The 144179-nt window shown below is 41.6% G+C and overlaps 1 protein-coding gene across 1 annotated transcript; it reads right to left on the bottom strand.

The window, feature by feature from the left end:
• Nucleotides 1–32389: 32389 nt before the first annotated feature.
• Nucleotides 32390–113323, bottom strand: NUAK1 (NUAK family kinase 1). Its single transcript, XM_088454367.1, has 7 exons — nt 112396–113323; nt 73762–73882; nt 51163–51314; nt 48797–48862; nt 38874–38993; nt 37968–38100; nt 32390–37287 (listed from the first exon to the last, which is right to left on the bottom strand). Exons 1-7 carry the CDS (start codon nt 112696–112698, stop codon nt 36155–36157), a joined length of 2028 nt encoding a protein of 675 aa, XP_088310493.1. The 5' UTR covers nt 112699–113323; the 3' UTR covers nt 32390–36154.
• Between the last annotated feature and the right edge of the window lie 30856 nt (nt 113324–144179).

Raw genomic sequence — 144179 nt, 5'->3', positions numbered from 1 at the left:
GAAAAAGTTAATGTGGGCTAAGATAGAAAGGTGTAAGAACACACAGTGCATCTTAGCTTGCTGTGTATGGAGATGCAAAGCTGCAGACTGATCAGAGTGCCCATGTTGACCCCTGTCTATTCTCGAAAGCATCTAAAATGGGCACATGAGCCTCAGAACTGGACCATGGAACAATGGAATAAGGTAGCCTGGCCTGATGAATCATGTTTTCTTTTACGTCATGTAGATGGCTGGGTGTTTGTATGTCATTTACCTGTGGAAGTGAGGACACCAGAATGCACTGTGGGGAGAAAGCAAGCAGGCAGAGGTAGTGTGATGTTCTGGCCAATGTTCTGCTGGGAAACCTTTGGTCTTGACATTGATGTGGATGTTTCTTTGACACATACCGCCTACCTGAACATTATTGCAGACTTCATGGCATCTGATGGCAGTGGCCTCTATCAGCAGGATAATACTTCCTGCTACACTGCAAAAATTGTTCAAGAATAGTGTGAGGAACATGACAAAAAGTTAAAGGTGTTGACTTGGCCTCCAAATTTCCCAGATCTCAATCCAGTCGAGCATCTGTGGGATATGCTGAATAAAAAATGTCAAGCCATGTGTTGAATAAATGACCAAGCCACAAAGTCGCAACTTACAGGACTTAAAAGATCTGCTGCTATCGTCTTGGTGCTAGATACCACAGGACACCTTCAGAGGTCTTGTGGAGTCCATGCCTTGATTGATGGGTCAGAGCTGTTTTGGCGGCAGTAGCGGGACTTACACATTAGGCAGGTGATTTTAATGTTATGACTGATGGGTGTATAGGTTAGCAGTGAAAGATCCTATCATTGGAATATTTGAGAAAATCCTTATGTAAATATTTAATTGGTAATAGAAATTACTGCACCATTTTATTATGTACGATTCAGGAATAAATAATTTTATTACATACTGAAAACGGTGGATTGTGCATGTGTGCAGCATATACTGTAGGTCTTTATTGATCTATAATAGGTGAGTGCAAATTCACAGCTCACTGATGTGTATATATGATTACAGTATATCCACTGAGGCTGATGTGGAGTTGGGTAGAAATCAGCCGTATGTGTTCTCGTAATTCATGTATGGAAGAGAAAGTAGATATTCACCCTTATGCAGATTTGCACACATCTTGCAGTGTGCCCACATCTGCATTGCTTATACTTGCAGACGCTCAGTACAGGTGCAGTGCGACAACATACAAGATATGCTCCATGCATAGGCATACGTTCTCTGCATCAGGTCCATTGTTTTGTATTTCTTTTTTTCCAAGAGCGCACATCCAATCATCTCCCCCCTACATCCGCTGACTGCATCTCCAGCCATACTTCCGCCCACATCACTCTGCCAACAACTGTTACATCTCCTCCGACTCCCATCTCCAAGACTTCGCCTGCGCCGCTCCCCACCACGGAACTCTCCACGTCTCTCCAAAGCTTCAAATGGGCCTGTAAAACCCACTTCTTTACTAAGCCATCCTAAACCACTGCTTTATGTTCCTCGCACCCTATTGTTCCACATTGTGTCACCACTGTCTGTCTGGCCCTCTTCTATAGATTGTAAGCTCTATCGAGCAATACCCTCTTCCCTATTGTGCTTTTGCTTTCCTGATCCATACTATCATCTCCTCCTCATTACCAACAGTGGAGCCTGGGCAATGCTGCTATCAGTATTTTTTTTACTGCATATGCTGCAATGTTTTTATAGCTTGTATCCTATGTTCTACAATGTTGTGCACTGTTATCCTTTTGCACTATTTTGCACTATTTTTTTGTTATGTTTGCACTGTTTCTATACTTTGCCGAGGGACATAGCAAACACCGCCATCATAGCTCTCCCCCTCCTGTGAAAGAATCTATAAGTGGCTTTTCATATACAGCAAATTCATAGTGCTAATTCATATACAGCAAAAGGGAAAGAACTTCATTCATTTTTTCCAAATAAATTGCTTTGGCTTAATGCTATTTTTCCTGAACAGGATTATCTGTGGTTGCACATAAGTACTACATATGGATGAACAGAGATTGCTGGAATACAGCCCCTTTATTCGTATTAAATATCTGAATATCCAATGCACTTCATGAAAGGGACTTAGTTACAATTTTTGTGATGAAACAACTTGTGTTATGAAAACAAGTCTCTATTAGAAAGTGAATTGCTACAAAACTTCAGAAACTGGATATTAACAATCCAAATTGCCAATGTCTGCTGAAATCGTTACATGGTAACATAAGTTGTGTTAGAACAGTGTTGTCTAACCTTGACACTCCAGCTGTTGTGGAACTATATATCCCAGCATGCCCTGCCACAGTTTTAGCATGCCCTAATAGCAAAACTGTAGCAGTGCATGCTGGGTTATGTAGCTGGAGTGTCAAGGTTAGCCAACACTGTGTTAGAAGCATCATCTTGAAATAAGGAGCTCTCTCTGTACATGTTTTAAATGTTTGGCAGGAATATTGTTCAGTATATGTGAATATTGTTTATTGTATTATGTGATTTTATGTGAATTAAAACATTGGTATATACCATTTAAAAGTGTATTAATTGACAGCGCCTTGAATACTTGCTGTTGTTTATACTTTGTAAAGCACTGTGGACCCATTGTAGCACCATATAAATAAAGATTAATATTAACTTTAAAAACGTTAAGTTACCTTTAATAGATATGTAAAATTACAGATATAAGGATAAGTAACATCCATGCATAGATAGCACTACATTGATTTTCTTATTTTCACATATCTCATGATGAAGGAGAGATTCATTATTTTTATTTTTGAACCCCTAATATGTGAGTGTACTGATCAAACGTACAATTTAACTTTTGCTCCAATGTTCCACTGCAGTAAGGCTGATGTGAGATGTCACTAACGACCCGTAGGAGCACGCATATCATGGGTACACACTGAACAATGTAACCATTACGTTGCTCTGATCCACATGATCGGATGACATATCGTCTAGCATGTACCCAGCTTAAGTGTACCAAGTCTTTTAGAGATATGTGTTATTTTGACAAACTCATATAAATGATAATCAATAATTACTTAGAAAACCTGGCTTTAAATGGTCTTCTGAACAATTGATAACTGTCACACCTGGCCCAGGTATTCCATAATAAATACAAGTGACTTAGCTAGCCGGCTCTTCATTTACAGCAGTCCTCTTTCCCATAAAGCTCAATGTGCTTACCGATTCTCAGTTGCCAGAAGGTTTTGTTCATGAGTCACATCACTGACATATCTATAATGGACGCAGGTTGTGCGGTACAATACTTACCTCTCCGGAGTCCCGCGACGGCGGCAGCGCTGCACAAATTACCTGGAAAATGGTGCAGCTGACATTTTCCAGACGTTTTGCCAATGCACAGTAGGAAAATCACCGGGAAAATGGCTGCTGTGCAATTTGCCTGGAGGCCTGTGCATGCAGTAGTCTCTGACATAGTGCTAGAGTCTACTGCGCTACCAAGTTGGGAGCAGGGGGCCCTGGGCGGAGACTGCATACGAGCCTCCTCCTCTTTAAATACGTCCCTGAGTCACATGTATTTATTATGACAAAAAAGGAAACCAGGCATAGAATGGCAAGATACATCAACCTAATAATGAATAAGACAGGTGGCCAATGTATTATTCAGCAACAATCATAAAGGCAAGGTCAGATGTAGGAAAAGCCAGCAAATCAGATTGCATACACTGCTGAAATTCTACTGAAGAACATCAGTGAAGGCAGCAACAGCCAAGACCAATCCAAACCAGAGCTGTGAACACATCACAGAAGAAACATCCAAAAGGTTACCTATAACAGCAATTGCATGTAACTGTACTAATTCAGCCATGTCAGCTGGTGACTCTCAGAAACACAGGTACTATAGGAGCCCAATGGATATAGTAAAATAGTATTCATCCAAATGGGTGCATCTCTGACTGAAAATCAAACCACAGTTTATACATATAGGGCCTGATTCAGAGCCATACGCAAGTGGCTGATCGCTTGTTCGACGAACGAGCGAGAAAATGTAAATTCAAGTGCTCGCTCGTAAGTTCGCTCGTAGCTAATCTTCCGCTCCAAAGTCTCCCAACCCCTCCTATAGCTAACGAACGAGCAAAATTGCGACCGTCCATCTCCAAATTTGGTTGCAGGGAACGCTCGCACAAGTCCAAACCGGAAGTGGGCCTGTCAGATTTCAATTACCTGCTCGTTCATTCTGCATACATACTTTAATCGTATCATGCCAATCAATATATTAATTAGCTTAATTGCTCTTCACATGTTTGCCATCCGTTTTTTTTTTCATTTTCAATAAACTTTATTGTTGTCCGTGTGTGTCATTTTTCCCGCAGAATACGTACGGTTTCACCAATGGTTTACTTTATCAAAAATACATGTTGTAACCAATTATCCTATTGTTTTCCTGTGTTTAGGATATTCCTATTTTCAGGTTTAAATTTCTTTATTTAAATTAGCTTACGCATGTCACTGCATGAAGCCTATCATAACTCACATTATATTTTGGAGCCTGTAAGACACATGACTCATACAATAACCAATACAATGGTTCCTGTTAATTTACAAAGTACATTAGCCAATCAAAAGTTTTCTCTGGCCTTTATTAAAACTTGTTCTTAAAAAAATCATTGCCATCATGAGAGCCTCCGCATTTACCACACGGGAGCTGTTGGTCCTCACCGAGGTAATGGACCGGAGGATCACCAGCCAGCCTCCCCCCATCACCAACCGGGCCAAGCGATCGGCCTATGCGGAGGTTTGCCACCACCTGCGCTCCTTCGGCTCACGCCATAATATCGGCCAATTAGAGCGCAGGTGGTCGGATCTGCGGTGCCGCACCCCGCTTGCTGGCATGTTTTCGGCAGCGGATCGCTGCAAGTAAGTGTTTTTATTTGATTGTAGGATTTGTTTTCGGCCCTATCTGCGTGTGTTTGTTTTCAGTATAGCCCTGTTTTTTTATTTTTGACATGTCTGCGTGTGCATGTTTGTTTGCAGTATAGCCCTGTTTTTTGTTTTTTGACATGTCTGTGTGTGCATGTTTGTTTGCAGTACAGCCCTGTTTTTTGTTTTTTGACATGTCTGTGTGTGCATGTTTGTTTGCAGTATAGCCCTGTTTTTTGTTTTTACACATGTCTGTGTGTGCATGTTTTCCTTTTTTAGAAACTGTTTGTATTTTTTTGGTGTTTTAAATTTGGGTTCCACCCCCCCCCCCTCCCTAAAAGATGTAACACATTTTCCTTAATCATTTAGGGGCTGAACGCAGAATCCGGCCTCGCCGCAGAGTTCTTCGCCGGGCTCAGCCCCTGACGCCGACGCCCAGTCCCAGCCCATCTCCCCAACCTTCCCACAATTCCACCTCCACCCCTGCCCGGCCAATAGCTGAGTCCCCTCCCTTTCCCAATTTGCAACACCCCCAAAATTTCCCCTCCCCTCCACCCCCCCTCTCTTTTCTTCACCCTCCCCTCCACCACCCCCTCGATTTTCCGGCCCATAAACCATTTCCACCCTCTCCCCTCCCTCAACCCACCAGCACTGGCCCACCTCTGAGGAGGAGGAGGATGGAGGTCCTCCAAGACCATCCAGGCCAATGACCGGTATGTTTACCTTTCTTTTGTTGTAAAAATACATTTTGAATTGGATATACAATGTCTTGGATATTTTCCACTGATACATATCACACACATGTGAAAACACTCATTCTTGGGTTTTTTTTAATTTACCCTAACAAGGGTACTTCGTCCTTTATGTGTCGCCTTTTTGTGTGTTCATTTCTTGACTGAAAATAATACATTGTTTAACCTTCCATAAGTCCACGATTTGGTCATGTTCTTTAAAGTAAGGTAAATTAGATTGTACAAAGCGGTAGAAAGTATGTAAGCTGACACATTAAACACCTCACCATACCAATAGGTTTGTGGAAAAACCAACAGTTTGTGTTTTTTCTTGTGGTGGGTAATGTAAATAGAAACTGAAACCTGCTTAGGCCTATTTTGAACAAACTACTGATTCACCCTAATACCTTTGTTGTTTTTTCTAAGCCACAAAGCATGTTCAAAGACTTAACAATTTCACACATTACAGGATTCGGCATTAGGAAAGGTGGCATTTTTGGAGCCAGGTTACACGTGCTTGTAACGGAAAAGAAAACTTTAATACACAGCAAACACAAACAGAAAGTGAATTGTGACAAGCAATTCACACAGTGAAAACACACTACAAAAAACAACCTACACCAAACGCAAAAAAAAAAACAACACTCAAGAACTGTTGAAATAAGTAGCAGGCCAACATGAATCCACAAATGAGGCGATGAAATAATTGATCCACAAGATAGTTGAAATGTGGCCACATGTAGACAATTTAGTGGGTCAGGTAGTAGGCATCATTTTTACATGGTTTGAAAAGGAAGACAAGAATAAAAAATGAAAAACAAGATTAAAAAGGCACATTACAATCGTACATGTAGACTTTGGGACAATTAAGTAAATGTTTGTCAATAATTACCTGAAAAAACGGGCCACCACATCATCGCGTATGGCCCCCCCACATACTGACCTACGACCAACCTCGGGGGGCCATCCTCAGGTAAGGCATCCTCTGGCTGCATTGGGACACCACTCCTTATGGTGATGTTGTGAAAGATCCCACACAGGACCACAATTTTCGAAACCATAATGGCAAATACATGAGTTCGCCACCAGAGCGGTGGAGGCATCTGAATTGGCCTTTTAAAAGGCCGATACAGCGCTCCACCACCTGCCTGGAGGCTGTAAGGGCAGAATTATACTCACTTTGTGGCCCTGGTGTGGGTGCCAAATAAGGAGTGAGCAGCCAGGGCGTGCAAGGGTAGCCACTGTCTCCTGTGAAAAGTAAAAAACAAAAATCAGGATCACTGTGTATCAAGCTTTGCATTGGTTTCAACTAAAGGGCTCCACTTACCCAGAAGCCATGCATCACCAGCTTGTAGGTTGTTTAATTTATGCCAAATCCCTGATTGCCGGATGACAAATTAGTCATGTGCACTCCCGGGTAATTTTGCATTCAGGGACAGGATCTGGAGGGAGGCATCACATACCACCATTACATTCAGTGAGTGATAGTGCTTGCGGTTCCTAAAAATTGCCTCCAGCCGTGCTGGAGGCTGAAGTGGTATGTGAGTACCATCCACAACCCCTATGATGTGTGGGAAGCCAGCTATTTGGTAAAAATTGGCCTTCGCCACACTAAGGGAACGCATATCCAATGGCATGTTAATAAAATGATGGAGGTGCTTGAAAAGGGCCTCCATCACTGCCCTCAGGATCCTTGAAAAGGAGGATTGGGAGATTCCGGCCACTATTCACACCATGGTTTGAAAGGATCCTGAGGCTCAGAAATGTAACACCGCCATTAATTGCGTAAGTGGTGGTATTGCTGTAGGACTGTCAATTTGCCGCTCCAGATCACTCTCTATTAATGAGAGAGTGTCTATGATGATTTGTGGAGGAAGACGGTATCGTCTTAAAACCTCATCATCGGGCATTCCAAAAAGGGTGACACGTGTACTATATATCTTGGGCCTTGCACGCCTACGATGCCTACGCCTGGGACGAGGTTGAGGTTGGTCGGGTTCCGGAAGCATGGCCAAAATAAGACGACCAACATCAACCTGAAATGGCAAGCCAGGTAGTTAATGGTTGTTGAAAATGATCTTTCCAAAAAAATACTTATCTTTTCTGCAAAATCCAAAGATGCTTACATGCCAGGGTATTGTCATGTGTGCCACAACCTACAGTTCAAAATTATAAATTCGTCTAAGAATTTTGGGGTGACAGAATTTCTTTTTAAAAATTTGGCAAAATGCGCACAAAGATAGGGTGGAGCACACATTATTTGAAAAATGCACCCTACATTGAGTGGACAAACAAGAATGGACAAATTTATGTTAGAAAAAACATTAGTGCGCTAAATAGTTCGCATTTTTACATGGGGATTAAGGAAACATTAGAGCGCTAAATAGTTCGCATTTTTACATGGGGATTAAGGAAACAGTGCGCTAAATAGTTCGCATTTTTACATGGGGATTAAGGAAACATTAGTGCGCTAAATAGTTCGCATTTTTACATTGGGATTAAGGAAACATTAGTGCGCTAAATAGTTTTCATTTTTACATAGGGATTAAGGAAACATTAGTGCGCTAAATAGTTCACATTTTTACATGGGGATTAAGGAAACATTAGTGCGCTAAATAGTTCACATTTTTACATGGGGATTAAGGAAACATTAGTGCGCTAAATAGTTCACATTTTTACATGGGGATTAAGGAAACATTAGTGCGCTAAATTGTTCACATTTTTACATGGGGATTAAGGAAACATTAGTGCGCTAAATAGTTCGCATTTTTACATGGGGATTAAGGAAACATTAGTGCGCTAAATAGTTTGCATTTTTACATGGGGATTAAGGAAACATTAGTGTGCTAAATAGTTTGCATTTTTACATGGGGATTAAGGAAACATTAGTGCGCTAAATAGTTCGCATTTTTAAGGGATAAACAAAGGAAATATATTTGGCTAAACATTACGCTATATTTAATGATAATACATGATTGTTAAACTTATAAATCAAACAGTAATGTACAAAATATATGCAAAAAACAACACATCCAAATTGGTAAATCATGAAAAAAGATAAACTTACAGAAATTCGACTAAGAAGTCACAGTCCAAAAACTCCAATGGGGCCCAGCCAAAATAACTGTAAAGAAATTCAAAAAAAAATTCAAAAAAAGAACATTTGGTTTGTATATCCCTTATGTTTTAAAGGAGTTGAATAAAATACTTACTCCAAAAATAACCGACAAAGAAAATAACCGCAAAAAAAAACGAACGGAAAATAAGGAACCAAAAAAAACAACAACTCCTACTCCAAAAACCCGCCAACAACCACTAATCCCGCCAACAATCCACTACTACACACGAAACCTCCAACAATCAACACCCGCCACCTCGACTCGAGTCGCCCAAAGCAATAAATAGTCTTTATTTTCCCGCTCCATTTAAGGACGGATCATAGGAGCGCACAATCAATGATGCGGACGAATAATATGGACGCATGTATAAATACGTCACGGAAAAATCAAAACGGTCTGCTGTAGTTCAAGTTGGTGTTCTCAAAATGGCTACAGAGCAGCAAAACAATGGTCAAGAGACGCCCGGTAAGTATTTGACTCTTTTGGCTTAAAAAATTTATAAGAACCAGAATTTAGTGAAAACTGAACATCTAAATGTAATCAATGTTTTTGCAAAAAGGTATTGAGGATGCCATGGAAGAGGCTGCTGGGCCGAGTAGGCCCACAAAAGAAGGCAAAAAAAAAAGGCAGCCACAATTCACAAGAAAGGAGATGGAGGTTTTGGTCCAAATGTGTGTTGACATTCTGCCACAGGCAGAACGGAATATGGGTGCAAGTCAGAAGTGGAAAATGTGGGATGAGATAGCCAGTGCTGTCAATAGGGTAGGTGAGTTTGAACATCTACCCCGGGATGTCAAACGCCGGTACGTAAAAACTACATTTTTGGAAAAAGTGGTTACAGGGCCAAATACTGCAGGAATAATGCCAACTTTTTCACCCACAGATGGACCGATTATAAATATCGGCTGAAACAAAAACTGGCAGAGAGGGCTAGGCATGCAAGGGGGACAAGTGGGGGTCCCACCCCTTTGTCATTGGAGCTGAATGACTTGGAAGAGCTGGCCCAGGGGTGTGTGCAGTATGAGGAGGTGTTTGGCGTGTCCAACATGGATACGGACATGCCAGACTTTGCGGCTCCTCATGTTGTCCCAGGTAAATGTTGTTATGTTACCAACTCTGAAATGTGTTTGTGACAATATCTAGATTCTAATGTTACTCTTTTCACATTTTTCTAACAGAGACACAGGCGGATGAGTCTGCTCCAGAGGGGAGCCTTGGCCGCAGAATTTCTGCTGGCTCTGCAGGGGAGGAAGCAGTAGATCCGGCTGGGGACCCTGCAGAAGCCAGTCCAGGGCAATCCCCCATGCAGGCAGTGGCCCTCCTCACAGATCTCAATTTTAAATCGGATCACCACACGGAGATTCTGCTGAGGATGGACGCCAGTCTGCTACGGGTGGCGGAGGCCATGGAGCAAAATGCTGCGGCCAACGTGACCATTGGTCAGGCCCTGGCAGACAATACCAGGGCCAACATCCGAATTGCCAGTTCCCTGGAGCAGCTTGTTCGCCAGCACATGGTGGAGCCACCCTCCCTTCTTGCTGGAACATCAGGATCCTCCACCTCTGGCACAACAACAGCCATCCCTCCAAATGTGCCTAGCCCTCTGCCTACTCCAGAGGCCCCAACATCTGCCTCTGGAGAGGCCAGCCAAAGGACATCCCGGACCCGTTCAGGCTCCCACCCTAACCCAGCCAAACGTGGCAAAAGCGATGACAGCACTGGCTAATTTTCCCACAATCCTTCTGTGCTTGCCTTTCTTGTGAATTGTTTTTAATGTGTGTTATTTTATTTATGCAAAATGCCACTAATTTTGTGTATTCATTTTTTGGCACAATTATTGCTGTAAGCCACATATGCAAACTTGAAAATGCACTTGAAAATATTAAAATGTGTGTAAAAAATAAAAACAATTCAAAATCTGCTCCATTGTAATGTGACATTATTCTCAATATGGTTTTTAGGTAATCCCGGCCCCAAAAAAGGAAAAAAAAAAAAAAAAAAAAAGATTCCAAAGGGTTAAAAACCATTTAGGAGTTTAAAGGAACACTTTGCCCAAACCAAATGGATAAGAAATTCCCGGGACAATTAAAAATGTTGCTAAAACACAAACATGATGCCAATATTGTTGCAATAACACAAAAAAAAAAAAATCAAATATGAAAAATTGGTACGCTAATTGATTGTCTAAGCCACAAATTAGCAGCTGAGTACTTCACCTGCGTATGGTTTTGTGCTACTAAAAAAAAACTAGTTGCTAGACACATTCCAAGCTTGTTTTCAATTCTAAGTTGATTGCTTTTCTGGCATGAAATGATAAATCGAAAAAACATCAAAGAGTCACGGGAAGGAGGACGAGACCATCGACATTGTGGTAGAGTATACCAGACCACAAGCTGTGCGAGCAGTTTGAACGCAAAGTGGATCAGACAGTGACGTATGACTTGTTCCGATCACATTTGCCGTTCGCATGAGATAATTTAGGGACGCCCACAAAATACCTCGCCACGCCTGCGTTTTCGCATCTCCACCCCGTCACCGCCCAAAAACGGGCTGTTCTGTCAATCACATTTGACATGTCACTTCCTGTTCGCTATTCGACGAACGACTTAAAAAAAGATCGCAATCAGCCGTACGCACATGTGCAGTGTAACACCGGCGCATACGTGGTTTCACAACATCGGAACGCTACGAGCGTACTGCTGCTTACGAGCGGCTCTGAATGAGGGCCATAATTCAAAATACTTCTGTAAATCATATACTGTACTCTGGGAAGGTTTTCTTGAACCTGTGTTATTATGGAGCCCAACTATCTCTTTTTAGAAAGCTTCAGAAAGCTTTTTGTGTGATATCCAGTCTGCAGGGATAATTTAGGAATTAGAAAATAACAACTTAATCTCATAATGTAGTCTAGATGCTCTAAATAAGCAACATACATAATCTATGTTAGTTTGTTGTAACAAAATGCAGTTTGAATATCCATGTGTGGGAGAGACTGTTAAACAGGAGCACAGTATAGTCACACAGGCCAATAGGGATCACAATGGAATTTATGAGAAGATCTATGGGTTTATTTCTTTGTTTTATTTTAAGTGCTTGTTAGCTCACATGTTATCGTAAATATGTCTTTCTTCTGTAATTCCATGCCCTCTTTGTCTTATCCAATAGCAATAATATCTGCTGCCAGCACACTATGGGGTCTATTTATCAAGTGTATTAAGCCACAAATCCTGCAAAAACGTAACATTTTATCAGGAATCAGGGCTTTTGCCTATTTATGAAAATCCCCCTGTAAGCGCCTAAACCTAAACCCCCCTACCCCGCAGCCTAAACCTAACCCTCAGGGGGGATGCCTAACCCTAACGTCCCCCCGGGGGTGCCTAACCCTAACCCTGCCTTCCCCTAGCGTAACTCTAACCCTCCGAGGGATGCCTAACCCTAAGTCCCCCCCAGGAGACTCTAATTTAATCCTCCCCCTCCGCAGCTGTCCGCACCCGCCACCTGGCTTACCTTCGTTTGGTATGCCGGGCGTTGGGCTCCCGGTGTAGTTATAATGACAGGCGACGAGATTTCGACGCCTGTCATTAGCCCCCTGCCGGGATTTGACAGTTGGGAAGCCGGCGGTCGGCATTTAGACTCCCAGCTTCTTGACTGCATCCCGATAATACAATATAAATATCTGCAATCTTTTATGTTCTTTTATGAACAGACTAGGTGACTTTCAGCTACAGCATGGTTTTCCAGTCACCGCTAAAGAATGGTCTATATGGGATAATAAAATACAGTAGGATAAAAAAATACATCCCAATGATATTATAATGAAAAGATTAGGGGGACATCAATCACTAATTAGCTAGGAAGACAAGATGTTACATTATCTTATGGAAAAGAACAAGAAAAAATATGTCCACGCTAAAACATGAATCCCAATGAAATGGAAGAATAATTTGATTTAAAAAAATGATTGTTAATAAAAACATTACAATCAGAGTGATCATAGATAATCACACTGGAGCAGAACTGTGCAACACTTGTTAAAAACACTACGGGTTGGTTTGTAACCCCAGACCATCCGGAAATCATGTGGGTAATAATTGTAATGTATGATAATTGTACTCTCCTTGTTAGATCCAAATTCCTGGATAAATAGTGTATACACGCTGGAGGTAAGTGTCTTTCTGCTCAATTGTTCAGGCAGTAAACATGATCAATATAGTATGAGAAATAGAATTAATCATTTTGAACAAAAAAAAATGTTTTTGCAATTTTGGTATCAAGAGTCCAGTATGCTCATGTCTCAGTATGCTCATGTCTCAGTGTGCTCATGTCTCAGTATGCTCATGTCTCAGTGTACTCATGTCTCAGTATGCTCATGTCTCAGTGTGTGCTCATGTCTCAGTATGCTCATGTCTCAGTGTGTGCTCATGTCTCAGTATGCTCATGTCTCAGTATGCTCATGTCTCAGTTTGCTCATGTCTCAGTATGCTCATGTCTCAGTGTGTGCTCATGTCTCAGTATGCTCATGTCTCAGTGTGTGCTCATGTCTCAGTATGCTCATGTCTCAGTGTGCTCATGTCTCAGTGTGTGCTCATGTCTCAGTGTGCTCATGTCTCAGTGTGCTCATGTCTCAGTGTGCTCATGTCTCAGTGTGTGCTCATGTCTCAGTGTGCTCATGTCTCAGTGTGCTCATGTCTCAGTGTGTGCTCATGTCTCAGTATGCTCATGTCTCAGTATGATCCTGTCTCAGTGTGCTCATGTCTCAGTATGCTCATGTCTCAGTGTGCTCATGTCTCAGTGTGCTCATGTCTCAGTGTGTGCTCATGTCTCAGTGTGCTCATGTCTCAGTGTGCTCATGTCTCAGTGTGCTCATGTCTCAGTGTGTGCTCATGTCTCAGTATGCTCATGTCTCAGTGTGTGCTCATGTCTCAGTGTGCTCATGTCTCAGTGTGCTCATGTCTCAGTATGCACATGTCTCAGTGTGCTCATGTCTCAGTATGCTCATGTCTCAGTGTGCTCATGTCTCAGTGTGCTCATGTCTCAGTGTGTGCTCATGTCTCAGTGTGCTCATGTCTCAGTATGCTCATGTCTCAGTGTGCTCATGTCTGTGTGTGCTCATGTCTCAGTATGCACATGTCTCAGTGTGCTCATGTCTCAGTATGCTCATGTCTCAGTGTGCTCATGTCTCAGTGTGCTCATGTCTCAGTGTGTGCTCATGTCTCAGTGTGCTCATGTCTCAGTATGCTCATGTCTCAGTGTGCTCATGTCTGTGTGTGCTCATGTCTCAGTATGCTCATGTCTCAGTGTGTGCTCATGTCTCAGTATGCTCATGTCTCAGTATGCTCATGTCTCAGTATGCTCATGTCTCAGTATGATCCTGTCTCAGTGTGCTCATGTCTCAGTATGCTCATGTCTCAGTGTGCTCATGTCTCAGTGTGCTCATGTCTCAGTGTGTGCTCATGTCTCAGTGTGCTCATGTCTCAGTGTGCTCATGTCTCAGTGTGCTCATGTCTCAGTGTGTGCTCATGTCTCAGTATGCTCATGTCTCAGTGTGTGCTCATGTCTCAGTGTGCTCATGTCTCAGTGTGCTCATGTCTCAGTATGCACATGTCTCAGTGTGCTCATGTCTCAGTATGCTCATGTCTCAGTGTGCTCATGTCTCAGTGTGCTCATGTCTCAGTGTGTGCTCATGTCTCAGTGTGCTCATGTCTCAGTATGCTCATGTCTCAGTGTGCTCATGTCTCAGTGTGCTCATGTCTCAGTGTGCTCATGTCTCAGTGTGCTCGTGTCTCAGTGTGCTCGTGTCTCAGTGTGCTCGTGTCTCAGTGTGCTCATGTCTCAGTATGCTCATGTCTCAGTGTGCTCATGTCTCAGTATGCTCATGTCTCAGTGTGCTCATGTCTCAGTATGCTCATGTCTCAGTGTGCTCATGTCTCAGTATGCTCATGTCTCAGTGTGCTCATGTCTCAGTATGCTCATTTCTCAGTGTGCTCATGTCTCAGTGTGGTCATGTCTCAGTATGCACATGTCTCAGTGTGCTCATGTCTCAGTATGCTCACGTCTCAGTGTGCTCATGTCTCAGTGTGCTCATGTCTCAGTATGCTCATGTCTCAGTTTGCTCATGTCTCTGTATGCTCATGTCTCAGTGTGCTCATGTCTCAGTATGCTCATGTTCCAATATGCTCATGTTTCAGTATGCAATGCAACTAGAAACACTTGATGCATTTTGTTACTGTTATAACTTCATTGTAGCTACCTCAACGACTTTGGGCCTCATTTATCAATGAGTTTTATCATTAACAAAGAGTGATAAAACTTGTTGCTTATGATAAATGATGCTCCAGCCAATCAGCTCCAGACTGTAATTTTTCAAACAGATGACAGTTGGGAGCTGATTGGCTGGAACACCATTGTCATACACAAGTTTTATCGCTCGTTGTCAATGATAAATGTCATTGATAAATGAGGCCCTTTGTCCTTTAAAGTCCAGAGTATTTTTTTCTCTCAGCTGCATTATATATCAGCAGCCAGCGGGTGATGCTGCAGGAAGACTTAGCGAAGAGTGCGCAGACATATGGGGTCGGAAGAGTCCTGCCTGCAATGCACTATAAGGAAGCTCATAACAAGCATTCATTGTTTGGTTATTAGTCTCCATTATATTAAAAGAAAGAAATATTGTTCCAATATAACACTTTAAAAGATATTCACCAAAATTGTAATGGGATAAACCTTTTTCCTTTGCTAGTGATAAATAGTGTGCTACAAATACAGATGTCATCCATCAAGTGAGACCATTAAAAGTTGATACTGAGCTCATTGATGCATTGGTGGTGCCTGTTGTGATCCTTTGGGGGGTCTAGCTGGGCAGCGGTGGATGGTCTAGGTTGCATAGCTGGTGATCCACATTGAGGGGATTATTTCAATCGGCACTAGCTATAAAGGTTGCCGGCTCTGCTGGTATTCTGCTTCCTGATGATTGATCCTATGGATGTCCCTGACCCCCAGCTCCCTGTCCCTTCTTCTCCTACCTGCTGCTTCCTTCTCTTCCCCACTACATATCTTTACCCCTCTCCACCACAGCTCCTTCCTATTAGTAGGATTAGCTATGCAGGTAGAAGCTGTCTGAGTTTGGGAGTTCAGGGTTGTTCCAAGGAGTCTTGTGTCTTTCTGCACACTGAAGCACACTTTTAGTTTTTAGGCTGCTCCAGTATATAGGAGAACCATATATAGGCGGCACCCCAAGACCGAAATCAATTACAAAAAGAGCCTCATGCAGAGCTGGTTGCAAATTCTGATGTTTTGGTTTATTAGAAAACCTTTTTCAAGGATACATAATACAGCACCGTACCTTATATAACAAGCCACCTTGTGCACCGACACATCCATCTCCCCAGACGCCATCCCCACTCAGTGACATCCTGGGCACATGCTGGGGACTCCGGCGTCAGCACGGTCTGAACATCAGAGCCAGCTGGTTGGTTCCCTGAGTTTTAGATAACGCCATAACAGTACAGTGAACAGACCCTTCACCATTAAAAGCATTTTACACAGCCTGAATGTAAACTTATATAAGGCCATCATGACATGAATAGGACTAATAGGAGAATAAATAATAAAGTCTATAAACATTGCAAACATTTCATCCTCACATACAGTAAACATACCAAACATGAAGAACTACCATTACTGCCAAATGCACTGGTCTAATTTAGAACACCATAATCGTTTAAAGCTGAATATATCTCCTTGCTATAAATGATTGTAATATATACACTCTCTTATAATAAGCACCATGATCTACAAGAAACACTTTACATTGGTAACATCTTTCCGTACCATCCAGTCTCCAATGTTTTTACCGTGCCTAATGCACAGCAGTACACTTAAATTCTTTAGAGCTGGCATTGACCATATTAAAAATAGGCCAACATTCTTAAGAAGTTTAATAGCCTTCTGTGTTTGGACATTGTAATCGTTGACCCACACAATTTTATTTAGATAGATGTTTCTTACTTCTAGATTAAAAGGTGTCTTTCCTTGGGATCAACAGGTCCTTCTGCTTCATTTCTTTTAGCTGCCTGGGGTTGTAGCCCCTAGTAATGAATTTGTTTATCATTAGAACCATCTTCCAAGTTATCCGTAATACGGTGTAATCTCAGAAGTGGTGAAAGGTGCATGATGGTAGCTGTTCGCTTGTAAGATCTTATTTCGTAGGTTTAGTAAAAACTGTTTTATGTATGGTATTGTCCCTTAACATCCAAGAAGTGTACTGTAGACTTGTCACAATTATTTTTGAACTTGATGTTTTCATCCTTCCTATTGATGGATTCCATCACTTCCATAAATTGATGTTCTGTACCAGTCCATGTTAATAATAAGTCATCAACATAGGTGTAAAAAAATAGATTTTGCTTGCCACTAAAAAACATGTCTTTCTCAAGATCAAACACAAAGGGATTAGCTAACACCGGTGCAACACATGATCCCATGGCGCATTTACATTTTAATGTTAGTTCCAAAAGCTTCAAAATGAATGACACATGTGGACCATTGTACTCAGGGTTATTAGTTAGCAGTCTCCGCACTGCTTCTAACCCTTTAGAGCAGAGGTTCCCAAACGCAGTCCTCGATGCTCTCCAACAGTTCAGGTTTTAGAGATATCTATGGTTGGGCACAGGTGACTTAATTAGTACCTCAGTCAATTTGATTTAACCACCTGTCCTCGACGATAGATATCTCTAAAACCTAAACTGATGGTGAGCCTTGAGGACCGCGTTTGGGAACCTCTGCTTTAGAGTGTTCAATGTTTGTTTATAAACTAACTACATCAATGGTGCAAAGGCAACAGTTTTCATTTAAATCAGTCAGTTCCTTCAGTTTAAGGGGGAGATGTACTAACGGGGAGATTCAGCACTGGATGGAATTGCAAAGCTGTACGCAAGCAGCTTTGCAATTCTGTCTAAGCTATTATGTTAATGCAGCAGGGGGCATCACGTCTCCTGCATGCATTAATGATCCGAGCTGTGTCCACGGATGCTACACTGGTTCATCTGCATGATCCTTGGCTGGCTGGGTGACCATGGGGTCACACAGGCTGGCCATCGCAGATGTTCAAAAGAAGCCAGGAAATCCTGACCTCTTCCCTCCTCCATAATGGCGGCAACATGCCTCCATTTTGGAAAACGGTGGACATCGCCACCCCTGCCCCACCTCAAACACTGTCATCCACTGACAGTCTGCTGTAGCTCTGCGTCTGATCACACAGGACCTGTTCTGCACATGCGCAGAACAGGTCCTGCATACACGCCAATTCTGGACTATTGGGTATCTGCATTCAGCATTGCACGCTGAATCACCCCCTAAGCCATGAAGAGAGATACAGTGGAGAAAGGTAAAGTATCAACCAATCAGCTCCTAATTGTCATTTTTCATACAGGCTATGAAGTGAGTTAGAAACTGATTAGTTGGTACTTTATCTCTCTCCATTTTATCTCTCTTCAAGGCTTAGTACATCTCGCCCTAAGAATTAAGTTAATTGTACAGTATGTTAACTTTTAAGAAAGTGCTCTGTGCTTGAATTACAGGCTGTAGATATTTATCTAAAAATTGTGAAACCGCATAGTGGATGGAACCTCTAGCGGAGATAATAGGTCTCCCTGGTGGTCTGAGTGAGTCTATGTGAATCTTTGGCAATGTGCATAGAATCGGCACCACTGGATGGGATGTTAATAGTGCCTTGCTCGTTTTTCTGTTGATAACATTCTCTTGTACAGCTGTTTCAGTTATATTCCTCAACTCATCCGAGAACATGTTTGTCAGATCATTTTCCAGTGGTTTATACACTGTATTGTCTGCAAATTGATGATACACTTTGGTTTTATAGTCCTTAATATTCATTACTACAATCCCACCACAACAAAGTACAACCCTTTGGGTTAAATGAGCAGCTTTCTTTGAACTGTTTCTTAAAGATTTTGATGCTTATTATAAGTGAGTGTATATATTGCAATAATTTATAGTAAGGAGATATATTTCAGCTTCATTTGACTATGGTGTTCTAAATTAGACCAGTGCATTTGGCAGTAATGGTAGTTCTTCATGTTTGATATGTTTACTGTATATAAGGATGAAATGTTTCCAATGTTTGTAGACTTTATTATTTGTTCTCCTATTAGTCCTATTCATGTGATGATGGGTATATAAGTTTACATTTAGGCTGTGTAAAATGCTTTTAATGGTGAAGGGTCTGTGCACTGTACTGTTGTGGCGTTATCTAAAACTCAGGCAACCAACCAGCTGGCTCTGATGTTTGCACTCGCGTTGATGTTACTGAGAGGGAATGGCATCTGGGGAGATGAATGTGCCGGTGCACAAAGTGGCTTGTTATATAAGGTAAAGTGCTGTATTTTGTTTTTACATATCAATGAAAAAGGTTTTCTAATAAACTGAAATGTCAGAATTTGTAATCAGCTCTGCCAGAGGCTCTTTTTGTAATTGAATTAAGTCCCGAAGTGCTGCCTTTATATGGATGGGCATACTAAGCTACGCTGCTTTGGAAGGCAGCTGGAAATTTATACTAAGAATGAGTGGCGGTCATTGGGACTATGGGCCTGATTCAGACCCAGACGCAAGTGGCCGTTCGTTCGGCGTACGAGCGAAAAAATGTAAATTCAAGCGCTCACTCGTATGTTCGCTCGCAGCTAATCTTCCGCCCCAAAGTCTCCCAACCCCTCCTCTAGCTAGCGAACGTTCAAAATAGCGACCGTCCGTCTCCTCTTTGGTTGCAGGGAACGCTCGCACAAGTCAAATCCGGAAGTGGGCCTGTCATTTTTCGATTGCCTGCTATTTCATTCTGCCAACATACTTGAATCGATTAATAGCAATAGTATATTCATTAGCTTAATTGATATTCACATCTTTGCAATCCGTTTTTTTTTACAATGTCAATAAACTTTATTATTGTTCGTGTGTGTCATTCCTTCCCCAGAATACGTACGTTTGTACCAAGGGGATGGTTTTTCAAATTTTAAAGTTTGTTTGAATGCTACTATTGTTTTGCGTTAGTTTATATGCAGATTTTTCATCATTAATATTATTTAAATTAGCTTACGCATGTCACTGCATCAAGCCTATCATAACTCACATTATATTTGTGAGGGTGTAAGTCACATGACTCATACAATAACCAATACAATGCTTTCTTTAATTTTCAAAGTACATTAGCCAATCAAATTTTTTCTGGGACCTTTATTAAAACTGTTTTGTGTTGAAAAAATCATTGCCATCATGAGAGCCGCAGCATTTTGTCACCGCGAACTCCTGGTCCTCACAGATGTGATGGACCGGAGAATAACCGAGCATCCGGCCCCCATCACTAACTGCCGCAAGCGGCAAGCCTATGCGGAGGTGCAGCGCCGGCTGCGTACCTTGGGCTGCCGCCGCAATATCGGCCAGCTCGAAAGGCGATGGTCAGATCTCCACCGCAGATCCCCACGCCTTTTGGCAAATTTGCGGCTGCAAATTCAGGAAAGTAAGTGTATTTTTTTAACATTTTAAATGTAAGCATACCTGCGTGTGCATGTTTTCCGTATAGCCCTGTTTCTTTATTTTGGCCATACCTGCATGTGCATGTTTTCTGTATCACCCTGTTTCTTTATTTTGGCCATACCTGCGTGTGCATGTTTTCCGTATAGCCTTTTTAAAAAAAAAAAAATTGGTGTGTCTTTTTTTGCAAAAAATATTAAATATGTACTAATATAAATTTGTCCAACTCATTTAGGGGCTGAGCGCAGACTTCGACGTCAACAAAATCGACGACGTCGGGCTCGTCCCCTATCCCTCACTCCCTCCCAAACATCCTCTCCCCAACCTTCCGCAAATTCCACCTCCACCCCAGACCTGGCAGGCAGTGATGCCCCTCCCTCTCATCCGATTCCCATCCCTCCAAATTCAAATTCCCCTCCACCCCCCCTATCTTTTCATCACCCTCCCCTCCACCCCCCCCCCTATCTTTTCCTCACCCTCAACCTCCAGCCAAATTACCCCCCCTCCATCCGACCAGCACTGGCCTACCCCTGAGGAGGACGATATCAGGGCTCCTGGCCCAGTCAGCATAATGACCGGTATGTTTCCCTTTTAAACTATGGTTGCTTTTGAAATGTTTGCTTTTTTGTTGATGTTGTCCTTTTGCCTGTGCTGTTCAAAATTGTCAAGTTTTTCTAATGTTTTGGATATATATCTTTGTGCAATAATGTCTAGGATGTTTTCCCCTTACACATATGACACATGTCCAAACACTCACACTTGTGTCTTTCTTGTTTATGGTACCAACAAATGTAGTATTTTTGCGTAGTTGTCCCTATTGGGTTTTTTTTTTTTCTTTTGTTTTGTATAGTTTGTTTTTTAAGTTGTTTGGTAACATATAAATTAAGGTGTCATTTTAGTAATTCACACATTTTTTGAACCCACAGAGGACCAGAGGCGGATGTAAGAAATGTTGGATGGCTTGCAGAGGTTGAGGGGCCATGTCATAGGCATGCTCGTGGTCCTGGATCATATGTCGGCGCTCCTGCGCCACTAATTTTTTTGATTTTCCACCCAGAAAATGTTGATAAAAATAAAATTTATTTTGATTTATTAAAGTCTCATTCCTTGTCTGGAAATATTAGATTGTTGAACCTTACATAAATCGACTATTGTAGCATGAGTTTTTAAGTAATGTAAATTAGATTGTAGAAAGCTCTAGTAAGTATGTAAGCTGGCGCATTAAACACCTAACAATACCAATAGGTTTGTAGAATTAACTGCAAATGTTTTTTTAATGTTTTTGTGGGTAATGTAAAAATTAAATAAAACCTGCTTAGGGCTAGATTAGAAAACATACTGATTCACCATAATACCTTTGGTGTTTGTTTTTTGCCACAAAGCAGGGTAAAATAATGTACAATTTAACACATTACAGGATTAGCCATTAAGCAAGTTTGCCTTTTTTGGACCAGGTTACACTTGCTTGTAATTTAAGAAGGAAATGTTTGTTTAACGGTAAAAATAATTTTAATGCACACAAATAATAAACACAAAGTGAATTGGCACAATCATTTCACATAGTGAAAACACACACAAAAATCCAACCAACACCAAAAAGAACAAAATAACAACAACAATCAAGAACTGTTTGAAGAAGTAGCATGCCAACATGAATACACAAATGAGGAGAAGAAATCATTGTTGCCGAAGTTATATCCAATGTGTCCACATGAAGTAAATTTTTTGGATCAGGTAGTAGGTTTTTTAGGTTAATTTTATGGAATAAAAGACAAAAAATAAGAAAACACAAATCAAAATTGCCCATTAAAATCTTACATGTCTACATTGTGTCAATTAACTGATATTTTGAAAATAATTACCTAAAAAATCGGGCCACAATGTCATCGCGTATGGCCCCCCCACATACTGACCTACGACCAACCTCGGGGGGCCATCCTCAGGCAAGGCATCCTCTGGCTGCATTGGGACACCACTCCTTATGGCGATGTTGTGAAATATCCCACACAGGACCACAATTTTCGAAATCATAGCTGGCAAATACATGAGCTCGCCACCAGAGCGGTGGAGGCATCTGAATTGGCCTTTTAAAAGGCCGATACAGCGCTCCACCACCTGCCTGGTGGCTGTAAGTGTGAAATTATACTCACTTTGTGGCCCTGGTGTGGGAGCCAAAGAAGGAGTGAGCAGCCAGGGCGTGCAAGGGTAAGCACTGTCTCCTGTGAAAAAACAAAAACAAACATCAGGACCATTGTGTAACAAGCTTTGCATTGGTTGCAACAGAAGGTGTCAACTTACCCAGAAGCCACGCATCACCAGCTTGTAGGTTGTCTAATTTGTGCCAAATCCCTGTTTGCCGGATGACGAAGGAATCATGTGCACTGCCGGGTAATTTGGCATTCAGGGACAGGATCTGGAGGGAGGCATCACATACCACCATTACATTCAGTGAATGAAAGTGCTTGCGGTTCCTAAAAATAGCCTCCAGCCTTGCTGGAGGCTGAAGTGGTATGTGAGTGCCATCCACAACCCCTATGATGTGTGGGAAGCCAGCTATTTGGTAAAAATTGGCCTTTGCCACATTAAGGGTACCCACATCCAATGGCATTTTAATAAAATGATGGAGGTGTTTGAAAAGGGCCTCCATCACTGCCCTCAGGATCCTTGAAAAGGAGGATTGGGATATTCCCGCAACTATTCCCACAGTGGTTTGAAAGGATCCTGAGGTTCAGAAATGTAACACCGACATTAATTGCGTAAGTGGTGGTATTGCTGTAGGACTTTCAATTTTCCATTCAAGATCACTCTCTATTAATGAGAGAACGTCTATGATGATTTGTGGCGGCAGACGGTATCGCCTTAATACCTCATCATCTGGCATTCCAAAAAGGGTGACACGTGTTCTATATATCTGGGGCCTTGCACGCCTATGAGGCCTACGCCTGGGACGAAATTGAGGTTAGTCGGGTTCTGGAACCATGGCCAAGATAATACGACCAACATCAACCTGAAATGGTAAGCCAGGTAGTTATTGTTTTAGACAAATGTGTTAAGAAAAATATACTTATCTTTTCTCAGAAATCCAAAGATGTTTACAGGCCTGGGACGTGTCATGTGCAGAACACCCTACATTTCAAAAGTAGAAAATATGTTTAAGATTCATTAAATAAAATTTTTTTACAAAAAAAACAAAACAAAAAATAAAATAATGTTGAAAATCTGCACAATTCTATTGTTAATTTATTCAAAAACTGGTTAAAAGGTAATCCCGCAAACAACATTACAAACAATACAACGGAAATCTAAACATTTTTTATGCAAAAAAAAACCAAGGGTTAAAAACAATTTATGAGTTTGAATTAACACTTAGCAAAAAACAAAAGGACGATTGTTTTCTTGGCCCCTAAAAAATGAAGAAAACAACAAACCTGCGTACAATATTGTTGCCCTAAAAAAAAAGAAAACAAATTTGGCAAAAACACGCAAATGTAAAATAAATTTGTAAACTAATTGATTGTCTAACCCAGAAATTAGCAGCTGAGTAGTTCACCTGCGTACAGTTTTTTGCTACTAAAAAAAGGCTATTGGCTAAACACCTTACAAGCATTTTTGCAATTCAAAACTGATTGTTTTTGAGGCCTCAATGATAAATCGGGAAACCATCCATGAGCCTCGGTCAGAACGAAGAGACCATCGTCATTGCGGTAGAGAATACCAGTCCACAAGCTGAGCGAGCAGTTTGAATGGAAAGTGGATCAGACAGTGACGTAACCCTTCTTCCGTTCACATTGGCCGTTCGCATCAGATAATTTATGTACGCCCAAAAAACGCCTCAACACACCTGCGTTTTCCCATCTCCACCCCCGTCACCACCCCAAAACGGACAGTTCTGTCAATCACAATTGACATGTCAGTTCCTGTTCGCTATTCGACGAGCGACTGAAAAAATGATCGCAATCAGCCGTATGCACATGTGCACTGTTACACCAACGCATGCGTGGTTTAACAACATCGGATGACTACGAGCGTACGACCGCTTACGCGCGGCTCTGAATGAGGGCCTATATATATTACATTAATCGTAAGATCGAAAAAAGAATAAGTAAATAAGTTACAAATAAAAAGTTCGGAATATTTGTTAAATATAATATAAAAAAGTGTAACTAACAAAGGTAATTGCTGGGACAGTTACAGAAAACATTAAGGAGTCTATCTCTTAATTAAACCTGATCACTATTTCTTATCGGCGCTATTTGTGGCAATAGGAAATGAAATATCGCCCATATGCATTAAAAACATAAGCATATGCGAGTGGTGAATGCCGGGAGAGATCCTACGGATCCCTCTTGAGGTACTTTCTGTGGAGCGTAGCTTATAGGCTACAATGGCTAATAATATCTGGAAATGGCGTTAGCTACCGGGGCCAAGAACCAAAATGTGTTGGATTCCAGAGCTTGGTAAATTCGGCAATTAAGCAGCCCCCACAGGTTTTTATGGGAGCTGCTTTCGCGGTCAAAAACGAGGGATTGCAGCAGGTATCTGCTGTGTTCCCTCATAACTATATCTGGGGGATACTTAATATTTGCGGGTACCCCCAAAAATGGTTGTTTTCCAGGGTTGTCCCACAAATATTACTTCATAAGTAGTCCGCCTAAGTCCAAATGATTTATTAAAGAGAAAATTGTGCTCACTGTCATCCTTAGGTTCCGTGGCATTGTATATAGTCTTGCCTCCGATCATCCACGCACATCTGATAGGCACCCACCACCCATGGGCCTACCAAGACCCAGGACAAAGATGGGACTCATATGTGGAAACTGTACTGTATGTTTTTTTCCTTGTTTAATATAAATGCTCCTCTAGGTGACATTGTTATTCATTTAATTAAAAAATATATAGAAGACAGGAAACTAGAACATTTTGCTCCTTAATAATAAAAAAAAATCTTTAGCTTTAAAATACATAAAAATGTCCTGAATTATCTGCTGCAAACAGCAGGGTGCATGGCTTGAAATATTGGGGGCATGGTTACCAACCCACCACCCCTCCGGCATACTTGGTTTTAAGCGCAGTTCATCCATAGTGATGGGACATCAAAGCCCTTACATTGATCTTTTTATGGGCACATTATTATGGATGGGGGTGAAAGCATTGCCCGCTAACCATCAATGCTTGCAATTATCTCTATCCCATCTCTATATATGTCTACTCAAGTTTTAGATTATGACTTGATGTCCATGTTCACTAAACTGGGAAGGGAAGGGGATACCGGCTCACAGTGGTTGAATCCCTACATGCAGATAGTGAGAGAGAATACAACATCTTACTATATAGGGAGAAGAGATCCGGCTGTGCTGCACATGGCTGGGCCTAATGAATGATGTCTTTACTAGAATGTGGTATATGGCCGACTTATGCATATTTTGAACCAAAAAATTAATTAAATATTTCCTACTGAGCCTCCCATCAGCTGATTCATTAGTATTTAAAGGAAAGAAATAACAAATGATCAGTAATGTGACACAGTGTAACACCTCCACACACAATAATGTGAGGTGTGAGCAATAGTGCAATTATTCTCGGCTGCTTTTTATCCTTATCCTTTCCTGAAATCTATAAATTGACCTGTCCAAGGGACTTGTTCTCGGAGCCTGTAGATTTTTCTATCATGGAAATATGCACTGAATTAATGCCTAATAATTTACATTTGTGTTTCTGTCTAGGTGCATTCTAAAACAGATGGGAAAAATATGGCAAATAAACACATACAAGATGTGGTGATTGCATATAAAGTACACTGGATCCATAGCAACACACACATAGAGGAACAGTACAAGTTCAAATCTTTTGATTTATTTTTCTTCAGAAGATTAATTGCTTACAAACCGTAAAGTGGAACTAAACCTATCCTTATTTTTCACAATTCCATTAAACAAGTAACAATTCACCAGGCGTAATTTCACCAGGCACCTTGTGTAACCTGAGGGTTACTCAGATGCCTGATGTTCATGCAGGTGATCCGCCTGGTGCATCTTTGGACGTAGCAGCAGATCACAGAAGGCTGCAGTGGGCGCCTCCTGCTGCTATTGCAAAATTCCGCACAGTCACTAGGTACAAAAAGACGCAGCGGCTGTGCCTTTAACATCCATCTCTAAATTGCCAGGGTCACTGGCCATGGGGGGCGTCTTTACCGCCTGCAGTCAGTTCTATCCCTGCTGCCCGCCCAAGTGATTTCCCTTCTGCCCGGCGCTTAGTATACACATACACACTGAGTCTGTCACAATCACTACAGAGTGACAGGCTCAGTCTGGATCTGCCAGCGCTGGGCAACCACATGACCCCTTAGTGATGTGTGACTTCACACACTGTGCATGCTTTGATAGAGAGGACACACGCTTAATGGCAGCATCTAGATGGCTTTCACAGCAGGAGTCAGAGAGCGGTCAGGGCACGTGCTGCACTGCTGACTCCGTCGGCTGGGACCTGCGGGGATGAGGACTGAGCAGGCAGGAGGAGTGTACAGCAGCGTGAGGACTTGGGCCGGGGAAGTTGGGATCTGTCTGTGATGGGGTGATGGGGGCTGGCTGAGGAAGGTTATGTGGCTGTAGACTGAGGTAGGTGATTTGGCTGGCTGAGTAAGGTGATAGGGGCTGGGGGCTGGATGAGGAAGGTGATGTGGGCTGAGGTAGGTGATAGGGGACTTGAATATACAGTAGCTTTAGCTCTTCCTTTAGTTTATAGATGAAGTCTGTGCATCTGTTGCCTATTGAGTATAAGTGCATAGTGTCGAAGCCGGAAAATTGTCTGAGACAGGATTGGTTTAAAATTAGATCAGGGTGATGCCATTTTGCGAATGGCAATGAGACGCCATTTTGCGACTGGCCGCCCAGTGCCATTTTTAGTGAGACTCGCCATTATAAGTACATACGGAGATGCTATTATTTAGCGTTGTGCGATTCCCACGCAATAGAAAGAAGTTAAAGGTCCTCACCATACAAATACAGACAGTCATTAAAGCATATAAAATGATTATCCCCGCAAAACACATACCATGGTGTATTCCACAAAACACATAGTCGCACAGCGCTAACTAGCGTCTTTTCCCTATTCCCCAATACTTACACACTGCACACTTACATAAATGGTTCCCTAGTATTAAAGTGTAATATTCAAGGTTTATTCAGTACTTAATAATGTTTGGAAATAAAGATTATTTGATATCTAAGGTTTAGTACATGGTAAGCAGACCGTGTTTGGTGTTGTACTGATCCACTGTGTCTCAACAGAGTTCCTGTATCATCGGTGAGAGGATCGGAACATGCGTCTGCAAACTATGGACTATAGAGAGTTAAAACATTAAAAAGTACTCTGTAATGTTAGCACCTTAGATTAGCATGCAGCGGGAAAAAGGACACAAAGGGCCGTTGGAGGCTGTTTGTGTCTATTTGAATTGACCTATGAACTATCCGGTAACAAAAGCACCTTTAAGAAGAACCAATGGAATCATGTCAAACTTGTCTATTGTATTGCCTATCCCTGCAAGAGTATATACTGTATGTGTGCTCTCTGACCCCAGTCTTGAGTCTTCTTGCTGTGCTGTTGACGGACGTTTCTAATGCTGATGCCGGTATCTGGGCCCAGAGCGTGTGCGTATGTAACAATTGTACCTTGGGTCTGTATGATTTATTTGCGCTAATTGTATTTAGATCACAGCATGTAACCATCTGTCTTTATTGAATAATATCTTTTGTGCTTTGGAACCACATTCAAAGTCTAAATGCATTTATTTCTTGTGCGACTCATTACGCTGAATAGCGACAATTTTAGAAGGTATAGAAAGGAATAGTGTTTAGTAGGTATAGGAAGGAATCAATTGTTAGAAGGTATAGATAGGTAGGAATCAATAATAGAATGGTTGATCATCATTTATATTAAGATTTGATCATACGAGAAGTGATATTTCTCAGAGTAAGCATAGCTCAAAATGTGTAATGGAATTGTGATACAATTTCTACATTAGGTTTGCATCTTTTCATCTTCAACGAACAAAATCACTTTCAGCAAACACATTTACCGTGGAAACACAAGAAGAAAAAAAAAGTTTCGAAATCTAATTTTGTAAACCGGCTCATTTGAAAACGTAAGTACCCATTCATCCTCATTTAACTCTTCTTTGAGAAATGACTACAATGTTCTGTTCTCCTAAAATAGACTTTTTATTTTATTTAATTCACTAGGATCATCTGTTTTTTTATTTGGATCTTTATTACATATCATGCAGGTTCACCGCTCTCAACTAAATAAAAAGATAAAGAAATACTATACAATATATCCACACAGACTCTATCTACTTGCTTAAATGTTTTATACACTATATTTATAGCTATGGCCGGTTTGGAAGGTAATGTCAATTCAGGAATTGACAAACCATAGACCTCTAGCCAGAAAATTCATACAAATAAAAATAGATATTTAAAGAATTGTAGTCTATACATTTTTAAGGTTGTCAATATGTTTTACATCCTTTGACGTCATCTTTTCTGTAACACACCAATAATAAAATTCTCTTAATGCCAAATATTTACTCTGTATGCAATGGTATGCTTAAATAGCCTTATGCAATAGCTTTAAAACTAATATTATTTATTTATTTATTTAAATAAAATATACTTCATGTTTTAAAAGAGTAACCCACAAGTATCCATGTGTTCTTTGGCTAGCAGTGATGTGGGGAACAAATCCAGAGAGCCAATCATCTGCTAACATAAAAATTACTCCTGGGCCCTATGAAGTGTTAAGAGTGAATAAAAAGTTGTGACCAGAGATACATTTGTTAGAATAATAAACAAAAAGAGAGTAAAGGAAACTCATTTGTGGGGCACTCTTATCAGTATTAATATAAAATGTTTCTTATATTAAAAAGTTATATTTTATATTAATATATTGATGAGTGCCCCACAAAGGAGTTTCCTTTCATCTATTTTTGTTTACTTGATATTTACTGACACCGAGGATCACAACCTACTCCATAATTTTGCCTACCCTACAGCCAGTTATCTGCATATGTATTCCTACTTATTTTTATACCATTTGCTCCTGTTCAGTTAATGCTGTGGTGTGTTCATTGGTGCAAGTAGATTGCAATGGTATTGAACCATCTGTTGTGAAATGTATTGAAGAGTGGCCTTGTAATGAAAGAGCAGAAAATGGCTGCTGAAAGCCATGTTGTGTGCAGTGATTTTATGAATGTGTCAGGTATTAGATAGTGGTCAGACATTAGCTGGTACAAAGGAATGTGAACACTTGACAGGCCATAAATCCTCTAGGTATTGTCTATAGGTCGATACACATATATAATTTGTAATATCTGTCTTATCAGTATTTAACCAATAGAGTAGTTGGAAAACAATGTATACCTATATTTGTATGGGGTGTCTGAGCCTGATGGCAGGCTGGTATAAAAAGTTCAGGACAAAAAAGATTCAGTAGCCTTTTGACTTATCTGATCCAGCTCCGAGGTGTCGGAGGGGGCTTCTGGAAATGAAACCATTTATGTCCTAAGTAGATGAGCTGATGAGCAAGTTTATAATCTATTTTTTTTTACTTTGTAATAAATGTCTTTATAACTGATATTTGTTTGTGTGGCTTGATTAATATCTTTGTATCCAAGAATCTTATCTGACTTGATTAACATTTTTGTATCCAAGAATCTTATCTTGTTCCACCGAGAACAGGCCTATATTGAGCAGGACCAGATTATCCATTGGGCATTGCAGGCGGCCACCAAGGGCCAAGTGCAGGCCTGACCAACCTGTTGCTTTCCAACAGTTGTATAACTACAAGTCCCAGCATACCCTCTCACCTATCAACTAGTAAAGCATGCTGGGACTTGCAGTTTCACAACAGCTGGAGAGCCACAGGTTGGCCAGGCCTGGCCTGGTGGATCCAAGGTGGGCCCACCAGACTTCTGCTGCTGGTGATTCTAGTGAGTTTATATTTTTTAAATAAATGCTTCATTGAAAATCAGAAGGTGCTGGGCAGAGGGGGAGAATCCTGGTGGGAGGGAGGTGGTAAATTAAATTACAGCTTCCAGGACGGTGCTTATAGAGTTACTGAAAGCCAGACAGCTGTAAAGACAAAACATGCATGACAAACTTTAAGTGTACCATTTTTCATAAGCCTTGCATGCTATGTTGATATGGCAAATATGAGTTCATGTTTAATACATGCAGTAGAATAAATAAACTGTATGTGCAATCACTGCATTGAGTGGAATACAGCAAAACAATATATAATGAAATGTGTATTTTGCTGAGCAAATAAAAAAGTAAATACTGTTCATATATAAGTCTTAACTGTCCCCCATTTGCAGCCAAATGTCCATCAAATTATGTATAACACAATACCTAATGAATACAGCCTTAATGCACATCATATACAATGCCATGGTCTTCTTAACAGCCACATACACATGGCATCATATACAGGTCATTAATGGTAAGGATTAGGCTCATTATTATATACCTGCATCGCTTCCTTATGACCTAACTATACCCTCATATTCCTTCACAGACTCCATGCACCACCACATATGGCCCACAATACCTATTAATGTCCTTATATTGCCTCCTTATGAGCCATCATGCCCAACAGAACTTGGTGAAGCTGCTTCTTTATTTGGCAAAGGTTTGCTTACCTGCATATAGCCTTAACATTGTGATTGGTAAAAGCAACAGATTTACCCTACCTTTAGCAACATATTTACCCTATATTTAACCTACCTTTATTTCAGACATTGCACTAACTTTGTATACAAGGAGCAACTTTGCTGCAGGGAAAAATGAGCAGCACACTTGGAGAGGAGATGGCACCTGTGGGTGGTGTTTGGCCAGCTGGTATTGCATAAATGAATATACTGTTGAAGAATAACGTCCCACTCCTCTTGGTAGTTCAGTTTGTAAAAAGAGTCTACATTTTCGCACCTCAGAAGGTAAAATATAATGGTGTGTTCGAGTGTGCGTGTGTATTTAAATGGCAGAGATGTGGTTAGGCTGAAAATGGGGAGGACTTAGCAGATAACAGACCAGCTAAGAGTGTGATCAGCCTTTTTTACTGCATATGGATTTTAGGTAATATGGACTGATTTTTGTATTTTTTATTTTTAGATTTTATTTGCATGAAAGGAATTTTTTCCTTCTTTTATCTATTTGATTGTGTTTATATTGGACATTGTAATTCACATGTTCTTGCTTTACCTTTACAAAACATAAATTTTTAAACATGACTTTTTAAATAAAGTTTTTTTGCTTAGATTATCTACCCGGGTCTATTTTTCTTTGACCATATATTGAGGGAAGACGTTCTAGTGGTGACCTACAAGGAGCATACAAAGATACCTTGATACATTTCAAAAGAGCTACATTGATCGTGAGTAGGGTACACTCTCTATCTTTGGATTTTATATACAGGTTTAAAGAAACCAGTATGTGCTGAAAAATGTCTGCACTTATAGTGAGTGTGGTACGTCATACATACCTTTGGGGTTATTCTATACACGGATCACCTGTGGCAGTTATTTCCTGATGTTAAAGATACCTTGAAACGTTGTGCACTACATTTAGAAGTGTGAGTCATGGTATGCTGATTATTACTCACCGGTGTTCAGGGCGGATAAAGAGTATCTCAACTTCTTTTCTTTTAACACAGAAGAAAAACTGTACTACACACACACATATATATATGTTTCTTTTACATGACCTCCTCATATCTGAGTTGAGAAGAATAAAAAGAAGAATCGATCTTGATACACGTGCCATCCTCGACCACCAACAGAAGGGATGTATTAATATGTATTAACATTCATGTGTTTTTTATAGAGCGCCAACCTTATGAGTCCCATGATTTTTAGTTTGATGTATTGTACAAAACTTTGGTGAAAGTTTTTTTGGTGAATCTAAGTGAGGCAGTCTCTTTGTGCACCAATCACCGGGGATACACCCTTGTTTATTAAGTAGATAACAGGGTTATTTTGTGAAAAATATGGCATTGCAAATATGAAATTATTTATTTTATTTAACAAACACATAACACACAATAGCAACAACAGACTATGGCTAGGTATTTTGGTCACATAATTTTATTCAATAAAAAAACAATCAGATAAAAATACCAACATCTAGGTGGTTAAGACTTCGCAGGCAGCTACCTAAGGAAGCCCAAACTCACCTATGATCAATAAACAAATTATTGGTATACGTTGCAACAATTAAATTACACCAAATATATTATACTTTTGAAGTTGATTTGAGAACAATAAATAAAAGGCAGAGTCAAATAATAATCACAATTGCAATATAAAAAAATATTAAATAAAATCACAATACTAATAATAATGTGCAGTCAAGTTTTTTTTTTCTCTTCTAGGAATGAAAACATGCCAGTAAGTCCCATAATAACATTTCCAGTTTGGCAATAAGCAGTTAATTGCGCAGTCACATAATTGTTAATTTAGCGTCCACTTATTAAATAATAAGACCTGGGCAAACACAATCTGCACAAAAATACCAGCTCTTTGGTAGCAAGCAAGTTCAAAAAACAGAGTACATTCAAGTGAGAAATATGGCCTCTAGTTACAACTAGCTGTATATATAATTTATATATTATAGACATATACATATAATATCTTAGAGAATGGGAATAGCATATATGAATAGAAAATAAAATATGCATATTAACTTTTACATATATTGATATATACAGAAACAGAAGCTATAGCTATGACCTAAATGTTATATTTATTTCTGAGTTGAGTGTTAAAGTCTATTTATGAGAACGGCAAGATCACAGTGGCCTTCACAAATATACTGCTGTTTTTAAATATAGTAGTACTAAATAAAGGAATAACTATTGTTTTGTATGTTATATTTGATAATGTAGAAACACCAAGAAAACCAGATTATAGGTGCACAAATACAAGTACATGTAACATGTTTTTAACATGTTATGTACAGACTCAAAGAATACAAAAATAATACAATAAATAGCATAATTATGTGCATAAGTTGTAACAGCAATAAAATATAGTTAAAGGGAATACTCATATGCAAGAATAGTAATTGTAACGTATATGCTAAACAGAAAAAATGTTTACACATGATTAAGAATGTACTTCTTTCTACCTCAGTGCCTATTAAAACTAATGTCATTCCCCATATCTAGTGTCCCCAGGTGTCATCAGCTCAGCATCTGGTGTTATCAAGAACAGACAGCAATAAACCAATTGACACCTGAGACTGGGGAAACTGTGTTTTTTTTTTTTTAAATTGGTGGTGTCAGCCATCCACAGAGGTGAAGTCTCTGTCAGCGCTACATGAGGGGGAAGGCAACCATTTTAATATTATTTTATTGTAAAAGAAGACTTAAATTATTTGTGTTTTGGCATGTACATTATGGGTAAAGTGTATATTTGAAGGTTACAGTTTTTACAATACTTCTCAGGTCTAGACATTAATGTATGTTACCTCCATATATTGTGCATACATGGCTTTCTCAACTATACTGTTAAATGTTATTATCATGTATATTTTATTAATCTATTTTTATTCAGTACTGTTGGCGTTATGCATGATCTTTCCACACAGGATACTCTAGATACTTATCTTTGCAGCATGGAAATAAAGTTATAGATCATGCATGACTAAACTAGACTGACTAATTAATCAGAAATGACTTAACAATTTGTCATATATTGTTTAAATAAGCATTCATTGATGGCATGTGCAATTCAGATTTACAACCCTATTTTGTTTGCCCAGGCCTATCATACTTCCACAACATGAGCATGTTTTCAAGAAATCCAGTTGGCCACATAAACACCTTTATGGTAGACGTTACCCCTTTCTCTTCCAAATCCTCAATTTACCAGCGCTCACACATTACCACCTTACCTTCCATAATATAAAATAATCCTTTCTTAATTTATTTGCCATCTATACACTTTCCACTTGCCATCTCAAACCCATCTCTGAAAATACATTACAGAGTTCCACATGTGCGACTTTTCTACATGCCATGAGCCACTTCTATCGACATCCTATAAACAACCTAATCCAAGGTCACATATCCTATGCTGAACCCAATAATATTCCACATATTTTATTTGCTGACAGTGAAAGTAAAGAAACTTGAGCTGTATGTTCTGCTGAGTATTTGCCAACAAAAATGGCTGTAATAGGTTCTTCATGTGAAAGACATCTGGAAGTGTGCCTCTGCTACCATTCAACCAAGGAGAGTGCCCCTTTCATTTTTAGCTAATGGTTCTCAAACTTTATTTGGCATATATTTGTAAATGTACTTTAAAGCCTAAAGAAAACATGTTAAAAGGGAACACCCATAACAGAGACGGATTGGGCACCTGACAACTTTCACCACATTTATGAGTTCGGTGGAGATTTTAAAGAACTCCATAAATCATGGAAAGCCAACATAATAAGTAACATCAACAGTGCCAACTAACTCATTTGGCTTTTGTTGCAGTACTGTATTTTGTCTATGAATGACGGAAAATCTATATTGGGCAATATCTCTAACACTGTCTGCTTTGTCTGTTACTAGGTAATCACAACACTGATATAATTATGATACCACTCAGTGTGGGGCCCATTTATCATTGTATATTTGCGGCTTAATCCCTGAAAACACCCAATTTTGGGGGTTAACTGCAAATATTAAGTTTCCCCCAAATGTATGACAGAGAGACCGCAGCAGATATCTCTGATACCTGCTGCGATCCCTCCATTCCCGCTGGCAGCCGCATCCTCCATAGGTTTCTATAGGGGATGCGATGCTGCCATATTTACCAATTTCCAGAATGCGATACATTCCGAAGAGTGGCCCCTGCAGCTACCTAAGGGCTACACATCGCAGATTTATCCGGTAGAGGGTTCCACCATAACCCTCCCCGGAAATGGGCGCTGTGCAAGTGTGGTCAGCGGGACCCCACATGTGCTGCAGCCCCGGCCGCACTTGGAGCATATCGCAGGGACAGGCTCTATTCAGAGCCCCTGTCCCGGCGAGCGCTCTTTTATACATCACAACAATATCGCACCCAGATGGCATTGTAAATGCGATTAATGATAAATGGGCCCCTGTATCATCTATGTCACAAAATGGATATTTTAAGATAGCATTAAATGCATTACCTTAAAAAAATTATAGAACCCCAGCATTTTATGTTTAAACGTATTCAATATACTTTTTCTTTTTTTGAAATTGGTAAAAATAATACAATACTTTTCAATAAAAATTGTACACATGATATGCCCCATCCAGTTATCTGAATTACTATGACAGAGGTTTTACAGTATTTAGGTCACTACAAACTGTGAACGAAGGCAGCTTCAAAAGGAACGATTTAGTGATAAAAAAACTAAATTTTTTTGCATAAAAAAGTCATATAAAATTATCAGAGCTTTTATAAAACCCAACCCAATAATATCTAGCACAAGAAAAGTTAACATATTCAAAAGAGGTCCAATGTATATATATGTACATTAGACCTCTTTGTATATATATATATATATATATATATATATATATATATATATACACTTGATTGAATGTGCTATTTTCAGTTCAGCATAATTGTAAGCGTATTGCTCTGGCAGTGTAAACCTACTATAATTTCTAAATGATGAAATTACGTTTTCTTTATTTTGTATTAGAAAAATGCTTCAAATCTGAAAATACGGCGTAAATGTATGCGCACTGTTTTGGAATATTACTGTGGTGTGTGCTTTTCCAGACTTATCACTGTCAGCAAAGTAACGTCCTGGCCATAAAAATTATGCCTTTCTGTGACTAATTGAGCTTGTTGCAGATCTCTAAAGCATTTTTGTAAACCTGAGTGACGTCATCCATATCAGTGAGTAAAGAAAAACTGCTGTCAGCAAAGCGATTGCGGTAACGTTTCAGGTACTGTGGACGAGGACTTTTCTGAAGCCCCTCAAAATCCTTCACAAAAAGGATATTTTCAGCTGAAACACAACTACGTATTCTCTGTCTGTTTTGTCTACCAGCTGTCAATTCAAGCAAATCAAAAGAGTCATTTGACAGGACACTGTCATCGCTAATCACACTAGATGGACGACTGTAGCTTCTAGACAGTCCTTCCCCAGGCACCAGTCCTTGATCCATTGATTCCAGTGATGCTGTGGCAGGTTTGGCCACTGAGGAATCTGTTTTGCTGCTTGAATATTTACTGTTGTGTTTTAAGATGCCTTTTCGCCTATATGAAAGGCTGTGAGACACTGTTCGCTTAGTCTCATTAATGACTTGACATGTATCGCTGCCCTCTATTCCATCATTGTCCAACAATTCCGAAGACTCACTTCTCTCTGGTGATGAATAGTAGCCAGACTCTCTCTGCTGAGTCTTTTTCAAAATGCCCTTCTTTGGCATAGGAGTAGACTGCTTTGAACCACATACTACTGGTTTATCAGACTCCCTTGTACTGTTACATGCATTAGCGAGCAATTTTTCACTTTCAATTTTGTATGTAGGTGACAGTACGGGGCTGATAACCCCCTCAATGTAACCAGCACTGTGGCACCGATGCTCACTATTGCTTCTTTTCTTCAAAATACTTTTAGGCCTTTTTGATATGGATGTTTCTTCAGATCCATCTTGCAAAGACTGTGTAATGTCATTGCCCTTCTTGGATTTCTTCAAAGATCTCTGTCGCTCAAGTGATACATCTGAGGGCTTTGAAAGGCACTTGCTTTTGCTTTCAGACTCCGTCTGCCGGGTAGTGGAGCGATGCTGCCAATCAATGAACCTGGCAAGCAATGGCGATTCTGAGTCCCTCAAGACATCACAGTCACATACACTGCTTTTGTAGCTCCAATTAACCCACCAATGGTTTGCAATATCTTCAATGGTTGCACGACGCTCAGGGTTAACCATTAACATCCATCTAATTAGTCCACGGGCATCTGGAAATATAACATTTAAAGGAAAACATAAATATCTTATTACATAACCATGTGCACTAAGTAACTTGTAATTTTAAGGCAGATATTAGAACATGGGATCAAACAATCTTTGCGTTACGTTTCATAGTTAGGGGTCTATTTACTAAGCAGTGTTAGGAAACAGAGTGAAAAGTGATAAGAAAGTGATAAGGTGCCAGCCAATCAGCTCCCAACTGTCATCTCACAGGCTGTGTTTGAAAAATGAGAGTTGGGAGCTGATTGGCTGGCACCTTATCACTTTCTTATCACTTTTCACTCTGTCTCCTAACACTGCTTAGTAAATAGACCCCTTAGTATGGTTCTTGAAATTGAAACATCTTCAAAATGTAATTGAACTGCGAGCAAACAAATAAAATTTCAGTGCACATTAATATATAGCAATCATATTGATATACTGATGCATTGCCTCTGAGAGAATAACAACTGAGGGACTGATTCTGAGATGGACACAGTAGCACAGTAGCTGCGTCTTTGGGGCCGATTCAGTAGTGCGCATGCGTGGCGTATTGAGGCTAGATGTATTAGGGCACATCTGTAGATGCTAGTTTGTCTAAAACTCCCCAGTAATTTATGGACTGAAAAGTATGATATATGCTTCAAACCTAACTAATAATATAAACATGACAATTTTCTTTTATTACCTGATGGCTGTGTTGGTTCTCGATATTCTCCACTGCTTATTTGCCTAATTAGGTTCTTGTGATCAAACCCATCAAATGGCATAGTTCCATAAACAAGAGTATACAGGAGTACGCCAAGTGCCCAGCTGTCAACCTGTAATTAATAATAATATATTTCAGGAATACCAAGCAATAGCATAAAGACAAATGTGGGGTAACTAATACAGTACAACATCATGAAGTTGCAATTCTGAACTTGTGGACACTATATACTGTAGCCAGAGGTTCATTGTGCAGAATGTCGCATGGTTTGTAAGATATGGCAGATGTTTACCTATAGCACAGATGTTACTGTTAATTCTCACCCTATGTGATGTGTTAGCTATGGGAGGTTGACACTCACTATGTGTACGTTTAGTATGTCAACCTCACAATGCTAGTGCCGGGATCCTAACATGGATTTAATGATCCGTGCAGCATTTTAGCTACGTCGACATTTTCCAGATGTCAACATTTTCCAGACATTGACATTTATGATGTCGACATTTTAACCTGTCAACATAATAAGTGTTGACATTATGGGGTGTATTTACTACAGTGCGGGTTTTTAGAAGTGGAGATGTTGCCCATAGCAACCAATCAGACTCTACTGAACATATATCTAGCACCTTCTAGAAGATAATAGCTAGAATATGTGGTTTCTATGGGCAACATCTCCACTTCTAAATACCCGCTCTTTAGTACATATACCCCTATGAATGTTGACATAGTGACCATCAACAACATGACTGCAAACCATTTACACAAAAGCATGCTTTTTCACTTTCATTAAACTTGATAGTATTTTATTAGACCTAAATTTGTATAATTTATTTTACATCCATCACACTGGTATCAAAATAAAAATAAATTGCAGTTGTTCTTTACCTCAGGACCACGATAAGGTCTTCCATTTACAATTTCTGGGGATGCATAAAGTGGACTACCACAAAATGTCTGCAGAAATTTGTCTTTCTGGTAGAGATTTGACAGGCCAAAATCAGCGATCTGCATGGAAAAATAATGAAAGAGTCAGGTAATATTCAATCAGCAAATACAAACGTCTAAAGTGATTATTATACATTTCTGAGTTACAAGCTGGATTAATCAAGCTATTGGTACTATTAATGAGCTCAATTGGCCAAATGTGTTCCAAGTAACGATTACTTTTAAGGCAGGAGGGATAATAGTAGTACAGTATATGTTAGTGGTGACTAGCAAATATTTCTTGCATGGCTCTATTTATCAGTCTATTTGTCCACATTTATGTCATATGTAAGGTAACTGCATCATCTTTAGAGGTATGTTGGATATTACTATAGTTACTAGCGGACATGAACATCACTGGGAGAAGTGGCGAGTAGTAGTCACATTAATTAGCTTGCTGTTTCCTACTGCAGCTGACAGGTTCTGCATGGGGTCAACACGTGGATAGACAATCGGAGCAGTTTTCCCATGCTCCAGACAATTAGAGGCGAGCTACTCCAAATGGCAATTCATGTACAGACCCTTTCTTTTTAAACTTTGCTTCACGACTTCACTAGGAACATTCAATCATCACATATTTTTATCACATGGAATTACCTCAGAAGAAACAAGAAAACAGATTCCATATGATTTCAGGAGAGCAAAACATTACAAGATAAGAGATTTTGGCTGAAGATTCATTTAAAATAAAATATTACATATTGGGAATGTGTTTTTTTTTTTACCATCAGGTATGTTTATGTAACTCCATGGTCCCATGGGTTCTGACTGCCAGTGCATGCTGGCACTTGTAGTTCCACAAGCTACAGCATGCTCCTGTAGCCATGGGCATCTGTGAATTGCAGTTTGACTAAATATTTACTAGTAAGAGAAGTACTCATTTTTCCCTCTGTCAGTTATTACATGGACTGAAGATAACTTAAACAATTATTATGTTTTCTTGCAGAAAAAAAAGAGTTACTGAAATTGCCTATAATTGGCCCGGATTCCTCTGTGCTATCAATTCTCCTTGACTGACTTGCCGGAAGTTGCTCTTAAGCTTTTAGACGTGTGTCCTGCCAGTCAAGGAAAGAATAATGAAACACTTACGTTGCTAATGAATCTACAATGGTCCCTGACCTTTGTTAAGGTTCTCAAGAGTGCAAGCATTTTTCTAATATTGCACACTGCTTTCCTTCAAAAACTACATACTTCGTAATGACATGGAATGTATGAAACATGAATTGCAAAGTGTAATATTAGATTTTTCGTGAAGTGCAGTTTCAGCAGCCATGTTTTCATTACGGCTATTCAGGAAAAAGGTATTTACATTAAAGTACACTCCCATCCTCACAGACTGATGCTTATCAGCTTTTCCCATTAAACTTGACAGACTTCTTGAAACAAGATTAATAGGATTTCAGATTACTTCATGGTCTTGGTACTTAAAAAGCAGTGATATAGCTATTTAATACAAGGGGAAAATATAGACATATTATTTAGAAAAATATTGCACAAATTGAATACTCTAATTTTATGATATTCCGTACAGGGTAGCACTGTTACTAATGGCCTATTCATGCTTCTTTTAATGCTGGATATCATGTGGGATTGTGGTGGGGCATTCCCTTTCCTATGTTATGTAATGAGCTCATGTACACAGATTGTTCCCATAATCCCTAGTGTGACCGCACCAATAATCCCTATTTTGTTGTTTTATTAAAACAGATTATTATTTATAAATCATGATCCATTTCCAGGATGCAATTATAATGTGTATTTTAAAGTTCATCAGTGACACAAACCACACAGGTGTGTCTCGTGTCGTTTCATAAGATTGTTTCAGCTATTGATAACTTGTGTTAAAAAGTAACAAAAAATTAATAGCTAGTTTGTCATCAGTGGAATTGCTTAGAAAAACCGCTTGAGCAATTACTCTAGAATATAGAACTATATTTTCTGCCAATAAATTACCAAAGAATAATTAAATTATACTATATTTTCTATCATACCTTTGTTAATTAAAAAAACAAAAAAACATATATATATTGTGATAGAAGCACTGGAGCAGTTTTGAATGGCTTCTATGTCTGTCCCAGATTCCTGTCCTATGTGTTTTAAAACCCCCAGGAGAAGTCTGTTTCGAAAACAGACTAGAAATGTCGGCTTTAGTGAAAAGCCAGAATGGGTCCTGGGGGTGTGGATGTGAGGAGAGGAAGGGCTCCATCCACAGTCCACTCCAGGTGTTGGGCCTTTCAGCCTGGTAGCAGGTTCGTTAGGGCTTGCACCTGAAAGTGGCTCAGATAAGCTGGGTTTTGTTGTAGCTGAGTGTCTCATACCTGGGAGAGCAGGCCCGCAGGCTAGTTTGCTCTGAGACACTGTGTGATACCACCTGTAAGTACTGTGGACGTGAACTTATTTAGTCTTCTGTTAGTGAGGGAACCTGCTGTCTAGTTAGAGCTCAGATGGGCTAGGATTTTGTTTGTGTTTTGTTTTATTTATGTGTCCAGTATAATAAAGACTGGCTCCGACCAGCTTGCACGAGAACCCCAGATTTGTGTCCTGTTTCTCCGGCTGCTGTGTGTGTAAAGAGGGAGTCCATCTACCCAGAAGAGGAACCCCTATCCCGACTGTGTCACAATATATATCTAAATGCAAATTCAAAACTATGTGAAAGGAATAAAAAAAATAAGAGAAAAGTATGTGAATTCAAAATATTTACATTCTCAAATTAACTTTATCATAGCTGCCCTTAACTTGTTATGATAATAATAAAACAACCTTAGTAATGCGCCATTAAAATATTTTTCATTTTTAGAGTGATTTAAATGTTTACACAAGCAGAAGAGGGCACTGGTTTATTTCCTTTTTCACATTATTTATAGATGAAGAATATATTTAAATTATAGAAAGTTGCAATAAGGATTAATTATTACGAAGTGCTCACACATGTTTACCTTTGGTTGGAAATACAAGTTGCAGTTGTTTTTGAACTTTGTAACAGACACAGTGCTCGGTTCGAACTTTGAGCAATTTTTGTACTGTTTACAATTTTAAAAAAAACATTGGCATATACGTACAGGCCACTTTGCTGCACCGTTTCTCTTCTTTAATTCCCTTTAAATTTACAAAGATGTTGTTTCACAAATTTCGTTTACCAAAATACAACCCATTTTGGTACCATTTGTGCATGTTTATTAAGAAAAGCCCCCAGTCTGGAGACAGTTATTACAGGAAGGGAGTGTTTTCTTTGACTCAACTTGGGAAATTTGGGGCACATTTTGAAGCTAATGTAAAAAAAAGAATATGCCAGTTTATTTTAATTTGTTTACATGTTTTTATAAATATACTGTAACATTTAAACCAATGGAATGTGTTAAAATGGAATTTATTGCAATGGTCTCTTCAGGTCCAAGAAGAGACAGATCACAGATCATATATGCATCTCTACTTAAAGGAAAGTTGTACTGACAAATAAAGTAATATGAAAGATAATTATTCCTTACTTATAAATAGAATTTAAAATGAAATGAGACACAAGAGAGATGATAAAAGGTAATGAAGTTTGGCAGGTAACACGGGGATGGGACATGTTGATGTATGTACAGTACATGCTAGTTACACGTGGTGTGGGTGGTATTTTTGTACTTGCTGCTGGCAAGGGAGTGTGAATTTTAATTTTACATTAGTGCCAAATTCTTTGTTGTTAAGTGAAAACATTGGTATAACTAATGCTATCTGTCATGGGATTTTTGTAGTGATAATGACTAACTCATAGTAGGTAAGAGCTGGCAACAAATGTATAATTCAGGAACAAAGCCTAAAAACAAGGAATACTCACTGATGTGTACACGTAATCATCAGGACCACATTATCGAAGCCAGAGCATTTGAAAAACAGGTCTAATTTACTCAGTGAACACCCTATTGATGACATCTGTATACATGTACCAGCGACGAATAAATGTGTATCTAACCAAGTTTTGTATCAGGGGAGCATCTCTATTCTATTCTTGCTCTTCTCTGTAGAATCACATCACAGACTCCTTCTGACCTCTGCCAAAGCTGGACTTGTATTCACATAATATACACACTTATTTATTGTACATCTTTTGTGGTTACATTTTATGGATGTCACTTTTCTTTTGGGTAAGGACTTTCTGTAGTTTACCTTCTTCTGATTTTATAAGAATCCTTATTTAATTTTACTAATATATCAAATATAGGCTTACATGTATGGGCATTTTTAATAGCAATACAAAAAATAAGCATCCAAAACACATTGAAATAATATATTTGCATTATAATTTATATATATATGGGTTCACTAATATAAAATTTACCAAGTTATAGCCATAGTGACAAAGCCCAAACTATGGTTAACAATAAGTGTAAGGGACACAGGCCCTGATTCAGAGCCGGACGCTCTGACAGAGTGCTCGCTCTGAATCAGGGCCGTCCCTTTTACTGTTTGGAGCGGCCTCCTGGCCGCTCGCATAGCTGTGGGTGACCACCCACAGCTATAGCGAGCGGCCAAAATGATGGTCGCGATGGTCAAGACCATCGCGACCATCGGGCTTGCGACGAGACCCTTGCGTTAGGGTCTCGCTGCCGCAAGCCCTGGAGTGCTTTTGGCTCTATCAAGCACCATCAAGAGCACGCCCCCTTTGGTGCGAGACCCATAACGACGGCTTGGCTGTCGTTATTCGGGTCTCACGCATGCGCACGACGGAGCCGCTTCCGTCGTGCGCATGCGCACTTGGGCAACATTGACCCGCTTGAGAGCGCTCAGCGCTCGCGAGCGGGTCTGAATTAGGTCCACAGTATCCATTCTTATACTTGACGTCACTCCCATAGTGCCGAGGAGCGGGCGCCGGGGACGGAGCTCAGGAGTGAGCTCCGTCTTCCGGGTCCCGCAGAGCACTATGGGAGTGACGTCATTACGTCACTCCCATAGTGCCGCGGAGCGGGCGCCGGGGCGGACGCCGGCTTCCCAGGAGCGGGGATAAGGTAAGTGGTTTTTGTGTGTGTGTGTGTGCGCGGGGGTAGGGAGGCAGCTACTGGGATCTCACTACTGGGGGCAGCTACAGGGGACAGCTACAGGGGGCTCACTACTGGGGGCAGCTACAGGGGGGGTCACTACTGGGGGTCATTACAGGGGGCTCACTACTGGGGGCAGCTACAGGGGGCTCACTACTGGGGGCATTACAGGGGGCTCACTACTGGGGCATTACAGGGGGCTCACAACTGGGGGCATTACAGGGGGCTCACTACTGGGAGCAGCTACAAGGGGCCCACTACTGGGGGAATTACAGGGGGCTCACTACTGGGGGCAACTACAAGGGGCTCACTACTGGGGGCATTACAGGGGGCTCATTACTGGGGGCAACTACAGGGGGCTCATTACTGGGGGCAACTACAGGGGGCTTACTACTGGGGGCACTGCATAAGGGGCACCATTACAGTGGGCATTGCATAAGGGGCACCATTACAGTGCGAATTTAATGTTTTAGGGGAACTACTGTGGTTATTGTGTAAGACCTAAGTTAGGGGGGCCCCTTAAAAATGTTGCTATGGGGCCCAAAAAGTTCTAGTTACGCCCCTGTGCGTTAGGCTGTGATGGTTTCGCAGTCTAGCTAAGGATTACGGATGTGTGTAAAGTAAAGGGGATGGCCTTATGTTGTGCAGCGGTGGCATAGCAATCACAATGGATTAGCATACTATCGCAGCGAGACTGTGTGCGTAATCGCTATTGCATTTGCAGTTGCGATCCTTGCTGAATCGGTCCCATGGTTTGGCTGTTTGATATAAAACATTTCTATTAGAGTGCGTATTGCAAATCCAGGGCAAAAGTCATGCCAATGGGAAAGTGTCAATGAGGTTTCATAAGTAAAGACCGCTGGCTGTAACTTAAAATGACTAGTGTTATCACCAATTATATGTGCATAGACTGTAGTAATCTAGAGAATGCTGTCTGCTCAGTCATCAATATATTCCTAGAATAGTCCTGATTTGAGAGTGCTGTCTCTCTGTCCTGCAATCGGGCTGTTCGTCCTGATATGTAGGGGGATTGGTAGGTATGCACTCCTGCCAGCCATGATTCCCCATCCCAATTACAAACCCATAAATGTTTGGAGGTAAATTGTTATAAATTAGAATGGTCTGAACAAATATGGTTGTTGACAAGACCAAATGATCTGCTGTTGATTGCATTTTTTGCATTGCACTTCAAATTAATTGAAACATTGGTAAGTTGAGCTATCTTGCTAAACACACACCAACTGTCACCCCTCTTTCAAAGACACAAAGATCTTGTAACACACCAGTGTGTAGACTCTTCCTTTCAATATGCTTGATATCGCTCACCCACCCAGGTGTCTCCAGTGTTATATTGATAACTCTACAGAAAATATAATGAGGGGTATTCAATATGAAACGTAAACTTTGCTGTCGAAGTTTACGTTTCATATCAGAGTTTTTACCTGCGTTAAAGTATCGGGCGCGCGCCCGCTTATCCCCGTATTCAATATAAAATTAACGAAAACGGGAGACTCCGAAGTTGGATTTGCGTAAAGTTACGAATTTTTCCTTAAAAAAATTGTAGGACCCCCCCTAAAGTTGTAAAAACATGGGGGATCACTATGGGTACCCCCGTTTTAGCCTGTAACTGAAAGTCGGGGATTTAAATAGCCGCAGCAGGTGTTTTTTCCCGACACTGAAGAAGTGATGCAGAAGAGCACTTAGGTTATTTTTTTCGTTTTTTTAAGTGGTCCCATCAAATTTGGGGTACATGAAAATGGGTACTAGCATATTTTTAAGTCCCTAAAGTAAGTTTTTAAAAATTCTGCAATTGTGCACCTGCCGCTATAAATCTATTCTAGAAAACACCTGCCGCATACTTGCAGAATAGCCCTGAACCTATTTTCCTATTTTTAAACAATGTTTTGCCTTTTTTTTTTTCACCCCAATTTTTTTATTAATTTTTTGGGGTGTCCCTATTTTTTTTTTTAACTTTTTTTGACACAGTTCTTTTTTAAATGTCATTCCCAGGGGTGCAGGCTATTTTTTTTAAGCCTGCACCCCTAAACCCCGATTCTGCACTTTTTTTCGACACCTATTCAATGGTGAAAAGTTATCCCCGTTTTTTATCAAAGACTTTTCGAACCTGTGATAAGTCTTTGAAATTGAATACGGTGTAAAAGTCAAACCTGCGATAATGACGTCAAAAGTGCGATATTAACGCAAAAACGATGTTTTCGCTCCCATATTGAATACCCCTGAATGTCTTCTATATGATATTCTATGTAAATAAGTACAAGTGGCAATCAAAACTTCATAATTGTTCAAGACAGATGTAATCAAAAGAATAGTAAACATGTTACAAGAGATTATTAGGCTCTGTGCTCTGTATACATCCTATCTGTCTTCATGTCAATGTTTTCATGGACTAATGCTGCATACATAAATGTGCTTGGCATGTATCATACGTGATCATCGTCTGTTGCCATAGAATTCTATGGAGAAGTTAACCAGTGCCAAGAGATTAAAAAAATGAGCAAGGAGTAACAAGGGGACTAATTAAAGCAAGATAAATGCTCCTACCAAATCTTCTGTGAACATACTCTTATACCATGATTTAATCTATTTTTTGGATAGATTCTTTGAAATGAGCGGTACACACTTTAATTTTGCACCCATTTGGTTGCAGTGTAAAAGTGTGGGACTCCAGGATAAACGTAAGGTGAATGCTCAGTAACAAGAGGTTAACACATTGTATTGTATCACAACCAGCTGGAGGTCACTAAATAGTCCTAAACAAATAAAACGCTCTCTAGTGATAAGCAAACTGTTTAAAGTAATGGGACTCAATTGACATTTTTCAAGAGCCACTAGAAGGTACCAAGTCACTGGAATTACTGTAAAACTGCAAAAATAAACTACAGATTAGGTTTATAAAATGAAGCATAGATTTTTACTATTAGTAATACTCTCTAGTGAAATTACTTCAACTGTCTCCCATTGCCCCCATATATTTCTCTCATTGCACCCTTGTATCTCTCTTTGTCAACTCCATAGCTAATATTGCATTTCAAAGCACCCCTTAATAACTATCCATACTGCTCCCCTCCACTCTAGTTTCCATATGACCGGCTGTTCTGCTGTTCGCACTGCTCCTATGCTGCTCAGACAGGAAGCTAGGAAATGTTCCTCTCTAAGCATAGTATTCTGCCTGACGTCTCCTCGCTCTGAGGAGACTGTTCTACAATCAGATCAGCCCAGGCATTAAACTGCAAGAGGCCAGAGGAGAGGCACTGGATGAAAACCTGCACTGCAACATGCTAACATGTAACATGCTAACAATACTTTTACTGATGCTTCATTTACACTATGCTAATAACTTTTAACAAATCCTTAATTTCATCTTCCTAATGTTCTGGTAGCAGCTTCTTGTTCTACGCTGACTGTATACTCCCCCCTCACCCACACAGACACACAGGCACACTTGCACACATGTATTTCCTCACACAAAGGGCTAGAGAATGAACTATATATTTGTTTATGTACTTTGTAAGGCGCTGCGGAACACTTGTGGCGCCATATAAATAAATAATAATAATAATAATAATATCAGGACCTGCTGTATACTTAGGACATCCTAACTATCATTAGAAATATTTGTTTCTCCATTTTGATTCTTGCGGCTATCTGCAGGTTTTGGTGGTAAAAGGAGATTGTGACTTTTTTAGCAACGTAAGGGAACCGTATTATACAAACTTGTACATAGTGAGGACTTAATGGTGAAAACGACTTTTCTCTCGCTAACATACAGATACATCTACTCTCAATACACCACACAGCGCGACTTACCTGGCGTGAGTGAGCAAGGTCCCGCGCAACTATTCTAGCGTTGGGCATCTTTTTCTTTGCCGAAAATGCGTCTAATGGTGCATACACACAGTCCAACTTTGCAGGACGATATGAAGGGTAAAGATATCGTTTATCATTATATCGCTCATATCGTTGACTTTTCTGCATTGAACGACCAACGATGCGCGTGGCCGTATGGACGATCACAATATCTGAGGTCGACCATACCTGCAGGGCAACTTGATCTGTTTCATCATTTAAATACTGTCAGATATCGTTAATCATCCATGAAATCGTTCATGATCGTTGATTAAATCGTTCAACTATATCGTTCATTTTTAAAGTAGAAAAAATCGTTCAACGATATCAATGATCGAGCAAGTTGGACCATGTGTATGCACCATAAGTCGCAATGCAATGTGACTAAGATGCACCAGCAGACTGTGCTGATTAAATTGATATGCAACACTTGTATATCTGTGTGCACCTGAGTCTGTATATGAAGCACAAAGGAACTTGAAATGAAAGAAGCTGCGGCTGCTACATTGTAGCATTTCGTATACAGATTCAGACTCAGTCGCACACACATATACAAGTGTCACATATCATATTAATCAGCACAGTCTGCTGGTGCGTCCTAGTCGCATCACATTGCAACATAGGCGCATTTTGTGGCAAACAAAGACGCAAAAAAGATGCCCGGTGCTAGCAGAGTATCATGGTACCTGGCTTGTTAAGAGGGGCTTTTTGGCGCGACTGTAAGGACACATCTGTAAATTCACACTCAAAATACTAGCCCTGGCCCATATGCGAGGTCCTAAAATAAATATGATGCTGGAGGAACAGGGTTGTAACTAGGGCTGTGTGAGACGGCCAACCACCCAAGGTGCAATTCTGACAAAAGCACAATATTAGAGAATTGACACTTTATAACATGTACATAATTCAGTCAATATGAAGCAGTAATTTCAACATTACCTTAATGTTACCATTTTCATCCAGAAGAATGTTTTCCAGCTTTAGATCTCTATGCACAACGCCATTCTAATACAAGAAATAAAATATGTAAAATAAACAAAGACTAGGTAAAACCTAGGGCAGTGAATTTGCATAGACTGGGCATCATTCCTGTAGTGTGCCATTACCAACCTGAAGTCTAGCAACAGGATATCTATTAGTCACTTGCTATCTGGTAAAGACGAGAATGACTGGAATTCTTCCTCCTACAAAGTGTATAGTAAAAGCAGATTCTTCTTGTACCTCATTTTATCTCCCTTCTCTCTGTAGTGAACAGAACGTGGCTGCTTATTGCCAAGATCTGGAAGTGTTAGTCTGATTCCATATGCAACATGCAATAAACATTTCAGAAAGCTATGCTTTGATTATGGAGAAAAAATGTGTTATTGCTGTGTGCAAAGTTTATCAAAGCTTTAACATTTTCAATTGGCACATAAGAATATTAGCCCTGCAAGTAGTGTCCTACAGTGTTTAGTCTGGGAGCAAGACAGCAGGAAGGATCTGCTATAAAAAGAATAGTGGAAATATAGTCTTGTAAACAGAAGTGAAACAAACACAATTGCATCACTATTCAGTGGAAAAGTAATATTAAAAATAAGATAACACCAATGCTGTATTAGGTGACTGCAAGTGTGGTCTAGCTAGAGAATTTACAAGAACATGCACGTACACATTACTATATACATGAATGCCTTCCTCACATTATTTCAACTCTATTGACTTTATCATTTTATTTGTTACCTATCATGTAATGCTCACATCTTACTCATGAGACCACCTCTGTCCAGACTTCAAGTCATACTTGTCTAGTCTCCAGAATGTCCGGTAGACATCAGGTATCTGCCCTGGACACCCAGGAGAATAGATCAGCCTCCCAGATCCAGCCCACTTCATTGCAGGCTTGAAGATACTAGTGGGTCATTTAAATAGCACCTTCTAGAAGATAATAGCTAGAACCTGATCAGTTGCTATGGGCAACATCTCCACTTCTGAAAACTCTCACTTTAGTAAATTTACCCCTATTTGTGGTTTAACACATCATCATGGCCATTCCCGCTGCTGAACAATACAGCAAATTTTGGGGTTGTGTTGTACAGTGGGGAGATGGGCTGCGATGACACAATTCACAGTGCCATGGTCCTACACCTCCTGCAATGACATCACCATAATTTTCAACTTATAAAACTTGGAAAGTATGCCCCAGGATACATTGCAATAAAAGTTGTAATGCAGTGGTGGGTTTCATACCCCTTCCGGTGACTGCAGGCTTGGGCAATGCATTGTAAGATGATACAAAAAGACCCATGATTACAAGCACCTGAACAATCCATGTAAGTGAATCAATCAGAGGGCCTATAGGCTTGGTTTTATAACTGAAGCAAGTATAGAGATTTGTCTATACCCAGAATGTGCAGGTTTTTAGAAGTGGAGTTGTTACCCATAGCAACCAATCAGATTTTACTTATCATTTATCTAGCACCTTCTAGAAGAGAATAGCTAGAATCTGATTGGTTGCTATGGGCAACATCTCCACTTCTAAAAACCTGCACCTTAGTAAATATACCCCCAGTCTTTGGTTCTGTGGGATGCCTCTTGACAAGTAAATGTGTTCTCTGATCAGAAGGCTTTTTGTATATTGTATAAAAGCTACCCATGTATATATCGTAAAGTCTCCTTTTTCAATAATATGGTAGAAAATATACAGTGTGCTACAAGGAGAGCCTAGCCATGTACACATTTTCTATACTAACATCATAACACATTTTTTCAGTGGAATGAAAAATTTTTCTGCTTAAGTAGTTATCTTAATTCTTTATGGCTGCAAAATACTAAAACTTTTTTTTTTTTAACTCCAATATATTCCTGAAAGGTCAGCGAGATCTGAAAGACTCCTTATCTGTGCAAATATTTGCTCAGTGAAACCATCCATGAATTTTGTGTGTGTGTGATATTTTAAATGTTTGCACTGACTGGTGGGACACTAAAAATACACTTGGCCTACTTATCTGCAGCAGCTCCTGTCTTGTTTAATTTACATTAGGAAAGAGGAGAAGCTATATTATTCAATACATTTCAATGTTACGGGGCCTGCGGTGAAGAACAGAGCGGTACTTCACTGACCACCTTGGCAGAGAAGGTTTAAACCAGAGTGAAAATAATACATTGCACATGCTGAGCAATATGATATATGCAATATAGCAGCATAACCTCATGCACGAGGATTTAAGTTTAAATCACCATTTACGGCAGTGCAGATTCCCATCCAAAACCACCATCTGTGCATTTACAGAATAAACCGAGCGTTGCACAACATGTGCTCTCTTTACCTTATGACAGTAGTGTACAGCTGAGACAATCTGACGAAAGAAGTGTCGTGTTTCCCTTTCACTCAGTCTTCTCCTCTCACTGATGTAATCGTACAGTTCACCTTTGCTGGCATATTCCATTATGATCACAATCTTATCTTTATTTTCAAACACTGGAAAAGAGATAGAGCAAAGAATGATGTCACCATACAAGTCCCAGCACAATGCAGTGTATGAACATGCAGAGATTAAAAAGATTCATGTTATTTAAACATAAATATATCAACAAAAGTAACTTTTTTCATTAAGCAGAAGTTTTGTTACAGTTGCTTTTTATCCTACTACAAAGAAAATGTCACAGGGCAATGTGTTTCTCATAATCAGCATTATCAATGTATTCTAACAGCACGTGCCAACAGATAAACCAGAGGCGCTCTAAAATCTCCAGTGCCCGGCATAAAACAGCAAATCTCTACTGCAGTAAAATATCAAAATTAATTTCTTTGTGGATATGAAGATGTCTAGTACAGATTGCAACTTTAATCAAACTCAATAAAAGTTCTTGATCATATCTACATATCATAGGTTGTAAGAGAAAATATTGAGGGTTTAATTATATTTGTAAAAGCCCATATGACGGATATATATCCTAGAGGCATGTGGGGAGAGGGATCTTTCAAACCGGAGAAAAGCATTTATATATAATATAACCGCCCTCAGAATGACTGCATAGTATTATGATATGGAGTGGGGAAAGGCAATGATATATATTGGAGAATATTTGTACTGCAGCAAGTGTTGATGTCACAGTGTGACATCTGTAATAGTCTCTCTGGGTTATAGGACCTCATAAATTTTGGCTCTAAAACCCTGTCTATTCTTCTTATACTGAGACACTCTGCCTTTATGGTCACAGTTCACTATTACTTTTCTCCTTGTACCTTACTTACATTACTGCAGTAATGAGACACAATTCAGTGTATTCTAATTAGAGAAGAGCGGTTCGGTTCTGCCGAAAATCAAACACACCCGAACTGTTGAGTTCTGAGTTGAACCCAGTCCCAAACAGGTCTTCATGCCAAGTTCAGAACTCGGATCTAGAAAAACGGTGTGTTCTGGATTGCATTTAAGTCCCTCCATCATTTCAGGTGCTGAGAGGTGGTAAAAACTGACTGGAAATTACTGGAAATTAAAGTTATTGATGTTAATAATACTATAGGGAAAAACAGGTCCAAGTTACATGATTTTAGCTGTTTTTATAAATTTTTAAAGAAATCCAAAACCAAAACTGAACCAAAACACTTGAGGGTGGTTTTGCCAAAACCAAAACACAGGGGTCCGTGCACATCTCTAATGCTTTGCTAATATATATAAGGCCACAATGCAAGATTGCTAGTTTTCCAAAATTCTATTTATGTTGATAACGTCTTCTTTTGGTGATGATCATTTTCTTTCTTGTGGAAAAAAAAACAGTTACAGAAATTTACTAGGTGCAGGTGGAGGAAGTAGTGTGATGTAAACAGGTCTAGACAGTGTACAGAAAATGTTACAAGTCCATGTAACTATTTCTAGCCTCAGTGCAAAATATCACACTTACATGTGTTTAGTTGTTATTGTGTCTAAGGATTTGAAAATTAGTTTAGAAAGAAATGTTCAGCTTCAAATTAAGCAGTTTAAGCCTCCTGCCACCCACTAGTACTTAAGTGGGTTCTCTCCCACAGGACGTCTGCCATTTGCTTAACACAGTGAGTCCCTGGTACATGCTGGTACTTCTGTTGGCATGCCTTCCTAATCATTCCAGAACTCTGTAGAATGGAGCCAAAACTAAAGATGTTCATTGAGACTAGCTGGCAGTAGTCCCTGTACATATGTGTACCAAGACCGTACTTTGTTCAGCAAATTGGTTGGGCTACCAGGGTTGAGTCACTGACTAATAAAAAGGGGAAAGTTGGGATTAAAACAATTTCGCCAAAATTGGAAAATACATTTAAAATATATTTCACATGGGCCAATGAGCTAGCGTCACCTTTCTGATTCATTTATATATGAGTTAAAAATGATACCAACATGTATGGGATAAACATGTGGCATCTTGTATATAAATTGGGCAATGAACAACTGCAATTAACACCAAATGTTATCCTAAATATACAACTGACCTTTATTAAATATAAAAACATACAACAAGCAAAAGACAGTTAAAAAGAACAAAAAAAGGTAAATTGTCCCGCAATATTATCTAGAAGGACATGGGAAGTGCAATGTAATCAATCATATGAGTGGAAAACACATTCTCTATGGTGACCAAATATTCCCGAAGTCTGGGATCCTACAACCACTATTAGCACTAAAGCCACAAAGTAACTGTGTTGACTATATAAACCATAATCAGAAACAAATACACGCAAAACAAAGTGTTAGTATAATGTCCAGAGCTTAACAAGTCCTCCTAATGTTGGCAGGGTAACTGTAATTCAATGCTTATCAGTACTCCAGGTTGTTTTTGTTTGATATGTGAAAGCAAATCTATATAGGCAGAAAAAAAGGGAGTTAGTTTAGTCCAAAGAGAAGTCTGGTTAGATCAAAACCAAGGTTTTTATATATCAGACATGTGTATAAACTAAAAGCAACAAGACTTCAATATATAGCATACAAGTAGTAGCAAGCACTGTGTGTAAGAATGGATAAGCCTCAAATATTCAAGTTTATGCAAGTTTAACAAAACTGTATGCAAATATTACAGAATTCAGTTTTACTGCCTTTTATTGTTAGTTACGTATAATATATGTTGTAGACCAGGGGTGTCAAACTCATGGCCATCCAGCTGCATCCCAGCATGCCCTGCAACAGTTTTAGCATGCCCTAATAAAAAAATTGGCAGTGCATGCTGGGAAGTGAAGTTCCACTGCAGCTGGACGGCTGCAAGTTTGACACCACTGCTGTAGACGGATTCAGTATGATTGACTGCCGGCCACAATCATACTGAATCCGTCTACAACAGTGTTCAAATCCCAAACAGCGGCATCCCAACACCAGTGAAAATCCCGATCGTCCCAAGTTAAGTATGCTAACCTAATTCCCCCCCCTAACCCTCCTTTAGGGGTGCCTAACCCTAACCTCCCCCCCAAGTGCCTAACCCTAATCCCCCCTCTAAGTGCCGAAACCTAACCTCCTCTTCCCTGCCACCTACACCTAAGTCCCCCGGGGATGCCTAACCCTAAGTCTCCCCCGGAAACCCTAAACGTAACTCTCCCCCCCCGCGGCTGTCCATGCCCGGCTTACCTTCGGTCGGTAAGCCGGGTGTCGGGCTCCCGGCGTAGGTAAAATGTAAAGGGGATTATATACTTGCAGAAAACCTCATCAGTAAAACAAATAGTAAAACAAGGGATTTCATGTAAGCATGCATTTTCTCCAGAATATACACATACTGTAATGCTACTCTTTCATAAGGAATCAGCAAACCTGGAATTGCTTAGAATCCTCAGCTGGAAAAATTTGAAATTTCCACTTATCATCTCTCCCCGTCTCCCCATTATTTGTCTTAGACTGCATGCCAAAATCGGCTTCATGCTCCCACCCTTGAGCCACCAGCCAAGAAGATCTGATAAAGAAAAAAGGAAGCTGAAGCATGCATGTGCCCTGCTCTGAAGGCCCGACTTGTCCTCTCCTGTCAGTGATTCCCATCTGTGTAATCCTCATTAAAAAAAAAGAGGCTTCTGAAACTAGAAGAAACTGCCTTGGGACGGATTACTTGATCCATAACGTTCTCCAAAAAATGAGCTCATGATATTTTTTTTTTCTTTATGGATAATGAGTTTTCCAGGTTAAGTTCTTCTGATTTTGTTTGTTATTGGTGTTGTGCCAGCAAGGAGCATGGTTTTCCTCAGTAAGAAGGTGGTCACTGAATAATGTATTCCATAATATACTGTAGGAAATTGCAACACTATACTTAGTACATTATTACAGGGTCAAGATATATTTCCTACATAATATTAATTGCAGCGTCAAGACTAGCAATTGTAAAATTATGGTCGGAAGAAATATTAGCCAGTTATCTTTCATAAATTTACAATCTACAGTCAATGGTAAAATGTGTATAGAAAAAAAAAGAAACCACACAATATGATTTCCTGTTTCAAATGTACCTATGTCCAAATGGAAACTTTACTTTTGTAATACAATGCTTATGTATTTTTCTCATGCATTAAATTACAGGAACACACATGAACTGACAGAGTTCATCATTTGCTTTAATTGAAGTATCTTCATGTTTTTGAAGAAAAAAAAATCTTAGAAGCTATGTTGTATCTGCATATTTGTAACCTGTCAGTACCTGGTACGTATGTTAGGGAGGAATCTGCTTTACAAGAGGAGAACATGGAATAACTCCATATCAGCCAATAGACTCACCATCATGTCTACAGTGAGAGGGAAGCAAATTAACTGCTTATCACCAATGAGATTATGGGGGACATTTTTCATATCTTCTAAAGAGAACAAGTGGGGTAATACCCACAGCAGCCAATCAACCAATCAAGTTCTAGCTATTTTTTTTATAGAATGTACCGATACATGATAGCTATAATCTGATTGGTAATACCCCCACTTGGTCTCGCTTTGCTAAATCAGGTCAGCAATGCAGCACAGTTGAAAGATTTATTGGTGCATCAGCAAGTGTGCAAGGGTGACCCTACGACCGCCCGTACTCTGGCTGCAGGGACCATCAACACTGACATCTCAACTGGGCAGGCAAATTTAAATGCCTGCCCAGTTATGATGTCAGCCCAGATATATTGAGTGGCCGATTAGTAAGTGTGTATAGTTTACAAATCGGCAGCTCGGGTATACTGACCGTTCCGTCGTCTCAGTGTGTGCCCAGAATTACTGCCAAACAGGGTTGGCTTTTACTTTTTTCTATAACAACCTATTATTTTTTTTGCTTGTCAGGGTAAGGCTGGGTTATTATTTTCCGGTGACATCAAGATAAATGCTACTGTGGCCAAATAAAATTTCTCAATTTGACTTATTCAACCTAAAAATTCACCTATAGACTGTAAGCTTACAAGCAGCATCCTCTTACCTCTTTGTCAGTCTGTTATTAACCAGTCTTATTTTATTACTGTTCTATTACAGTTTTGTTCCTAAGTGTAGTTGCAGCTCCTTCATAATCATAATATAATAGGGGTGCCAAGAGTGGGTGCAGGTATAAAATGCCAGAGCCCAGTCCCCTCTAGAGTGTTGGGTCTGCCAGGGAAGAGTAAGCATACCCTCAAAAAGTACAGGCCACATGCACAAAGGGGAATCAGTATGTAATGCCGGCTGTCGGGATGCCTCATGTCAAAATACCAACAGCGGCATCCTGATGGTTGGTATCCCGACAGGGGTCGGGTAAGTATACTAACCCTCCCCCCTTCTCTCCCTAACCCTCCCTTCTTGTAGCCTAACCCTCCCCACCCCGCAACATAACCCTAACCTTCCTCTTCGTACCTAAACCTAAGTCTCCCCCCTTTGTGCCTAACCCTACCCACCCCAGTGGTGCCTAACCCTAAACCCTCCCCCCTTGGGATGCCTAACCTTAACCTCCCCCCACCAAAATCTAACACTAACCCCGCTATGGTACCTAAACCTAACCCTCCCCCCTGTGGCTAACAGCTAAGATGCCACGGACTTACCTGGTTCGGGCTGGCGTCTGTCTGTGTTCTGGCGTTGGGATTAAGATAGGCATCAGTATTTTGATGCCTATCTTAAGTCCCGTGTCGGACTTCCAGCATCGGAATTCAAATTGGCGGCATGCCATCCGCCGGTCTGATAACTACATCCCCTGCCTATAGATGACATTGTGGAAGAAGGCAATACATCCTGAAACTGCAAAGTTTGCAGAATGAGATTGTACAGGTAATACTGCTGGGAGCCACTATTAGCACTGTGCATTGTGCAGACAACTAAGAGAGCAGTTGTAGTGAGGAACCATGTTATGTTATTATGCAGAACATTGCATACTACCCACCACTCATTGCCTAGGCACTTTTGAGAATGTCACACATAATAAATGGCCATAATATAGACTACAACTCCCTCAACCCACCTTTCCAACATATGTATACGGTGTATTGTTAAATAATTATAATAATTAAATAGGTAGACAGACAAACTTGAGATAAAGTGACACATTTTGTATTATGTTGGCAGAAGAGCTCTTTGAATGGTCGTATAAAAAAAAGGTTTGTTTATTTTGCTACATCTTGGAAAATATGTAGCTAAAGTTATTGTTGGCTTGCTGCATTCAGCCAGATAAGGTTACAGAAAAATGCCTTCTGTATCTGACAATAGAATACCTCATTCAGTGCTTATTCTTTGGTTTGCTTGTGACTGTTGGGGAAAAAATCCAGTTTGTTGGTTTAAAGGGACAGCCCAGTTCTTGCAATGGATCAGCGGGAATTCTCCTTATGCTTTCTCTCTCAATCTGAGTAATCTACCTAAATTAGTTCCAGTGTGTTGACATTCCTTCCATCTGGTGTCTTTCCACGCAATGGTATTTTTATTACTATTCTAGCAACCGCAGACAGAAGTACCTTTCCACAGCTACAAAGTGTTTCTTTATTAAGAGGTCGCCAATCAAAAAATGCAGGTCAGCATGTGTTTAATTTTAGGTATACTGAGCTATAATATCCGCACAGCTAATAAAACCATTTAATGCTCAATTATTTTGTTAAAGTAACAACCAATAAATTGTTCTTAAAGCTATCATTTTCTAATGAGCAGAGCATTTGCAAAACCATACAGCATATCAATTGTACAACAATTTGGGTTCTATATGAGCTTTCAATTCAGTTAGAAAAATAAGGTTGATGTGGACAGAAACACAGAGGAGACATCTATGTTGTGGGCAGAACCACTATTAATGAGACTGCAGTCTATGAATTTAGTAGGAACCGATAGCACAGTGTCTGTAATCATCAAATCATCAATTGCCTAGAGTCAGGAGGTAATGATGTACCTGCATTTACCAACTGCCCCATGCCAGTACTAGCACAGCGAATATATCTCTAAACATGTATCCACACCAAAAGCTAAAACTGGTATTCTGGGTTTAATATCAAGAGTCGACATTCAGAATGTCTATATGGACTTTACGTCGATAACCAATATGTCGACATTCAGAAATGTCAGCATGGTTAAAATGTTGACATGTTCATTATGTCGACCTTTAACTTGTTGACTCCAGAATGTAGACTTCTTTTTGCATATTTTACCCTAACCCTAAAAATAAACAAAACACTGTAGGTCTACATTATGGTATTGACATGTTACATTTTAACCATGCAACATTATTGAATGTCGATATATTGGTTGTCGACCTATAGTCCATGTCAACATTCGTAACCCGCCGACATTCTGGTGTCGTCATTTTGACCGGATCCAGTTATTCCACTACTTTAAACATTGTGTTTTTTCACCTATTAGATTGTAAGATCGTTTGGGTAAGGTCATCCTTGCTTGTCATTGTATGCCTTTGCCAGAGTTGCCCAAAGTCTGAGAGACCAGTTGGTCTGATGTAAATCTCCGGCACTACGGAAATGCAACAACACATGCTGGAGTTGCTGGTGGATCTTTATGCTCTCTAATGCCTGCTCCCTGACACTATAAAGCTGGAGAGAACCTACCAGAAGTTAGTGCTGTTGGCTTGTCAAGACTACCCGCTTCTGTCTGCTCCCACTGCTCATTTTTATATATCGACCTGGTTTGTCTGAACTTTCCACTTCTGCCTGTTTCCAATATTGCTCAATGGTGTACTGAGCTGGCCTGTTTGAATACCTGCTTCTGACTGCTTCCAGTGTGTCTCATCTGTGTACCGAATCCAACTAAGCATCCTGACTACGTTATTGTGTTTTGCACTTGAACTATATACTACAGCATAAAGACTTGGCTCAAATTCCTACTTCGGGCCTTTACTGCTAACTCAGGGCCTGATTCAGGGGTGCACGCAAACCCTGATGCAGCTGCGATTCCATATGCAGAGCTTGTGTGAAGATATGCAAATGTAACAGACACAGGATCTTGTACTGAGACGCCAACTAGTGACGTCTCATATCTGTCTGGTGCATACAAAGATGCACCATCGGTCACACCATCGATCTTCTGAGCAACCCTATGGTCACTCAGAATGGTGTCACAAGTAAGCCGCCAGGGCCTTTACCAGTGCGTACAAATTTGCATTCGCAAGCTGAGACACGTCCCCAAAACAGTCCTGACACGCCTGCATTAGCCTTGACACCCCCAGTGACTTCCCACAAATGTTCACTGACTGTCAATCACACTGCATCCAAGGCCCTCATTCAGAGCCACTCGCTAGCGGCAGTACGCTCGTTCCGAGCGATGTTCGCACATCTGCGCATGCGTACGGTTTTTAGTACGCATGCGCGAACCAGTCAGTGCGGCCGAAAATCGTTGGTACGCAATATAGCGAGGGCCTGCTATTTTGAGTGACAGAATGAGGCGTATGTGGGTGGTAACAGGGGAAGGTGCTTGAAAACGGGGAGTGGAGATCCGAACGCAGGCGTGCTTAAAGGTCAAAACGGGCGTTTTAAGGGAGTGCATAATTAATACAGCAGCGTCATTGACCACGTCACTTGGTTTTTTTTAACTCAGAACTGCTCGCAAAATAGTGGTTGAAAACACCAACCACAAGAATAGCGAGCAGTTCATACGCTGTACGATGTACTCGATTAATCTAATAAATAGCGGACATGACGTATGGTGCGTGCGGCCAGGGGGCGTTTTTATCAAAAAAACGAGCGTATGTTTTGCTCGCTCGTTCAGACTTAGAGGTGGGAACAGACTGCAATTTGCGAACGGATCATTTGAATAGCCACCCCTTGTTTTTGAACGAACGACCACAAATAGCGAACGGCTCTGAATCAGGCCCCAAGTTCTCTGTGTGACGGCTATCGGTAATCTAATTTTGTGCATGCACAGTGTGACTCATACACATGCGCAGTATAAAAAAGTGCTCAGATCCACAAATATCGGCTTTGCGTACACCTCTGAATCAGGCCCACAGTCTCAATTTTAGTGCCTAGTCTAAATAAGGGATTCACATTCCTTATGCTGAAACCTGAGTTGCTCAATGCTTGTTACCATATGGTTCCCTGCCAATGGAACCCCAGAACGCACCGCAAGAATACCAGTAAGGCAGTGCCTCAATAATGTCACTGGCTCCAGTAAATAGGTCATCTGCAGCCCAATTCAGCCCACAGAATAGATACCTCCACTGTGTTACCTTAGTCCATAACTTAGGGCCAAATGTAATAGGTAGTCTGTTTTAGTAACAGTACAAACTCGCACTTTCTAAAAGTGCGAGTTTGTACTGAAACTCGCAAATTCAATAGCCTGCGAACTTTTCAGCTCGAGGCTACTGCATTTGCGAGTTTAGGACTATGTAAACTGACACCTTTTAATGCGAGTAGCATTAAAAGGTGCGAGTTTTAGAGAAGCCATCACAGATCAGTGAGATCCGTGATGGCTTCTGTCTGTGTGTAAAAAAAAAAAAAAATGTGCACCCCCTCCCCAAAAGCATAACCAGCCCCGGGCTTTATAAAGCCTGTTCTGGTTCTAAAAATACAGGGGCCAAAATGCGTAGGGGGCCCCTGTATATTAAGAACCAGCACAGGGCTTTGTTGAGCTGGTCCAGGTTCTGGAAAATAAAGGGACAAAACGAGTAGGGGTCCCCTGAAAATTCCAGAAACAGCACCAAACTTTTTCTAGCGGGGGGATAATGCCTCAGCCAGGGAAAACCTTTCACCGGTTTCCCCGGCCAAAGCATTACCCCTGACCGCTAGTCAGTCCAGGCCGGGGATGTATGTTTTATTAAAATTATACTTTCACGGTGTATGTTTGTTTATTTACGTATTTCTTTAGTTGTGGAACTACAAGTGCCAGCGGGCCCGTAATGCCCCGCATGCTGGTATTTGTGGTTCTCCAAATACCAGCATGCAGGGGAGGCTTGCTGGTACTTGTGGTTCTACAAATAAAGACAATATTGAAAACTTAATTTTACACTTTACACTATCAACCCGGCACCCACCGCCCTAGGGTGCCGGGGAAAGCCCCGGGCTATCAGTCTAGGCCTGGGGTGCCCTGGAGAGGGGTACCCCTTTATTGGGGGGGTACCCAACTCCCCAGGGATCCCCGGGCTGGACTGACTAGCGGTCAGGGGTAATGCTTTGGCCAGGGAAACCGGTGAAAGGTTTTCCCTGGCTGTGGCATTATCCCCCCGCTAGAAAGAGTTCGGTGCTGGTTCTGGAATTTTCAGGGGACCCCTACTCGTTTTGTCCCCTGATTTTCCAGAACCAGGGCCAGCTCAACAAAGCCCTGTGCTGGTTCTTAATATACAGGGGCCCCCTACGCATTTTGGCCCCTGTATTTTTAGAACCAGAACAGGCTTTATAAAGCCCGGGGCTGGTTATGCTTTTGGGGAGGGGGTGCACCTTTTTTTTTTATTTAAAAACATTTAACATAAGTACACACAGAAACATGTACATATCTCATGGATATGTGCATGTTTCTGTGTTAATCTGACCTGCTCAGGATGTACTCGCTAGCCTGAAGCAGGTCTATTATTTGGGGACTTTTGGTAATCTTTTTTTTGCGAGTCTGAAACAGACACCCTATTACATTGGGCGAGTTGATTGTTTTCAATGTGAAAACATCTGGATGCGAGTTTGAGAATGGAGAGTTTTAGTAACTCTGAAAAATGCGAGTTTTAGTGAACAGACACCCTATTACATTGGAGAGTTGTGAAAAATTGCGAGTTTAGCACCAAACTCGCAATTTACCAAAACAGACTACCTATTACATTTGGCCCTTAGTGTTTAACCCTTCTGAAAATGTCCTTTTAGCTCTTGTCTGTATTATTTTAGCACCATCAATGTACACACATCAAGGCATACATTGGCAATTGTACTTTGCACAAACAGTTTTATCCTTTATTGAATTATCACCAGCATAATTCATGGCACTGTACAAATATGTTTTCAGTAAATTTCCCATTAAGAGATTAAAATATTACTTTCTGGAATGGTTATTTAGCTCTTTCCTTGGCTACTTTCATATGTGTTAATAATTCTGTAAGGAAATACAGCATTAGTGGAATGTATCAAATGCTGCAAAGTCATTTTGTTCTTGACTCACTGCCAGTTGCCAGCTACGATGACAAGGCTGCAGGTCAGAGTGCTATCAAATGAAAACAATAGGAAGTTTAGTATTCTCTGACGTCACTGCTCAGCCAGACAGGAAATTAATTAGAAGCACAGACTAATTGAGAGGTAGAAGGAGGCCAGATTTATTATCCTTGTTCTATGTAAAGAGTCTGCTGATCATTTCATTACTTGTTTTCCATCTCAATTTGTTCTCAATGTAAGGTCACCTTATTTCAGTGTCCTCAGTGGGAATACAAACGTTTCTAAGGTATTTAGAAGACAGCATGGCAAAACAGGAATGTACTGTACGGCATAAGATCAAGTCTAACTATATTACAAAACAAAAAATCAGTTGGTGTTTAATTAAAAAAAAGGGCTACAGTCTAGTATAAATAAGAGATCACCTGATATGTTTACAGGGATGACCCCATAAGTAATAAAAAGGGACTTATTTAATATCATGGCACAAAAACCATGAATGCTATTTGTTGCCACAAATCCATGGCTTCCATCATCCAAACTTTTTTAAGTGGTATAATTCCAAAATGGGGACCCCATATACAGGACATGGCTGCATTCGTAGTGTAGTCTCTGAAAAGGATACGTTCAATATCCTGGCACATGGGATTCCGGCGGTCAGAATGCCGGTGCTGGAATCCTGACACTAGTCGGCATCCCGACCACCGGAATCCCGAAAGTAAGTAGCGGGGTTGGGGGGAAGGTTAGGGTTTTAGGGTTAGGCACTAGGGGGAGGGTTAGGATACCGACCGACAGGTGTCGGTATACTAACCCTGTTGTGATGTCGGCACTGGGATTTGAACACCGAGATGATGAATGCCAGTATCTCGTATCCATCCTCTCCAGACATGTGACAAGCGGCCCTGAAGCACTGGTCCACACTCAAACCTCCATCCCTACAAGCCACCACAATGCGCTGCGGGTGCACCCACTCACTACACATCTGCCACCATACCAGGCAGCCAGCTGACATTTAGGATGGTGATAGAGTTCAACTGAATTGTTACTGTCCTGCATATATAAGGGATAGTTGGAAGGTATACACTAGTTTTTTTTATTACATATTTATTTGCTCAGTTACTAAATTAAAGTCTATTAATTAAACACAAAACCTGTTAGTAAAGACTTTATGCTATCAGTAAATAGCAGAGAACATGGTTGATTATGGCTATTATTTCATATTTCAAAAGGGTTTGTTTCTTCCAAACATTGATATGTTATATTTGACAGGCATTAAGTCAGACATTGGCGCATGATCTAAAAAAAAAATTCCTTTTTAAAACTGTCTTTATATATTTTGTGATTATTATTACACAAAATTTTCCACTTTCAATTAACTTTAACTTTTATGGCTACATGACTTACAACTGGCCCAAAGGAAACACCCTCAACAACTTTTCCTAGAATACAGTGTTAGAACCTTAAGGATAAAACAGGGAAGGTAAAACAATGTTTATAGTATAATTTTACATATCAGGTAAATAAATTAAACTAATCAGAAACTGAAATGCCCTTTAAAATAAGAGTTGAAAATTAATGTTTAATTGTCTCGGGAGTAATAATTTTACTTGTCTCTTAATAAGGGCTGTAGCTAGGGGTGTGCAATCTGTGCCGTCGAGCAGGGCGCAGTGGCTTTTGGCAGCACCGCAACTCTGCCATGGCACCTGCATGTGGCTTGTAGGGTGACTTGAAGGGCACCCTGCAGCCAGTAGCCCTACTGCTGAGTCACCCAGAACGTCGTAGGGACATTCAAGGCAGGCACCCTGCAGCTTGTCTAGCTGCCCACAGTGTCCTTAGAATGTTCCAGGCAGTGCTCCACTTACTACAGCCGGTGGCCCTGCCCCCTAGGTGTGATATTATGACATCACAAGTTTAGAGGGTGTGACCAGCAGAGGTAGCTGTCCTGTTACAGCGCTGCTCTTAACAAAATCCTCAATTAATGAATGATATAAATACATAAGGCCTAAAGATAAACCACAGAAGAGAGCCCTCATCTTTAAGAGGTCAGCTTAGGTCAACAGCAAGTTTTAAATTGATCCAATACCGACATTCCCAAATATTCACAAAAATGTGTGTATCAGGTCTCCTACCTTCACCACAGCTATTTGAAAATGAAGGAGCGGTTGTTTTGAGAGTGCTGCTGAAAATAAGTATCGAATACATTCTGTAACGGTAATTTCTATTAGTGCACAAATCTGTATGTAACATCATGCATCTATTTTTTGTTAAAAGGATTTTTTACGCATTTGTGAACGGAGATAGAGGTGTCGACGGGGGCGTAAAACTTTTAATTTTGTAGCGTAGAATGTGCCTGATTCAGAGATGAATGCTTTTACACATAGGCTGTATCTCTGGACGCAGCTGCTGTGCAAATATGTGTTAATATCTTCAGGAGGCATCTAAAGGAAAAAGACGCCTCCTACTGGCATCTCAGATCTGCTGCCTTTGTGCGATGGTCGTGATGTTAGCAGTATCGGCCATCTGAGTAAGCGTAAAGTCACTCAGATGGCTGAACGCGTCATGTGCATGCACAGCCCCCACCATCGGAGATGTGCTCCAAGCATTGGGTTTGTGTACATCTCTGAATCAGACCCTATAGTATAAAGAAAGGTGCAGTTAGAGAAGTAACCCTCCTACTTATGGGTGGCTACACAGCTCGAATTCTGCAGCTGGTTAGAGGTGACAGGAATCCAGTAAACTAAATGATATGCACTTTGCACTTACAAGTCCATTTCAACCTATGCAATAAAAGGTGACACGTAATAAAGACCCAAAGTTCTCTCATGAATAAATGATGCCAAAAAGGAAGCAAAAGTAGGAGAAAAACATGAACGTTTGAATCAAAACAGGGCATATCCTATAGTGGTAAAAGGTGACTTGTGCAAATAAAAAAAAACAGTGTGGGCACATATATTTTTTGGAGATTTATAACGTTATTAATTAATGCCTTTGTCCCAAACAATACAACATCTAATAAACTGTTAATTGATATTTGATGACACTTAAACATGGAAAACATAATTGATCCATACAGCAAATACGTAGGTTAACCTCTATTTGAAAACTGCGTATTGAAGCAGACCCTCACTGCGGCTCTCAGCACTGATGGGCTAAGTCCATCTAAAGGGATGGCTACCAGATTTGCTGTTCTTTAGTGTCACTTTTATTTTTTTTTTTTTTTTTTAGAGAAGGGGTTGTCTAACACTCATTTAAACTTCACATCCAGACTAAAATGACAAAACAAAACACTATACAACCCACAATGTAAATAAACTAGAAACAAAAAATTTAGTAGGCTTTAAATATAAATGCTTTACTGGACCGGGGATAAATTGTCCTTGGTTTCCTCAGGCCTGACATGTAGCGCTAAGGATTTTCATGAAAGAAGCACTTTCCTTCACAGACTAAATTTATACTCTCGGAAGTAATGTTTCTGGCAAAGTCAGCTCAGGCTGTTCACTACTATTCAAGATGTTTTAAGTCACTTCAACAGTATTTTTCTCCCAGCTGTATGAAGCCAATTGCCAATTTCTGTCCTGCTGAGCGGATGGAATTTCTTCTGATGGAGAATTAGGGTCTACCTCTTCCAGTTACTTCTGGAAATAAATGTGCTGTGACTGAGTTACAGAGAAGCATCACCAAGATACTAGCCTACTTAAAGCTTTGTGCATGGACCTTAGTTTTAATGTAACTTAACATTAAAATATATATAAATATGTTTCCATTGTAGTAGAACTAAACAGCTGGGTACGCACAGAGTGATGTATGCCCAGCCAGTATGACGGCCCTTCGGGCCAACATGTCGGATCCTGGGTACACAGCAGAACTACGTAATGAACAATGGAGCGATCACTTGTTCCGTCCTTCAATAAAATGCATGGCGCCGAAAGCGACATAGTCAGGCTTGATGTCGATAGCGCCTGCGGGAGTGTGAATATCGTGCATGCACACTTCATGATGTGCATGATTTGGCGTTCCGATTTGGCGAAATCGGACAGATCGGAACGACATCACTCCAGTGTGTATCCAGCTTAAGATAAAAATCTTGCAGGAAGGATCCTCTATATGTTTCCAGATTTTTATAATAATTGTACACTGTTTATTAGTTGTGTCAACCTATACAAAATGCGAGTCCTCTATAAATACTATTATATTAATAGTCATTGAAGTAATACACTGTTATTCTAAGGGGATAAGTTTTTTACAGTATATGATAGTGGCTACTGATTGGCTAATAGTGGCCTGACTTTTTTTTTTAATATCTTCATAGTGGCCTGATGGCACTTGAGGTTCTTCAAGTTCTGCCGGGCAGGCATGCTGGGATATGTAGTCCTGGTAAAAGTTTTGGCAGGGGTCCCGAGACTGTGTTTCCTCTTGCTAAGACATTACCACCCCATTGTTTTTCCCCTCCCCCAATTTTCCTGTACCAGAACGGGCTAAGTTCTGGTTATGCTTTTGGGGGTAAGGGCACGCAATTTTTTTCTGATTTTTTACACTTTATTACACAGATAGCACACAGAAGCCTGCATAGATCACACTGATCTGTGCAGTGCTTCTGCACAACACGCTACTTACATGCAGGTCTATTCATTTCAGCCAAATATGACTGACCTCACACACGATCAAACATGAATGCATACACCACCAGGGCACACCTCAATCTGCACACACACCAACCCACCATACACACAAACCACACCCTCATTTGGTGATACCATACTCCTAAATATGTAAGCCTTGCCCATGTTAGACCCTAGAAATAGTTTAGGTCCCATACAAGTCATAACTGTTGGTATATATGGGATCCAGATTTTTCTTACAATGCCTCAATGTGAACTACCCTAATACAGGGGCCTATTCATCAACACTAAAATAATGTTTTTAAGGCCATTTTCCTTAATTAATGTTATTTTAGTATTCATGAACACACTTAGCACAGGAGATATCACTGATATCTCCTTACTAAGTCCCCCTGCGTTAATTTCCACACTCCCCATACATAGTATGGGGATATGGAAATTATGGTATTCATCAAATTCCGAAAATTATGTATTTTCGGAATTTGATGGAGTTACTATTCGCCACTGTAAGGTGGCGAATAGCAGGTGACACTTACCTGCTTCCAGCTGGTGAGTCCCCCGGCGTCTTCCTCCAGCACTCTGGTCCGTCCTCTGGCTTCTGGGGCTGTGCAGACACGTGTTCTCCCAGCAGAACGCAATAAAGTTTAGAAAAAAAAATGTTTGTTTTTTTCTAAACTGTACTGTGGGCTGCTGGGAGAACACGTGACAGCACAGCCACCGGAGCCGGAGGTGCTGCAGCGGGCAGGTAAGTGCGGGGACGAGGGGGAGGTGAGAGGGGGAGGGAGGGGGTTGGGGGGGACACAAACTTACCGTCGCTGTAGGCAGTGTTGCGCATGGCTGGCTTTACGAATGTAACAGCGCATGCGCAGAACGGATTCAAGCTGCAGTAAGTTAGTGTAGATAGAGATAACTATTTCCCAAAAACCTGTCATCGTAAAAAATTACAGCTTTTCGAAATAGATAGTTATGGGGAGGAGGAATGATGAATTCCTTCGGTAATTAGGTAGAACTCCATGCGAGTCCTTAACCTAATTACCTCCAGAGAGTTTTAAGGTATGATGAATAGGCCCCACAAGCTTTAACACATGTAAATTGTAGTAAAAAATAGATAAATGTGTCATCCCTACACTTTTACAAAAAGCTGTCAGATAAAGTACCAACACAAAATACCAATCAGTAAAGGTTATGGAGCTTAATTATCCTGTCATAAATCATGAATTATCAATGCCATTTAGCTAAAGCCAACTGCAGACGTTATCACCATAGTAACGCTGAATATCATTCTTCTTTGTCTTAATAGGCGCTGTGACCTGGAGCTACTTATGAGGCCCTGAAAAGTTTACCCTTTCAGAGTTTGTTTCCATTACCTAATACCATCAGAGGACGGAAGTATTACTGCCAGAGAGGGATCTTTGGATGCTCCCTGGCAGGCTTACTTGTGTACATGCACTTACCTATGGTTATGTAAATAAATGTCAGAACCCAGAAGTTTGTTCTATCGTTGCTGCAATAAGCAAGAATTCTCTATGGGATTCAGTCATCTCGGGGACATCCTCTTATCAGATGTGCTAACCCAGTATGACATTATTGATAAATTATTATTGATAAATTGGTCTGAAGTATCATCTTTATCACTGCAAATAATGTTGTTAAGAGATTATGGCCCTCATTCAGAGCCGTACGCTCTGAGCAGAGCGCACGCTCTGAATGAGGGCCGGGCTCCATTTTCATGGAGCGTCCTCCTGGACGCTCGTATAGCTGTGGGTCACCACCCACAGGCTATACGAGCGTGCATTGTGATGGTCGCGATGGTCGAGACCATCGCGACCATCGAATTTGCGAGCCGGAGCCTGCGGTTGAGGTTTTCAACCGCAAGCTCCGGAGTGATTTTGGCTCTATCAGAGCCAAAATCACTCCCACTGACATCACTAGTGATGTCAGTGGGCCGGCTTCTGACGGGAGGCGTTCCCGTAGGAACGCCCCCGTCAGGGAGGCACGCACCCGGCACGCCCACCAAAGGGGGCGTGCTGTCAATCAACATTGACAGCACGCCCCCTTTGATCGGACACAACGAGCGAAGGACTTTCCTTCGCTCGTCGCGTCTGGCGCATGCGCACGACGGAGCTCCCTCCGTCGTGCGCATGCTCAGTCCATAACATCGACCCACTTGCGAGCGGACAGCCGCTCGCGAGTGGGTCTGAATCAGGCCCTATGTTTTGCGGACCCTTTATGTAAACATATATAAATAGGTCTCTACTTTCTGTATAAATATGAAATTTGGCCAGGTCACAAAGAGCTGAAATAAATCTGTCCACAAAGGGGTTAATCACGAGATATGGGTGCTCATGTTTTACTTTTTTTTTATCTTCACGTAAATCTTTAGAAACGCTTTGTAAATTGCCTCTTTTATGAGAGTATTTGTTTAAACTTGACCGCACACACAGAAAAGTACAATCAGATGTGTCTTGCAAGGGTTCTGTGTCCACTATTAATACAGCTATTAAAACATTTTTGTCTGTGACCGGTGTAATGTGAATACTTTCTAAATACTTCTTCAGATGGCGAGTGCTCCCGCAACCCGCTCCTTCCCTATGGATCCCTCCGTCTTCTTCCGCCGGACGCCGAGGCTCTTGTGCGCATACGTGATCCTGCGCACTAGTTACACTCTGAAAGGAGAAGTGAAAAGACTCAGGGAGACAGCTGCTTTTCGACTCAGCTGTCTCCATGCCGGAGCAATGATGACTTGCTCTGGCACAAGTAAGATTGTCAATTATGGGACTGATAAATAACATGATGAACAGAGTCCTGACCCTTGTATAAAAGACCTACTAAAAGCATTCACAAGTATATATGTAACCATTCCCATACATTAACCAGAAGCTGGGTATATTTCACATTAGCTTTACATGTGCTGTGTTGATCAGTGCTTGCTATTGTTCTCTGTTATCATACTTTTAAATTTTCTATTTCCATTTGCTGAAAGTGGCCTCCAATACTGAGCACAGAGATTAGTATATGTCTGTCATTAGTGTCATTTCAAACATTCTTTAAGTAGTGTAATAAAATTCTAATGAATTTAAAACCAAAGCATACCATCAATATTACAATACAAAATGAAAATAATAATAATAATGATAACAATAGCAAATAATCCACCAGTCCTAGTTTATTTTCCACGTCCATAACATTAGCAATTGTGACTAACCCCTGTGTTTCCATCACTTGGACTAAGTGAGGCCAGTGGTTAATTATCTGGCAGTGTACTAATTCTCCCCACAGTCCTGTCACGTCACTCACATAGAGGATTTGATTTTCTCTAAGAATTTGACCAACGTGTATTTCGACAGTCTTTTCAGCTGATTCTGGTTTTCCTCCAGAGTGAAAGGAAATCCCTGTTAGGTGTTCCTACTTGGCTAGGTGCACTTGGCAAGTGCTTCCTTTGGACTAGGGTGTGTACCTCAATCATCATTTTTCAAGAGATCATTGTGTGCACTGCTTGTTTCTATAGCCCTTTTTCATTTTTACTCATGACATTCTTCTGCAATTTCACTCACTGAACTAATCTCCTTTCCTGATCCTTTTAAACATAAACTTGGCCTCTGTGACACAATACGCACACAACACATCACACTCCCGTTGTCTCATCTTGGCTCCTGCTTCCCTCAATGGGCAGGGGGTAGCCTCTTGTAAAGTAAATGAAACCCTCTTGTGTGATCCGTCTAACGTCTTTCACTTTGCTATCTGGAGCAACAATATTATTTATTGGCAGTAAAGCCTGGGTTACTTTGGGACAGTTAGGTTCATTTTCTAGAGCGGATGGTAAAATATATTCCTTACCTCATGCTTCTAGCAGAGAGTTTTGTAATACGTTATTGCCCTGTTCATTACAACTTTTAAACTTAAATTATGTCATAAGACAAAAATACATTCTTCTCATATGCTATTACTTAGCTATGCGGTTATTACAGTTCAGTATTTTGCTAGTACTGAACATTCCAAGTGCTTGAAAATATACAATTATACAAATACCATATATTTACAGCACGGTCCTCCTGCTTAGGTAGCAGTGTTACTCCAGAGCAACAGGGGTCCATCTGCTTGCCCCTCTTCTCTTTTTAGTATCCCCAAGGAGGGAAGGATAAACTATCCACAACACAGTATTACTCTTCTGATGGTGTCTGCTGTGTATAATGACATACATTCAGCAATTATTACAACGTGGTTGTCATAATACAATGCAGGACTTTACCACAGAACTCTCTCTTCCAGTGTATTGGTCACTCTCCTCTATCATCTTGTTTAAAAAAAAAACTAGAAGCTACAAAAGGGGATAGAGTTCCAACTTTGTTGTCCAAATATACACGTGCATGCTTGACTAGTCAAGAAAGAATCCCATCATCATGGTCTAACATGATAACCCAGCAGGTCTTCTTAAGGGTGTGATAGGTATTACCGCTGGCCGTTCAAATCCCAACAGCAGCTGCCCGACAAAGGAGGAAATTCCGATCGTCCTAAAGGTTAGTATAAACAAATCTAATTCTACCCTCTAACCCTAACCCTCCTTTAGGGTGCCTAACCCTAACCTCCACCCCTGTGCCTAACCCTAACCCCCCCTCTAAGTTCCTAAACCTAACCCCCCCTTCCCCGCTGCCTAAACCTAAGTCCCCCGGGGGGTGCCTAACCCTAACCTCCCCCCCGGGGGTGCCTAACCCTAACCCTCCCCCTAGCCGAACCCTAACTTCCCAGGGGGGGGGGGTGCCTAACCCTAATTCCCCCCCAGAAGCCCTAAATCTAACCCTCCCCACGCCCGGCATCCGCTCGATCGGGATGCCGGGTGCCGGTCTCCCGACGTCGGTCAAATGACAGGTGTCTAGATTTAGACGCCTGTCATTCGTCCCTAGTCGGGATTACAGTGTCTGGAAGCCGGCGCTTGGCATTTAGACCGTTGGCTTCCGGACTACATCCCCTTCTTAATGAGACTCTGCACAGCGATGGGCTATGGGACAGGGATGGGTATATTATCCATGGGAAGAATGTATATATATGCTGGATCTTTCAGCACATCCCCTCCACTATAAGAGTGTAGCATCACCTTGTTAATTGAGGTCTGAGACCCGGGTTATTCCTGATGCAGCGCTAAAAAGTGACATCCTGAGTGAGCACATTGACTCAAAGCTCTGGTTATCAAAGGGTTAAGATTATGCCACACTGATATGAAACAAAATAGCTGGTAATATATTCATATGTCTTCCATATTTTTTTATTTTAATTGTTGAAATAAGTATATATTAGTTTACTTTGCATATTAGAATACTGTATTATTTGTTAAGAAAAGCTGATTTTTTCATAACTCTCAAAAATCCCTTTATTAGTGTTCCATATCTTTGCCATTTGGTAAATAAAGTATACCAGATGAAGACAAAGTTAAAGCATCATAATATCTGTTTATATATACTTACTGTGAAGTACTGATACAATTAGAGACTAGCTAGAAGGGTATGACAGTCTATGTGTAGTTTTTGTAGCTTAAAGTAATGTGCCCTACATAATAATGAGAATTCTTCAGTTGTGTAAATGGTTATACCTTAGGCCAAAAGAGCAACTAGTTCCATAAAATTAAGATATTGGACCAAAAGATACAAGGTATCGGGTTTTTGAAAGTGTCAAGATCATAGCGAGTTAGCAGTCAGATTTAAAAGGACAACAACCTGCTTTGGCCTTAATAAGCATTGATGCTTTAAGCCTGACTGCTAACTTACCAAACTTTAAAAACCCAGCTACCTATTACTTATATATATATATATATATTGTACACTGCAGATATAATCAGTGGCGTCACTGTGGGGGTGCTGGTTGCCCCGAGTGACTCCATTCGAGGGGGTGACATCAAAATAGAGCTGCTCTGCTATTTTGCATGCATCATCCACATTGTGCTGAGGGAGCCTGGGGGATTCCCAGCAGCTCTAGGAGTGCTGGGCAAGCCACCAGAGTGACGAGGGCGGGGACGTGACACACGGGGATGTGGCCTTGCAAACTCCCCTTTCGAGCAGACACGCCTCTGGCGTGCGTAGGGGGGGCAGACAGTGCCTCTGAAAATAATACTCCTAATCCTATAGAATAGAATAGAATCTTATGATCCTATAGAATAGAATAGAATCTTATGAAGTAAATTTGCAGTCAATAAATGAGAAGTTGTGACCATTATCATCATTATCATAATCGTTAGCGTGTATTTACACCTGCAGTGAAGTGATGTGGCTACTAACTGGTATCTGTTCGAAACTGCATGAACATGACCCTTACAGATTAGAGAAAATCTGCATATTCACATATGTCATCGACTTGTTTTGCGGACAAGTAACATCATGACAACAAGAACAGGGTTTGGGGACCAGGAATCTGAGCCCTGGGCAGCTTTTGGACAGCTCTTTGGGCTGTACAGGGTGATGTTCCAGGCAAACTGCAATTCAAAATAATGGTGCCGCCGGCTTGGTATTGTGCCCTGGTGGTACAAATTGAACACCCTTAGTTACTAACCATTAGGCCCTCTGTTCAGTCAATTAATAGATGTAAAGTCCAAGGCAAAAAAAACAATTGCCAAGAATAAGTGAAAATGAATATAAATGTGTTGTATGTCTCTTGTGTAACATATACAAATGCATACTAGAATTATAAACAACTTTATTTGTACAGTATAATAATATGTAGTGTTGTATCCCACACAAACATAAGAGGGCTGGCAAAGATTCAGAGATGAACGGAAAACAATGGACCACACAAATTTCACATCATTCGCTTCCAACAAAGGAACAATAGAATATTACCTTCATATATACTTATGATATGCGGATGGCTGAGTGATGACATTATTTCAATCTCTCGTCTGATGTGAACCATATCTTGTTCATCTCTTATTTTGTCCTTACGGATTGATTTTATGGCAACCTAGAACATTTAAAACACTAAGCGTTATTCTGGGAACAGAAACAGATGTTAGGCAACAATTAGAATTGCTCAAAAATCAACACAGATGTTGCTTGCTGGCAATAAATAGAAATGGACCAGACTGAAGTTAAAAGATCCTCATCATGAATATATTATTATTCTTCAAATATGAAAAATAGTAAGAACTATACATTTTTTTGGTTCGTAACATTTATATTACGGAAATCGAATTGCATACAAGTAACATAATGGAGTGCAAAGGTTAAAAAATATTTTTAATGAAAACTATTATGACTGGATGTGTCTGAATAAAGTTATCTTATTAGTCAGGAGGAAGAATAAGAAGCGCAGTTACGCCTTATTCAGGAAAAGGCCCTGTATGTCTTACTCTAGTTACTTTCAGCCTATAAAAGAGAAATACAGAGGATTAATGCCTGAAGAGCACCTGGTGCCTACACATAGTGGAGGACAGACATTTTGTGTTGTGAACCACTATTCACAAGACTCAATTTATGAGGAAGTAGTGACATCAATGAGACACTTCATTGCCAATACTCATGAGGCATTAGTTGCTTGTACCGGTAAATGGTCAAGGATTTTGTTTTGATCATAGATCTTCTTTTATTGATGATGAAGAAGACAGCAACAGTGGCAGATGACCTCTATTTTACAAATTGAGCTCTTCATGGGGTTTTGGTAATGGTTACATTACAAGGTGGGCATTGTAGCACTGTTAGCAATGGGTAAAGGCCTTCTTACATACGTATAGTATTATTTATAACTGGCCATGGTCTGTGCATTGGAAAGGAATCAGTATGTTATATCGCCAGCCACATGGTTCAAATCCTGACAGCGGAAGCCCGGCAGGGGTGAAGATCACGAAAGCTAAAGAAGGTAAGTAAAACTAACCCTATTCTACCCCCTAACCCTAACCCTCGTTTAGGGGTGCCTAACTCTAACCTCCCCCCAAGTGTCTAAACCTAACCCCCCCTTCACCGCAGCCTAAACCTAAGTCTCCCGGGGGAGTGCCTAACCCTAATCGCCCCCAAGGGGCGCCTAACCCTAACCCCCCATCCCCTAGCCTAACCCTAACCCTCCCGGGGGCTGCCGAACCCTAAGTCCCCCCCGGGAGCCCAAAACCTAGCTCTCCCCCCCATGGCTGTCAACGCCCGGCTTACCTTCGATCGGTTTGCTGGGCGTCGGGCTCCCGATGTAGGTCTAATGACAGGCGTTGGGATTTCGATGCCTGTCATTTGTACCTTGCCTGGATTTGACAGTCAGGAAGCCGGTGGTCGGCATTGCGACCATCGGCTTCCTGACTGCATCCCATTGGAAACTCAGCAACTAATTTATTAGTGAAATTTACAAAACACCTCTGCAATCTACTGTATCTTGGTATTATTTTAAGTTCTAGTCAGACAAAGTATCTCCCTTAGATTATGTCTCAAGCTTTTCATAAGTAAAGGTAGAGAAGACAAAGTTGATGTAAAGAATGTAAGCTCTTTTGAGCAGGGTCCTCTACCCTCTTGTACTTCTCCCTACTGTAATTTAATTTATCTCTTACTCCCCACTAGGGCAACCAACGCTCGGCTGCTTATGTGGGCGTAAAGGTCGCTAATATAGCAATGTTTATTATACATGTCCATGTCCTGCTTTGTATTGTATTGTATGTCACTGGTTACTTATTTGTTCATGTACTTTGTAAGGCGCTGCAGAACACTTGTGGCGCCATATAAATAAATGATAATAATAATAATAATGTAAGGTATGGAGTTATGGCTTTGACGTCACTGGAATACAAAGCAATTATTCAGGCTGCAAGCTATATGTTACAAATAAAGTGCTTAGAAATGTATAGTTTTTATCTCACTTTCTTTAAAAAGAAAAATAACTCTGGTAGCAAACAACCATCCATTGACATAGGCAGCTGAGACATTGCTCAATAATTTGTGGTACCTTCAAAGGTGTTACAAAGTTTGTAGAACAATAAAGTGAAATGTAATCACGGAAATATGTCTATTAGACTCATGTGCATATTTGCTAACAGTGTTTGTTTTTCTGTTCTCCTTGTAGTAAATGCAATATTTGTATCAAATACAATAAAGCAAACAAAACTGTTTTGCAACGGAGTTTACCGAAAATCCAAAGGCTAATGTATTTAAATAACAAATCAAATACAATATAGATAGACAGCTTAACACTTGAAATGTTCTCTTAAAATTAACACAGAAACACCACGAGAACAAATACTAAACATGAAACACAGAATTATTTTTATTTTTGTCTTGAAATAGCCGTTAAAATAATAAAAAAAAAATTTTAGTTACTTTGTATGGCGATATTTGAGATGTAAAATGTAACACAACTTCTTAAGAAATTCTGAACACTATTACATACCATTCTCAAAATTACATATTCCAAGAGAAAACTTTACAAACAGACTTATGAGCTTGATAAACCAGAGCAACCAGAAGTGTTAAAGGCAGCAAAAGCAGCACAACATTTTTTTTACAGTTTCAATTATGTTAAAGCAGCAATTATTTTTATTTTTTTAAACAAGTACCTTTTAACAGGCATTTGACACAAATGTTCTCCTATCCATTACCTCTCTGGAGGGCAATCAAAAATAGCTGCCACAAGGTCATAGTTTTTGCATTTCATGTGATGGCAGAGTGGGAAGAAGGAGGAGGAGAATGTCACATTGCGCAGAACTGACACAAAACACATTGACTACCAGTACCGACACAGTCAGTCTGTGAAACAGATTACAACTCACATCTTTCAGCATGTAATAAAAAAACTAGAGGTTAGGGAAAAGGGAGGGGGTGTCACAATGAAAACAGAGCTGAGAAGGATGTGCCAAAGCTTCTCTGCTCCATACATCATGTGCCATGTGACTGTGGTTGAAATGTAGTCACATAACTATGAGGCAAATCTGAAGAAACAAGAGAAATGGTAAATTTTATTATTCTTTTTATAGCCTGCCACTGTGATTTATGTGAAAAAAACATGCCATGTTTTTCATTGGATTTCTGCTTTAATAAAAAGTATATATTGAATACTTAGTTGTAGTTTTCAGTATAAAGAAATTGGGGCATATTGAATTAGGCATGGGGTTTACTACGCAGAGAAGAACTCTGGATTTCATGCCAGGAGCTATTCAATTATTCAGCATATTCCCTGTGCGGTAAACCCTGGGGCATCAACCGTTAACCCATTGAAAATTGATTCCATGTAGAATGCTGGAATCTATGGTTTCCCCACACATGAAACCCCCCCATAGGGGCATATCCAAATTAGCCGAGGGGCTTAATGCGCAGCTAATTGTTGGCACTTACCAACTCAATTAGTGGCCGATCCAACAAGTGTTAATTAACAGAGAGTTTTTTCAGGAGCTGTGAGAAAAAGTCAGCGTATAAAAATGCACCTTTGGTAATTCACGCGCAGGGAAAGCGATTAGATTACGCATTACCAGAGATTTCATCCTCGTGGGGAAAAAGCTAAATAATTGAATACCTTTGACTGTTAAACACAGAGCTTTTCCCCACACGGTAAAACTCGTGCCTAATTGGATATGCCCCATAGAGTATTCATGTTTCTGTGTGTCTATGCATTTATTTGAGCCTTTTGTTCTTTCATAAATCTAAGTTATGCAACATTTATATCACTACATTTCTGTAACACTTTTATTTCATTATTTATTTTCTGGCATTTTTGGGGTAGGGTGTTTGTATGAGTATTAGATATTTTCTAATAAGGGGAGAAAGAAATGAGAGTAGAGTGCAGTAGAGAGAGTATCCACTGTAGACTAATTACAGATTTAGTGGAATTAGATCTCCCTTTCAATAACAAAAATAATGACATTTCAATTTCCCAAACCTTAAAAATAGCTGCCTTGCAACATAATGCTGTACACCTATTTATATAAAGTTTCAGCCAAAAACTAGGCTCATCCTCTCTTGAGATTAAGAGGGCAATTCAATTTTCAATTAGCACCGATAAATTGTCGGGCGAATAAAATGGGATTTACCGCATTTTTTTGCCTACGGGCAATTCAATTACATCCCATTTTATTCAGCTGAAAAATTATCAGTTTTCGGGCGAATAAAGACAGAATTCGTGATGAGGTCACTGACCAATGTGTTTTCGCGAAAACTGGGCAGTTAACGGGGATTTTTTTTCACCTGCCACAGGCAGGTAAAAAAACCTTGTTGACTGTCGGCTCTGGGGCTATCTGAGTAGCCCCCGAGGGATCAATTAGCCACAGTAAATTACTACGGCTAATTGAATTTCCTCGACTATGCTATTTGAATTGTAACTATAAACGCTGTAACCTTGCCCTGCAAGCCAGGATGTTTCAAAACAACTGCTATTATAACAGATTATTAGATGTCCAAAACGTTACCTTTCTCCCACAGGAAACTATCAATCTTAAGGAATATAAATCCCTAAACACCCAATAAAAGCTAATAAATAAAAATATATAACAAGTGAAAAGCATAGCAAGCTTTCTAGCTCTGAATTAAAACATATTACAAGCTTTAAGCTGGACACATATAGGCGAATCCGGCTGCTCTGACTAAGAGCCAAGCAACAGGATCACTGTCTAATTTGGTCAGATATGTGAGTGGTTACATTGGACAAGATCAGCTGTTTGGCATCCAGATAACTTCCAGACCCCAAAGGGGAATGTGAATGCAGTCCAACGATAGCCGCACAGAAAGGCCAATAGTGGTGATCTGTCGAATGAAATTAAACATTCTCAATAACAATCTGATCAATTACAATTGGCTCATTATCAGGCATTGCACTTATGTGGTGCTACAGATAAATTAATATTGCACTATGGAGTTTTAAGTTTCGGGGGAGATGTGGGAAGCTTTGAAAAGTGATAAATTGGAGAGTAATAAACTACCAGCCACTCAGCTCCTAACTGTCATATTACAGGCACTTAGTACACTTTCCAGAGCTTAGTACATCTGCCATGACTGAAACAGATTTGATTTCAATATGGCTCAAATAGTCAATCTTATAGCAAATGTTTAATGTTATTATGCATCACCACTACGGTTACAGCAAAGCCTTTGGTCTTGGAATAATCATACCAGTATAATTAAAGTGAGTCTATGTAAGGTCAACACAAAGGCAGATAAGTAGATTACAAGCCTTATGCAAGAGGACATTCTCATGGTAACACAACCAGGGAGATGTTCATGCTGAAAATTTCTAATTAGGAACCATATAATGGATAGAATGTATTGGAATACTATCTGACATTTTTAAAAAAGCAGTACAGGTTGAGTCTCCCATATCCAAATATCCCGAAATACGTAATGTTTTAGTGCTGAGATAGTGAAACCTTTGCTTTTTGATGGTTTAATGTACACAAACTTTATATAAGGCACAAGATGATTAAAAATATTGTATAAACTTACCTTCAGGCTGTGTGTATGAGGTGTATATGAAACAAATGAATTTCATGTATGTACACAAACTTTGTTTGAGCCACAAAATTATTGAAAATATTGTATAAAATGACCTGCAGGCTGTGTGTATAAGGCGTATATAACACATAAATGCATTCTATGTTTACATTTGGGTCCCATTCCCAAGATATCTCATTATGGTATGCAATTATTCCAGAATACGGAATATCCTGATATCCAAAACACACCTGGTCCTAAGCATTTTGGCTATGGGAGACTCAACCTGTAGTTTAAAAAAATGGGCGAGTATATTTCTTCCTTGTGTTTGTTTATTCATGTCTGTTTCCCAAGACAAATGGTGTTGTTCCCAAACCTACAGCTGCACCAACACGTAGGCTTGGGCAAGAATGCACAAGTTGAGCAAAGGTTATACAGGCACTAATTATTTATTTATTTTGTTATCAGAAAACGAAACACGTATGAAGCAAGTTCAGTGCACACAGTAGAGGTAAATATACAGAGACAAAAAATACACTTTGAGGTTATAGCTGCCATGCACTATTGATGTTGGATCACGTGTTCTATGATAAATATAATAAATTGCCATCACAGTTCTTATATTTACATTTCTGCCCACCAGTTGGAAAGACCTATAACTACAGTATTATGTCAGGAATTAATGGCATCAGAAAATAAAAAATATATTTAAATGTAATTTCTGCTTAATTATTATATATAATAATATATATGTCCTCAGTAAGAAAAAAAAAGAACATGAAATGAGTTCATTAGGTGACAACTTGAACTGCATTGATGTGTTTATGCACAAATATGTATATGTATATATATATATACACATACACTTCACTATCTGAAATATTCTTTTGCTCATCAACTGTTACCACATGAGCGGCACAATGGGCATCCTTGCTGCTTCACAGCACTCTGGTGAAGGCTTTAGTTTGAACCAGGGGCACTATCTGTGTGGAGTCTGTATGACTATGGAGCAGAATGACCACATATTCTCTGTACAGAGCTGTGTAGTACTATTATTGCTATATAAATCAACGATAAATGGCATATCCAGTTAGGCCTGGGATTTACCACACTGAGAAATGCACCAGGTTTATCACCCGGAGATATTCAATTATTCTGCATTTTCTCGGCACATAAAATGCTGGAATCTATGGGTTTCCCCGTGCGTTAAATCCCAGAGAGTGCATTTTAATGTGGACTTTTCATTGCAGCCCTGAGGATGTGAGAAAAAGTGCACCCTCTGGGGCTTAATGCACCAGGATGCAGGACCTATATGAATAGGTCCGAGCCGACATTAAGATGCAGAGTTTGGATATGTCCCGAAAAATCTCTGTAATGTTTAGGATTTGCAGCAACATGGCTAAGGGGCCCATTTATTAATGATCGCATTTTGTAATGCGATCAGTGCATGCAGTACTGCCCATGATGGCATTGCAAAATGCGATCATAGCGGCCGGATGTATTAACCCGCACATGCAGGGTGACGGGCTTCCTGTGATGTGGCCGGAGTGCATTCGGGGCTGCTGCGCATGCGCAGTCCCGCGGACTGCACATGAGCGGCTCCCATTGCCGGCGGAGGGATCTGGGAGATCCCTCCGCTGGCTGATATGTGGTAAGTGCCTATAGAGTACAGCGACTAACGCTATCTTCAGATGCCATTAGCTGCTGGGGCCAATATCGGGAATGCTTCACATTCCAGATATTGGTACATTTGGCAGCATCGAATCCCCCATAGAAACCTATGGGGGAGGCGGCTGCCAGCGGCAATGGAGGGATCGCAGCAGGTATCGGAGATACATCCTGCGGTCCCTCCTTCATGCATCCGGGGGATACTTAGTATTTGAGGTAAACCCCCGAAAACGTGTGTTTTCGGGGATTTTACCTCAAATATTGAATGATAAATGGGCCCCTAAGATACTGTATACTTAGTTACACTTGCCCTGTGTTTCCTCAGTACCCTGTTTTACTGTGCCTTTCACAGCCACTATGGGAGGGTACATTAGGTCCTCATTTCTGCCCCTGGGGTATTCGCACCTAACTGCAGAACGTTCTAGATAATGGGTTTCTCTATTAAAGTTTACGTAGTAGTATTTGGATAGTTTTTATGATGCCATGTCTATTGTAAATTAGAGAATAAATAAATGTGCATTTATACTAATGTCGGTGTTGAGATGGAGTAAAGTTTGAATCGTATACAGGTTGAGTCTCCCATATCCAAAATGCTTGGGACCAAGGGTATTTTGGATATCGGATTATTCCGTAGTTTGGAATAATTGCATACCATACTGAAATGTCTTAGGAACAGGGTCCAAATCTAAACACAGAATGCATTTATAAATCATATACACCTTATACACACAGCCTGAAGGTAATTTTATACAATATTTTCAATAATTTTGTATCTCAAACAAAGTTTGTGTATATACATGAAATTAATTTATGTTTCATATACACCTTATATAGACAGCCTCTAGGTAATTTTATACTTTATTTTTAATAATTGTGTGTCTTAATAAAGTTTGTGTACATTGAACCATCAAAAATGTCACTATCTCAGTCATGCTAAAAACATTCCGTATTTCGGAATATTCCGTATTTCGGAATATTTGGATATGGGAGACTCAACCTGTATATATTATAGACCACCATATAAAGACTCTAGACAGGAAACTTTTCGTAAATCTAGTATCTCAATAATAAGGTTTCAGCATCCAACTTATTGCTGGAACAGGACTTGGATGTGATAAAGTGCAGGTGACCAGCTGCAGCCAATTGTAAGGTGTTTGAAATGTATACAGTCTGCTTACTGTGATGAAAGCAGATGTAGATAATAAGCTGAATGATTAGCACATGTGTAGAAGGAAACAAAAGAATGGTGTCTCAACTGAGTCAGGGTTTGGGATCAGACGAGCGGTTGTCCCCCGCATTGCCTGGGTTTTCTTTTCTCTCCTGTGTCTCCCTTTCCCTGTGTCTGGCCCTCTCTATCCCGCTGCCCCATCAGACTCTTTCTCTCCTGCCCGCCAATGTTTTCCTTTGCCTTTTCCTCCAGTCCTCCTCCGAAGGCCAATCGCCTTCAGACGCTCCTCCGCCTCTCTCCAGTCACAGGCAGAGCATCATCATCCGAGTGAATGCACATTAGAACAGATGTGCACCCACCTTGTTTATGACGCTGGTGATTGGACAGAGGTACGCCCTGCAGGTGACTAGTTAAAGCGGCACTTGTAAGGTCCCACATGCTTGCACCAATGCAACAACCTTGTTTTAATCAACAATCATCTTTATATGGATTATGCAATTTTAATAATAACTATAATGTTTAAGCAACAAGAAGTAGAAACAAATGAAGCAAATTATTGCATATGCATATAGGTATAACTTCACTGTGAGAATATATGTGTATACAGAAGTCATAGCTCCCAACTCTTCTTATTGTCTGCAGCTGAGTACATGTGTCGATCAAGCAGTGGTTTGAATGGATTAAGGGGTCTATTTACTAAGCAGTGTTAGGAGACAGAGTGAAAAGTGATAAGGTGCCAGCCAATCAGCTCCCAACTGTCATCTCACAGGCTGTGTTTGAAAAATGACAGTTGGGAGCTGATTGGCTGGCACCTTATCACTTTTCACTCTGTCTCCTATCACTGCTTAGTAACTAGACCCCTCAGACATGAATTAATTTACTCTAATTGTATTTCCAATCAGGAATGTTAGGAAGTATACAGAAGTAGGTGAACAGAAAATAAAGCTAGAGTTTAATATGGCTTTGAATTTAAAAGCAGTGAGTGGAGAATAATCACTGCTCGCTGATGATCTTTCTGATTCAGCAAGTATAATTTAGACTAGGAAATACTTAAACAATTCAATAAATGTAATACCATGCTTATTTACCAGGGATGCTATATTTTACTATGAAAGGCTTATTAAATGAAATGGCTTAAGGGACATCAACTCTGTATGGATCATACATACCTACTTTGAAATTGTTCTCTATGGGGGATTAAGATGGGGAGTAAAGGTGTGTACACACATTACAATATTCACATGTTCAGAGATTGGACAGGATGACTTCACTGAAAGATATCTTTCAGTGTGTACACCCAAAATCGTTTGTCCTGCACTACAGAAAAGTTCAAGGGAAATCGTTCAGCGATATCGTTGGTTGTGCAGATCGTACAGTGTGTACCCAGCTTTAGAAATGGGAGGAGTGTGGGGTTTCACGCAGAAAATCCCATCATCACGGCATAGAGGGACGGGGCCCTGAGGATGCGATTCACCATGAATCATGTCATCAAGCCCCTGGAACTGCCTACTACCCCAGTGAGGATCCTAAACTCTCTGAAATTTGGCTGGAGGTTAATACATTCTAGGAGAGTAGGCAAGTATGGCATGTATAAATACCGGTCCCAGGGATATATTTACTAAAAGTCGATTTTGGTCGATTTTTGGTCTATACTAACTAACAATACTAACAGATTTTTTACATCTTTTTTTTTAAACAATGTCAAAAAAATAATCTCTAAGTGAATGTGTGATGAGTGACCCAACATCAACCAAAAATGTACTCAGTAAATATACCCCTAAATCACACATTTACTAACATGACACTGTTTAAAATAATTATGTCAAAACTCATGTTGGTAAATGTATGATTTATACCATGAAATACAAAATCGACCTTTAGTGAATATACGTTTCAGTGTCATGACCTTCTGCAAAATTAAAATGATATGCTTTAAAAAAGTGACATGTCTAGATTACATAGTATTTTTTATCCTTTAATTATTAAATTGCAAGAGGAATAAAGATATATTTAATGCTGTTAACGCTGTTTTTAAGGCCACTTTGCAAAAGGCTGCAGTCACTATGCTAGTCTCTTGTCATTTAAGTCTGCATGCAGCATTCAGAACTCCCTCTGTGTCTTTATTTGAGTTGAAGCAAGCTGCACAGACACTCTTCAAGAAAAAGAAGCGTGTGCTTGGCTTGTGGGACGAAATCTAAAGAGTGTGCCAGTTCTAAAGTGGGCTTCAAAGCTATTAGTGCATTTCAATGAGGCTGGGCAGACGTAGGCAGGAAATAGACACTGCAACAAAAGAACATCCAAGTTAATACAGGGTTCTTATGGCAGTACATCATAAAACATGTCCTTTAAACATTGTCATACTTCTGACCACATCCCAGCTAAATTGAAGATGAGATTTCCTCCCTATTCATACATACAAAAAGCAAACGTTAGCCAGATGTTCGTTAGAGACATCGAGGAAAAGAAAAATAGATTTTCTTAACGTTTATTCTGTTCAGCTGAAAACATTTGTCTGCTGTTTGCTTAAATGTACCCCATGTGCTAAAAGAAAAGTGTACACGAAAAGGCATTTCTTGATTTATAATTTTGTATTACTCATGTCCTTTTACACAAGGACTACTAATAAAATATCTGGTCTCTAACGGCGGACAACCCCAAAGAAGTTCAGATTTTATTTTATTACAGATAGAAATGCTTAATATGACATGATGACTTGACAAGGGGAGAGCTACATTGTGACACACTAGAACACTTCCCTTCATTGTACTCAGCTACAACAAACTAAGGGAGTATTGATTACTAATGATATTTCAGGACACACAACACAAGAGTATTTAGGGATCACAAAGTCATGCTGGCATGCATGCATGAAATTAAACAGCATTTAAAAAAAAAAAAGACGACAATATGATTGCATCATAGTGCACAAATATACAGTACAGAAACACATAAGTTAAGATGGGTACACACCATATGATGTTGCAGGATCTGTATGAATGACCGCCGGACGTGAGCCCGGCGGTTCAAATCCCGACGCCGGGAGCCCGAACAGCGCAGATCCCGATGCTATCCTTACCCCTCTACCCCCCAACTCTCCCTTAGGGGTATCTAACCCTAACCTCCCCTCGGGGGTGCCTAACCCTAACCCCCCATTCCCCTGGCCCTAACCCTCCCGGGGAAGGGGGTGCCTAACCCCCCCCCGCGCGGCTGTACGCTCGCGACGCCCGGCTTACCTTAGTTCGGTATGCAGGGCGTCGGGATTTCGGAGGGTGGATAATTATAGGCGTCTGGATTTTGACGCCTATCATTAATCCCCTGCCGGGATTTCACAGTCGGGAAGCCGGCAGACAGCATTTCGACCACCAGCTTCTTGACTGCATCCCGTCGTTGCGACCCAGCGATGCAGCAACCGATACATCGCACTTGCCATACCCACTGCACAAACCGGCGTACGGCGGCGTGATATATGTAGTTACATGCTGCATGTAACAGTACCGCATCATTTATTGCATCGTCCCATCTGCCGTGCAGGACAGCAGATAGGACAATATGATGAACGATGGCCAGGAACGGCGGATTGGGCAAACACATCATGCAATGTATATGGTATATCGCTCTCCAATTCACGCAAGGATATATTGTACGATAGGTATACGTTCGGCATCCCGGCAGTCTGGATGCTGACACTTACAATACCGGCGCCAGAATACAAACACCAGGATGCTGAAGGTAAGTCACGAGGTTGAGGGGATGGTTAAGGTTAGGCACTAGGGGGGGGCTAGGCACTAAGGGGGGAGGGTTAGGTTTAGTGTGCGGGGAGGGGGAGGTTAGGTTTAGGCACTAGGGCGGGAGGTTAGGTTCAGGTACCAGAGAGGGAGGGTTAGGGTAGGGAGAGTGGTAGGGTTGGCATACCGACCACCAAGTGTCGGTATGTTAACCCTGTTGGGATCTAGATATCGGGATTCTGACCGCCTGGATCCTGACTTTCGGGATTACATACCGATTCCGTACGATACATGGTATAGTGTTTACCAAGCATTACAGTTGGAATATGACCTGAAACTTGTTACATTCACAAATACATATGTAAACCTGGCCACAAACATTACTACTTGCACTGCCTGCCACATTCAGCGAATTTAAGACAAGACATGGCTCAGAGCTAAATTTAAGGATAACTATCTTATACTGCAAAGCTACCAACCTGATCTCATGAGAAGAAGTAGACATTAGGGGGAAGGAAAGCACACCTCTGCAGAAAGTAGACATGGCTTGTCTGGTCGCACTAAAATCAAATAAAATGTGGCTCCATCTGGCTCTTAAACAGTGACATAGATTCCTCTGATGGACAGGCAGTCTGGTTCTAAATTATACGAAGATGCTTGTCACCTATTGATTCTTATGACACAATATAGAACCATCTTCTGATGTCCATTATGTAACAGAAACAATTTTTGCAGCCTATTGGTGTCCTACGTACAATAAAGAGTACCCTTAAGTACATTATACACTTTACAAATGCCCCTTCTAGTGACCATTACACTGTTACACAGTGCACATGCCTAACCCTCAAACATACAACCCACAGCATCCCTTGCTAAAGTCTATATATGCAATGTACCCATTTTTTGATGCCCATTACACATCTTCAATCTCCCTCTCGTGATATTATGTAAGCCCTTTAACATAAAGTAATTCATGTTTCAAGTGTAGAGGCCCTTTATTATGTGTGACATTGTATTATTATAAGCTGAGTACAGGCTACTGTATTCTGTAACCAACCATCCTTATACTTTAGCAACCTCCTGCTGTGTTCTTAAATTGTGTAGCAGACAAGAAGTCTGCAGTGCATAGAAAATTATGCCGTACACACAAATCACAGTTTTATCTCACATAGTTCCTGAATGCTTTGCATTTATTGTGAATGGCTCCATTAGCTACTTTACGTTTAGTGGTCCTTCAAGAAAAAATGTGCTCACATAAACAAGCGATTCATTTAAATCCAAATCACACTATTGATTGTACATTTCCATTATTTTGACTGCTTGTATTTATTTATATCGCTATTGTATACTCAAGGGCAGACACTATCATTTTCAATATTTCAGGCAATATCACATCCTTGTATGAGATCAAAGATTTTTACCTAATAAAAATTACTAACAAGACAATTATGGCTTGCTATTTACTGTTCATTCATGCACTTTACTAGCGTTGATCACACTAGACTAGTACAATACATTTTAAATGTATCCAACAACATTCATACCCAAATGTGTTGTTACAGTACTTGGGGCCTGATTCAGGGCCGGACGCTCTTAAGAGCGCTCGCTCTGAATCAGGGCGTTTTTTTGTTGTTGTTGCGGCCGCCTGGCCGCTCGCTAAGCTGTGGGTGACCACCCACAGCTTTTGCAGGCGGCCAGGTAATGGTTGCGATGGTCGCGACCATCGGGGCTTGCAACGAGACCCTTGTGGTAGGGTCTCGTCCGTCGCAAGCCACTGAGAGCTTCCTGCTCTAACAGAACAGGAAGCTCTCCACTGACATCACTGGTGATGTCAGTGGTGCCTCCCACTAATGGCAGGCGTTCCTTCGGGGACTCCTCCGTTTGTGTAGCCACCCCGCCTACAAAACGGGGCGAGCTGTCGATCAACATCGACAGCCGCCCCTTTTGTAGTGAGTCCCGGAGCGAGAGAATTTCTCTCTCGCTCCGAGGGCTTGCGCATGCCCACCATCGACCCGCTTGCGAGCGGTCCTGAATCAGGCCCTGGGTTTGGTGGCATTGTGTTTTTTTTCCAATCACATCTTGTTCTATTCAATGTCTTTTTGATGGGTTAAGTGCAGTTGGGAAAGCCTACTCTGACCATAAAATGCGAGTAAAAATGCTATTTACAAAAACTTGTCACACCGTTTTCTAACCAAGCGAGTGCCCTAGGCAAGAAACCACCTGGATGTTTGGGGTGCCCTCCCCCAACCCCCACAACCACATCACGACCTTCCCAGGGCACTTATTTTGTTGTGTAGCACCAGGTTGTTTATTGTGCATTGATATCTTTGCAAAGCCATTGCAGAAAACAGCTATACAGGATAAAATAACAAGGCAACAAGGAAACTGGCTATAAAAGTAAGATCCAACAATGTCAAAACATGTCTAGATCCAAGACTAGAATTGGGAGCCAGTATCACCTCCAGAAATGAGCTCTTAAGGATATAAATAGAGCTTGAATAGTGTTATATGTTATGACAGTAGGTAAAATTTATGTCTACATTTTTTAAAACAGCAAAATAATCTGTTTCTTGTGAACGAGAGAACATTCCAAAATTAGAAAAACAAAAATCTCTCCAATGAATTTCCAAACATCTCTGTAAAATACAAAAAAAATATGACTTTTTAAGTCTTTTGAAGCTACAGTTACCACTGTCATTACTTGAGAATGCTTTTGATTAATCTAAACAAACATTTATTTTGATGGTTTTATAAAATATGCTCATGTTGCCTGCACTATAAAACTACTGACATTGGAAGGAAAATGATACAAAATGAAAAGCAGGCAAGTAGATGTCAATGGTAACCTCCATCTCTCTCCCTAATATACATTAAGGGGTTTATTTATCAAGCTGATTTCCATAAAATTAGGTAGAAACAGCAGTTTCTGCGTAATTGTATAAATTGTCTCTATGTACATATTTTATGATCTCTCTCTCACAGCCTCAAGCCGGCAGCGAAAACTGACACTGTAAGCATGCGCAGCGCCAGCTTCCCCCAGACAAGTGAAAGACGTCTACAAATGCCTGGGATATAACTCATAGGGAGAGCGGTTACCGAAAACACTGTCCCTGCAAGTTTCCCTTTGTACATAACGGGGATATTTTCTTTAAAAATGAAAATATTCGCCACAAAACGTAACCTTAATAATCACAGCAGTTCTGCGACTATTGGTACTTAGGCTCCTAAGAAACTGAAAATCAGAAGCCTTTAAATTCTGAAAAAATATAATTAAAGTAATCACTGGTTGGTAAAATAAAAAAAATCTAGCATTAAGTGTACAGCAGACTAAAATCCTAATTGCAATGTATATAGTAATTCATTCTAAATCAGGCTTGTTAATCATTAATTACTATTGCTGCGCAAAAAACATCGGACAACGACGCCAATCTGCTTTGATATCTTTAATTTGTCTGCACGGCACGTTATTTTCAGAATTAGCTAGAAGAGCATAATGGGCATAATGGGAGCCACAGAGCCAAATCTCACCTAATACTGGGTACATACTGACAGATATATTGGCCGATCAATTGATCGGCCAATGTATCTGCTGCCAGTCGGCCAGTGTGTACCCACGATATGTCGGTGATGTCGCCATTCACCGACATATCACACTGGCTGTGCTGCACAGCCAATGGACAGATATGTCTGCAGACACACACAGCGACAGCCGCGAGGAGGGGGGCGGGACATGCCCCCCGGCCGCCAAGACTCGTGGGCACAAGCAGATGATGGCCGTTCAGTGTGTATGAACGACCATCATCTGCAGATATATCTGCAGATCACTCGATCTCCAGATATATCTGTCAGGTGTGTACCCACCTTAAGTCTGCACTACAGTGAACAATTGCATCCACTGAAATACATAAAAGGAGGTTTCATTTATTTATTTATTTATTACCAGTTATTTATATAGCGCACACATATTCCGCAGTGCTTTTACAATAAATAATATATTCTTTATTGTAAATCCACATGACTCTAGCAGTAAAATATTTTTATGATTGCTAGTTAAAACCATGTTAAACAATCAATCATTAGTTTCAGAAAGTAGATGCAGGGCAGGAAAATTTTTACAGTAAGTCATAATTAAGAAAATACGCATGGATATATTAGTAATATCTACCCATCAAGCCACCTATTAAACCTCTGGAAAATGTTAATATGTTCCAGGTCAAGTTGTTTCAGCAACTTAAAATTAGGATCCTATAATTTACCCTTTAGTTTTTCCATTTTTATGAACAGACAAGTAGATCATAAAACTCTCATACTGTATAATATAATTTATTCTTGCAGGTCAAGTAAGGGTTCAACATATGAGGAAGAATGACAGGTCATAGCACAAAGACCAATTGTATTTCCTTGAATTAAGTTGTCCTATAGAGGAATAGCAATAACGGACCTTCTCTCTATATGTACTTGGTATCTGGATTTTACGTCTCATATTTATTTTTGGTGATATTACCCAGGGTGTGATCAGAGATATATACATTGCAGGCAAGAGTTCAATAGCTAACTGGTTTTATGTTAATCTTTGTAAGTTATATTTTGCTTGTTGGTTTGTATTATATAACTCTTGTACCCAGTTTACAATACAGATAAGGGAATGTGAGATAGTGAGGCACATTCATATAGAGTGCATAATAATAACTTGTTAAGCAAGTATTCGTTAAAGTTGGTCTTATCCAGTACGTACTCTTAGTAGGACTCACTGTTCGGCGTGATGTAAACAACAGAACCACAGCCCATTCCATTCTTAGTTACTATTTATAAATGTTTAAAATAGCGTGTATTACTTAACTATACACATACCACACGTATTTGCGGTTTGCAAACATTACATTTTGGAAAATGTCTGCTAACCAACCATAAATCAGAATCACTTATATACTATTTGTACATGGTACCATCTCAGGTTGTATCATGTACAGAAATATTGCCGATTTATATATCTTGAACGAAAAAGTAGAAAGAGGGGCTTGGTTGGGTTGTGTCACTGGATCTTACCATTAGGAGACATGATACATCAATAATACAAAGTATAAAATAAATAATTTTATTAAACTGTGATGAAAAATGCCATCACAACAGTGATGCCAAATGGAAACCCCTTAGAAACGTACCTAATGGTTTGGTATATAAAGTTATTAACGAAAAAACTCTCCTTAAGTCATGCATCAAGTCTGTTGGTAAGTGGTAGCGCTACAAAGTTTCATGATACATATATTCTGTCAACGTTTTAATGTCTACTGTTTTTTCAATGAAGTATTTACATTTTTTTGGATTTGGGGTATAATGATGAGTGGAAAGATTATCAGCTGTCTGAAATTGCTGTGTAAACTGGAAAAACACATTATGGTTAATGCATTAAACTCATAAAACTCTGCTTTGCTGTAACTCTGAAGCCAACTAGATTGAATGACAAGAACGTGTGCCAGGCTAATTCTGGAACGGCCCTCTCTCCCTCAATTTCTCATCATGTGGAAAGCAGAACATTGAGGCAAAGATCCACAGGAATGTCAGCCTCATTATACATGTCCGATTACACTGAGCCACGATACCTACACATAGTGTTAACTTTATTTGGTGCTGGAACACACTAACACATTTCATAAACTGACATTGAAAGTTTTAGTAGCAGTATTAAATATGTCATTACTGTGCAGTACCACTTACTTGGTAACAGAAAAACTGTACAGAAAAATGTAAGATCTTGGGTTTGCTGAAATAGATTCTAGTAGCTATTTGAAGCATGTTTGTCACAGCAGAGGTTGTCATTTTGCAAGAAAATAACAATATTCATAAGGATACAGCCTATGTGTTCACTGGCAACTAGTGATGAAATGTTTTGTACCTCAGTGATGTCACTAGTTCCTCACTGAATACATAGGAACTTATGTAATAGACTGCAAGGTGCAGGCTAGGGTACAATTCCGGTCAATTTGCTCGTATTTTTAAAGTGGGAATCATTTAAAAGGCAAGACCAAAGCCTCCATATTGTAAGCTATTAAATAAGCTCCATAGTCTGCATTCTCATATTTATTGGTTCTGCACATAAAATGACGGTCTGCACATTGCAAAAGATATAGTCAGTGCAGCTTTAACAACAAGGTAAAGGAGTACAACGAGCACAGGGGTGCATAATTAGGGGTTAATGTCTCAAGTTTTCACACATCGGGCAATGAGACCCTGTTACCGTTACCTGACTCGGCGATGCCGCTATCAGACCACCTATCTTCATACACTCCACCACCATTCAGACCAGCCCAGTGGTTCCTGTTGAGTGTCCACAAAAAGCCTGATCCCTGCCATCAAGCAGTAAAAAGAGTGGAGAAGTAGACCATTGGAGAAGTTGTCCAAAGCAACCAATAAGCGATGATGTAGCATTTATCAAGTACATTCTATAAAATGATATGTAGATGCTGATTGGTTGCCATGGGCAACTTCTCCACTGGTCCACTTCTCTACTCCGTTCACTGTTTGATACATTAACCTCTTAGACTTCCTAGGAGAGTATCTACAGTAAAAGAGCTCAAGATCTTCTGTGCGAAATTCAAAGAAATCCAAGAAGAACATGTATATCCACAATTTTATTTATACAGCACCAGCATATTACTTTATAATTGGAAACAAACACAATAATAAAACAAGACTGGCTATAAACAGACACACGGAGCGGTAAGAAGGATCTGTTCACAGGCTTACAATCTATTGATATAAATAAATGTTTTTCTTATTGTGCCTTTTAGCTGTGATATTTTAAAAGCACACGTTATGCACTTCACTGCAATATCATCATTAATAATACAAATACTGTATTACTCAGAGTCTTAAAAGTATTTCAGAATTTTTTTTTATATTTGTATATGACTCAGAAAGCAGCCTGCATGAACCGAACATCTGCTAGATCATTTCTGGTAAAGATCCAGGATAATGGATCAATATATTGAAGGACACACCTCTCATCTCTTGCTTTGTATCCCATGGCCCAATGCAAACACTAAGATGCTGTGAGTGGATTGTTCCTTAAAACAGATGTTGTTCAACTAGCTGGCTGCGTTTTTTCAACAAGAGACAATGAAATATGCAATTAAAGATGCTCTATATAAGAAAAACATTAATATTTTCCCCCTAAGTGTCTTCTTAAAAAAGAAAATAGTTTTGTAGAAGCTACAAAACCTGTGCTCTTCTTTCAAACTAATGAGTTACTAACGTGAGATATATTTCAGAACAGCATTAAAGACTAAATATGTCTCTAATTATTTCCTGCTGAGTGCTAGGCCTGTCATTTGGCACTAGGAGCAAGCAGATTAATCAGTTCAGGCCTGCTGACAAGTGAACTCCAAGATCTGTGTGGGATGACATTTTAAGGAACAGAACAGCAACACTTACTCAATTATCTTGTGTCTTATGGAAGCATCAGGAAGCATTTACTAGTATACAATTTATTTATTTATTATTTATTAACAGTTTCTTATATAGCGCAACATATTCTGTTGCGCTTTACAATTGGAAACATTAATAAGACAAAACTGGGTAATAACAGACAGACATAGAGGTAGGAAAGCCCTACCACATTTTACAGCCTTTTTCCAAAATTGAATAAATTCATTTTTGTCCACAAAATTCTACACACAATACCCCATAATGACAACGTGTAAAAAAATTTTTTGTGATTTTTGCAAATTTTATAAAAAAAAAAAAAGAAGAAATCACATGTACATAAGTATTCACAGCCTTTGCTCAAAACTTTGTTCATGCACCTTTGGAAGCAATTACAGCCTCAAGTCTTTTTGAATATGATGCCACAAGCTTGGCACACCTATCTTTGGGCAGTTTTGCCCATTCCTCTTTGCAGCACCTCTCAAGCTCCATCAGGTTGGATGGGAAGCATTGTTGCATAGCCATTTTCAGATCTCTCCAGAGATGATCAATCGGATTCAAGTCTGGGATCTGACTGGGCCACTCAAGGACTTTCACAGAGTTGTCCTGAAGGCACTCCTTTGGTATCTTGGCTGTGTGCTTAGGGTCGTTGTTCTGCTGAAAGATGAACCGTCACCCCAGTCTGAGGTTAAGAGCGCTCTGGAGCAGGTTTTCATCCAGGATGTGTCTGCACATTGCTGCATTCATCTTTCCCTCTATCCTGACTAGTCTCCCAGTTCCTGCCGCTGAAAAACATCCCCACAGCATGATGTTGACACCACCATGCTTCACTGTAGGGATGGTATTGGCCTGGTGATGAGCGGTGCCTGGTTTCCTCCAAACATAGCGCCTGGCATTCATGCCAAAGAGTTAAACTTCTCTGGTCTGATGAGACAAAGGTTGGTTTCTCATGGTCTGAGAGTCCTTCAGGTGCATTTTGGCAAACTCCAGGCGGGCTGCCATGTGCTTTTTACTAAGGAGTGGCTTCTGTCTGGCCATACAGGCCTGATTGGTGGATTGGTGCAGAGATGGTTGTCCTTCTCTCTCAACAGAGGAATGCTGTAGCTCTGACAGAGTGACCATCTAGTTCTTGGTCACCTCCCTGACTAGGGCCCTTCTCCCCCGATCGCTCAGTTTAGACGGCCAGCCAACTCTAGGAAGAGTCCTGGTGGTTCCGAACTTCTTCCAGTTACTGGTGATGGAGGCCACTGTGCTCAATGGGACCTTCAAAGCAGCAGATATTTTTCTGTACCCACCAGATCTGAGCCTCGAGACAATTTTGTCTCGGAGGTCTACAGACAATTCCTTGGACTTCATGCTTGGTTTGTGCTCTGACATGCACTGTCAAGTGTGGTAGGACCTTCTACAGACAAGTGTATGCCTTTCAAAATCATGTCCAATCAACTGATTTTACCATAGGTGGACTCCAATTAAGCTGTAAGAACATCTCAAGGATGATCAGTGGAAACAGGATGCACCTGAGCTCAATTTTAAGCTTCATGGCAAAGGCCGTGAATACTTATGCACCTGAGATCTCTTCGTTTTTTTTAAATAAAATTTGCAAAAATCTCAAAAAAACTTTTTACACGTTGTCATTATGGGGTATTGTGTGTAGAATTTTGAGGACAAAAATGAATTAATTCCATTTTGGAATAAGGCTGTAACATAACAAAATATGGAAAAATTGAAGCGCTGTGAATACTTTCCAGATGCACTGTAGATTGTAAGCTTGCGGGCAGGGCCTTCCTACCTCTATGTCTGTATGTTATTACAGGTTGAGTCTCCCATAGCCTTAATGCTTAGGACCAGGGGTATTTTGGATAACGGAATATTCAGTATTTTGGAATATTTGCATACCATAATGAAATATCTTGGGAATAGGACCAAAATATACACACAGAATGCAATTATGTGTTATATACACCTTAAACACACAGCCTGCAGGTAATTTTATACAATATTTTCAATAATTTTGTGGTTCAAACAAAGTCTGTCTACATACATGAAATTTATTTATGTTTCATATACACCTTATACACACAGCCTGAGGTAATTGTATACAATATTTTTAATAATTTGTGCCTTAGACAAAGTTTGTGTACATTGAACCATCAAAAATCAAAGGTTTCATTATCTGAGTTATGCCAAAAAAAATCCGTATTTCGGAATATTCCGTATTTCAGAATATTTGGATATGGGAGACTCAACCTGTACCCAGTTTTGTCTTATTAATGGGGATTTATGGGAATTAGTCCTCTATATTACATCAGAGAATATTCTGCAATTGTACCTGTATATGTTAATCTTCAAATGCTCTCAATATCTCTATATAGGTGATTTGATAATTTTATTATGTTCAATTTAAATAAATTTGCATATTCCTTATCCTAAATCTCATACAGTTGTACATATCAACTCAATTAGTACCTGAAAATTGCGCTGCTCATCTTTTTCCTTAGCTTGAGCCATGAAGGCTTGAGATGGACACAAATGCCATCGCAGCTGCAATCTCTCATGGATCGCCTTGTGAAAATATGCAAATTACTCACTCACCGTCCAGTGCTTAGAGACGCCCACCAAAAGTATGTCACATCCGCCGCTTATGCACAAACCCGGAAACACTGAACGCAGGTCAGGCAGCCATCAGCCTTCTGAGTAAGTTTAAGCTGTCGTAGACATAGCGGGTCTCCAGACACAAATAGGGCACTTTGCGAGTAAATCCTCTATGTGAGCGAAATCGCTAAAGAATCGCTGTGCATGCTCAGTGCGGCTTACACATATGCGCAATGGCACACAATCGCTCAATCTGCGTAGATATCAGTATTGTGTCCATCTCTGAATCAGGCCCTGAGTTTCCATGGCCGAGCTGCCGCACACAAGTCACCATGTGCAATGCCAAACATCGTCTGTAATGCACACCGTCAGTGGACTCTGGAGCAGTGGAAACGCATTCTCTGGAGTGATAAATCATGCTTTACCGTCTGGAAATCTGATGGATAAAAGTTGGTGTGGAGGATGCTAGAAGAACTCTTTTTGCCTAAATGCGAACTGCCAAGTCTAAAGTTTTGTGGCAGGCTTTGTTTTAGTGAAGGGAAATCTTAATGCTACCACTTATTATGACATTCTACAGAAATTTGTGCTTCCAACTTTGTGGCAACAGTTATAGGGAAGGCCCTTTCCTGTTTCAGCCTGACAATGCTCTTGTGCACAAAGCAAGGTCCATGAAAAAATGGTTTGCTGAGTTTGGTGAGGAAGAACACCCATATTAATGCCCATGGTTTTGGATAGAGATGTTCAACAAGCATATATGGATATAATGCTCAGAAGTCTACATAGCTTTGGCAGTGTTCGCAAAATACGCCCTATAACGCATTTTTACGTGCTTCAGGAAGTTGGGGACCCAGTTTTTAAAACTGAGTGGGTCCTGCAGGAAGCGATGTGTGTAATGCCGCAGCAGCCAATCATCACCGCCGGTGGCGTCTTCTCATCCAATAGCCACCTGCAGATTCTCCTATAGGTGCTGGCAGTGTCTCCTCCCCCGCTGGGCACAAACCGTCCGGAGATGTATGCGTGTACTACAGCTTCCAGAATCCCCGTGTCCGCCTTCTACAGCTGCCACTCCCTCCGACGGGGGAGATGACAGCAGCACTGGCTTGTAGGTGACGGCCTTAGTGCAGAACGTTGTGGGCCCGTCGGTGCTATAGAAATACATTCGGAAGCTGCTGCTGCTGCTGCTGGAAGATGGCGGTGACGCTCCGGCCTCCCTGGAGGCAGCTCTGTCTGGAGGAGAAGAACGCTGAACCTCTGGGGAGCCGGTGGAGAGGAGCACCTTGAAATGTTATGTCCCCGCCCTAGCCTGCTGTGCAGTCCCCATCCCTAATGTTATTGGACATCTGTGTGGTCCCGTCCCTAATGTTATTGGATATTTGTGTGGTTCCCGTCCCTAATGCTATTGGACATCTGTGTGACCCTGTTCCTGGTGCAACTGGCCATCTGTGTGGCCCTGTCTCTGGTGTCTTTGTGGCTCTTCATTGACCAGCTTTGCGCCACCCAATCTTGACTGTGTAACTGTGTTTATCCCCCCTGACTGTGTAACTGTATGCTTTCCTTCACTAGCCCTGACTGTGTAGCTGTGTGTATTTCCCATTTATCCTGACTGTTAGCTGTGTGCATCTCCCACCTTACTCCCGGCACTGCCTGTCACTAACCTCCCCCTTGCCCCCAATACTACCCTAGCTATCTAACCTTGCCCCCTCCCTACCCCCAGGAGTGCCTGTTCATAACCTCCTTCTTGCCCCCAGTACTGCCCCAGCTGCTATCTACCCTTACCCCCTCCCTACCCTTAGTACTGCCGGCCCCTAACCTCTTCCTTGTCCCCAGTACTGCCCCAGCTGCTATCCCCCTTACACCTTTCCTACCCTTAGCACTACCTGGCCCTCTCCTTGCCCCCAGTACTATCGTAACTGCTGCCTGCACTTACCCCTCCCTAACCCCAGCTATGCCTACCCTAACTCCCCTCTAGCCCCAGCTCAACTTCTCCCTACCTTTACCCCCAGCTTTACCCCAACTGCTGCTTGCCCTTAACCCCCTCTACACCAACTGCTACCTGCGTCCAGCACTGTCTCAACTGCTGCTTGCCCTTAACCCCCTCTACCCCAACTGCTACCTGCCCAGCACTGCCCCAACTGCTGCCTGCCCTCACCCCACATAATATGCAATGGGACCCAAAAACAGTGGAGTAGGACTCACATTTTTTAAAGAGAGAGGTCCCTGGGACCCACAATTTTTTTCGCTCAGCGCGATCACTGTTTGGTCATGTAATGTTCTACATGGAAGGCAAGTTTTAGCAATTAAATCATGTATGTAAGTATGGCCATGTATTGGGTACATTCTTTACCAATCCTTTGACTATCATGTGAAACTCACTATGCTATACTTATCATCTATCTGGTAACAGAACTGTTATATAGAGTATTTAACATTAAGGCTAAATTACTATAATGGCATGCTGAAAAACTAAGAAACTGTCAGCAAAAAGAAAAAAAAGCAAAGAAATTGCACACAAGGGAAAGTCTGTGAGCTAAACTGCCATCAGGTACAATACGAACATCTCATGCATGACCCAATGGTAAAATGCAGTGGCTCATCATAAAGACCTACAGAGACACAAATCGCCTGTTAACTTTCCACTATGTCTGTGTTGCCTTGAATAACAGCAACAATTACTTACAATGAAAAGGTCACCAGGCAAGCCATTCAGAAACGTGCAGCTAGACACCAGGAACCATTTCTAAGCAAGATGATGTCAGAATTGCTAATTTCTTAACATTGGAGGCTAGGTAAGGGAGAGTAATGTGTGCAGAACAAACTTTAATTGTCAGGATCAAACCACTTGTTTGTGCATAAAACATATTCAGATGCATTGTTTGTATGTTTAGCAAACACTACAGTTATGCAGACATCATAGAGATCATTGTCTAAAGAATTTCATCCGAAACAAAAACACTTTTGTACTCCACATACTTTTTCTTATTATGAACAATACATGGTATTGCATTGCTTGGTTAACATTACATTGTAAATGAACTCCAAGATTTTCGCTACCTCACCTGATTATGTAATGTGAATAATACCAATGAAAGAGCCAAACCGCATCAATAGAATGGATAAAGAGATAGAGATATGATTATTTATGGCCACAGAAAATGCAGAAGTGCAACAAGTTCATGATTCTTATTTTGTCACATTGTCTACCTATATTTGCTTATATCCTTAATGTAAATATGTACAGAATGATAAATGGCAATGCTTAAATATTGTAGGAGCACATTTTGCATAGTATGGTACTTTGGTCCTGGATGCACGGGGTGAGACATTCCATACAGAATGAGGCAATCTGCGGTAATGCACCTGATTATTCACACAAATCTGCAAAGACGACATTTGTTGAGATGGGATTTTGTACAGAGCTCCAAGGGGTGGAGACTTTGCATATGTAATTTTTTATAGTTAGATACTATGATTAACTGGTAGCTGATATAGGTCTCATGCCATTGTCTGCAGCAGATTGATGAAGACAATATAAAACTTTCAGCAAGGATGACACCATTTGCAATGACGGAAGAATAGGGGTAAGGAGTGTGAAGTAGATCACAGCAATTTGCCATACAGCCACAGGTCAACTTGGATTCCAGTGTTAACAGAATGTTTGATTTGATTGTGTTTTTATTTTATTTATTTTTTAATATTTGCACTTTTCTTTATCGCTCTTTGTTTTTATTAGAAGAACAATTCATTCAAAAAGTGTTTCTGACCAGTGCAAAAATTGTGTGAAGTCAGTGATCCTCAAAGCTGTGCTCACTTACTGATTTATATCTCCTTTTGCTAATGTATCCATGAGGGATCAGCTTTGAATAGAATCAGCAGTACCACTACAAATACTGCCTAATAGTTGTACTTTTGGTAAACAGTCCCAATTTACAAAGAGTGCAAATTGCTTAGAGAAAAGAGGGTTGGATAAAATGAGTCTCTGGTTTCAGTAGATCAGGTACAGGGTTTGGCTTAAGCTGAGTACACACTGATAGATGGAACGGGACATATGTCTATAGTGCATGGCCAGATGTGTACAGCGGATATGTCCGTGAATGATGTTGTCATAGACATATCGGATCGGCCCTGGAGCACAGAAGATGGCTGATATATCGGTCATCTGCTGGTGTGTACGGGCACCCTCCAATCGCCCATACACATGCTGCTGGGGCCCGGCTGTGATTGACAGCTCAACTTGGCAGGCAAATTTAAATGCCCACTCAGTTGAGTTGTCAAGCCCACCACATCGGGCAGACAATTGTTAAGTGTGTATACACTTACCGATCATCAGATAGGTCGGTTGGTCGTGTACCCAGCATTAGTCTTATTTTGTCCTGAGTTTATCTTTTTCAATGTTGGGAGATACTGTAGGTCTACAACATTTATCTTTGTTCCATCGGGCTAAGAAATAAGGATAATTGTGTACTCCCGAATGGAAGACCCAACCACAGTGCAGATATGCTCCTACACAACTAAACAATCTAACTGCCGACCCTCAATCCACTACTGCTAAAATATCAAAAGAAAATGATTGTACCACCCACAGAAGCGGCGCTGCTGCTGGTGTAGAAATGCAAGAACGGATGAAGGTGCGTAAACACTGCACTTTTGGTCCGCTCTCGCCCGGTCAAATCGAATGAATATTAAACTGCACATAAGAGGAGATCTTTCGATTTCAAAACATGATCAAAAGGTAACACTCTTGCAATTTTGCATGAATGGGTCAAAAAACGAAGCAAGATAACCGCTGCTGACCAGGAGCAACACCAGGAGGTGCAATAAAGCTGACCAGTGCGGGATGCCGCCGGTTATACTTTTGACTGCCTCAATCTCTGTAAGACCTTAGGACTAGAGCATTCAGAATGGCCCTTGAACTCCCAAGAGGAGCTCACACTGGGGAGAATAGAGGAGTATAGTCATACTATACACAGTAAGGGAAACCCCTGAAAGGTCTCATCCCAAACCCTCTAAGGATGCTCCAGCCAAAGTGGAAGAATTGTGATCCCCTACCACTATACATTGAAAGGTTGGTCCTTACAGGAATCCACCTGAAGCACACTTTGAGAGGACTGTGGACCTCATTCAGAGTCGGTCGAAGCGGCCGCAAGGTCGTACGGGAAAAGGGGCCGGATATGCAAATGATTCCCTCGCAAGTTGCGTCCCTAAGTTCAGATCGGTAGCTGGACGACCAGGTGGAGGAAGCGGCCGAAATTCAAAAAAATACGCCCCCTTCTCGTACGCATTGCACGTCATCTCTGGGCATATAAGGATTAATCGAGACCATCGGGAACCATGGGAACTGGTCGTAGAGCTTAAGGTTGACCATACCCTCTCTTAAGCTCTACGATCATGTCAGTGTAAAAACCTCCCATGTCACATGTGCCATGACGCTACTTTGTTAATTATGCACTCCCATAAACCGTATGCACTCCCATAAAACGCCGTTCACATAATTAGGCACGCCTGCGTTCGGATCTCCACTCCCCCGTTTTCAAGCACCTTCCCGTTACCACCCACAAACGCCTGAATCTGTCACTCAAACTACCGACCTGGCTGTGTTCAAGGAGAGAGAAATTTCTAATCGTAGCGGCTAGTTTGCGCACGTGCATTGCGAACTTTACGCATGCGCAGTATAGTGAACATCGGTGGCATACGACCGTGCGGCCGCTTTGACTGACTCTGAATGAGGTCCTGTGTCTCATAGCCACAAGCTCAATAAATACTTAAACCGACAACACTGACTCAGTCTGGTTAATTCTCACACAACACACACACACTACAGACACTCCATTTCGCCGCCCCCCCCCCCCTAACTCTCCCCGCTCTATATTTTCAAATTTTTCCACCCTCTTTCTCCGCGTTTTGATTCCTTCACTACATCCCACCTAACCCTCCATCTACAACTCACCCCCCAAATATCACCCTTCACATGAACCGGACCACATCCCCGACACAATACCTATCAATACACATTACAAACACCCCACATCCTCCAGTGGGTGCTGGGACATCCCCTCAATATTATTATAATTCAGTGGCAGACAGTTACCCCCACTATCCCAATCAGCTCGTAACACACACAACACACTGCTCCCTATCCCTCACACACGGAAACTGAGAAGTGCAGTATACACCACTTCCTCTCGACTTTCTATGCTGGAAATGCAGCAGTAACATTGGAGTGCTCTAAACCAAAATTTATACTGTTATGCAGCTAAACTTGCCTATTCATCTGTAATTTTGATGAGATCTTCCAGACTGCTGGGAGAGCAGGGCACCTGTCCATGTGCTGCCCACCTCCCTTGTGAAATGGGTGTGATCATGATGACAGGATTTACCGTAAGGTATCTAGTCAGAATGTCGACATTTAGAATGTCAACATGTTCTGAATGCTGACATGGTGAAATTGTTGACATGTTCATAATGTTGACATCTAACCTGTCGACACCATAATGTTGACAGTACATTTTAGCATTATATTTTGGTCTAGGATTAGGTGACAATTTGCTGAAAATGGTATGTTGCCATTCTGGTGTTGACATAATGAACATGTCGGCATTTTAAACAGGTCGACAATTGTGAATGTCGACATTTCTGTCAACTTAACACATATGTCTACATTTATCATGAGATTCACAGTTTTGCACTGTAGGCACCACACAACCTGCACTTGCTAATTAGTCTTGTGTGGGGGCGGGGTCATGATGATATAATTCAGACAATTTACATATTCACGTCCCATCCACTTCAGGAGTCTACCAGACATTACTGTGTGTATGCAAATATGGGCTAATATACAGCACAAGCCAATAACATTAGTTTTGCTCCATATTTTAAGTTGCAGTAATAAAGAGGGAGCACTTAAGACAACGTAAATGTTAGCTTTGTTGCGTAAAAGGCCTGTTTATATTGCTTTAACTGTACGTTGCACTATGGACTGGTCTTTAGAGATGTTGATTGTCATGGTATCTAGATATAAGCAAATGTATAGTGAACAAATGGATACATATAAACTGTACCAGAAGGGACTCTTTATCACATGAATACCTAAATTCCACGAGGAGAGACGGCATATTGGTGGCTCTACTGGTCATACGTGAATAATTCAGAGCACGGTCTTACATTATTTAAGTGCTCCCTTCTGTTTTGCTTGAATCTTTAATTAAACATTCTGTTCACATTTTACTAATACTGGTACATTATTAAAAATCTTAATGTTAGGTACACATTACAAAAACACACGCCTTGGATGCTTTTTAGTGGGGCAATTTTATTGCGCACTCCATGCACTCTTCAATTACTGTGTTTTATTCAATACAACCTATTGTACTGAATATTGATTAACACATGAGAAATAGGTTGTAACCTGTTCTACCACTTTAAATACAGTGTTAATATTTTAGAACACCAATGGGAATGAGCTCTTCAGGTGTTAGCATCTGAATAGCAAGATAGTTGTGAACATATGCAGGGAAATGGGTTGGCTGAATGTTTATTTCACAGGCAAACAGACTATTTGGATATAGATCTTTTGAAGTCTAGCTGACTAATACCCTCCTTGTCTGATTGCAATAGAGCTGAATGGTTATCTCCATCATGGAAGAGAACCAATTGCTGTCTAGCCACATACTGATAACATATGCTGGGTACACACATATTGACCGTTCGATTGAAAGGCTGATATATTATGTGCACGTCAGCCAGTGTGTACAGACGATAGGCCTGTGAACGACGTTGTTTACAGACATTGCACAGCCGATGGCAGATACAGTATATCTGCTCATTATGCTGTGTGTACGGGCAGTCAGCCGTCCACACGTACACTTCTGGAAAGGCTGCCGGGAAGGGGACCGCAGTGATGGTTTTTTTAGTGTGTATGAGCAACCATCATCTGCAGATGCATCTTTCTGGTGTGTACCCACCTTTAGAGTTCCACAGCTGAATGGACAGAGCTGACCACTTTGGCCAGCCCTTTCTTTTACATTGCCTCCCAGTAAGCTGGTTTAGTTTGGGACAGCAAGCCGATGTTCCGGTGTAACACCAAGAGCATTATATATATATATATATATATATATATATATATATATATAAATAAATAGGACAATTGATTAGTTATTGGGGTTATAATTATAATTTCTTATCGCCACTTATCATGGGAATAAGAAATTATTGTCAAAACTTGGAGATAAAGTGGAGAAGTTGCTCGTAGCAACCAATCAGCTTCTAACTGTCCTTTTCCTAGCAAAGCCTGTAAAATGACAGTTAGGAGCTGATTGGTTGGTACTTTATATCTCTCCACTATATCTCTCCCCAAGATTTGATGATTTGCCCCCTATGTACCACCAGTATGTATCAAGAATGACATGCAGGGACAGGGGTTCTGATAGGAGCCTGTCCCTGCGATGTGTAAAAGTAAAGAAATCATATAAGCAATCTCTACTTTCAGTTTCTGTTCCTGGACGTGCCACTGTGCACATGCGGCTTGTTGACCGCACATGCATGTGTAGTATGGTAAAGAGGGATCCTACAGATCCATCTCCCAGTACTTTTTGCAGATTGTAGCACATATGCTACAATGGCTAGCGCCATCTTCAGATTGCTTTAGCTTCTGGAGCTTGGTAACTTAGGGGTCTATTTACTAAGATGCTGCATTAATGCCACTCCTGCTTCGCCTGCTACCGCTGCGAAGCAGGAGCTGGCTAACGCAGCAGTTACTAAAAATAGACCCGCCGAGGGTGAACGTTAAGTTACCCCCTCGGCGGTAACAGCTAACACTCCATTCCCCTGACAGCCCTGTGTGTGACTCACCATCTCCAGGCTCCGTCCAGCAGCAGCAGCGACTTTTTTTTTTTCAACAAACTTTATTTAAAAACGGCCAACCTGACACAGCTGAAGTCCTGCTTCTCCAGTGAGGAGAAGTAGATAACGGCAGCTACAGGAGGCGATATCAGCGCTGGAGAAGTCACCTGACAGTAAGTGACATCTCCTCTTAGTAATACCTGGGACACTTACCACTGCCATTGATGTTTATGGCAGCGCTAAGTGCCCCAGGTCCAGTGTGATATTGTAGCCTGCACTTAGCGCTGGCAGGCTACAGGCAGATAAAATCCCTTTAGTACATACTGAGAAGCGGTAGGTACAGGGATTTTCTCTGCCTTTAGTGTTTTTCATAAATTTCAGCTCCAGGTCTATGCGGACCTTAATCTGGCACTGCTATCAGAACAACCTCTAATCAATTTTGGAAAACCGCATCGGATTTTTGTAATGAACACAGTATGCGACTACTAATATATTGTAGTGCTCTATAGTTTGCACATTATTTAGCAGCAAAACATACACCTTACACTTTATTCTAAGCTTCAGATTTGCCTTTTTTATTTATTATTTATTGTGGAAATTACCTTATACAGGTTGAGTCTCCCATATCCAAATATTCCAAAATACGGAATATTCCGAAATATGGAATTTTTTTGGCATGACTGAGATAATGAAACCTTTTATTTTTGATGGTTCAATGTACACAAACTTTGTCTAAGGCAGTGTTCGCAAATTAGCAATATAGCGCGTATTTTACCCAATATTGAGCAACGGGGACTCACTTTTAAACAGTAGCGCTGTGCTGTAGCCAATCCCTGGCTGCAGCACAGCGCGTCCCCCTGAGAAAGACACAGCGCTGCCTGTTATAGCAGCCAATGAGAGTCAGATAGACTCTCATTGGCTGCTGCTGTGGAAAGCCGTACTGGGATCAAGTGTCTGATCCCATCATCGGCACAGCATCCGTCCCGGCGCTGGGACAGTGTGTTTGTTCCCAGTGATGGGTAAGCCACCGTGGCGGGTACCTGGTAAAGGGACCGCCTGGTCCCTTCCACCAGTGTCGGCGGTAAAGTGGCGGCGGGAGGAGCTTGGCTCCGGGCGCAAGCTAAGCGGAGCTTGATGCCCGGAAGCCAAGAAGCAGAGGCGGTTGTTTGGCACTGGCCGCAAGTCAAACACGGCTCGCGGTCAGCAGCCAATAGGAGGCAGACAAGCCAATCGCGGATCGCCGCCTCATAGCCCCGCCCACTCACGGCATCTTTAATTAGACGCCGCTGAGTGGGAAAGTTCAGTCCGGCGGCGGAGGGGAGGAGTGAAGAGAGGCGCGGCGCGGCAACAGTTCCGGCGGCCACGCAAGAGGCCAGAAGACGGCGTGATCAAGGAGGAAGAAAGGAATAAGAAGGATGGGCCAGCGGCAGAAGAATGAAGCTGAGGACCGAAGAGGACTGCGGGGGTGGAAAGAAAAAGAGCTAACGAAGCTCCCCCCCCCCCGCAGCCTCTTCCACCGTATGGGTAGGCGGCTTTGGGCCACCATTATTTAACCTCTCCCTAGACCACCAGGGTTGTCGGGCACTAGGCCGTGGGATAAATTAAGGCAATAGGCCTTTGGGTATATAGGTGGGCACAAGCCCCGGGCTACATAGGGGGCATTAGGCCCAATTGAAGGTGTGAGTGACCTGGGCATTAGGCCCAGGTCACTAAAGGGCAAATAGGTGGGCCAATACTGGGGGCAATGCATAGGGGGTAAACTACTGGGGGCACTGCATAGGGGGATTACTATTGGGGACACTGCATAGGGGGATTACTAGGGGCAATGCATAGGGGGGATTACTACTGGGGGCAATACATAGGGGGGATTACTACTGGGGGCAATGCATAGGGAGTAATGCGTAGGAGGATTACTATTAGGGGTAATCCACAGGGGGATTACTACTAGGGGTAATGCATAGGGGGATTACTACTAGGGATAAAGCATAGGGGGATTACTACTAGGGGCAATGCATAGGGGAACTACTGGGGGCAATCCATAGGGGAACTACTATTAGTGGCAATGCATTGGGGGTCAACTACTGGGGGCAATGCATGGGGGGGGGGCCTACTGCTGGGGACAATGCATAGGGGGACTACTGCTGGGGGCAATGCATAGAGGGACTAAAGGGCATTAATGTGCGGCATAACGTGTAAAGGCCGGACATGGCTGTGTGGCATCATTTGTAAGGGGTATTACTGCATGGCATAATGTGTAAAGACCGGGCATTAATGTGCGGCATAATGTTTAAAAACCGGGCAAGGCTGTGTGGCAAAATGTGTAAAGACCAGGCACTGCTGTGCGGCATAATGTGTAAAGGGCATTAATGTGCGGCATAATGTGTAAAAGCTTGTCATGGCTGTGTGGAATCATTTGTAAGGGGTTAGGAGAGGTCTGAGAGGCATATGTGGAGCTCTAAAGCATAAATTATGATGGGACCCAGAAATGGTCAGGAAGGACCCCATTTTTTTAAAGTGGAGGGTCCCTGGGACCCACATATTTTGTTACTCACTGCGATCACTGCTAAGGCACAAATTATTGAATATATTGTATAAAATTACCTTCAGACTGTGTGTATAAGGTGTATATAACACATAAATGCATTCTGGACCTCATTCAGAGTCGGTAACTGCGGCCACACGGTCGTAAGTTAAAAGGGGCCGGATATGCAAAAGAAGCGCTCGCAAGTTGCGTCGTTTAGATGGGATCGTTAGCTGGACGAGCGAGGGGAAGATGCGGCCTAAGACTAAAATTACGCCCCCTTCTCGTTCCCATTACACGTCATCTCCGGGCATATAAGGATTAATCGAGACCATCGGGAACCACCGGAGCTGGTCGTAGACCATAAGGTTGACCATACCCTCTCTTAAGCACTACGATCAAGTCAGTGTAAAAACCTCCCATGTCACATGTGCCATGACACTACTTAGTTAATTATGCACTCCCATAAAACGCCGTTTGCATAGTCAGGCACGCCTGCGTGCGGATCTCCACTCCCCCGTTCACAAGCACCTTCCACTGTTACCACCCACAAACGCCTCATCCTGTCACTCAAACTAACGACCTGGCCAAGTTGAAGGAGAGAGCAATTTCTGATCGTAATAGCTAGTTTGCGCACGCGCATTGCGAATTTTACGCATTCGCAGCTTAGCGAATATCGGTGGTGTACGACCGTGCGGCCGCAACGACCGACTCTGAATGAGGTCCTCTGTGTGTATATTTGGATCCTATTCCCAAGATATTTCATTATGGTATGCAAATATTCCAAAAAACCGAATATTCCGTTATCCAAAATACCCCTGGTCCCAAGCATTTTGGATATGGGAGACTCAACCTGTATATTATTTTGAAACCGCTAAACATTGGACTTTACAAAAAATCCTGACCTAAGATGGTAACCTCTGTATTATTGTTTTCATCACCAGCTGGAAAACTGAAGTAGAATAAATCACTGTTGGCACAATTCATTTGTGTTTCTGTTCTGGCTAAGGCAAACTGCATAACTTAAATCACAATCATGTCTATGCATAAAAAACAAGTCACATAGACATTTTCTTGCAATTCCACCAAGTCTGCTGGAAAGGGGCCTCTAACTTTTCATCACACAATATATTCGTTTTAAGTGTTACAAGTATTTAAAGCCAGCGAATCACATAATGTATTAGAATGAATTTCACCTATAAAACAGCTTAAACCACATATTTTCTTTGTAAAATCATAAACATGATGGAATGTAAAATGTATAAAACTATAAATAGAATATATAACGCTAATGGTATTGGATTTTATTCCCACAAAGTCAATATTTGTGTGGCATTTCTATGTTTTCCATATATTTGCTTATGTTTCCTTCCACATTCTGAAAACATATCAGTAGGAAAATTAGAATCTCTCACAAAAATTAACCCTGCGGAATATGTGTGCTATATAAATAACTGTAATAGATAATACTCTTAACTGCTGTGCTTTCTGAGATTAAAGGTGGGACGCACTAAGCATCGCATTTTGCACGGGATGCATCCCGCCACCCATCGCTTACATGCCAGTGTTAATTACACTGATATTCATGAAGATTTGTGAGTAAATGTGCAAAGGACAGTTCTCCTGATAAAAGCTGTCCTTTGCGATAGAAGATCTTATGACCCAGATGTCCCTTTGTGCATGCGCCAGGGGGGGTTGTGAGGGGTCTTATTGGATCCCTCTTAGACCACTTTGCGAAAAAAGCCCATAGGAGCCAATAGGCTACTTCAGATGGCATTGCCCACGGGTCCATGCTGTGGACTACATTAGTTTAGCAAGCTTTGTGCATATGAGAAATACGGTCAGACCCCTGAAAACTGCATTTTCGGGGGTTTGATGACATAATTGATAATATTGCATCCCACCCTAAATGTTAACTCCAAAATGTTAACTCATATGATTATATTTGTGAAAATTTATTTATGCAAATACAACATCGGCAATTCCCCAGCTTTTACAATTTTCCATGTTATACCATGTTAACTGAATATGTTGCGTATGTCAGTGGTTTTCAACTTCAGTCCTCAAGTACTTCCAACAGGTCATGTTTTCTGGATTTCTTTAATTATACAGTACACAAGGAAAGTTAATGTAATTTGCTGGGTCAGTAATTATCCCACCTGTTTCCAAGATAGAAATCATGAAACTGTAACCTGTTGGGGACAATGAGAACACCTGCTCTATTTGAAACAGATTCTGCCAGGTTGTGAACAAAATAAATGAATATGAGCCAACCCCCTACCCTATTGCTGCACTTGTTGCTGACAGCCCAGCCTGAGCGTTGTACAGTCTTCATAGAGAAGACCTTGCAATCTAGTGGGAAATGGGGTACAGCCGAGGAGCATGTGTCACTCAGATTGGAGTTTTTCGACGGCACGGTATGTGCCCAGTGGGCATCAGGCAAGACAAGGTGGTTGCTGAATAGGTTTCCGTGAATAGTTGGGTTTTCAGAGAGTGTTTAAAGCTTTGGAAGCTTATGAGAAGTGGTAGGGAATGAGCAGAAAGATGTATGGGAGATGGAAATGAGAGGTGATTATGACAAAGGAGAAGTATAGGTCAGAGGCCGGTCAGGAAGGACGAGAGGGATAGTATTTAGGAATGATGGTTGAGAGGAGCTGTTTCTGAGGGTATTGTTGGCAATTTGAGGCTTTTTGTTGAATTCTGGAGTTTGTTGAAAGCCAAGTCTAAAGATTTGCAATGTAGAGCAGCAAATGTGGTTCTGGGAGAGAAGACAATCAGTCTTATAGGATGGGTAGTAATGAAGACAGACAGCTGAGGGAAATGTCAACAAGAGGACAGTGGCATACTCTGGCAATGTTTCATTGGAGAAGGTGGCAGGATTTTAAAAGATTGAATGTATTGAAGAAGAATACAGAGTCATGGATGACACCTTAGCAGCAGATTTGGGAGACTAATAAAAATGTGGTGTCAATGACAATGTAGAATAGTGGAGGGGCGACGCTGAGAGGAGGAGAGATTATGACTTCTGCTCTGGACATGTTAAGCTTCAGCAAAGTAACAAAATTTGGCACGCGATAAGAGGAAGTGGGAGGTCAGGAGAAGAAAGGTAGACTTAGATGTCATCTGCTTTGAGATGATATGGAAGGAAACAATAGAAATGAGTAGATTAATTAACTGACAAATGACACATCCAGTATGGTCATCTGTATTAGTTCACAGACAATAAACCAGCCTCAGACATACGTGCACGCGCGTGAGTGTGTGTTTATAATAATGTGTGTATATATATATATATATATATATATATATGTATATATATATATATATATATATACACACATTAATGCTCTATGCTGCTGCTCGGCTCATCTTCCTCTCAAAACGCTCTGCATCTGCCTCCACTCTCCTACAAGCTCTCCACTGGCTCCCCTTCCCTTTTAGAACCCAATTTAAGGTTCTCACGCTCACTTACAAAGCCCTCAGCCATTCCTCTCCCATTTACATCTCTGACCTCATCTCCCTTCACTCTCCTGTCCGCTCTCTTCGTTCAACTAATGCACGCCCCCTCTCATGCCAATTGATTACTTCCTCCCACTCCCGCCTCCAAGATTTTGCCCGCGCTGCTCCCCACCTTTGGAACTCTCTCCCGCTTCCCATCAGACTCTCCACCTCTCTTCAATCCTTCAAACGGGCTCTCAAGACCCACTACTTCATCAAAGCCTTCCAGCTCTCATCTTAACTTGCTGCTACATACTCCTTCCTCCCTGCCTACCCCATCTATGTCACCTTTTTGTCTGTCCCTCCCCCTTAGAATGTAAGCTCCTATGAGCAGGGCCCTCTACCCTCTTGTGCTTCTCCTTACTCTACCTTCATCTACTTCTTACTCTCTAGTAAGGGCACCTAACACTTGGTTGCTTTGCATTGTTGCTTATCTTGTGTTATGGTCGCGAATGTAGCAATGTATATTATCCATGATCTGTAATGTATTATATTATATTGTATTGTATTGTACTGTACTGTAAGTCACTGTAAATCAATCTGTTTATGTACTTTGTAAGGCGCTGCGGAACACTTGTGGCGCCATACAAATAAACAATAATAATAATATTATATATATATATATATATATATATATATATATATATATATTCTTGACTGGTGTACTAATCACACTATTTAACACAACACTGCAATACAATAGCTCTGGCAGTAAATGTCATGTTGCTATAACAACGCCAACCACTAGCTCTACATTTTGCATATGCATTAGAATATCCCATGTTTTCTTATTGTACAGAACTGTTTGTCTTGTTTAAAACCACGGACTGCATTTACCACAGTAAAAATAATGAGTACAAACCTATATAATATAATAAATTGTAAATAAGACAATTATATTTCAACTAACTACAAGGGTGTCTGCACTGCACGATGATTAAACAGCTCTTCAGGGGAAGCTATTGTTTAGTAGTCCAAATTAAAGACAATAATTATGTCTACAAGTGTAAAATATATGTGAACATAGAAATGAGACTGAAAATATAAGGCATCAAAGTTGAATAGCTGTGCAGACTCTCTCTGAAAAGTAGAATAGAAATACTGTTGCAGCAAAATTATTTAAAAGGTCAAAACGTGCTTGTTTCTGTAATGCAGCCAAACATATTTTAAAAATTATCTTAAAAACACTCTTAACATGCCCCTTGTGCTCCAGTCATCACTCCAGTCATGCAAAAGGCTAAGTGTTGAACGTCAATGCAAATCTCTCTCGTGGACAAGATGCTTTCACCTGACACCCTCTGGCTTGTCCCTGCTTTGCATGCAGGCTGGATCAGAGATAACAGGCATTAGACCATGAACTAGTAAGCGCTGCACGCCACTCTGCCTGGAGTCATGTTTAGAACCAAAGGTTACAGCTATACCATTGCAAAACATGAGCGAGAGTTTGATGTGAGACAGATGACTGACACTGATAGGGTACTGTATGGATGTTTTATAGAATATGCTTGATAAATGATAGCTAGAAGCTGATTGGTTGCTATTTGAAACCTCTCCAGTTATCCACTTCAAAAGGTTTGATACATCTCCCCATTGTATTGTAGACAAGTGGGATGATACACACATGTAGATACAGTGTACAGCATGACATGTAACATACTTACCACTCTTCCGGAGAACCTCTCTATTGCCCTCTTCACCTTGCCATAGGTGCCTTTGCCCAGAGTTTCCTGCAGCTCATACCTGTGCTTCAGGTTGTGCTTGTGGTGATGTCGCTTCACCCCATGCTGCTGCCTCAGGGGGAGCTCTGGGGTAGCCGCTGCTGACTCCTCTTCAGAGGGTGTTTGGGATGGGGAAGAGGAGAGGTTCATATGTTCCACCATTCCCACTGTCCCGCTGTCCGGCCCCGCATGCAGGCTGCTGTCATCTGTATCTGCCTCCACTCTCCCCGCAGCATCCCCATCCATCTCACCGGCAGGGCGTGCAGGGATATCACAATGGAGCGGTCACTAGTATTTGGCTCCTGCGCATCTGGCCCGTGTATACCGCACAGCGATCCTCCTCCTTATCAGCATCAGCAGGGGACCCCCATAGTGCAGACGGCTGGCGGGGGCTCGCTATTACCGGCTCTCTCCGTGCAGGGATGGGATCAGCGGCAGCAGCGTGAGACACGGAGCAGATGCTGAGAGCATGAGCGTGCATGCCGCCTCTGTCACCTCTCTCCCATCAGATGCTGCCGCGTCTCCCCTCTCACCTATCACAGGAGGGCAGCCAGTCCCAGGCTATAATAATAGTGCGATGCAATCGCTCAGGAGCGTCAGTACTCACAGAGGGGAAGAACAATGTGCCTTTCCCGTGTGGCAGCTCTCTCCATTTAGTATGAAATCCAGCAGCAGTGCCTGGGGTGTAGCATGGGTGACCTGGTGGCCGGTGGCGCCCGGTGCTCCATTACAGGGCGGTGAGCCACCTTCCCCGGTGCCATGATCCCTGATTTCCTTCCTTTCGCTGGTTCCCTCCTGCCTGATGCTGGCGGGTAGCAGTCTCCGAGCTTATGTGTGTGAGACTGGAGTCAGATCCCTGTTCTTCTCTCATCCCGTGCTCTCTCCTCTTGAGTGTGGAAGAGCCCATGTGGGTGGAGCTGCCCCTCCTCCCTTCCCTCTCACATTCCAGGCAGCAGCAGAGCTGGAGAGAGTAGGGAGCTGAGGTCAGCCAGCAGCAGCAGGGCACAAGCCAGGGATACAGGCTACTGCAAGGGAAATACCGAATGCCCACATCCTGTACCACCTATTCTGGCTGTTGTCATGCCTCCAACAGCACCACCCTCTCATTGTATGTTTTCTTAAGAATTACAGTTAACACATTATGTATCATTAGGTGATACAACTTCTCTCTTAAATGTGGTAAAATCTTCAAACTAAATTACAGATAGCTGATTATAACGTGAGCAATCTTGTGGACAGTTGCCAAAATATTGTTATACTTTCAATGTCGTTTTGTAGAATCTGACAGGAGGTATAAAGTGTCTGGCTAATGTTTTGCTATCAAGGTTAGTGATTGAACCTGACGTATTTATTTTCATGTCTGCCTTTTTTATTCTTTTATTCTTTTATTCAAATCGTCCAAATCGTTCAAATCGTTAAATCGTTCAGTCGTTCATCTGACAAATCTGACAAGTCTGACAAATCTGACCGTGTGTAGGTGCATATACACAACGATTTTTTGAACGATTTAACTATAACGACGTCATTATCGTTAAATCGTTTATAAAATGGTTCATTTTATTAAGGTGAACGATGAACGATAATCGTTCATGCGCGTTCACGTTTGTAGTTTGTAGTTCATCGTCCATTCTGACTGTCCAACAAACGATTTTCGTTCAGAAAATTGTTCATGTTGTGCAGAATGAACAATAAACGATGAACGATTTCCATTCACTGTATGCTGAATAAAAAATCGTTCATCGTTTAGGAAAATCGTTCATTATTTTAGTGACCAATGATTTTTAGTGAACGATTTTCGTTCACTTTTTCAAGGGAAATTCTGAATGAAAATCGTTCACTAAAATCGTTGGTTACTAACATCGTTATGTGTGTACGCAGTTTTATGGAGCATACACACAGTCAGATTTGTCAGATGAACGATTGAACGATTTGAATGATATGACCAAAGTTTTGAACGATTTGAACAATTGAACGATTTTTGACTGCATTAAAATGAATGGAATCGTCCAAGTCTAACTGCAAACACATCAGATGTCAGATATCGTTATCTGACAAATGGGAACGCGCATCGTTCATCGTCCATCGTTCAGGCATGTCAGATATGTCAGATTTTCCTTCAGATATGAACGACTGAACGATTTTTAAATCGTTATCGTTCAGATCTGAAGGAAAAATCTGACCGTGTGTATGCACCATAAGTGAACATACACTAATTTAGTATATGGTTATTAATGTATCAGATTATAGTTTATACTTTCATGATACATTCCCTGTCACCAATGATACATTCCCTGTCCTGTTACCAATGATACAATCCTTGTTATCAGTAGTGCGTTTCCTGTTACCAGTGGTACACTCAATGGTACATTCCCTTTACCTATAGTATACTCTCTGGGCCTGATTCAGACCCCGTCGCAAGCGCTGTGCGCTCGCAACTGGGTCGATGGTGGGCCAGTGCGCATGCGCGAGACCCGGCTAGCGACGGGCAATCCGTTGCTCCGGGTCTCGCAACAAAGGGGGCGAGCTGTCGATGTTGAGTGACAGCTCGTCCCCTTTGGTGGGCGGGCTGGGAGAGTGGCTGCCCAAACGGAGGCATTCCCATGTGAACTCCTGCCGTTTGGGGGCGGCCCCACTGACATCACGAGTGATGTCAGTGGAGAGATTTCGGCTCTGTTAGTGCCGAAATCTCTCTGGGGCTTGCGGCCACGAGACTCTACCACAAGGGTCTTGTTGCAAGCGCGACCATCAACCTGGCCGCTCGCTACAGCTGTGGGTGGTCACCCACAGCTATGCGAGCAGCCAGGAGGCCACACACAAAAACAAAATAAACGCCCTGATTCAGAGCGAGCGCTCTTTCAGAGCATCCGGCTCTGAATCAGGGCCTCTGTTACCAATAGTACACTCCCTAATACCACTGATACATTCCCTGTTAACAATGATACATTCGCTGTTACCAATGGTAGGGATGGCCATTGACCACCAATGTTTACAAAACACTGATGGTTAACAGCCGATGCCAGATAGTTTTACCATCGATGGCATAGAACCAGTCGTTCTCCACCATCGATGGTAGAGAGCCCCCCCCCAAAGGTTTTTTTTAACTTAATGGTAAGACACGGATCCTAACTCCACCCCCTGATGCACCAGTGACGCCCCGTCCCTTGATTCTGATTGGCCAGCAGCCCAGTGTGTCATGGAGCTGGTATGACCATTTATGTTTTCCCTTTGAATGGTTTCATACCATCGATGAAAACCGCTGATGGTACCATCGATGGTATTCAAAAATATAAAGCAGATGGAAGAAACCGTGCACACAGAAAAGCAGCAGAATTTGTGCCCTATGAGGGAGGTACTCCAGGAGATTGGAATACATGCTTTGAACAAGACCAACTGAGTTTTCCCAAAGGAACAAACCTTTGATGTAATGTAGATTTTAGCGCAAGTTGAAGAGATTGCTAATTCTTTTTGTTTTACCATCAATGGTGACCATCTATGGTTACCCACCGATGGCCATCGCTAGCCAATGGTTTGTTCCCTGTTACCAATGGTACGTTCCCTGTTATCAACGGTACACTCCTTGTTACCAATGGTACATTCCCTTTACCAATGGAATATTCTCTGTTACCAATTGTACACTCCCCATTACCAATGGCATAGTCTCTGTTACCACTAGTACACTCCCTATTATCAATGGCATAGTCTCTGTTACCAATAGTACTCTTACTATTACCAATGATACATTCCCTGTTACCCACCGATAGCCATCCCTAACCAATGGTGTGTTCTCTGTTACCAATGGTACGTTCCAATGGTATGTTCCGTGTTACCAATGGTGCACTCCCTTTACCAATGGTATATTCTCTGTTACGATTAGTACACTCCATATTACCAATGGCATACCAATAATATTAGCAATGATGCATTCCCTGTTGCAATGGGCATAACTACCATAGGTGCAAAGGGTGCAGCTGCTATGGTGCCCAGAGCTGAGAGGGGCCCATCTTCCGTTTCAAAGTTACATAGGGGCCAACTTTTCCTAAGGGGCCTTCAAATTACACCCCTGCCTGTTACCAATAATATGTTACCTGTTACCAGGGCCGGCTCCAGGGTTCTGAGCACCCTGTGCCGCCTCATGAGAGAGCGCCCTAACCTCGTGCGCGACCAAATTTGGGGGCATGGCCTAATTACCATGGGCCACACCCCCTGTGTGATGTTATTTGGAGGCGTGCCTGCATAGGACGCCTCCAAATAACGTCAGGCTGGGGGTAAAGCCCAGCACTCCGTCACTGGCTGGGCTTCCCCAAGCCCTCTCTCGTCAGTGAATGGTTGCCGCGCGCATGCGCGGGGCATCCATTCGTCATCTGGGGGTCCGGCACCGCCGCACAGCTGCGGCGGTGGAGGTCCCCAGCCTCCCGATTTGCCCACCCGCGGGCCACTTCGGGATGCTGGGGAGGGGTGCCGCCCTCTACGGGTGGCGCCCCTGTGCAACCGCACTGGTCGAACACCCCTAGCCTCAAGCCGGCCCTGCCTGTTACCAATTGTACGTTCCATGTTACCAATAATACATTATCTGTTACAAATTGTACATTCCTTATTACTAACGACACATTCCCTGTTACCAATAATGTTACCTGTTACCAATGATACATTCCCTGTTATCAATAATACAGTATGTTACCTGTTACCAATGATACATTCTCTGTTATCAATGGTAAACTCGCTGCTACTGGCAGACCCTATAGATAGAAAGTTTGCCGCAGTCTGTGATTGAGGGTAGTCCACACAATAGATAATTTACCAGGTCTTTGGTTTATTAACTAGGTAGAACAGGTTTGCAAGATGACACAGGGTTATTGTGTCAGGTATGTACAACAGGTACACATATAATTTATGCACCAGATCCAGTTAGGAACATATAGGGGATCACAGGTTGTGTGAGGACAAACACAAGTACACACCTATGTTACTGTACACATACAGTGGCAGCAGTGGGGTATGCATACACTGGCTCATATACAGTAGTATAGCAGTGGTGTAGTGGGACTTGCAGAGTCACTGGCCTCTATAGCACCATCTCTCACAACTCTGCTATTTAGACTTTCATGGGCCTGTCCTTTCCCCATGAAGAACGGAGCTGAAGATGCACTGTATGGCTGCACATTTACAGTAGCGCACAAGGTCGGTGGTCGCACCTCTGGCTGTCCAGGGCGCTCTCCCAACAGCTGTTACTAGTTTATACATTCCCTGTTACCAATAGTACTATCCTGTTACCAATAGTGCACTCCCTGTTACCAATAATACACTTCCTGTTACTAATGATACATTCCCTGTTACCAATAATACACTTCCTGTTACTAATGATACATTCCTTTTTACCAATAGTACACTCCCTACCCATGATACATACATTTCCTGTTACCAATAATATGTTAACTGTTACCAATTGTACAATACCTATTACCAGTAATCCATTCCCTATTATCAATGGTACACCCGCTGTTATCAATGGATACATTCCCTGTTACAAATGGCACAATCCCTATTACCAATAATAAGTTCCCTGTTACCAATAATACATTAATTTTACCAATGGTACATTCTTTATTACCAATAGTTCAGTAGCTGTTACCAACTAGAAATTCCTTGTAATCATTGGTACATTCCTTATTGCCAGCAGTACATTCCCTGTTACCAATTAGATATATCCCTGTTACCAATGGTACATACCAATATTACATGTTTTATTACCAATAGTACATTCCATGTTACCAGTTAGACATTCCCTGTTACCCATGCTACATGCTTTATTACCAATAGTACATTCCCTGTTACCAGTTAGACATTCCGTTACCAATGTTACATGCCAATGGTACATGCTTTATTACCAATAGTACATTCCATGTTACCAGTTAGACATTCCCTGTTACCCGTGGTACATGCTTTATTGCCAATATTACTTTCCCTGTTACCAATCAGACATTCCCTGTTACCAGTTAGACATTCTCTGTTACCAATGTTATATGCCAATGGTACATGCTTTATTACCAATAGTTAATTCCCTGTTACCAATTAGAAATTCGTTGCTATCATTTGTACAAATAAAGAGAGATATTAATAAGCAAGACGTGACTTGGCTTAACAAATGTAAATGCTGCATTTCAAATGGCAAATTGTTTACAAGGAGACAAAATAAGTCTCCTTCTAGGTATGTTATTGTATACATATAAGTATGGTGCTGCCTCTTTATTGTGCCATAGTAATCACAAAGTATATTCTATGCACAAAAATACACTAAATGTAAATAATTTCATTAAACATAATGCTGTGACATGAGGGACCAAACCTATTAATAAAGATGAAGCAGCTTAGAACCATTTTCTCCCTACTTTAATAAAGGGATTTTGGGGGAGTACGTACTGTACCGCTAAAGCTCTTCCTCCTCTTGCCTCCTGGCAGGCCCTACTGTGTATGCATGAGACCTCACAAACATTGCAAGATCTCATGCACAGACGGCTGTCACTACTGGACAGTACACATACCAGCAGGTAATCACACAGAAATGGGAAAAAAAACAGGATACGGGCAGAATCCAGGCAGCAGGGATTCCGGCATTCAGAATGCTGACACCGGAATACTGACATTTCTCAGAATACTCACGCCGGCATCCCAATGTCCAGGATCCCGAAGGTAAGTAGCATGGTTAGAATGAGGGTTAGGGGTTAGGGATATGCACTAGAGGGAGGGTTAGGGTTAGGCACTAAGGGGGGAGGGTTTAGGGTGCGGCGAGGGAGAGATGTGCTTAGGCACTATGGGGGAGGTTAGGTTAGGGCATCGGGGAGGGAGGGTTAGGGGTAGGGTGTGAAGTTAGGTTAGGGTTACTTACCTAAAGCCGTCAGGGCTGGATTCTGACCGCCAGGATCGCGAGCGCTGGCATCCCGTACCCATCCCCAAAAAAAAAATATGCCACAGAAGTGTGCTTATTGCTTTTAGTAATAGCTGCCTGATTTCCATCACAATACAACAGTAGGCTGATATTGAAATTGTGATTATCATTATTGTCTGCTTTTATACATGTGGATGAATTGGAAAATCTTTTGAAGGATGAAACAAGACATTGGTTGGAATTGGATAAATGTATGTTAGAAAAATTAATTGAAGTCAAAAGAATCCCTAGAGGCCTCCGAATTTTTAAAAGTTGTTCATTTAAAGAGGATCCCAGTTTTACTGATAAGTGGAATGACACTCTTGATAAGTGTTCTTTCATGTTAATGAGATTACTTATTGAACATAGGGAGAGTAAAATCAAAATAATAGAAACTGAAATTGAAGAGGTGCGCACGAATTTACAACAATTTCAAAGTGATATACTATTTAAAGATAGAGATAGTGAATTAAATAGAAATGTAGAGAGATTTGAAAGAGACATCATTGATAAGAAAAACTCTAAATACAGTAGAGATCAAAATGACTATTACAAAAAAATCTAATAGTGAAAGAAATTAAAGAAGATTCTTTAAACAAGGCAGAACAAGGTCTTATTCTAGAAAAAGAACAGAGAAGAAATACAACCACCAACATCAAAATTATCAAAATTATGGAATTGGATTTAGAGATTTTAATCAGGAAAGCTTTAAAAATAAAAACTACAGTCCCAGAACTGGTGATTATGGGAATAGAAATAAGACAAAAATACCAAGTCAACTTGTGGAAGCAAGAGGAACGTAGGATAATAGATCTGGAGATTATGGACCTCATTCAGAGTCGGTCGAAGCGGCATCATGGCAAATGTGATATGGGAGGTTTTTACACACTGACATGATCGTAGAGTTTAAGAGAGGGTATGGTCAACCTTAAGCTCTACGACCAGTTTCGATGGTTGCCGATGGTCTCGATTAATCCTTATATGCCCGGAGATGACGTGCAATGCGTACGAGAAGGGGATGTGGTCCGGTTCATGTGGATGGTGATATTTGGGGGGTGAGTTGTAGATGGAGGGTTAGGTGGGATGTAGTGAAGGAATCAAAACGCGGAGAAAGAGGGTGGAAAAATTTGAAAATATAGAGCGGGGAGAGTGAGAGGGGGGGGGGCGGCGAAATGGAGTGTTTGTAGTGTGTGTGTGTTGTGTGAGAATTAACCAGACTGAGTCAGTGTTGTCGGTTTAAGTATTGAGCTTGTGGCTATGAGACACAGGACCTCATTCAGAGTCGGTCGAAGTGGCCACACGGTCATACGCCACCGATGTTCGCTATACTGCGCATGTGTAAAGTTCGCAATGCATGTGCGCAAACTAGCCGCTACGATCAGAAATTTCTCTCTCCTTGAACACAGCCAGGTCGGTAGTTTGAGTGACAAATTGAGGCGTTTGTGGGTGGTAACAGGGGAAGGTGCTTGAAAACGGGGAAGTGGAGATCCGAACGCAGGCGTGCCTAATTATGTGAACGGCGTTTTATGGGAGTGCATACGGTTTATGGGAGTGCATAATTAATAAAGTAGCATCATGGCACATGTGACATGGGAGGTTTTTACACTGACATGATCGTAGAGTTTAAGAGAGGGTATGGTCAACCTTAAGCTCTACGACCAGTTTCGATGGTTGCCGATGGTCTCGATTAATCCTTATATGCCCGGAGATGACGTGCAATGCGTACGAGAAGGGGGCGTATTTTTTTTGTCTTCCGACTGCTTCCTCCCCTTGGTCGGCCAACTACCGATCCGAACTTAGGGACGCAACTTGCGAGGGAATCATTTGCATATGCGGCCCCTTTTCGCGTACGACCGTGCGGCCGCTTCAACCGACTCTGAATGAGGTCCAATGTCCCTTTTCAAAACAGAAGTGACAAAGATCTGAAGTACCCAAAGAGGAACCCTCAACCTCTGAGTTGCAATTACTCCATGCTGCCACAAGACAGAACCCCAAAATGCACAAGAGAACCAGATTTAGAGGAAAACAAGGCGGGAGGGTGGTTTCTACAAAAAAGAAAAAGGGATTACAGACAAAGTAAAAATTAACAAAGAAAAAGGGATTTTTAATCTGTCTAGTAAAACCCTCACAGAAGGACAAAGAGATATACTATCAAAAGGACTCAAGTTTGCTCCTTCCTCCAAACCTAATCTTTTGACCTTTTTGTCAAGCTAAATAGATACGTGAGAAACCTGTGGCGGAAGAGCTATTTCGCTTTAAAAAAAAATGTAAATAAACCAAAAATTGTGGGTTCCACTATCTTAACAGACTCTGAGGCCATACCCATGGTCCCTGAATTAGATGAAAGTGACATTATCCCATTGAATTAATTAGTTTATTAAAAGAAAGTGATATAGAGTCCGAGACACCTTTACCGGTATTTGATATTACAAGATCCCAGAGCAATCGTATTTCAGCAAAATGTAAGAACAAATCACAATTGTTTCCACTAAAATACAAGAGTTCTCCAATAGAAACATTTTATCAAAAGACATTAAGGGAATCTGAATTAATATGCATCAAATCATTGGCTAATCTGAAATATAATGATAACTTGACTCCCTGTGAGAGAACAGTTTTGAGAAAATTGCAGAAAGATCAGACAATAACAATTAAGCCAGCTGACAAGGGGGATGGGGAAGTGGTGGTACAAAATACCTCTGATTATTTACTTGAGGCAATCAGACAATTGTCTAATAAAAGTTCTATACCACTTCTATAGCGATCCTACCAAGTCATATCGAAAGGAGCTCCTTGAATTACCACAAGGGGCTTTAAGTGAAAATCTCATTACCAAAGATACATTCACTTTTCTTTATCCCCTGCACCCTATCACACCCACTTATTATAATTTGCCCAAAATTCACAAGGCACTTCAAAATCCACCCAGGCTTCCTATTATTTCTGGTAAAGGATCCCTCATGGCTAACCTTTCCAATTATTTGGATTTACCTTTACAGGGATGCACTGTTTCGCTGAGATCCCATATCAAAGATACTACCCATTTTCTCAAAGTATTAACTGACATCCAATGGCAAGATGATTTTCACTTGCTCACCTGTAACGTATCATCATTGTACACCAATATACCCCATGATTTTGGGATTCAAATGGTGAGAAAAAGTCTAGAAGAAGATGGGATGTCGGCAGAACAGTGCAATTTAATTATTTAATCTATACACTTTATTTTGACTCATAATTATTTTTTATTTAATCACGAGTTTTACCTTCAGGTCCTTGGCACTGCGATGGGGACCAGGTTCACGCCGAGTTATGCGAACATCTAAAGGAGACTATCATATGCACATGGACACTTTGTTTCTACTGCTGTGAAAACTTGCTACATCGTAAAGCACCAGCCGATGGATCGCGCTGTATGCAGCGCTGCTAGAAAGGATAAAGCCACACAGAGTTTGCAGATTGCCAAACCAGCAAGAGTTTCCCCATAGCCACGTGGATCATCTACATGGCATCTGCTACCTTGGTGATATCAGCCACATCAGTGTGATACGCCCTGTCCCCATCTGGAACGGACCTCGGCGTACTGCTAGGCATCAGTCTGACCCCAGCCAGCGGGATTGCTGGTTACTGCATTACAGGTGACTCTTTGCACTCCATATATCCATTCATTGTTACTGTTGCTGCTTTTACCCATATTGAGGAAATCTAATCACAGTGGATTGCTGCACTATACATTGTGGACTTCATAGTAAGAACATCTTACAGAAATCTGATCCGTCAGTCCAATATCTGTGTGCTTTGATAGTATGTGGTTACCATTCAACTTTTATCATTAATTATATGTTTTAATAAACATCAATACACTCATTGTGGTCACTTGATTGTTACTAGCGCTCCACCTGTTCTGTTGTATTGTTCTGATGTGGATGATCAATGTTAGTGTCAAATTGCTCTGGATATAGCGCATTTGACAGCACCACATTGTGCATCTTCCCCTTTGTTTCCCATCAGACCAGTATTCATGGTGTGATAATGAGAGCCTAGAGAGAGATCTTGGGGTCCAACCTTAGGGCAAGCTTGCTGCGGGGAGCCTGACAAAAGTGGAAAGACACTTGAGTTGGTAAGCACTAAGCAGTTATGCAGGGGTGATGGTTCTGAGGACCAGAGGAGTCTGTCCTCCACTAATAAAGTTGCTTTGTTGTCAGTTACTCTTCATTTTGTCTACTGAAGTTGGTCAGCTATGTTGGTGAGTTTGTTCTATTTTTTTATATTTACCTGCATCAAGATATCTTGGCCAAGCAGCAAGTGACGGCTTCAAGGGGAGAAATGAAGGATATATTTGGGTTGTTCATGGAGCTGGCTGTATTAAAGATAAGCTTTTCATATAAAAATATAGTTTTACATTGTTTCGATATAGACTGTCCTTCTTTAGATCTTTGGGGTCTAATTAATTTGGGAATGGCCTCCCAAAATTTCTTGTTCCACTCCTGCAACATTTAATGGTATGAACTGCAGAATGAGATATTCTAATGAACTTCAAGTGGTGGAAATTGCTAATTATTGGTATAGAGCCTATACAGCTGGTGTAAAGCCTGCACAGCCATTCTAGCCAAATAAAGTGTAATTCTCTGGACTGTTGTTTGCCCACTTTTACTTGCATGACCCAGAGATAGGAGAGACTTATCTACAGTCAGGTAGACAACCTAAGGGCATCACCAGGCAGTAGGGGCATAACTTGAAGTTGCATGTACTGCGCCCACTGTAGTTACATCCCAAGTAGGTAGGTGTGATGGAGGGCAAACAATTTATTTCCAACAGTTTAGAAGCAATCACATTGTGCATCAGAGATGGAGATGTAAGGCTGGATTCAATTAGCCACACTAATTACTGCAAGCTTATAGCCGTGCCCAGGGCTATTCAGCAATAAGCTTGCAGGCTGCACTTAACAGAGCCCCTCCCTTAACCCCTCCTGAGGCTTAAACAGAAATATGCAGTGTTGGGCTTTCTGGCCTTACTGCAGCCACTAAAAACGCGTTAACCCATATCTCCGGGCACATAACCCAGAATCTATGGGTTAACGCACGTTAGATGCAGACTAAACACAGGAGAAAAAGTGCCTGTAGTTGAATAGCTCCAGGAATTATAGTATAAGATTATTTTTATCCTCTATCCTCAGAGGTTCCCAAAGTCTGCCATTACAGTACAGGTTTTAAGGATATCCATACTGGAGTCCAGATGGTTAAATCAAATTGAGGTACTTTTTCACCTGTGCCACCTGTGCTCAAGAATGGATATCCTTAAAATGTGCACTGTAATGGCTTAGGGCCTGATTCAGAGCCGCTTGTAAGCGGCAGTACGCTCGTTCCGAGCGATGTTCGCACTTCTGCGCATGCGTACGGTTTATAATACGCATGCGCGAACCAGTCAGTGCGGCCAAAAATCGTTTGTTCGCTATATAGCAAATGCCTGCTTCTTTGAGTGACAGGATGAGGCGTATGTGGGTGGTAACAGGGGAAGGTGCTTGAAAACGGGGAGTGGAGATCCGAACGCAGGTCAAAACGGGTGTTTTATGGGTGTGCATAATTACAACAGCAGCGTCATTGACCACGTCACCTGGTTGTTTTATAGACAAAACTGCTCGCAATATAGTGGTAGGAAAAACCAACCACAAGAATAGCGTGCAGTTCATACGCTGTTCGATGTACTCGATTAATCTAATAAATAGTGGACATGACGTATGATGCGAGCGGCCAGGGGGCGTATTTTTCAAATAAACGTCCGCAAGTTTTGTTCGCTCGTTCAGACATGGAGGCGTCAACAGACCGCAAAGAGCGAACGGATCATTTGAATAGCCACCCCCTTTTTCTGAACGAGCGAGCGCTAATTGCGTCCGGCTCTGAATCAGGCCCTTAGTTTGGGAACCTCTGTTCTAGGCTGATTTCAATTTACCATGAAATTGTGGAATGGATTGCATTTGATCACCATAAATTAAATAAAAATGTTTTTATACAATTTAAATTTTATTGTGTAGTAGCTTTTATTTAGAACTGTAGAGTAGGGGGCACAGATGGTTCTCACTGAACCATACCTGTATCTGTGTTTATTTTATTAAAGACAGATGCATGCATCACGGATCTCCCTCACCTGTGCATGCATCAGTCTTTTTTTTTTTTTTAACAAATGACGCCGCTCGGACAGTCGGATGCACAATGCATCATACGTGCAGTGGCGTAACTAGGGCAGGGCAAGCGGGGTGCGTGCCCTGGGCGCCGTTGGACCGGCGGCGCGGGGGGCGCCGCTGGCCATGGTACCGGCCCGCCCGCCCTAGTTAGCCAGTGTAGCGCTGACCGCAATGAGTGTGGTCAGCGCTACACATTTACACAGGACCGGCGCTAGGCTTCCAGCGCCAGTCCTGTGCTGCACGCCTGAGCCCGTTCCCTCCCCCTGAGCGCTTGCCCAATAGCGCCAGGAGGCGGGATCAGGCTGTGCATAACACACGCATCGCCGCCGGCGCTGGCGGCGATGCGTGTGTTAAACAGCAGCCAATGACAGTCAGATAGACTCTCATTGACTGCTGCAGCACCCACTGCAAGAGCCGGACTTCCGTCCGGCTCCTGCAGTGGGTAATGGGACTGACGTCATGACGTCTGTCCCATAATGCTGAGCGCGCCAGCCCGGGCGGGAGCGGCGTCGCGAGCAGGACCAGGACCAGGAGCAGAGATTCAGGTAAGTATATTTTTATATATATATATATATTTTTTTTAAACCTATCTGCACAACGGGGGAGGAGGGTGGCTACTACTGGGGGGACCTCTACTGGGGGAGGGGTGGCTACTACTGGGGGGACCTCTACTGGGGGAGGGGTGGCTACTACTGGGGGTGCCATTGGGAGGACCTACTCTACTGGGGACTACTACTTGGGGGGGAACTACCACTGGGGGCATTACAAAAGGGGCCTACTACAAGAGGCACTGCACTCGGGGGACCACTACTGGGGGCAATAATAGGAAGGGCCACTACAGGGGGCACTGGATAGGGGGGATCACTACAGGGTGCCTGCATAAGGGGACCACTACTGGGAAAACTGCATGGGGGGGACTACTGCTGGGGGCACTATATAAAGGGCACTGCATAGGGGGGGGGACTACTACTGGGGGCACCATATAAAGGGCACTGCATAAGGGGATACCGCTACTGGGCACACTGCATTGTGGGGACTGCTACTGGGGGCACTGCATAAGGGGGAACACTACGTGGGGCACTGCATTTGAGGGGGCCACTACTGGGGGTACTGAGTAAGGGGAACTAATTGGGGGCTGTATAAGGGGGACCACTACTGGGGATACTGTATAAGGGGCACTACTATGGGCCTGCATAAGATGGACCACAACTGCATACTGGGGGTACTGTATAAGGGGTACTACTGGGGTTAAGGTGCATATGGATAGGAATGTTCAGCGTGAAAATAAAGGGGTGTGTTATGTTGACACGCCTCATTTTTAAGTGACCACGCCCATTTTTTGGGGCGCACAGCTCGGGATGTTGGGGGGGTGGCTCCCTTTTCAAATTTGCCCTGGGCTCCCAATACCCTAGTTACGCCACTGCATACGTGAGATCGTATGAACTTCGTGTGTCAATCGTTCGGACGGGACTGTCATGGAACTGCTGGGGAGTTCAAGGGAAATGATAAGATTAATCTTATCTTATGCTGGTCGTACTAGTGTATGGCCAGCATTACACTACCAGATCTTTATTCCAACCAGTAAGATTGGAGAGATGTCTGACAGATAATTGTATAGGGTATGCCCAGCATTAGGCAGACATTAATTATGATGGTTTGACTTTCTGATATTTCCTCTTCCATATATAAATGTGTCATGGGATAATACTGGAGATTCGGGGAGTGATTGTAAAGTTCCATTTTATTTGTTACAGTAATTACCTACTAATGAAATTTAGCCAACTTTTTACATGATTTTCTCCTTTTACTTTGCCATAGTTGCCTTTTTATTACCAGTTTAAAATATAAGTTAAGTATTATTTTCGACATTCTAATTAATCTTAAGTTTATTAATAATAATAATAATAATAATAATAATATACAGTAAAGCTGGCCACACACACATAGCAATATTTTACCCGATCTGGCCGATTCCGACACATTGGAGCGACAGATCGTGTAAAATATGGTCAAATCCTGAGTAAATCGTGAGTCCCCACTCACGATCACGATGCGATGTGCGTCCCCGTTGGTTGCACATCGCATCATCAGATCTGCCGTGCAGTAAGGCAGATCTGACAATCTAGGACACGATGCACTGTGAAAGTCTGACTGCAGGAGAGATCGTATGAAGATTGGACACCAAATCGTGTGCAGATCTTGTGGAGATCGTCTGCAGAGCTACCAGGGAGAGTTTCAAGGAAAATCGTGCACATCGGCTGATCGTGTGCAGATCGCTATGTGTGTGGGCACCTTAATACTTAATAGTGATATGGCTGTTTGTTGGTCTTTTGCTCTTTAATATTTGGATTACATACACCCTATTGCCCACTTTCAAACTGCTTTTGTGATAATGCTATCAGCCCTCTATCTAGTTTTATATTCCATTTTGCAAGATGTGCATATAAAAGATCTTTGTTCATGTCTATCTTATGGCATACAAGACTTGGTAAGACCTCTGTTATGCAGTGGCATATGTCTAATTAGTGTATGGTGTGAAGTGCACATGTGCCCATGAGTCAGCAGGGCTCTGTGCCAGCCCCACGATTTTAGCCATGGGGTGGGCCTATTGCCATCTCAGCACTTGGGGGAAGGAACTTTCCAGTTGCCCAGAAACCCACTCACCAACCTTGGACTGATTGACAGGCTGGAATTGCTTATCAATGATTTCTTATAGATCATTCCTGATGAAATCTAACACTATTCTTAATGGACATCATAATACATTGTATCAGACACAGGACCTGATTTAGAGAAGTATGCTAAGTCCGTCGCTGCTGCAAATTTGTATGCATCGGCTGTGCGAAATCATGCAAATGTCGCAACCATCGGGATCTGTACGAAGACGCAGCCACGGTCGCAGATCCTTTGCTAATCAAACTCCTGAGTAACCCTATGGTCACAAAGAAAGGCTGCAGGAACTGATACCAGAGCCATACTATCTACGTTCGGGATCACAGCATGACATGCCTGCCACTCTCTGGTTACCATCCCCAAATGGTGACTGACTGTTAATCACACTGCGTGAAAATAGTTGCAAGCGACTACGATAATGGACCTTGACACATGCGCAGTGCGACTGAGATGCATATGCAGATAGCCGATAATCGCTCAACTACATAAACATCTGCATAGCATACTCCTCTGAATCAGGCCAACAATCAGCTCCACCTTCGATCATTGTGTTTATGAACTAAAACTTTCTTACCATTGAGCTATACACCTAAACATACTAGCTAATAACAGCTATTGCTTATAATGTTACATTACATTGGCTTGTGGGGTTCTTAAAATAGTTGTGCCAAACACACAAGTACATATAGATGGCACATATAAAGAAGAAAATGATGTATTCCTTATTGCAACACATGTGACACACATGACAAAGCAGCATTTAACCTTATATCTGTAGCATCTATTAAGACAGTTAACTAACCTGCTAAATCCTAATTTAGCTGATCCATCCAATGAATCAATTTCCTTTCACTTACTCAGTGAAGTCTAATAAATACAAATGAGTATATTGATACTTTGATATGGCTAAATAATACAGGACAGCAACTTCTACATTTAAAAATTACAAAGTGTAAATATTTATACTGTATGTAAGTGCAGGTAGAGACAGGTTTGTAACCGAAGCTAAGAGGAACACATCCGTGTCCCACTGTGGCGCTCTAACACAGTAATACCCCTTTTCCACCAAAATTCCGGGTCTGACCCGGAGTTGGAACAGAGTTCCTATCCAGATCTGATCTGGAATTTAGCCGGCGCCGACTCGGGATATTCCCGAGTTGGCGCCGCTCATACCAGAGTCGGGTCTGCATAGACCCGGCTTTCCCGGCGTGAAAGTGGACGCTTGGAGATGACGTCATCTCCAAGCGCCACTGAAGCCGGACCAATCGGCCGGCTTGCAGCGCACTCCAGGTCATCATGACCCGGAGTGCGCTGTCCTCACAGCAGGGTTTCACACCCGTGTTAAACCCTGCTATTTACCTGGATTGGATTGCCGGGTCACTCGACCCGGCGATCCAACCCTCTCCCCTTTTACACCAGAGCCCGGGTTTTAGCTCCGGTGTAAAAGGGGTATAAGTAAGATGGCGTTGTGCATGCACATTAGCCACAACGGTAGCAATCTTGGTAAAGGAATATGCTTCACAAGTATGCTTCATTGCAGTAGCGCAGTAATGTACTCCATATTTTAACACAGAAGGGTTTGGAAGGTATAACTGCAGATTGAGCACATAGATTAATTTATTAATAGTATTACTAATTTTTTTGTACTACAGCGTGCTACATTATTTATATTTAATAGTGTTTCAGTTTTGTACTTAGTATTGACCTGTCACAAACACAGAAACTGATGAAAATGTTCTTAATGTTAAATGGGTTGATATGCATTAAATGTATTAACCACTGTTGATCTAGCATGCAGATTTTGGCTAGTTAAACTTATGATTATTGAGTTCTTGGCATCTGACAGAAAAGACATTACTCGAGAAATAGTAAACTGTGTTGACTTGTGTATTTCCCAAAAACCTATTATGCAGAAATCTGTTAATATGTTACTTTATTAAATGCTGTTGAAACTTTAGGCCTGCATAAGCACAAACTCCAGTCTTGTTTTGTTAATTTGTAAAATACCAACATTTTATTGAGTCAATTCTGGTTGATCTCAAAGTAATATATATATAAAAAACACAGACTTTCATGGGAATTACCCTAAAAACTGGTAAGGCTTATCTTTTATTAATCTAGAGGGGTCTATTCATGATGTTAATTATCGTGGTCTGAACGTAACCCAATAATTAACATTCTAACTCGCTGTGGACGCTGGAGGAATTCATCATTGCTCCGACGCTGAGACAGCTGATCCGAAAATCAGCTGTCCCCGCCAGCAGTGAATCTTTTCATTGCTCCTTTCGGAGCAGTGAGACAAGTGTGCATGTGTGACCTACAGGTCACGCATGCGCACAAGAGCCCCGATGTCTGGCGGATGGGACTCTTTCCCATAGGGCACGAATGGCGAATGCTCCCGCAATCAAGCTCCGAAAATATTATTTTTTCGGAGCTTGATGAATTTTGACCCCATACTTGTGATAATTTAATTTCTACAATTGCAGGTGAAAATGTTAATTTTCACCTGCTTTTGTAGAAATGAAGTGATGATAAATAGGCCCCTTAGTGTTTTATGTTACCACTATTTAGATGTGCATATTTAATGACAATATTATGGAAAAATTCGTGCATAGAACTGTATGAGTGAAAAATTTTCCTGTATCATTATAGCAAATGAAAGAGTGAGTTTGTGTTACATCCTCTAACCATTAAAAGGATTGTCTAGTATACACCTGGTTAAAATAGGGTGCTACAAAACTATAGGTCTGATTCAGAGCTGGACGCAATGGTGAATACGGACGCAGATCAAGTGATTGTTTGCCATCGTGCATGCTTATAAGCTTATAAGCCGCACTGCGCATGCACTGCAGTCGCATTGTGAACGGACGCACAGAGGAATCCATCGCAAAGTGAGTGACACACTGTCAGCGTTTGGGGGTGGTCTGAAAAATGGAGGCGTGTGTGTCCATTTGAATGTCATAATGGGTGTGCATAAATTAGCCCATGTGATCTCCTACACAGCTCTGCTGAAGGTTTTCCTTTGGATTGTGTTTGTTCAGCTCCTACCTAAAGTTCTTCATTTAGGTAGGTGCTTGTGTACTGACCACACACTTGCAGGGCCGCGGTGAGTGGTGCCGGGTCTGGGTACTGTAGGAGGCATGACCTAACTGCAGGAGCGTGGCCACACCCTCTACCAGAAAAAAATTATAGTAGAGTAACTATGGCATTGTGAAGCAGTGCCACACCCGCCACACAGAGGGGCACCCCTCAACCAGGCACAGATGCAGGTGTGGGAGGGTGTTCAGTGCAATCTCTCTCATCCCTTCCATCAAGTGCAGGTAGAAGAGACTACTGCTGCACACTGCAGCAGCAACAGCCTTCCTGTACTCACTGCAGCCCAGCACACAGCAGTGTGCGTTGGGCGCTGCTCACAGGATCAGGGCCAGTTCTACCATTACGCATGGTACGCAGCTGAGTAGGGCACCACATAGTGGAGGGTGCCTCAGCTGCGTACCATTTGGGCCGCGGGCAGACTGTGTCTCTGTGACACAGCTGCACCGCACGTGTAGCGCTGACCGGACGGAGTACAGTCAGCACTACACAGTGACAAACACACAGCCGCCGGCACCGGCAGCTGTGTGTTTGTTTTGATTAGCAGCCAATGAGAGTCAGTCAGACTCTCATTGGCTACTGCGCCCACTGCCGGAGCTGGGCTGAAGCGGGGATTCAGGTAAGTGTTTTTATTTTTATTACATGTGTGTCTACTCAGGGGGGGGGTTTACTACTGGAGCACTGCATAGGGGGAGGGAACCTCCACTGGGGGCACAACAAGGGGGGGACTACTACAAAGGGGGGACTACTACAAGGGTGGCTACTACTGGGGCACTGCATAGGGGGGGGAACCTCCACTGGGGGCACAACAAGGGGGGACTACTACAAGGGGGAACTACTACTGGGGGCACTACAAGGCTGGCCACTACAAGGGTTGGGACTACCACTGGGGGCACTACAAGGGGGGGACTACCACTGGGGGCACTGCATCGAGGGACCACTACTGGGGGCTCTATATAAAGGGCAATACTAGGGCACTGCATAGGGGGGGAACCTCCACTGAGGGCAAAACAAGGGAGGGACTACTACAAGGGGGTGGCTACTACTGGGCCTCTGCATAGGGGGGGAGCCTCCACTGGGGGCACTACAAGGGGGGACTATGACTAGGGGCACTACAAGGGGGGGACTACCACTGGGGGCACTACAAGGGGGGGAAGTACCACTGGGGGCACTGCATCAAGGGACCACTACTGGGGGCACTATATAAAGGGCAATACTGGGGGTACTGCATAGGGGGGAACTGCAACTGGGGCCACTGTTTAAAGGGCACTGCATAAGGGGTACCACTATTGGGGCACTGCATGGGGGGACTACTACTGGGGGCACTATATAAGGGGCACTTCATAAGGGGTACCACTACTGGGGGCACTGCATAGGGAGGAGTACTACTGGGGGCACAATATAAGGGGCTTACTACTGGGGGCACAAGGGGCACTGCACAGGGGGGGCCACTACTGGGGGCACTATATAAGGGGCACTGCACAGGGGGGGCCCACTACTGGTGGCACTGTAAAAGGTGCACTGCATACGGGGGCACCAAAAATATTCTCGCTTAGCAAAAAATTGGGCTAGGGCCAGCCCTGCACAGAACTAATAGGAAGAAGGGGGTGCAGCGGTAGACACAAGTCCCTCCAGAAAATCTAGGTCTGGGTAATCAGTACTCGCTCTTTCCCATCTCGACCCAGTTGTGTAACCACTTGGCTATTATCTGAATATCTGACTAAACTACTAGTTTGCCCACCAAGGTTATATCTGACTACTTGTCACCTGGCTAAGGTAGAGATGCTACTTAACAATTCATGTCTCCAATGGCATAAGCTATAGGATGACTGAGGCAGATAAGCAGTGTAAACAAGATAGAATGGATAAAAAGCAAATATAATTTAGTGCAGGTACTGATTGTACAAATGGTTTGGCAGCGAATGGTATTAGCAAGCAAAACACATTAAAAGGGTTATATGGAATAAGCTAGAAACATGGTACAATTTGAGTTTGGTACATTTGTAAACAGCAATAGCAAGGGTAAAGCTGAGTACACACCTATACAATCATCGGGCCATTCTTTCGATATTGAGAGAATAGCCGTTGGATTGTATAGGTGTGTACGCTGTCCTGATGCAGGAGCGTTAGCCAATAAACAGCTTATAATGCTCCTGCAATGGCCGGGATCAGGTGGTCGAATCTCGTGTGCTGTTTATCGGGCCAATCACCCGATCCCATAGAGGCCCGTACGCACTATGCTATATCTGAACAGTGTGTCACGGCTCACAGGCAGTTCACAGGGGGAAACTCTGGGGACACTGCACGGCTGATTGGGAAAATTTTACTCGATCAGCCGCTAATTGTACAGGTGTGTACCCAGCATTACTCAAAAACATTTCCAAGAATCTGATACACAGTGCAGGCAAGCAGTAGCAAAAGGATCAGGTAGAAGCATAGTCTGAAATAGTTCCATAGGTCTGATTGTGGCCAAAGGTTAATGTAGCAAAACAATCACTTTTGTTGGCATACAGTATTTGCAGATTGTTGGGGGCACCTGTTTGTTTTTTCTTGTCTAGACTAACCCCTCACATTCATGCACCTGTGGTGGACTTTGATTTGAGCAAGTATAATATACTGTAACAAACTATATCACTTAGCCATCCCAGTGAAATAAGTGGCTCAAGTGGAAAATGAGAAACAAGCAATGGCAGACTGGACCAAACTTCCTGACATTACCTGATTGTGTTCTTACCCAGTTAACATCTGACTACTAATTTGTGTGCATCTGAACATCTGCTACCAATTTATATGCAATATGCAGGACACTTGAGTTGCTGAGCATACTGACTCTCTTTTCAATTAGCCCTATCAGCCACTTGACTTCAGCTAACACAACTGTTATCAATGTACTAACATTTATTTGTCTTTTCCCAAAAGGCAAACTGGGGAATCTGCAGAAACATAATACACCCATGTGTGGATAATTCTACCATATACCAAGTCATGATCAGCTAAAGGACAACTACAACTGACCATAAGCCTCTTTCTTGTAAATAGTGTAACTCGGACATCACATTCTCCTGTAGGTCTGTACTAACAAAACGCATGGGAACAGGAGTGCTGTTAGCTGGATATTTGCTTTGTTACTGAAGTAGTCTTGGCTGCTTCCTAATATACTTCCAAGGGTTCAAGACTTTTATGCTGGCCACACACATAGCGATATTTTACCTGATCTGGCTGATTCCGACACATTGGAATGACAGATCGTGTAAAATATGGCCAAATCCTGAGTAAATCGTGAGTCCCCACTCACGATCACGATGCAATGCGGGTCCCCGCTGGTCACACATCGCACCGTAGTGCCGAGCAGTAGGGCAGGTCTGACAATCTAGGACCCGATGCACTGTGAAAGTCTGGATGCAGGAGAGATTGTATGAAGATTGGACACCAAATTGTGTGCAGAGCTGCCGGGAGAGTTTCAAGGGAAATCAAACACATTGGCTCATCTTATGCACATCGCTATGTCTGTGGCCAGCTTTACTCTCAGCTAAGAGTTCATCTACGGAATACTAGGCGTGGAAACTTATACTAGTAGAAATTATTTTTAATATTTTATGTATATGTTCTTAATAGAGATGAGCAGCTCGGTCTTGGCCTGGATCTTTCCACCAAGTTTGGATCCCAGAACAAGGCTAAACATCACCCTTCACAGATATTTGTCCCGAGATGTCCGTGAAAGATGACATTTTGCCTCGTTCTGAAAATACGAACTTGGCGGGAAGATCCGAGCCAAAACCGAACCGCTCATCTCTAGTTCTTAATCTAATTTTGCCATCATAGTGGTTTCAAATACTACACTATTATTGCTTTGTATTCTGAACTTTTCTACCAAGGTTCAGTACTTCTTATTATTCATCATGAATATGCTATTGATTTATTACCAAAACTACTACTATTGATGTTCCACTGGGATACCTTGAAACCCTGCAGCAACAGTCTATGGATGGCTTCCATTATAGTCTTCTAACGGAAGAGCGAAGGTTACTATATACACTAATTAGCTTTTGTGGAGTAATTGAAACTTGTCTGTACATAATTGGTTTAGATCCATTTATCTCCTCGTCGATCTTCCTGTATATTTATATAGGCCAGTATATCTGTATATAAGACAGGCATTTTTATGTATCTCTATGTGAATGAATGTTCTTATGACCTTTGCACGGGGTGCTCTGTGCGCATGAAGACTTTGTCACTTTGAATATAGGCAATGCTTATCATGAGCTGTTTTGTACTTTTTGTTGTAGTTGTGGTAATTTCCCAGTTATTCTGGTCCATCCTAAAGTTACCCATGTACGATTAACATGTTCACTGTTACATTTCAATATAAATATCTAGGGCACATAGGATTTTAATTAGATATCATGACTTTTCTACCTGTTGAAATTATGGAGAACCTTGGTGAGATTGTTGAGCTTTTAGTTTGTTACTAGTAGCAATTTTGTATAAGCCACTGTTATTCCCTATTTATTTTGTATGCCTTTATATTTTGTTTGCCTGGGTCTTAACAATGTTGGATGCATTCCATCTTAATTCAATAATGTAATCATGCCCCCTGACAAAGTTGTGTGAAATGCACGTTGGCTTTGGAGTTCCAGGATTTCTGTCTCCGTTCTTCATGACTTTTCTAGTAATCCTGCTTTGTATGTTGTAAATTCATATAATCACTTGGGAATATTTATCTGTCTTTTCAATTACATTTTATACTTCTTATGTATGTTTGTTTGTTTGTTTATTGGACACTATGGTATAAAAAGATGGGGAATTCTTTAATATTTATACCCCTTGTCCTTGATAGGCAAAGGAATATAAATGAGGATGGGGCTACTAATTAGCCTTTATTTTCATACATCATTATCATCAAATCTGATTTGGGAGATTTTTATATTAAACCCTCTGTAACTTTTCTAATACACTGTAAGCCCATAATGGAGAGTATTTAGTTCAATCATTTTAAGCAAGTTGTGTAAAAAATATCTACATAAAACACTTTTGCAGCTGATGTAAATGTAATGCTAAAGAATTTAAAACAATGGAGAGCCCGTCACAATAGTCTCTGATATTTCCATAATAGTAAATCTAAACTGAGCCCATCGCCTCCTCCAGATCAAGGTGGAATAAATAGTTACATTTGTTAAACAGTCCTTGCTAGTGCTTTGTAACTTAGCCATTAACATCTTCATTAACATCATCATCTTGATAAGTTGCTGAACACTTCCACACTGCACATGAATAAGCACCTCTGTATTTAGTGTTACATGTAAGATATACTTGCGGCCCTTTGCATTAGGAAAGGTAGCTCAGTGGCATGCACTATAAATACTGTAAAACTGCCCATCCACTAGAAGACAGGCAAAAGACCGCACGATTATGACATCGTAATCGTGCAGTCGTTTGTAGTCTGTGCTGTGCCTACACTGAACGAGCAGTTGTTCAGTGTAGGAACATCAATCATCTGCTAACATGCTCAACCTGACGTCAGCTTGTCCAGCATGTTTGCCCGATGATAGATGTCTAAAACGACCAGCGGGAGCACGCATCGCTGGTCATTTTAGACATTTTAGTGAACAATTTACAAACGATTAATGAACGATTGAAGTATAAAGATATCGTTTTCATTCAATCGCTCAATCTAATCGCCTAGTGGATGGGCAGCTTTAGAGTATGCACAAGGAAGTGATGCATCTTCTGTTGGAGATGCATCTTAGGTGCACATGCTTTCCTCTTTAATATGCCATTGATGAGCACATCTTTTGCCTGCACATTGAAATGTGCTGATGATCATGGCATCGATAAGTATTTTTACTGTGCAAATAACTAAATACAGATCTGCCCCCTCCTTTAAGGGAACAACCAGCACAAAAGAATAGACCTGGTATCAGTATATCAGGGGACAAGGAAAGTGGGGTCCCACCCAATCAATTCAGTTCAATGTCATTTTGCAGCAAGCTCTGTAGGGAATTGTCTACTATGGTTTGAAGGCCTTGTGCACTTGGACTTCACAGTGTACGAAGATTCCCTTTGGACTACTTTAGGAAAAATACTTTGGAGTTTAATAAAGTGATGAAAGAGAGAACCTATGGTGTGATTATTTCAAGCAAATTTTAACCTTGTGTGTTCCATATGTAACTACATGTTCCACATTAGCCACGGTAAGGTTGTAGTTCCACAAGCACTAGCATGCACAGACAGTTCAAGTTCTACAATAGCTAGGACTAATGCAGGGGATGTAGTCAAAAGGACAACAATGACAATTAATCATGTCAACACCAAAATGTCAACAGTTATGATGATGATATTGTTAACACGGTGACAGGCAATGTGTCAACATTCTCAGAATGCTGGCAGGTGAAATGTCGACATTGTCAGAATGTTGACATTAGATTTAGGCTGTGGGCAGGAGGATTAGGGTTAGACTGCAAGTTGAGGTTAGGGTTAGGCTGTGGGGGGTGGTGGGGTTAGGCACTAGAGGGGAAGTTAGGGGTAGGATAGGTGTAAAATACCCAAATGCCGGAGGATCGAAGTTCTAACTCTGAGGTCAAAGTCACATGACTGCCGGAACGTGGAGGCGCTGCAGCCATCTGCAGCAGGTAAGTCACCGCTGGACCACCAGGGATGATATGCTGACATTCTAACATGTCAACATTTTATCACATATAAACCGGATGAATTTTGACATTATGAATTTCAACATATCATACCCAACCCCTACAGAAGTATATCATGCCATTCCAGTGCAATCAGACCTACCACATGACCCTTACATGCCCATCAGACCACTTGACATGCCATCAGACCGGTATGCAGTCGGGAAGCCGGCGGACCTAATCCCGACAGCCGGCTTCCCGACTGTCATATCCTGGCAAGGGTCTAAAGACAGGCATCGATATGCCGACGCCTGTCATTAGACATACGCCGGGAGCCCGACGCCTGGCATTCCGATCGAAGGGACGCTGGGCGCCGAGCGCTGATAGCCACAGGGGGGAGGGTTAGGTTTAGGGATCCTGGGGGGTACTTAGGGTTAGTCACACCCCCGGGAGGTTAGGTTTAGGCTAGGGGTAGGGGGGGTTAGCGTTAGGCACCCCCGGGGGGGACTTAGGGTTAGGAGGCAGGGAAGGGGGGGTTAGGTTTAGGCACTTAAAGGGGGGATTAGGGTTAGGCACTGGGAGGGAAGGTTAGGGTTAGGCACCCCTAAGGGAGGGTTAGGGGGTAGAAATAGGTTAGTTAGTACTTACCTTAGGACGATCAGGATTTCCTCCTCTGCCAGGATGCCGCTGTCGGGATTCCAACCACTGGGCATGGGTCCAGTGGTTATCATACCGATTCCCATCAGACCACCCCAAATGCCATCAGTAATTTACTGTGCTGCTTGGTTATAGCTAGAAATGCTTATTGGTTGGAGCAGCATACACTGCTTTCAGTGGGTGCTACTTGCACAATCTCCCTGAAATTACTCTAATTTTCAAAACTAGGGAAGTACAGGTAAGAGTACGGGAGATATATTTTTAACGGATCTAACCCAGCACACTATATAGTAAAAGAAAATTGTACTCAATTTTGTTAATTACATTAGTTAATTACATAATGTTTCAGGACTTATACAGATATTGCTTGGGGCCTGGAAACTATTCAATTCTAAAGATAGGACTCTCCAATTTCCATACTTAACAAAATAAAAAATCAAGGAAATAATTATAATTACATAAAAATATAATGAAAATGGGGAAATAATTACATAAAGCAACTCAAAATCTGAATCTTAATTTAGTCTGGGAGATATATTGCATTCAGTAGATTTTAGTTTACATAATTGTAAGAATTTATTTCCCTAAGGGTAGGTAATATGGAATGCATTCCAGTGTTATCAGTTGAAAAACTGATGGATCTTTATCAGGAACCATAACATAGAGTCTACAGAGTGCTTTAAATTTCTCCTCTCTAAGTCACATCTGTGTTTTCAAAACTCGCCCCTTGACGACACATGCTTCTCTTGACATGTTTTACATTGCTAAATTCAGTACATAGACTGCAAAACTACAATTCAGTTTATTGGCTTTTTACTTTTTCAAGTCTCTCTGTTTTATACTGATGTAATTACCCATTTTTCAGTACTCATGTTGGGTCTGATATAAAGTTTGATATCAGTCCAACAGTCACAATGGTGGATGGCACCGGGTCGGCCAGCTGAGTAAGCCTCAGCTTACACAGGCTGGCCGGCTTGTGAGGCCAGGAAACTGTGTCCGTGGACGCAGCCCCTGGCTTTGCCATTCCTGGAAACTGGGCTGATATGCCCCAGTTTCCAGAAACGCCGGCTGTCCCCGCCTGAGCATAGCCCCTTAAATGCCTCTGACTGTTAATCAGGCAGAAGCATAGCAGGGGCTGCGTGCAATCACGCAGGATCCGTTCTGCACATTCGCAGAACAGGTCCTGCGTCTGCACATGCGCAGATTCCCAATCATTGGGATTCTGCATTCAGCATTGCACATACGTGCAATGCTGAAGTAGCCCCTGAAGCTGATGAGGCGATTCGCAATTATGCATATTAAGTTCAGTATAGATCGCCCCATAGTGATGCAGCCTAGTTAGACTTTGGACCCTTCTTTATTTTCCATTGCCGATGGTCACGGCAATAAATAAATCAGGACTGCCCCACAGAAATCAGGATGTATTAGAGGTATGTGTATGCATCCTTTAAGTATACTGTGGCCATTGAAAGAGGAAACATCTTATAGATTAATCAAATATAGACTAATCCATTAACTTCTACATGCTTGATTATATTAAATAATGGCTACGTTACTCAGTTCTGTTTTTTCTGCCTTTATGGTAAGAATAATTCCAATATTTCAATTTAATCCAGACAGAGCATATTAACATGTTTTATAGTGTATTGCCCATATGTTTTAATAAATGCTAAATGTTGTCCAAAAGGTTTCCCTATAGTTCTTCCAAGAAAAATGTTACAGTGGATGGAAAGGTTTTAATATTTACATGAAAAAACCTAGAGGTAAAATACAGATTGCTGTTAATGATTATTTGAAAATAACATTCATAAATTAAATATGTAACTCCAGTGACAGCCATCACGACTGGTAGGATTATTGTAAACATTTTCAAAGCTGAAGATATTTGTGACAGTTTAGCATATAGTGTTCACTCTTGCTCCGGCGGCAGGTAGGGCGCTGGAGCTAGAGAGGGCAACCTTGTGTGCGCGCCCGAAAAGGGGGCGTGGTCATGAAAAGGGGGCGTGTCTATAAGACGCGTCCCCTTTTCGTCATACTTGGGGGCGTGCCCGGCGCTTACGGACATTACCGGGCAGCCCCCAAGCGCTGCAGAAAGGGAGAATAGATGCCGGGCGCATGCGCCCGGCGTCTATTCTCCGGCGGTGACCGGGTCACCGCATGTTTGTCCACCCGCGGGACACTGCGTCCCGCGGGTGATAACGGCACCCGCAGGCTGTTAGGGCAGGGCGCTCTTTGCCCTCCTCCTGGAGGGCAGGGTGCTTTTTGCCCTTCAGAAGGAGGGCAGGGCGCCGCGCCCCGCTAAAACAGCGTAGCGGGAACGCTACATATACAGTACTTGCAAGTTCACTTATACTATTTGCCACATATAGATGATCTACCAACACAATAAATGACTGGGTCTCTGACATTTATTACCCCATATATGGAAGATGAGTTTTCAGTTTCTTGGCCAGATAATAAGCTTACACACGCTGATGGATATATTTCCATTGGTTTCCCATTGTGAATAATCAAGTCTGACCTAAATGAATATCTATTTATCAATTATAATTTGCAGGATAAATAATAAGTATTCCCTGAATATATCTACAGGTGTCCGCAGCAGATATTTTAGACATCTGCTGTGATTCCCCATTTTTGACTACAAAAACAGCTCCCATAGAAACCTAAGGGGACTACTTTCTTGTTGAATTTACTACACTGCGGAACGTGAAACATTCTGGAGCTTGAACCCAATAGCTAACGCCATCTGAAGATAGCATAAGCCATTGTAGCCTATAAAAGTGTGTAGGATCCCTCCCAGGCACGCTACACTTGCTCCTGCGTGGTCAGCAGACCACACATGGGCAGTACTGTGGCAGGCCCCGGAAACAAAGTTAAGTCATCTCTAATGTGATCACTCTACTTTTAGACATCGCGGGGACCCGCTCCTATCAAAGCCCTGTCCCTGCCAGGACCAGCAACAGAAATCTTCAGGCCCAGTACACTCTAATTTTTGGGGTCCCCCATCCCTTCCATGTAGGTACAGTGTTATAATAAGCATGTCTTAAAGAGGTCCTAGAGAGGTGGGCAAACTCAGAAATGAACAATGAGGGCAGCATGACAGGCATACATAGCACGTGTAGAAACACACGTTGTGGAATGGAAGTATATTTAGGGAATCTATGATCTAGTAAAACATTTTAGATGATTTTTGTAACACTCCTGCCACCAGCTGACACTACAATTCCCCAAATGTTTTCATGGTATGCCACAATGTTCCCCAATTCACATTTCATTACGCAACGTTCCTCCAAATTACATTATATGCCACACTGTGCCCCCAAATCACACTATGCCGCACAGTTCCCTCAATTCACATTATATGCTTCATTGTGCCCCCAAATCACATCACGTGCTACAGTGTGCCCCTAATTCTATTATGCTAATAGTACTACCCCACAATATACAAATATTATTTAACTTATCTTTGTTGGCTCACTAATCCATGGAGTCTGCCAACCCTGTCCCATTTAGTCCATCTTCCTCCTACAGGTTGGCATCTGAAACAAAAGTGGTATCCAAAACAGCATAACCAATTGCTCACAAAGATATGTAAGCATATCAAAATAGAGCAGCTGACCTCCACTGATCTCTAACCCCTCTACCCTTTCACTTCTTTCTTGCCTACATGTTCTACTCTTTGCTTCTCTGTCTTCTTTCTCTGTCCTTCTAATTCTTCTTTTTCATTCCGTGGTCCTACCATGCAGCTCCTCTTTGTGTGCCATGGCTCCTCATCACTGATGGGGACAAGACAATCATGATGTCCCGTCATGTGCACTGTACAGCAGCTCACCCTGGAAAAGCTGCAGAGGAATGGGAGCCAGGCAGACAGAGCATGGCATTATCCATTCTGCCAGGCAGCGGACGCCACTCCGATAGCCCACTTGTAGATTGACTGTCAGCTGGGGCCACGGCCGTACTGCTTCGTGGGTCCTGCGCTCTTTCCTGCCCCCAGTATAGCCCAACATGCAGTACAAAGGACCATAAAGGACCTAAAGGTCAATTTTAATTGATTTACAATTGATCAAAATCAATTAACATCGATGTTGTGTTTCTGGGGCTAACAAACTATTATTTTTTTTTAAGTATTAGTAAATGTGTGATTTAGCCCCAGAAACACAATGTCGATGTTAATCGATTTTGATCAATTTTAAATTGATTAAAAACAACCTTTAGTAAATATACCTCCATGAGAGAAGCTCAGCTTCTGCCGTTTCACCTGTTGTTGACAAGGCGGCGCAAAGTGAAGCATCCACAGTGCAGGGCAGGCCAATGAGCTCGGCTGGCAGTGCTTTTACCTGGTGACTCGGAGGGATTGTGCTGGGGCCCCTTAGGAGCATGAGGCCTGGTACATGTGCCCCTTAGTACACACCTGTCACCGGGCCTGGTCCCTGCATGTGAACTATGATCCATCAAGGTGGTAGATAATTTCTTATTGCTACAATTAGGGGAGACAAGAAGTTATAAATATCAAGTCTAGGATATTTAGTAAATATGTCCCATGGTGGGTCACACACACTCCAATTACAATGTTAGGCTGGGTACACACCTAAATGACCGACAATTGTGCCGATGTTCAGGGCGATTTGCCATCACCCTGGACATCGCATGATTGCCGGTACGCACTGCACAATTTAATGCACGACGGAATGATTACTTGTTCCGTCCTTCATTAATATGTATGGCGCCGCATGCGATATTGTGTGATTGACTGTGCAGCATCACCGACCAGACAATATTGCATGTGACCAGCGGGAGCGCGCAATTGTGCATACACACTAGGCAATATGCACGATTTGTCATGCCGATGCGCCATATCGTGGCGATATCGTCCAGGTGTGTATGCACCCTTAGGCGAATTTAGTCAGAAAAAAAGATCAACATGTGCATGGTCAGAATAAAACAATTGCAATGTGGATTTACGAAAGTCAATTACTGTCAATTATAATAGAACTTCTACATATATATATGTTTGACATTATTATGAATCTTTGAAAATTGACAATATTCTATGTAGTCAGAAACAAAATATAACAATCTTGATTAAGTGATATTTTATTTTAAACTTTGACATTTACCTGTATAGCCACTCACAATCTCCCTATAGTAACTATCCTTATGTGCAGAAAGCCACAGGGACATGTGACAACAAACTTAAGGACATTTGTTTTATGTCTATGTCTCTTGTTGCTTTCTATTGGTTGCATACACAGAATGTTCCAGACTATTGGTTTTAAAATACACACAGTGCTTCTTATTCCATTAGTTGGGTTGTGTTTACCCACAGACACTGAAATAACACAGACAAAAGGCCGCACAGATATATGCAGAGATACAGTAACAACAGAGAAAGACATGTAAGGAATACAGGGCAGACACAAGCCTATTCCAGACATGTACAGAAATAGACAAATGCAGAACAGAAGTTTAGCCCTTGGTACATCCATACTTCATCTCTAAGGTACCTGCACATTCCTGTTCTTCCCGACTCTGTTAAACCTGTGACTAAAAACAGATTCTCATTCCTCAAGGC

Source organism: Taudactylus pleione, unplaced genomic scaffold, assembly GCF_031769625.1.
Source record: "Taudactylus pleione unplaced genomic scaffold, aTauple2 ptg000040l, whole genome shotgun sequence".
In the NCBI taxonomy this organism is placed as follows: Eukaryota; Metazoa; Chordata; class Amphibia; order Anura; family Myobatrachidae; genus Taudactylus; species Taudactylus pleione.
This window is presented reverse-complemented; position numbering and strand designations above follow the sequence as displayed.

Excerpts from the sequence above, each read along its gene's own strand:
- NUAK1 (XM_088454367.1), bottom strand. The coding sequence starts at position 112,698 with ATGGATGGGGATGCTGCGGGGAGAGTGGAGGCAGATACAGATGACAGC. Across the intron at positions 51,315-73,761 it reads TATCATAAGTATATATGAAG|TGTTTGAAAATAAAGATAAG; the intron begins GTAATATTCTAT and ends TCTCTTTTCCAG. Across the intron at positions 48,863-51,162 it reads CTGTACACTACTGTCATAAG|AATGGCGTTGTGCATAGAGA; the intron begins GTAAAGAGAGCA and ends TTCTTGTATTAG.